The following is a 140,950-nucleotide window of genomic DNA, read 5'->3' on the forward strand; positions in this document are numbered from 1 at the left end:
ATGAGAGGCATTGATCATGTGGATAGTCAGAGGCTTTTTACCCAGGGCTGAAATAGTTGCCACAAGAGGACACAGGTTTAAGGTGCTGGGGAGTAGGTGCAGAGGAGATGCCAGGGGTAAGTTTTTTACTCAGAGAGTGGTGGGAGCGTGGAATGGGCTGCCAGCAATGGCGGTGGAGGTGGATACAATAGGGTCTTTTAAGATACTTTTAGATAGTTACATGGAGCTTAGTAAAATAGAGGGCTATAGGTAAGCCTAGTAATTTCTAAGGTAGGGACATGTTCAGCACAACTTTGTGGGCCTAAAGGCCTGTATTGTGCTGTAGGTTTTCTATGTTCTAGTAATTCCCAGCACATAATTTTTAGAGAGGGACAATAAAAGCTATAATAATCATCAACTGATCACTAACTGTCTGTCCCACATCTTTTTCCACTGCTCCTCAGACTAAGTCAAGGATTCAAGTTCCCCCAGGTCTACTCCTACCTCTGCTCCTTGCAATTGGCTTGGGTCTAATTCAACCTTCACCTGCTCCACTGTCACCCCCATTGCTGCAGTCTCCACCACTCTTTGACTGTGGTGACACCCTGGAGGTCTCTTTGAACGTCAATATGCAGAGCTATTGTGGAACTGCCCGTGCAACGCCCGGGCTGGTTAGCTGCTTCTGCAGCAGAGCCTGGAGTCTGGATGCTACATCATGGTTGCTTCACGGGGATGTCCTTCAAGAGATCAAGGTAGGTGAGAGTGGTGGAGGAGATTTGATAGTGGTATACCAAATTATGAGGGGTATAGACAGGGTAATGCAAGCAGGTTTTTTCCTCTGAGGTTGGGTGGGACTGTAACTAGAGATCATGGGTTAAGGGTGAAATGTGTAAACGTTAAGGGGAACATGAGGGAAAACTTCTTCACTCAGGGTCGTCTCAGTGTGGATTGAGCTTCCAGCACGGGTGGTGCATGTGAGCTCGATTTCTACTTTGAAGAGGTTTGGATGAGTTTTGGATGGTATTCCAAAGTTTCAGTTCCAGACAGGCAAAGGCAAGGTGGCCATTCGTTGAGTGATCAACATAGAGGGGGGCTAACTGGCCCGACTGGGAAAATTTGTAAAAATGGAGTACATGCAAACAGAAGCCACTGAGGGTCTGAAAGCAATGGATGAATGGGCCTTGGTGAAAGTTAGTTCACATGCTGCTGAATTTTGGCTCATTTCATGTTCGCAGGATGTAGGAAGCTGCTCAGAAGACTGTTGGAATAATCAGTTCAGAGAAAGCCAAAACAAGCATAATGTTTAACAATTAACACTAAATAGCTGCAACATCTACTACTGTTGCTGCTGATCCCTCTGTTAATAACCTTTTCCAAGGAAAACTGTATTCATCTTTTTTTATCAAGTGCAGGCTACTAACCAACACCCAATAATTTCCCTTGTTCCAAGAATGAGGAAGACTGCAGCTAGATGTTCAAAGAGATATAGATGGTGCACCCATGATAGAGATGGAGGCAAGAGAGGCGTGATTTGCATTTTTGATTCAGGAGAAATTCTTAGTAGTGCTTGGAGAGGATATCCTAAGAAATCATCCACTGAGCCTTTATGGAGAGAACTTAAAAATAATGGGATTGAACTCCAAGACTCCTCAATAGTCAGTGGGAATTAGATGAGCAAATATGATGGGAGGTTGCAAACAGGATTTTAATAGTAAGTAATTTTAACTTTGCTAATGCACTGACTGGGACTGCCACACTGCTGAAGAATTTGCAAAGTGCCTTTGTAAAGGTCCGCAAGCAACATATATCTGGAGTAATATTGGACTTCCTCTTGAAAAATGAAGCTGGGAGGGTGGCTTGAAATGTCTGTGTGGGATAGGAGGTGGGCACTGAGGGAGCAGTGACGATAATTTCATAGCTTTTAAATAGTTATGGGAAAAGATAGGACTGGTCCATAAGTTGGCAAGGCTAATTTTGATGGCATTTGATTGAGAAAGATTAACAGGTAAAGAGAATCTGGCAAATGAGATAGGGAGAGTGCAGGGCTAGTATGTTCCTTCCTGTTAGAGGGAAGCAAAAGTTTGGCAAAGACAAATGTCCATACATAGAAGACCACTATCGATCTGTCGACCAATCAATTGTTAGGCGCACATGTACATGTGTCATATTTTCGACACGGTTCGCTTGATAGAAGAGAAATCACACTCAGAACTGAAGAGGTGAATATCCTAGCAGGTGCTACAGTAGACGTGGACCAACCCAATCTTCAACAGCTCAGCATTATTTTTTTGTTTTGGGATCAAATTTCTAGCTCAGAGATCGTGGGTACTGTTAGTCAGCACGCCCACCATTATTTGCTGAAGTTTTATTGAAGGAACTCAGTCGTTAGTTGCTCGTCAAGTCTGAAGCTTTTTTTAACAAATTTCTAGGTAGTTGGCGAAAACAAATGCCAGGTCACCGAAACATGTAAATTAAACCGGAACAGTCCCTTTTGAAGGATCAATTTGACAAATCGGTCAGCAGTTATGTTCTGAAGTCTTCAATGCTCCCTTATCCACCAATTCAAGCTAAATTTCAAATCTGACTGTTAAGGGTACAAAGAGCAGGTGTGTTTCCCAGACACAGCAGGTGTCATTATCACCAGTTCTCTTCTTCCCAAACCTGCAGCTTGCCATTACTTGCGAGGTAAGCACCTGAAGCTGGTTTCCCCCGGAGGCTGAATTGGCCACAGAGGTATGATTAGGACACTCTACTTATTTACTTGGCTGAGGAAATGATTCATGTCAGTCCTCTGGCTCAGGAACTGCCTGCAGGTGTTACTCGTCTAAGGCCTGGGAGGTACAATAGATGACTTGCATTAATTCAACATAAATGTTCAAATATTTGGAAGCTTTTTATTCTGTAGGAAGTGTCACAGTTGTAGATGGGGAGAGGGGGATGGGGAACAGACATGGATTTCCCTAAAATAACTGGCACCAGTGTAAATAAAGTCTGAGTCAACAGCAAGCTGACAGAAGTCAAGTTCTTATCAGGAGCCAAGATCCTCCCATTTCCTAAGGCATCCTGCCCTCTATTTCAGAAAAGAGCTAATGAAAGCCATTCCATTTAGAGGGCTATTATTACCAAGTACTTGAGTAAATAATTGCCTCAGAGCCATTCAAAACGCACCAGAAAATCCATCAAAGTACATCAGATGTCAGTGTTGGCTTATTTTAAATGAGTACTGTACTATTAATAATGAAGGCTCTTTTTTCTCTAAAATAAAAGCTGTAAAGCCAGGCTCAATACAAGTAGTAAAGGCTTAAATAGAAAAGATAAAGAACACAGGGAATTGTGAGGCCCTGAAATCTATTTGCTTCAGAAAAGATACACCAAAATGGCATGGAGCAAGCCCCATGATTTGTGCTGGTCTCATACAAAATGTATGTGCTTCCCCCTCCCCCACATGAAATAATTATAGCATTTAACCACCGCCAATCAAACTACTTTTCCCATTAGTGCGCAGAAGTAGACAGTTATTTCACCAAGGCAATGCAGCAGCTGAAACAGATTGAAACCTTGTCTGCACTTATAAAGTGGCAATGCTCACTGCTGGAAGTCATTGTGTATCTTGGGGCGTGACTGTAATAGGCTAATGGGTAGATTATGCTCAAGAGAGAGATTCTAGCTCTCTGAATTAGGGGCACCAACTTGTTCAAGACCTGTACGCCATCAGCAGCAAACACTAAAGGTCAGATTCAGGCACATCTAATCGTTCTGTTCTTTGGGCACAATTTAATTCCAGAGATATTCCACTACTTACAGAGCCATGGAGCTGATGCACTTCATAATTGGCACCTCAGCATAATCCCATTCATTTACAGTATTTGTAGGTTCAGAATCAGTTTTCTTGTCACTAATACATCATGAAATGTGTTGGTTTGTGGCAGCAGGACAGTGCATGCAAAGCATAAAAATGACTATAAATTGCAATAACTGATGAACTAACATTCTATGAACTGATGAACAGTTTAGGTTCACATATCCACTCACAAGCCACACATGCAGTTGATGGCCCCCTGAACATTAAGGAGTCTGATTATCTGTGAAGTACTGTACCTGAGGAACAGGAGATGGATTCAACTTGCCTTGAATAGAGCGCTTCTACCAGGTCACAAATGCAACATAGTGCTAGAACCTAGGCGTGAGATTTACATGTACTGCCTCCATCTGCAATGACCTGGGGAGATGGGAGGGGGTGAGAGGTAATAGGTTCAGGGCTACTGTGACCTTCACTGCCAAACGCACAGTGGTTATGACCCAAATGGTCTGAAGTTAGATAAATCACCTGAACCAGGTAGATTACATCCCAGGGAGGGAGCTGAAGAGATTGTGAAGGCATTATTAATGATCATTGAAGAATCACTCAACTTCACTCACCCCATCAATGAACTGTCCCCACAACCTATGGACTCACTTCATTTCATGTTCTCAATATTTATTGCTTATTTATTTATTGTTATGATTATTTTTTCCCTTTTTGTGTTGGCACAGTTTTTTTGCCTTTTGCACATTGTTTGGGAGTGGTCTTTCTTTGATTCCATTGTGTTTCCCTAATGCCTGCAAGAAAATGAAGCTCAGGGTTCATATGGTGACATATACGAGGGGTGATTGATAAGTTTGTGGCCTAAGGTGGAAGGAGTCAATTTTAGAAAACCTAGCACATTTATTTTTCAACATAGTTCCCTCCTACATTTACACACTTAGTCACACCAGTGGTCGTGGAGCATATGGATCTTGGATCTCCAGAAAGCCTCCACAGCAGGAGTGATTGATAAGTTTGTGGCCTAAGGCAGAAGGAGATGAGTTATACAGCTCTCATTACATGCACATGCAGTTCAACTCTGAGTGATTATGCAGAAAGTTTGAAGTTAATAACTCATCTCCTTCTACCTCGGGCCACAAACTTATCAATCACCCCTGCTGTGGACACTTTCTGGAGGTCCAAGATCCGTATGCTCCACGACCACTGGACTAAGTGTGTCAATGTAGGAGCGGACTATGTTGAAAAATAAATGTGCTAGATTTTCTAAAACTGACTCCTTCTACCTTAGGCCAGGAACTTATCAATCACCCCTCGTATGCAATTTGATAACAAATTTACTTTGAACTTTGAGTATCACTAGATTCTGGAATGGTTCCAGAAGACTGGAAAATTGCAAATGTCAGTCCATACTTTAAAAAGGGAGGGATGCAGAAAAAAGGAAATGATAAGCCAGTTAGCCTGACTTTAGTGTTTGTGAAGATGTTGAAGTCAATTATTAAGGATGATGTTTTAGAGTACTTGGAAGCACATGATAAAATAAGGCAAAGTCAGCATGGTTTCCTTCAGGGAAATTTTACCTGACAAATCTGTTGGAATTCTTTGAGGAAATATCAGGCAGGATAAACAATGGAGAGTCAGTGGATGTAGTTTACTTGGATTTTGGAATGCCTTTGACAAGGTGCCCCACATGAGGCTGCTTATCAAGATAAGAGCCCATGGTGTTACAAGAAAGATACTAGTATAGATAGAAGGTTCACTGACAGACAGGAGAGAAAGAGTGGGAAAAAGGGGGCCTTTTCTAGTTGGCTGCTGGTGACTAGTGATGTTCCTCAGGGGTCGGAATTAGGACCGCTTATTTTCACATTACATGTCAATGATTGGATGATGGAATTGATAGCTTTGTGGCCAAGTTTGTGGATGATACGGAGATAGGTGGAGGGACAGATAAAGTTAAAGAAGCAGGGAGTTTGCAGAAGGAGACTTAGCTAGCTTGGAAGAATTGTCAAAGAAGTAGCAGATCTATTTATTTACTTACTATTGTGATATGGCACAGTATAGGCTCCTCCAGCCTTCAAAATATAGTGTAGGAAAGTGTGTTGTCATGCATTTTAGTAGAAGGAATAAAGGTGTAGGGAGAAAATTTAAAAATCCGAGGTTCAAAGGGATTTGGGAGTCCTTGTGCAGGATTCCCTAAAGGGTAACTTGTAGGTTGAATCAATGGTAAGGAAGGCAGATGCAACATTAGCATTCATTTTGAGAGGACTAGAGTATAAGAGCAAGTATGAAATGCTGAAACTTATAAGGCACTGGTCAGTTCACACTTTGAATGTTGTGAGCAGTTTTGGCCCCCTTATCTAAGAAAAGATATGCTGGCAATGGAGGTGTGCAGAGGAGGTTTACAAGAATGATTAAGGGAATTAAAGGGTTACCATATGAAGAGTGTTTGATGGTTCTCTGCCTGTATTCTCTAGAGTTTAGAAGAATGGGGGGTGGAATCTCACTGAAACTTAACAAATATTGAAAGGCCTAGATAGAGTGGATGTGGAGAGAATGTTTTCTATAGTGGATGAGTCTCGGACTAAAGGGTATAGCCTGAGAATAGAGGAATGTCCTTTTAGAACAAATATGAGGTGGAATTTCTTTATCCAGAGGGTGGTAAGTCTGTGGAATTCAAAGACAAAGAAGGCTTTGTAGGTGAAGTCATTGGATATTGGGTTGTGAGAGTGTGGAGCGAGTTGTCAGTGCAAGAGGTGCATGTGAGCTCAGTTTCAACGTTTAAGAGAAGTTTGGATAGGTACATGGATGGTGCGGGAATGGAGGGCTGTGCTCCCTGTGCAGGTTGATGGGAAAAGGCAGTTTAAATAGCTTGGCATGGATTAGATGGGCCAAAGGGCCTGTTTCTGCGATGTACTATTCTATGGCTCTATGACTCTATATATTTAAAGCAGAGGTTGCTAGGTTATTAGTTAATCAGGGTGTAAATGTTTACGGGCAGAAAGTAGGACAAAAGGGTTGAGAGGATTAATAAATCAGCCAGGATGGAATGGCAGAGCAGACTTGATGGACGGAATGGTCTAATTCTGCTCTGATGTTTTATGGTCACACCAGGTTTGGGGGTGGGAGCGGAATGAAGATATGCTGTGGAGGAAACTTTACTTCAGCACAGTCAGTAAAATGAAATAAATTCTCCTTGAACTCTTGCAAAGTCTCACTGAATCTGCATCAGTGAAATCTGTGTCCTGAGAATGAACAAGGAAATAAATGATCTCTTTAGGTAGTGCACGGGGGAGTTAGATGCTTGCACTAAGATAAATGCATTTAGGCATATAACATGGTTAAGCAAAGCATCACATGAGCATTGCTGGAGGATTGACATCACCAGGTATGCATCTGTTTTACATCCACACAACATTATTCAATGTTTCGAGTATTCCAGGACAATTTATGATGAAAACTGTGCGTGGATTATTTATTTATTTATTTATTGGGATATAGCATGGAATAGGACTTTCTGTCCTTTGGAGCCACACCGCCCAATTTAACCCTCGCCTACTCAGGGGAGAATTTACAATGACCAATTAACTTACTAACTGGTACATCTTTGGACTGTGGGAGGAAACTGGAGCACCCAGAGGAAACCCATGCATTCCCTGAGGAGGACGTACAGACTCCTTACAAGTGACATTGGAACTGAACTCCGAACTCTGACACTCCGAGTGGAACTGAATCCGAACTCTGACACTCCGAGTGGAATTGAACTCTGAACTCTGACACCCCGAGTGGTTAAGGTGATGCTGTCACAGCTACACTAGCATGACACCCAAATTAGGACCCATATGGAAAAAAGGAATAGAGTAGAAAGAACAAAATCAGCTCATTTTGCTGCTATTGATTTATTCGCTCTTGGCCAATATGTATCACTCAATAAATGTCACGACAACAGATCATCTGGTCACTTTCTCTTTGCTGTTTTTGAGTTTGCCTGGCCAGATTGTCTGCTGCCCTTCTAATGTAACAACAATGACTGCAATTTAGAAGTATTTCAGCGGCTGTAAAGCACTCTGAAGCATCCAAAGATGATGAAAAGTGCAGTGGAAACGCATCTATCCTTTTATTTCCTTTTTATTTCTTGACATTGATATAAAGTGTACTTTTTATCAGTTTGCTATTGCACCCCTTCTGTGGTCAGCAAACGTAATGTGTTCTTGTGATTCTAGGAAGTATTTCTCCATTCCTGTTCTGTGTGCTATGGTACAGTCATACGTGCTGTATTTCAGTGCTCTTGCTTAATTCAGGAAGTATCTTCCAGACTTCTCCCAACCTGCTGTGGAGAGATTTGAATTCAAGGTTATTAATCCAGGCCTTTGGACTTTCAGCTGCTATGCCACATTACCCTTTTGCACCAGCCAAAACACTTTTCAAAGACATTAACAATTATAGAAAGCAATGAGAATTTGTGAAGCTGCAACAGTAACCAGTAGAAAGTCTACAGCTAACCCATTAGCAGTGCCAGTTATAGGTTCTCCCTGTGTTCAGCTGAGTGAAGTTAATGGGATGTGGCAGGGAAGGGACAGAGCATTCTTTGGAACACTGATCTCCAAGATAGTAACACACACACCGTGATTGATGTCATTTTCTACACACTTCCTAAAACTGTTCACTAGACAACTTGTTCAATCTGACATCCGTCAGTTAATTTGTTTCACTAATATGCAGACAAATTTTGGAGGTTTAAGTGTCAAAATAAAAATGAGTTCTAATCTTTCAAGTTTTGCAACTAGTCTGTAAATGCACCGCCACTTCTCGGTCCACTGAAGTTGCTAATTCCTGTTGTGAATACCAGGAAACTTACAGTATTTCATTAAAGGTATAAGTGGAAAACTGAAGATGGGGGAAAGATGAATAAAAATCCATAAATTACAGGAATGGTGCTGAAATAGCATTTATATTTAATGATTACTGTATCTGTAATTAACAGGGCATGAATAGGTGGTACAAATGTGAATCATTCTCAGCACTTCACAGGATACCACAGAGACTAATGGCCAAAATTATAGGCAGTTAAGTAGCTCTTCTAACATATTTCGAAATGCAGCAGAGTTGTGCTGCAATAATAATTGTCAAGAAGTCAAACTTTAAATTGATCAAGAGCACTTTAACTACCAGTCCAACAATAGAATTTAACCTGCAGGTCAATGACATACCATCACTCCCACTAATGTCAACCCACCCAGTCAAATTTTCAAAAATTGGGTCATCAAGATAGGTTAGAATATGCTACTCAAAAGCAAATTCATGAAAGGCAAGTAGACCATTAGGAGAAAAAATTTACCATTGCTCCTCAGAACTCTCTTCAATACGTACAGTTGGCTTGAGAACAACCACACTCAAATTGCAACAGCAAATTTACTGTAGCTGATATCAATAAGAAATGCTTTCCAGCTTAGATGTGAGATTTTGTCTAAGCCTTTAAGATAGGTGGTTTTTGGATCACCTGCACAATACGATTACTTATGTCAGGCTACTATCTATTGATTACACCTCAGTGTTTAACACAATCATCCCTACAGTTCTGATCAGAAAGCTCCAAAACCTAGGCCTCCGTACCTCCCTCTGCAACTGGGTCGTCAAATTCCTCACCGGAAGACCATAGTATGAGCAGATTGGAAATAACATTTCAACCTGGCTGACCATCAACGCTGGTACACCTCAAGGATGTGTATGCTTAGCCCACTGCTCTACTGTCTCTACACCCATGACTATGTGGCTCGGCACAGCATAAACACCATCTATAAATCTGCTGATGACACAACTATTGTTGACAGAGTTTCAGATGGTGACAAGGACGTGTACAGGAGTGAGATAGATCAGCTGGTTGAGTGGTGCCGCAGCAACAACCTTGCGCTCAATGTCAGTGAGACCAAAGAATTGAACGTGGACTTCAGAAAGGGTAAGACGAGGACACCAGTCCTCATTGAGGGATCAGAAATGGAAAGGGTGAGCAAACTCAAATTTCTGGCTGTCAGTATCCTTGAGGATCTATCCTGGGCCCCGCATATTGATGTAATTGCAAAGAAAGCATGACAGCTTTCATTAGGAGTTTGAGGAGACTTAGTATGTCACTAAAGACTCTCAAATTTCTACAGATATACCATGGAGAACATTTTAACTGGCTGCACCACCATCTGGTATGGGGGGGGGGGGGAGGTGGTCTACTGCAGAGGGTTGAAATAAGCTGCAGTAAATTGTAAACTCAGTCAGCTCCACCTTAGGCACTTGCTTCCCAGCATTAATGATATCTTCAAAAGTACAATGCCGCAAAAGGGCGGCGTCCATCATTAAGGACCCACATCACCCAGGACAGGCACTCTGCTCACTACCAGCATCAGGGAGGAGGTACAGGAGCCTGAAAGCACACACTTAATGTTTGAAGAATAGCTTCTTCCCCTTTGCGATCCAATTACTGAGTGGATATTGAATCCATGAACATTATCTCACTACTTTTTTAAAATCTTTTAACTTATTTTATATATATTACAGTAAAAAGGTGTGTGTATATATATATATATATACTTACTGTAATTTACAGTTTTTATTATTAGATATTGCAATGTACCACTGCCACATAGTAACATATTAAACATGATTCTAATTCTGATGTAAAGAAACATTGCCCAAGAATTCAACATGACCTCTTATTGCAATTATAAGTTACGGTGCACCCTCAGGATGCACACAGATTGCAGGATTGAAACTCAGCAGGAAGCGGGTCATCGGCCTTGTAAATTGTACAGTGGGCTACCATCCCTTTTACAGCTCCAGAGACTGCTCACTGTACCACCAATTTGGGTCACTTGCCTCCTCTAGAGATGGGTTAAGATAGTGCTCTGAGGCCAAGAGATGTAATCGCCCACCTCCCAGCTCTACAGAATGTGGAAAGATCTGCCCGCTTTTTCCAAAGAGATGAGAGTAGCCATTCCTGGGTTACGACTTGAGAAGTCAGACAGCATCGAATTTTTGCTGTTTCTGGGTGAGAGCCTATTGCAGACATGTGGTACTTGAGCAACACACACACACTGGGCTGGAGGAATGCAGCAAGTCAGTTAGCATCTAAGAAGGGGAAACAAGCATTCGGCATTTTGGGGCAAGACCTACCATCATCAGGACTGGAAAGAAAAGGGTATGATTTGGTACTTGATTTATGTACATGATAAGCACTTATTTACCAATATAGCACCAGCTTTCCCTTCTCTGCAAGCCAAAATTTGTCAGCTTCACCTCCAAGAAACTGGGATGCAGCTGCCATGTGTCTGACAATCTGAAGATAGCTCTTTGTGAGCATGTCAGTGGGAAAACTCCTGTTCCTACAAGTCGGGAACCAGCTTTTCTGAGTAAGCATCCAAGTATGAAATTTACTTTTTCAGAATAGAATGTGGTTATCCCTATTTCAGGGTTGAATCTCACCACTGAGAATTCGTGACCACCCACTTTGAAGTACAATTCACCCTTCCACACCTGACATATTTTCACATCATTCTAGTATGGTTTGGTTTTTGGAACATAAATTTGGGAATTAGAACAATTTTGCCCGGGAGTGATCATAAAAGGGTACTCCCAGAGCAATCATACCCTCAGAGCGGTCACTGGATTGGGACATACTAAGGTAAGTCGGATGCTTGTCTTCAAACCTTCAGAGCTACTGATGAATATTGCACCAACCACTGTCCTTACACCCCTCCCCAACTCCTATCTTTCCATTCTAATCTGACTAACAATATACTAATCTTGGTTTGTCCCATTGATATCACTCCGGACCACCCATTCTATCCCATCTCTTGAACCCATCCTGACTGGTCAAGGTCCATGACCTCCCTCTCTCCCACCAACCAGCCAAGGACCAAGATGGAGGCCTTGATCCCCACTCTAACCAGTTGCTGCAGAATCTCCCCTAATTCCAGTCTTGCTTTCAGATCCTTGATCCCCTTGATTCCTGGATGTTTTTCGCGCACACCCAACATTTATTCCCCCATTCAGGCTGTCACCTCTCCTCTTCCCCTGCCCAAATCCAACCCTCAGACTCAGAATCTTGCTTTGATCGCTGACAGCTACAGTACCCAAGCTCAAGGCTTCAGATGCCATTGAAATCTGCAATAACCAAGGTAGGCATTAGCTTGCCATTTCTGCAACCACTGAGCACATCACCATGGTGCAGAACAACTTCTGGGCCATTTAGCTTACTACATAACGCACTGGAAATTAGTTACTGTAAAGCAGGATTACATGCTTAATGTAAATCTATCAGTTCAATGTGTTACTCTGAGTAACATATTGGTTAGGAATCTGTAGATCTTTCAGACGAAAATGTCATTTTATTCTCTTGAGAGAAGCCAATCAAATTCTAACTGTGCCTGAATAAACAACTATTCTCTGCTCTCTATGTACAGCAACCAGTTGTGATTTGACTTGTTCATTTCTGGAGTTACAGGGAAAACACCACAGCATACCAAGCACTTCCCCAGGTCCAGGGATACAACATCAAGGAGGAAGGCAATTGGGCACAGTTTCCAACTTCGTGTATGGGCTTTTAGGACCCTTTTGCAGAGACTTGCAGCAAGTGACCCACTAGTGTCTTTGAAGGCTACAGAATGGAAGACAAGATCCAAATGTCAAACTTAAAGGTGATAGACCCTGATAAATTTCTCTGATTTACTTTTATTTCCATAGTATCATAAAAAAAAGTATAGTTTAAATTCACTGAGCAAAACAAACCACCTGGATATGCTAACAATTGTCAAAAATGGCTTCTTTCAGAATTACAAGTAATATTAATTTTAATAATATTTCATTGCTGTCACTGAATACAGTGGTTTTTCAGTCATTGTGATTCAAAGAGCCTTGGTTTGATTTTAATTGGTACCCAACAGTCTTTACTTGACAAACCTCATTCATTTCAGACCATGATACATTGAAGCAGTATTAGGCCATTTGGCCCATCAAGTCTGCTCTGCTATTACATCATGGCTGATTTATTATTCCTGACTCCCTTCTCTTTCCTTCTCCCCATAGCCTTACTAATCAAGAACCTACCAACCTCGCTTTGGATATACCCAACGACTTGGCCCCCACTGCTGTCGGAGGCAATGAATTCCAGAGATACACTACTCTCTGGCTAAAGAAATTCCTTTTCACCTCTGTTCTAAAGGACATCCCTCTAATCTAAGGCTGTGCTCTCTGCTCCTAGACTCCCCTATGAGACGAAACATCCTCTCCACGTTCACTCACTCTATCTAGGCCTTTCAATTTTCGATAGGTTTCATTGAGATCCTCCTCGTTCTTCTAAACACCAGCAAGTACAGGCCCAGAGCCTTCAAACACTACTCATACATTAACCCTTTCATTCCCAGGATCATTCTTGTGAAGCTCCTCTTCAATAAGGAATGCAGAACAATTCTCCAAGTGCTGTCTGACCAATTTCTTATTTCCAGTGGAATATGCCAGTTGACAACAACTTACCACTAATCAGCACTGAATCCCTTGTAAAACTCTAAGATTGGCCAGAAGTTCAGAACTGTTATCTGTGCTGTTCAAACATACTTATCTTAAAAATTGTTTCATTGTAGTCTGTCATAATTTTATAGCTGTTTGTTTGGGCTTCTGCCAATGTGCAATTTACACAAAGGTTTTTGTATTGAGTAATCAACAGGAGTCAAAAGCATTGTCAACAGTTACTTTTGACAGAAGTTAGGCGCTCACTTTACTTAACTGTGGATTTGGTAAAGCAAGAAAAATTGACTCAAGTACTTTTAATTCTCATTTTTCACTAAAAATGTCAAAAGATTGATGCCTTCCTGCATCTGCTGTTGTCAAATGGGATCATAAGCAAGTATTTCAAATTACTTCATAGACGTTAAATTGCAGAACAGTTGTTTGTGATATTATTTCAGAAAATTGGGTGTTTAGTCTGTAGCACAAGACAACAGGAAGTTTTGAAAAAGGCAGGGAGAAGACAAGATGAATCAAAATGTCTAGACATGGCTCTCAAATAGAAATTATAGGGGAAGATGGCTGGACAGCTCCAAGATTTTGTGGAAAAGGGAGGAACATCATTCACCCCAAAATGATGGTGTGTACTGTATCCACTTTCCTTTATTCTGCTGATGGATAAATGATCACAAAGAAAAATATTTAGTTAAAAACCAAGTTGGAACTTTTAATGTAATATGCAGAATTACTTGATAGGTAGCTGGGCCAAATAATTTGCTGCGTGAAGAATCGATTCCAGGTGCTTGGTAGACAACAAAAAAAGTCCGTAGGAAACAGTCCGTAGAACGTCAGTAGGGAACAATCTACTGTATCTTGGGTGGTGTGCACCTATTCAACTTTGGGAATATACATAGAATAAATTGAATTAAGTCACATTTTACAACTCTGTAAGATGTAGTCAAAATGGGTCAGAAACTGAGATAATGCTAAAACAGAACGCATTTGACCACCAAGCCATTTTTATCGTTTTATCTCATTGTGACTCTAGGTGGGTACTTGTACACCTGGCCTGCAAAGACAGCAGTCAGTCTGCAGTGTCCTCACCCGAAGGCCAACAGTTATTTTCCTTATTGTTCTTCAGAGCTCTGTGCAGGAAATCCAGAAATGCTTTAGTTTAATCCTCCATTCCTCTTAGACTAAACTACCCATTGGATTGACTTTTCTTTCAGTTTGTTTCCACCAAATATAAACACATCATGGAGCTAAATGTACAATCTTGCATGATTTGTTCTTCATTATAAATATGTGACTTTTAAAACTGCAGTTACTTGTGACTGGCAAATATTACACATTGAAGTTGTAATGCAGTCCAATGTGGAAATATGGCACAACTGAGAGAAGTGCTAATCTCAGCCATACACTTAAAGTAACATCCATGGAACAAATATTATGCAGCTTAATTACAAGTATAAGACTGTAGGTCCACTGACTTTGAGGTAATTCGCCTGTTATCTGGATAGGGGTTCCAATGTAGAGTTATGGGGAAGCAGCACTGCAGAGAGAGTGAAGAACCTGTCATGGTCCGGTCCATTGACTCTTTGTTTCAGTTAATTTCCTTTTCTCCGTGTTCCACTGGGCTCCTTGATTAGGGCACCCGATCCTTATTCAAACGGGTCAGCATAAAGCCGTCGGCTTACGTCCACTTGCTGCTGGCTCGTCACCTCAGCAGTGCAGCTCTGCTGTTCCTGGTTGCCGAGAATGAGTCGAGAGCCTGCCATTCACAGTTCCTGGCTCAAGTCGAGAGTTTGCCATCCACTGTTCCTGGTTGCCGAGAATGAGTCGAGAGCCTGCCATTCACAATTCCTGGCTCAAGTTGAGAGTTTGCCATTCACAGTTCCTGGCTCAAGTCGAGAGCCTGCCATTCACAATTCCTGGCTCAAGTTGAGAGTTTGCCATCCACTGTTCCTGGGTCAAGTCGAGAGCCTGCCATTCACAATTCCTGGCTCAAGTTGAGAGTTTGCCATCCACTGTTCCTGGGTCAAGTCGAGAGCCTGCCATTCACAGTTCCTGGCTCAAGTTGAGAGTTTGCCATCCACTGTTCCTGGGTCAAGTCGAGAGCCTGCCATTCACAGTTCCTGGCTCAAGTTGAGAGTTTGCCATCCACTGTTCCTGGGTCAAGTCGAGAGCCTGCCGTCCAGCAGAGTTTTGTTGGCCATTTGCCACTTCATGTGCTACCCAGAGTCGAGATACGAATGGACTATCGTCGTTTCCCTTTGTTGTTTTGTGTCCAGCTGAGTTTTGCCGGCTGTTTGCCACTGCTCCGAGCCGCGATAAGAATTGTCTGTCGTTGTTTGTTTTAGTCATCTCGTTCCTAGCTGAGTAGGTCTGGCCGTTTGCCACTACTCTGAGTGGGAATTCTGTCTCTTTGTGTCCAGCTAAGTAATTGCCGGCCGTATGCCACTTCATGAGCTGCTCCGTGTCTAGAAGTGTGTTGTCTGTTGTTGTTTGGTTTAGTCGTCTCGTTTTCCAGCTGAGTAGGTTCAGCTGTTTGCTGCTACTCAGAGTTGGGTATTCTGTCTCTCCGAGTCCCAGTCCAAGTCAAGGCTCCGAGTATCAGTCCCAGTCAAGGTTCTGTGACCAGTCCCAGTCAAAGTTCTGTGTCCAGTCAAGGTTCTGTGTTCAGTCAAGGATCTCTGTCCAGTCAAGGTTCTGTGTCCAGTCAAGGTTCTGTGCCCAGTCAAGGTTTTGTGTTCAGTCAAGGTTCTGTGTCCAGTCAAGGTTCTGTGGCCAGTCCCAGTCAAGGTTCTGTGTCCAGTCAAGGTTCTGTGCCCAGTCAAGGTTTTGTGTCCAGTCAACGTTCTGTGTCCAGTCAACGTTCTGTCTCCAGTCAACGTTCTGTGTCCAGTCAACGTTCTGTGTTCATTCAAGGTTCTGTGTTCAGTAAACGTTCTGTGTCCAGTCAACGTTCTGTGTCCAGTCAAGGTTCTTGCCCAGTCAAGGTTTTGTGTCCAGTCAAGGTTCTGTGTCCAGTCAACGTTCTGTGTTCATTCAAGGTTCTGTGTTCAGTCAAGGTTCTGTGTTCAGTCAACGTTCTGTGTCCAGTCAAGGTTCTGTGTCAAGTCCCAGACAAGGTTCTGTGTCCAGTCAACGTTCTGTCTCCAGTCAAGGTTCTGTGTCCAGTCCCAGTCAAGGTTCTGTGTCCAGTCAACGTTCTGTGTTCAGTCAAGGTTCTGTGTTCCTTCAAGGTTCTGTGTTCATTCAAGGTTCTGTGTTCATTCAAGGTTCTGTGTCCAGTCAAGGTTTTGTGTTCAGTCAACATTCTGTGTTCAGTCAAGGTTCTGTGTCCAGTCAACTTTCTGTGTCCAGTCAACGTTCTGTGTCCAGTCAACGTTCTGTGTCCAGTCAACTTTCTGTGTCCAGTCAACGTTCTGTGTCCAGTCAACGTTCTGTGTTCAGTCAACGTTCTGTGTTCATTCAAGGTTCTGTGTCCAGTCAAGGTTCTGTGTCCAGTCAAGGTTTTGTGTTCAGTCAAGGTTCTGTGTCCAGTTAAGGTTCTGTGTCCAGTCAAGGTTTTGTGTTCAGTCAAGGTTCTGTGTCCAGTCAAGGTTCTGTGTCCAGTCAAGGTTCTGTGTCCAGTCAAGGTTTTGTGTTCAGTCAAGGTTCTGTGTCCAGTCAAGGTTCTGTGTCCAGTCAAGGTTTTGTGTCCAGTCAAGGTTCTGTGTCCAGTCCCAGTCAAGGTTCTGTGTCCAGTCCCAGTCAAGGTTCTGAGTCCAGTCAAGGTTCTGAGTCCAGTCAAGGTTCTGTGTCCAGTCCCAGTCAAGGTTCTGTGTCCAGTCAAGGTTCTGTGTCCAGTCCCAGTCAAGGTTCTGTGTCCAGTCAAGGTTTTGTGTTCAGTCAAGGTTCTGTGTCCAGTCCCAGTCAAGGTTCTCTGTTCAGTCAAGGTTCTGTGTCCAGTCCCAGTCAAGGTTCTGTGTCCAGTCAAGGTTTTGTGTTCAGTCAAGGTTCTGTGTCCAGTCCCAGTCAAGGTTCTGTGTTCAGTCAAGGTTCTGTGTTCAGTCAAGGTTCTGTGTCCAGTCAAGGTTCTGTGTCCAGTCCGAGTCAAGGTTCTGTGTTCAGTCAAGGTTCTGTGCCCAGTCAAGGTTCTGTGTTCAGTCAAGGTTTTGTGTTCAGTCAAGGTTTTGTGTCCAGTCAAGGTTCTGTGCCCAGTCAAGGTTCTGTGTCCAGTCAAGGTTTTGTGTTCAGTCAAGGTTTTGTGTTCAGCCAAAGTTTTGTGTCCAGTCAAGGTTCTGTGTCCAGTCAAGGTTCTGTGCCCAGTCAAGGTTCTGTGTCCAGTCAAGGTTTTGTGTTCAGTCAAGGTTCTGTGTTCAGTCAAGGTTCTGTGTCCAGTCCCAGTCAAGGTTCTGTGCCCAGTCAAGGTTTTGTGTTCAGTCAAGGTTCTGTGCCCAGTCAAGGTTCTGTGTTCAGTCAAGGTTTTGTGTTCAGTCAAGGTTTTGTGTCCAGTCAAGGTTCTGTGCCCAGTCAAGGTTCTGTGTCCAGTCAAGGTTTTGTGTTCAGTCAAGGTTTTGTGTTCAGCCAAAGTTTTGTGTCCAGTCAAGGTTCTGTGTCCAGTCAAGGTTCTGTGCCCAGTCAAGGTTCTGTGTCCAGTCAAGGTTTTGTGTTCAGTCAAGGTTTTGTGTTCAGTCAAGGTTCTGTGTCCAGTCCCAGTCAAGGTTCTGTGCCCAGTCAAGGTTCTGTGTCCAGTCAAGGTTCTGTGTTCAGTCAAGGTTCTGTGTCCAGTTAAGGTTCTGTGTCCAGTCAAGGTTTTGTGTTCAGTCAAGGTTCTGTGTCCAGTCAAGGTTCTGTGTCCAGTCAAGGTTCTGTGTCCAGTCAAGGTTTTGTGTTCAGTCAAGGTTCTGTGTCCAGTCAAGGTTCTGTGTCCAGTCAAGGTTTTGTGTCCAGTCAAGGTTCTGTGTCCAGTCCCAGTCAAGGTTCTGTGTCCAGTCCCAGTCAAGGTTCTGAGTCCAGTCAAGGTTCTGAGTCCAGTCAAGGTTCTGTGTCCAGTCCCAGTCAAGGTTCTGTGTCCAGTCAAGGTTCTGTGTCCAGTCCCAGTCAAGGTTCTGTGTCCAGTCAAGGTTTTGTGTTCAGTCAAGGTTCTGTGTCCAGTCCCAGTCAAGGTTCTGTGTTCAGTCAAGGTTCTGTGTCCAGTCCCAGTCAAGGTTCTGTGTCCAGTCAAGGTTTTGTGTTCAGTCAAGGTTCTGTGTCCAGTCCCAGTCAAGGTTCTGTGTTCAGTCAAGGTTCTGTGTTCAGTCAAGGTTCTGTGTCCAGTCAAGGTTCTGTGTCCAGTCCGAGTCAAGGTTTTGTGTTCAGTCAAGGTTCTGTGTCCAGTTAAGGTTCTGTGTTCAGTCAAGGTTTTGTGTTCAGTCAAGGTTTTGTGTTCAGTCAAGGTTTTGTGTCCAGTCAAGGTTCTGTGCCCAGTCAAGGTTCTGTGTCCAGTCAAGGTTTTGTGTTCAGTCAAGGTTTTGTGTTCAGCCAAAGTTTTGTGTCCAGTCAAGGTTCTGTGACCAGTCAAGGTTCTGTGCCCAGTCAAGGTTCTGTGTCCAGTCAAGGTTTTGTGTTCAGTCAAGGTTCTGTGTTCAGTCAAGGTTCTGTGTCCAGTCAAGGTTTTGTGTAGAGTCAAGGTTTTGTGTTCAGTCAAGGTTCTGTGTCCAGTCCCAGTCAAGGTTCTGTGCCCAGTCAAGGTTCTGTGTCCAGTCCCAGTCAAGGTTCTGTGCCCAGTCAAGGTTTTGTGTCCAGTCAAGGTTCTGTGTTCAGTCAAGGTTCTGTGTCCAGTCAAGGTTTTGTGTTCAGTCAAGGTTCTGTGTTCAGCCAAGGTACTGTGTCCAGTCCCATTCAAGGTTCTGTGTCCAGTCCCAGTCAAGGTTCTGTGCCCAGTCAAGGTTTTGTGTCCAGTCAACGTTGTGTTCAGTCAAGGTTTTGTGTTCAGTCAAGGTTTTGTGTTCAGTCAAGGTTCTGTGTCCAGTCCCAGTCAAGGTTCTGTGTCCAGTCCCAGTCAAGGTTCTGTGTCCAGTCAACGTTCTGTGTCCAGTCAACGTTCTGTGTCCAGTCAATGTTCTGTGTTCAGTCAAGGTTCTGTGTCCAGTCAAGGTTTTGTGTTCAGTCAAGGTTCTGTGCCCAGTCAAGGTTCTGTGTTCAGTCAAGGTTTTGTGTTCAGTCAAGGTTTTGTGTTCAGTCAAGGTTTTGTGTCCAGTCAAGGTTCTGAGTCCAGTCAAGGTTCTGAGTCCAGTCAAGGTTTTGTGTTCAGTCAAGGTTTTGTGTTCAGCCAAGGTTTTGTGTCCAGTCAAGGTTCTGTGACCAGTCAAAGTTCTGTGCCCAGTCAAGGTTCTGTGTCCAGTCAAGGTTTTGTGTTCAGTCAAGGTTCTGTGTTCAGTCAAGGTTCTGTGTCCAGTCAAGGTTTTGTGTTCAGTCAAGGTTTTGTGTTCAGTCAAGGTTCTGTGTCCAGTCCCAGTCAAGGTTCTGTGTCCAGTCCCAGTCAAGGTTCTGTGCCCAGTCAAGGTTTTGTGTCCAGTCAAGGATCTGTGTCCAGTCAAGCTTCTGTGTCCAGTCAAGCTTCTGTGTTCAGTCAAGGTTCTGTATTCAGTCAAGGTTCTGTGTCCAGTCAAGGTTTTGTGTTCAGTCAAGGTTCTGTGTTCAGTCAAGGTTCTGTGTCCAGTCCCAGTCAAGGTTCTGTGTCCAGTCCCAGTCAAGGTTCTGTGCCCAGTCAAGGTTTTGTGTCCTGTCAACGTTGTGTTCAGTCAAGGTTTTGTGTTCAGTCAAGGTTCTGTGTCCAGTCCCAGTCAAGGTTCTGTGTCCAGTCCCAGTCAAGGTTCTGTGTCCAGTCAACGTTCTGTGTCCAGTCAACGTTCTGTGTCCAGTCAATGTTCTGTGTTCAGTCAAGGTTCTGTGTCCAGTCAAGGTTTTGTGTTCAGTCAAGGTTCTGGGCCCAGTCAAGGTTCTGTGTTCAGTCAAGGTTTTGTGTTCAGTCAAGGTTTTGTGTTCAGTCAAGGTTTTGTGTCCAGTCAAGGTTCTGTGCCCAGTCAAGGTTCTGTGTCCAGTCAAGGTTTTGTGTTCAGTCAAGGTTTTGTGTTCAGTCAAGGTTTTGTGTCCAGTCAAGGTTCTGTGCCCAGTCAAGGTTCTGTGTCCAGTCAAGGTTTTGTGTTCAGTCAAGGTTTTGTGTCCAGTCAAGGTTCTGTGTTCAGTCAAGGTTCTGTGCCCAGTCAAGGTTCTGTGTCCAGTCAAGGTTTTGTGTTCAGTCAAGGTTCTGTGCCCAGTCAAGGTTCTGTGTTCAGTCAAGGTTTTGTGTTCAGTCAAGGTTTTGTGTTCAGTCAAGGTTTTGTGTTCAGTCAAGGTTCTGTGCCCAGTCAAGGTTCTGTGTCCAGTCAAGGTTTTGTGTTCAGTCAAGGTTTTGTGTCCAGTCAAGGTTCTGTGACCAGTCAAAGTTCTGTGCCCAGTCAAGGTTCTGTGTCCAGTCAAGGTTTTGTGTTCAGTCAAGGTTCTGTGTTCAGTCAAGGTTCTGTGTCCAGTCAAGGTTTTGTGTTCAGTCAAGGTTTTGTGTTCAGTCAAGGTTCTGTGTCCAGTCCCAGTCAAGGTTCTGTGTCCAGTCCCAGTCAAGGTTCTGTGCCCAGTCAAGGTTTTGTGTCCAGTCAAGGATCTGTGTCCAGTCCCAGTCAAGGTTCTGTGTTCAGTCAAGATTCTGTATTCAGTCAAGGTTCTGTGTCCAGTCAATGTTTTGTGTTCAGTCAAGGTTCTGTGTTCAGTCAAGGTTCTGTGTCCAGTCCCAGTCAAGGTTCTGTGTCCAGTCCCAGTCAAGGTTCTGTGCCCAGTCAAGGTTTTGTGTCCTGTCAACGTTGTGTTCAGTCAAGGTTTTGTGTTCAGTCAAGGTTCTGTGTCCAGTCAAGGTTCTGTGTCCAGTCAACGTTCTGTGTTCATTCAAGGTTCTGTGTTCAGTCAACGTTCTGTGTCCAGTCAAGGTTCTGTGTCCAGTCAAGGTTCTTGCCCAGTCAAGGTTTTGTGTCCAGTCAAGGTTCTGTGTCCAGTCCCAGTCAAGGTTCTGTGTCCAGTCAACGTTCTGTGTCCAGTCAAGGTTCTGTGTCCTGTCAAGGTTCTGTGTCCAGTCAACGTTCTGTGTCCAGTCAACGTTCTGTGTTCATTCAAGGTTCTGTGTCCAGTCAAGGTTCTGTGTTCAGTCAAGGTTCTGTGTCCAGTCCCAGTCAAGGTTCTGTGTCCAGTCCCAGTCAAGGTTCTGTGCCCAGTCAAGGTTTTGTGTCCTGTCAACGTTGTGTTCAGTCAAGGTTTTGTGTTCAGTCAAGGTTCTGTGTCCAGTCAAGGTTCTGTGTCCAGTCAACGTTCTGTGTTCATTCAAGGTTCTGTGTTCAGTCAACGTTCTGTGTCCAGTCAAGGTTCTGTGTCCAGTCAAGGTTCTTGCCCAGTCAAGGTTTTGTGTCCAGTCAAGGTTCTGTGTTCAGTCAAGGTTCTGTGTTCATTCAAGGTTCTGTGTTCAGTCAAGGTTCTGTGTTCAGTCAACGTTCTGTGTCCAGTCAAGGTTCTGTGTCCTGTCAAGGTTCTGTGTTCAGTCCCAGTCAAGGTTCTGTGTCCAGTCCCAGTCAAGGTTCTGTGCCCAGTCAAGGTTTTGTGTCCAGTCAAGGATCTGTGTCCAGTCAAGGTTCTGTGTTCAGTCAAGGTTCTGTATTCAGTCAAGGTTCTGTGTCCAGTCAAGGTTTTGTGTTCAGTCAAGGTTCTGTGTTCAGTCAAGGTTCTGTGTCCAGTCCCAGTCAAGGTTCTGTGTCCAGTCCCAGTCAAGGTTCTGTGCCCAGTCAAGGTTTTGTGTCCTGTCAACGTTGTGTTCAGTCAAGGTTTTGTGTTCAGTCAAGGTTCTGTGTCCAGTCAAGGTTCTGTGTCCAGTCAACGTTCTGTGTTCATTCAAGGTTCTGTGTTCAGTCAACGTTCTGTGTCCAGTCAAGGTTCTGTGTCCAGTCAAGGTTCTTGCCCAGTCAAGGTTTTGTGTCCAGTCAAGGTTCTGTGTTCAGTCAAGGTTCTGTGTTCATTCAAGGTTCTGTGTTCAGTCAAGGTTCTGTGTTCAGTCAACGTTCTGTGTCCAGTCAAGGTTCTGTGTCCTGTCAAGGTTATGTGTCCAGTCCCAGTCAAGGTTCTGTGTCCAGTCAACGTTCTGTGTCCAGTCAAGGTTCTGTGTCCTGTCAAGGTTCTGTGTCCAGTCAACGTTTTGTGTTCAGATAAGGTTTTGTGTTCAGCCAAGGTTTTGTGCCCAGTCAAGGTTCTGTGTCCAGTCAAGGTTTTGTGTTCAGTCAAGGTTCTGTGTTCAGTCAAGGTTCTGTGTCCAGTCAAGGTTTTGTGTTCAGTCAAGGTTTTGTGTTCAGTCAAGGTTCTGTGTCCAGTCCCAGTCAAGTTTCTGTGTCCAGTCCCAGTCAAGGTTCTGTGCCCAGTCAAGGTTCTGTGCCCAGTCAAGGTTTTGTGTCCAGTCAAGGTTCTGTGTCCAGTCAAGGTTCTGTGTTCAGTCAAGGTTCTGTGTTCAGTCAAGGTTCTGTGTTCAGTCAAGGTTCTGTGTCCAGTCCCAGTCAAGGTTCTGTGTCCAGTCCCAGTCAAGGTTCTGTGTCCAGTCCCAGTCAAGGTTCTGTGTCCAGTCAAGGTTCTGTGTCCAGTCAAGGTTTTGTGTTCAGTCAACGTTCTGTGTCCAGTCAACGTTCTGTGTTCAGTCAAGGTTCTGTGTCCAGTCAACGTTCTGTGTCCAGTCAACGTTCTGTGTTCAGTCAACGTTCTGTGTTCATTCAAGGTTCTGTGTCCAGTCAAGGTTCTGTGTCCAGTCCCAGTCAAGGTTCTGTGTCCAGTCCCAGTCAAGGTTCTGTGTCCAGTCAAGGTTTTGTGTTCAGTCAAGGTTAGGTGTCCAGTCCCAGTCAAGGTTCTGTGTCCAGTCCCAGTCAAGGTTCTGTGTCCAGTCAAGGTTTTGTGTTCAGTCAAGGTTCTGTGACCAGTCCCAGTCAAGGTTCTGTGTTCAGTCCCAGTCAAGGTTCTGTGTCCAGTCCCAGTCAAGGTTCTGTGCCCAGTCAAGGTTTTGTGTCCAGTCAAGGATCTGTGTCCAGTCAAGGTTCTGTGTTCAGTCAAGGTTCTGTATTCAGTCAAGGTTCTGTGTCCAGTCAAGGTTTTGTGTTCAGTCAAGGTTCTGTGTTCAGTCAAGGTTCTGTGTCCAGTCCCAGTCAAGGTTCTGTGTCCAGTCCCAGTCAAGGTTCTGTGCCCAGTCAAGGTTTTGTGTCCTGTCAACGTTGTGTTCAGTCAAGGTTTTGTGTTCAGTCAAGGTTCTGTGTCCAGTCAAGGTTCTGTGTCCAGTCAACGTTCTGTGTTCATTCAAGGTTCTGTGTTCAGTCAACGTTCTGTGTCCAGTCAAGGTTCTGTGTCCAGTCAAGGTTCTTGCCCAGTCAAGGTTTTGTGTCCAGTCAAGGTTCTGTGTTCAGTCAAGGTTCTGTGTTCATTCAAGGTTCTGTGTTCAGTCAAGGTTCTGTGTTCAGTCAACGTTCTGTGTCCAGTCAAGGTTCTGTGTCCTGTCAAGGTTCTGTGTCCAGTCCCAGTCAAGGTTCTGTGTCCAGTCAACGTTCTGTGTCCAGTCAAGGTTCTGTGTCCTGTCAAGGTTCTGTGTCCAGTCAACGTTCTGTGTTCAGTCAAGGTTCTGTGTTCATTCAAGGTTCTGTGTCCAGTCAAGGTTCTGTGTCCAGTCAAGGTTTTGTGTTCAGTCAAGGTTCTGTGTCCAGTCAAGGTTCTGTGTCCAGTCAAGGTTTTGTGTTCAGTCAACGTTCTGTGTCCAGTCAACGTTCTGTGTTCAGTCAAGGTTCTGTGTTCATTCAAGGTTCTGTGTCCAGTCAAGGTTCTGTGTCCAGTCCCAGTCAAGGTTCTGTGTCCAGTCAAGGTTCTGTGTCCAGTCCCAGTCAAGGTTCTGTGTCCAGTCAAGGTTTTGTGTTCAGTCAAGGTTCGGTGTCCAGTCCCAGTCAAGGTTCTGTGTCCAGTCCCAGTCAAGGTTCTGTGTCCAGTCAAGGTTTTGTGTTCAGTCAAGGTTCTGTGACCAGTCCCAGTCAAGGTTCTGTGTTCAGTCAAGGTTCTGTGTCCAGTCAAGGTTCTGTGTCCAGTCCAAGTCAAGGTTCTGTGTCCAGTCCGAATCAAGGTTTTGTGTTCAGTCAAGGATCTGTGTCCAGTTAAGGTTCTGTGTTCAGTCAAGGTTTTGTGTTCAGTCAAGGTTTTGTGTTCAGTCAAGGTTTTGTGTCCTGTCAAGGTTCTGTGCCCAGTCAAGGTTCTGTGTCCAGTCAAGGTTTTGTGTTCAGTCAAGGTTTTGTGTTCAGCCAAGGTTTTGTGTCCAGTCATGGTTCTGTGTCCAGTCAAGGTTCTGTGTTCATTCAAGGTTCTGTGTTCAGTCAAGGTTCTGTGTTCAGTCAACGTTCTGTGTCCAGTCAAGGTTCTGTGTCCTGTCAAGGTTCTGTGTCCAGTCAAGGTTCTGTGTCCTGTCAAGGTTCTGTGTCCAGTCAAGGTTCTGTGTCCAGTCCCAGTCAAGGTTCTGTGTCCAGTCAACGTTCTGTGTCCAGTCAACGTTCTGTGTTCAGTCAAGGTTCTGTGTTCATTCAAGGTTCTGTGTCCAGTCAAGGTTCTGTGTCCAGTCAAGGTTTTGTGTCCAGTCAAGATTCTGTGTCCAGTCAAGGTTCTGTGTCCAGTCAAGGTTTTGTGTTCAGTCAACATTCTGTGTCCAGTCAACGTTCTGTGTTCAGTCAAGGTTCTGTGTCCAGTCAACGTTCTGTGTCCAGTCAACGTTCTGTGTTCAGTCAACGTTCTGTGTTCATTCAAGGTTCTGTGTCCAGTCAAGGTTCTGTGTCCAGTCCCAGTCAAGGTTCTGTGTCCAGTCAAGGTTTTGTGTTCAGTCAAGGTTCTGTGTCCAGTCCCAGTCAAGGTTCTGTGTCCAGTCCCAGTCAAGGTTCTGTGTCCAGTCAAGGTTTTGTATTCAGTCAAGGTTCTGTGTCCAGTCCCAGTCAAGGTTCTCTGTTCAGTCAAGGTTCTGTGTCCAGTCAAGGTTCTGTGTCCAGTCCCAGTCAAGGTTCTGTGTCCAGTCCCAGTCAATGTTCTGTGTTCATTCAAGGTTCTGTGTCCAGTCAAGGTTTTGTGTTCAGTCAAGGTTTTGTGTTCAGCCAAGGTTTTGTGTCCAGTCAAGGTTCTGTGACCAGTCAAGGTTCTGTGCCCAGTCAAGGTTCTGTGTCCAGTCAAGGTTTTGTGTTCAGTCAAGGTTCTGTGTTCAGTCAAGGTTCTGTGTCCAGTCAAGGTTTTGTGTTCAGTCAAGGTTTTGTGTTCAGTCAAGGTTCTGTGTCCAGTCCCAGTCAAGGTTCTGTGTCCAGTCCCAGTCAAGGTTCTGTGCCCAGTCAAGGTTTTGTGTCCAGTCAAGGTTCTGTGTCCAGTCAAGGTTCTGTGTTCAGTCAAGGTTCTGTGTTCAGTCAAGGTTCTGTGTCCAGTCAAGGTTCTGTGTTCAGTCAAGGTTCTGTGTTCAGTCAAGGTTCTGTGTCCAGTCCCAGTCAAGGTTCTGTGTCCAGTCCCAGTCAAGGTTCTGTGTCCAGTCCCAGTCAAGGTTCTGTGTCCAGTCAAGGTTTTGTGTTCAGTCAACGTTCTGTGTCCAGTCAACGTTCTGTGTTCAGTCAAGGTTCTGTGTCCAGTCAACGTTCTGTGTCCAGTCAACGTTCTGTGTTCAGTCAACGTTCTGTGTTCATTCAAGGTTCTGTGTCCAGTCAAGGTTCTGTGTCCAGTCCCAGTCAAGGTTCTGTGTCCAGTCAAGGTTTTGTGTTCAGTCAAGGTTCGGTGTCCAGTCCCAGTCAAGGTTCTGTGTCCAGTCCCAGTCAAGGTTCTGTGTCCAGTCAAGGTTTTGTGATCAGTCAAGGTTCTGTGACCAGTCCCAGTCAAGGTTCTGTGTTCAGTCAAGGTTCTGTGTCCAGTCAAGGTTCTGTGTCCAGTCCCAGTCAAGGTTCTGTGTCCAGTCCCAGTCAAGGTTCTGTGTCCAGTCCGAGTCAAGGTTTTGTGTTCAGTCAAGGATCTGTGTCCAGTTAAGGTTCTGTGTTCAGTCAAGGTTTTGTGTTCAGTCAAGGTTTTGTGTTCAGTCAATGTTTTGTGTCCTGTCAAGGTTCTGTGCCCAGTCAAGGTTCTGTGTCCAGTCAAGGTTTTGTGTTCAGTCAAGGTTTTGTGTTCAGCCAAGGTTTTGTGTCCAGTCATGGTTCTGTGTCCAGTCAAGGTTCTGTGTTCATTCAAGGTTCTGTGTTCAGTCAAGGTTCTGTGTTCAGTCAACGTTCTGTGTCCAGTCAAGGTTCTGTGTCCTGTCAAGGTTCTGTGTCCAGTCAAGGTTCTGTGTCCTGTCAAGGTTCTGTGTCCAGTCAAGGTTCTGTGTCCAGTCCCAGTCAAGGTTCTGTGTCCAGTCAACGTTCTGTGTCCAGTCAACGTTCTGTGTTCAGTCAAGGTTCTGTGTTCAGTCAAGGTTCTGTGTCCAGTCAAGGTTCTGTGTCCAGTCAAGGTTTTGTGTTCAGTTAAAGTTCTGTGTCCAGTCAAGGTTCTGTGTCCAGTCAAGGTTTTGTGTTCAGTCAATATTCTGTGTCCAGTCAACGTTCTGTGTCCAGTCAACGTTCTGTGTTCAGTCAACGTTCTGTGTTCATTCAAGGTTCTGTGTCCTGTCAAGGTTCTGTGTCCAGTCAAGGTTCTGTGTCCAGTCCCAGTCAAGGTTCTGTGTCCAGTCAACGTTCTGTGTCCAGTCAACGTTCTGTGTTCAGTCAAGGTTCTGTGTTCATTCAAGGTTCTGTGTCCAGTCAAGGTTCTGTGTCCAGTCAAGGTTTTGTGTCCAGTCAAGATTCTGTGTCCAGTCAAGGTTCTGTGTCCAGTCAAGGTTTTGTGTTCAGTCAACATTCTGTGTCCAGTCAACGTTCTGTGTTCAGTCAAGGTTCTGTGTCCAGTCAACGTTCTGTGTCCAGTCAACATTCTGTGTTCAGTCAACGTTCTGTGTTCATTCAAGGTTCTGTGTCCAGTCAAGGTTCTGTGTCCAGTCCCAGTCAAGGTTCTGTGTCCAGTCAAGGTTTTGTGTTCAGTCAAGGTTCTGTGTCCAGTCCCAGTCAAGGTTCTGTGTCCAGTCCCAGTCAAGGTTCTGTGTCCAGTCAAGGTTTTGTATTCAGTCAAGGTTCTGTGTCCAGTCCCAGTCAAGGTTCTCTGTTCAGTCAAGGTTCTGTGTCCAGTCAAGGTTCTGTGTCCAGTCCCAGTCAAGGTTCTGTGTCCAGTCCCAGTCAATGTTCTGTGTTCATTCAAGGTTCTGTGTCCAGTCAAGGTTTTGTGTTCAGTCAAGGTTTTGTGTTCAGCCAAGGTTTTGTGTCCAGTCAAGGTTCTGTGACCAGTCAAGGTTCTGTGCCCAGTCAAGGTTCTGTGTCCAGTCAAGGTTTTGTGTTCAGTCAAGGTTCTGTGTTCAGTCAAGGTTCTGTGTCCAGTCAAGGTTTTGTGTTCAGTCAAGGTTTTGTGTTCAGTCAAGGTTCTGTGTCCAGTCCCAGTCAAGGTTCTGTGTCCAGTCCCAGTCAAGGTTCTGTGCCCAGTCAAGGTTTTGTGTCCAGTCAAGGTTCTGTGTCCAGTCAAGGTTCTGTGTTCAGTCAAGGTTCTGTGTTCAGTCAAGGTTCTGTGTCCAGTCAAGGTTCTGTGTTCAGTCAAGGTTCTGTGTTCAGTCAAGGTTCTGTGTCCAGTCCCAGTCAAGGTTCTGTGTCCAGTCCCAGTCAAGGTTCTGTGTCCAGTCCCAGTCAAGGTTCTGTGTCCAGTCAAGGTTTTGTGTTCAGTCAACGTTCTGTGTCCAGTCAACGTTCTGTGTTCAGTCAAGGTTCTGTGTCCAGTCAACGTTCTGTGTCCAGTCAACGTTCTGTGTTCAGTCAACGTTCTGTGTTCATTCAAGGTTCTGTGTCCAGTCAAGGTTCTGTGTCCAGTCCCAGTCAAGGTTCTGTGTCCAGTCAAGGTTTTGTGTTCAGTCAAGGTTCGGTGTCCAGTCCCAGTCAAGGTTCTGTGTCCAGTCCCAGTCAAGGTTCTGTGTCCAGTCAAGGTTTTGTGATCAGTCAAGGTTCTGTGACCAGTCCCAGTCAAGGTTCTGTGTTCAGTCAAGGTTCTGTGTCCAGTCAAGGTTCTGTGTCCAGTCCCAGTCAAGGTTCTGTGTCCAGTCCCAGTCAAGGTTCTGTGTCCAGTCCGAGTCAAGGTTTTGTGTTCAGTCAAGGATCTGTGTCCAGTTAAGGTTCTGTGTTCAGTCAAGGTTTTGTGTTCAGTCAAGGTTTTGTGTTCAGTCAATGTTTTGTGTCCTGTCAAGGTTCTGTGCCCAGTCAAGGTTCTGTGTCCAGTCAAGGTTTTGTGTTCAGTCAAGGTTTTGTGTTCAGCCAAGGTTTTGTGTCCAGTCATGGTTCTGTGTCCAGTCAAGGTTCTGTGTTCATTCAAGGTTCTGTGTTCAGTCAAGGTTCTGTGTTCAGTCAACGTTCTGTGTCCAGTCAAGGTTCTGTGTCCTGTCAAGGTTCTGTGTCCAGTCAAGGTTCTGTGTCCTGTCAAGGTTCTGTGTCCAGTCAAGGTTCTGTGTCCAGTCCCAGTCAAGGTTCTGTGTCCAGTCAACGTTCTGTGTCCAGTCAACGTTCTGTGTTCAGTCAAGGTTCTGTGTTCATTCAAGGTTCTGTGTCCAGTCAAGGTTCTGTGTCCAGTCAAGGTTTTGTGTTCAGTTAAAGTTCTGTGTCCAGTCAAGGTTCTGTGTCCAGTCAAGGTTTTGTGTTCAGTCAATATTCTGTGTCCAGTCAACGTTCTGTGTCCAGTCAACGTTCTGTGTCCAGTCAACGTTCTGTGTTCAGTCAACGTTCTGTGTTCATTCAAGGTTCTGTGTCCAGTCAAGGTTCTGTGTCCAATCCCAGTCAAGGTTCTGTGTCCAGTCAAGGTTTTGTGTTTAGTCAAGGTTCTGTGTCCAGTCCCAGTCAAGGTTCTGTGTCCAGTCCCAGTCAAGGTTCTGTGTCCAGTCAAGGTTTTGTATTCAGTCAAGGTTCTGTGTCCAGTCCCAGTCAAGGTTCTGTGTTCAGTCAAGGTTCTGTGTCCAGTCAAGGTTCTGTGTCCAGTCCCAGTCAAGGTTCTGTGTCCAGTCCCAGTCAATGTTCTGTGTTCATTCAAGGTTCTGTGTCCAGTTAAGGTTCTGTGTTCAGTCAAGGTTTTGTGTTCAGTCAAGGTTCTGTGTCCAGTCAAGGTTCTGTGTCCAGTCAAGGTTTTGTGTTCAGTCAAGGTTTTGTGTTCAGCCAAGGTTTTGTGTCCAGTCAAGGTTCTGTGACCAGTCAAGGTTCTGTGCCCAGTCAAGGTTCTGTGTCCAGTCAAGGTTTTGTGTTCAGTCAAGGTTCTGTGTTCAGTCAACGTTCTGTGTCCAGTCAACGTTCTGTGTCCAGTCAACGTTCTGTGTTCAGTCAACGTTCTGTGTTCATTCAAGGTTCTGTGTCCAGTCAAGGTTCTGTGTCCAGTCCCAGTCAAGGTTCTGTGTCCAGTCAAGGTTCTGTGTCCAGTCAAGGTTTTGTGTTCAGTCAATATTCTGTGTCCAGTCAACGTTCTGTGTTCAGTCAACGTTCTGTGTCCAGTCAACGTTCTGTGTCCAGTCAACGTTCTGTGTTCAGTCAACGTTCTGTGTTCATTCAAGGTTCTGTGTCCAGTCAAGGTTCTGTGTCCAGTCCCAGTCAAGGTTCTGTGTCCAGTCAAGGTTTTGTGTTCAGTCAAGGTTCTGTGTCCAGTCCCAGTCAAGGTTCTGTGTCCAGTCCCAGTCAAGGTTCTGTGTCCAGTCAAGGTTTTGTATTCAGTCAAGGTTCTGTGTCCAGTCCCAGTCAAGGTTCTGTGTCCAGTCAAGGTTCTGTGTCCAGTCAAGGTTTTGTGTTCAGTCAATATTCTGTGTCCGGTCAACGTTCTGTGTTCAGTCAACGTTCTGTGTCCAGTCAACGTTCTGTGTCCAGTCAACGTTCTGTGTTCAGTCAACGTTCTGTGTTCATTCAAGGTTCTGTGTCCAGTCAAGGTTCTGTGTCCAGTCCCAGTCAAGGTTCTGTGTCCAGTCAAGGTTTTGTGTTCAGTCAAGGTTCTGTGTCCAGTCCCAGTCAAGGTTCTGTGTCCAGTCCCAGTCAACGTTCTGTGTTCATTCAAGGTTCTGTGTCCAGTCAAGGTTCTGTGTCCAGTCCCAGTCAAGGTTCTGTGTCCAGTCAAGGTTCTGTGTCCAGTCAAGGTTTTGTGTTCAGTCAATATTCTGTGTCCAGTCAACGTTCTGTGTTCAGTCAACGTTCTGTGTCCAGTCAACGTTCTGTGTCCAGTCAACGTTCTGTGTTCAGTCAACGTTCTGTGTTCATTCAAGGTTCTGTGTCCAGTCCCAGTCAAGGTACTGTGTCCAGTCAAGGTTTTGTGTTCAGTCAAGGTTCTGTGTCCAGTCCCAGTCAAGGTTCTGTGTCCAGTCACAGTCAAGGTTCTGTGTCCAGTCCCAGTCAAGGTTCTGTGTCCAGTCAAGGTTTTGTGTTCAGTCAAGGTTCTGTGTTCAGTCAAGGTTCTGTGTCCAGTCCCAGTCAAGGTTCTGTGTCCAGTCCCAGTCAAGGTTCTGTGCCCAGTCAAGGTTTTGTGTCCTGTCAACGTTGTGTTCAGTCAAGGTTTTGTGTTCAGTCAAGGTTCTGTGTCCAGTCAAGGTTCTGTGTCCAGTCAACGTTCTGTGTTCATTCAAGGTTCTGTGTTCAGTCAACGTTCTGTGTCCAGTCAAGGTTCTGTGTCCAGTCAAGGTTCTTGCCCAGTCAAGGTTTTGTGTCCAGTCAAGGTTCTGTGTTCAGTCAAGGTTCTGTGTTCATTCAAGGTTCTGTGTTCAGTCAAGGTTCTGTGTTCAGTCAACGTTCTGTGTCCAGTCAAGGTTCTGTGTCCTGTCAAGGTTCTGTGTCCAGTCCCAGTCAAGGTTCTGTGTCCAGTCAACGTTCTGTGTCCAGTCAAGGTTCTGTGTCCTGTCAAGGTTCTGTGTCCAGTCAACGTTCTGTGTTCAGTCAAGGTTCTGTGTTCATTCAAGGTTCTGTGTCCAGTCAAGGTTCTGTGTCCAGTCAAGGTTTTGTGTTCAGTCAAGGTTCTGTGTCCAGTCAAGGTTCTGTGTCCAGTCAAGGTTTTGTGTTCAGTCAACGTTCTGTGTCCAGTCAACGTTCTGTGTTCAGTCAAGGTTCTGTGTCCAGTCAACGTTCTGTGTCCAGTCAACGTTCTGTGTTCAGTCAACGTTCTGTGTTCATTCAAGGTTCTGTGTCCAGTCAAGGTTCTGTGTCCAGTCCCAGTCAAGGTTCTGTGTCCAGTCAAGGTTTTGTGTTCAGTCAAGGTTCGGTGTCCAGTCCCAGTCAAGGTTCTGTGTCCAGTCCCAGTCAAGGTTCTGTGTCCAGTCAAGGTTTTGTGTTCAGTCAAGGTTCTGTGACCAGTCCCAGTCAAGGTTCTGTGTTCAGTCAAGGTTCTGTGTCCAGTCAAGGTTCTGTGTCCAGTCCAAGTCAAGGTTATGTGTCCAGTCCGAGTCAAGGTTTTGTGTTCAGTCAAGGATCTGTGTCCAGTTAAGGTTCTGTGTTCAGTCAAGGTTTTGTGTTCAGTCAAGGTTTTGTGTTCAGTCAAGGTTTTGTGTCCTGTCAAGGTTCTGTGCCCAGTCAAGGTTCTGTGTCCAGTCAAGGTTTTGTGTTCAGTCAAGGTTTTGTGTTCAGCCAAGGTTTTGTGTCCAGTCATGGTTCTGTGTCCAGTCAAGGTTCTGTGTTCATTCAAGGTTCTGTGTTCAGTCAAGGTTCTGTGTTCAGTCAACGTTCTGTGTCCAGTCAAGGTTCTGTGTCCTGTCAAGGTTCTGTGTCCAGTCAAGGTTCTGTGTCCTGTCAAGGTTCTGTGTCCAGTCAAGGTTCTGTGTCCAGTCCCAGTCAAGGTTCTGTGTCCAGTCAACGTTCTGTGTCCAGTCAACGTTCTGTGTTCAGTCAAGGTTCTGTGTTCATTCAAGGTTCTGTGTCCAGTCAAGGTTCTGTGTCCAGTCAAGGTTTTGTGTCCAGTCAAGATTCTGTGTCCAGTCAAGGTTCTGTGTCCAGTCAAGGTTCTGTGTCCAGTCAAGGTTTTGTGTTCAGTCAACATTCTGTGTCCAGTCAACGTTCTGTGTTCAGTCAAGGTTCTGTGTCCAGTCAACGTTCTGTGTCCAGTCAACGTTCTGTGTTCAGTCAACGTTCTGTGTTCATTCAAGGTTCTGTGTCCAGTCAAGGTTCTGTGTCCAGTCCCAGTCAAGGTTCTGTGTCCAGTCAAGGTTTTGTGTTCAGTCAAGGTTCTGTGTCCAGTCCCAGTCAAGGTTCTGTGTCCAGTCCCAGTCAAGGTTCTGTGTCCAGTCAAGGTTTTGTATTCAGTCAAGGTTCTGTGTCCAGTCCCAGTCAAGGTTCTCTGTTCAGTCAAGGTTCTGTGTCCAGTCAAGGTTCTGTGTCCAGTCCCAGTCAAGGTTCTGTGTCCAGTCCCAGTCAATGTTCTGTGTTCATTCAAGCTTTTGTGTCCAGTCAAGGTTTTGTGTTCAGTCAAGGTTTTGTGTTCAGCCAAGGTTTTGTGTCCAGTCAAGGTTCTGTGACCAGTCAAGGTTCTGTGCCCAGTCAGGGTTCTGTGTCCAGTCAAGGTTTTGTGTTCAGTCAAGGTTCTGTGTTCAGTCAAGGTTCTGTGTCCAGTCAAGGTTCTGTGTCCAGTCAAGGTTTTGTGTTCAGTCAAGGTTTTGTGTTCAGTCAAGGTTCTGTGTCCAGTCCCAGTCAAGGTTCTGTGTCCAGTCCCAGTCAAGGTTCTGTGCCCAGTCAAGGTTTTGTGTCCAGTCAAGGTTCTGTGTTCAGTCAAGGTTCTGTGTTCAGTCAAGGTTCTGTGTCCAGTCAAGGTTCTGTGTTCAGTCAAGGTTCTGTGTCCAGTCCCAGTCAAGGTTCTGTGTCCAGTCCCAGTCAAGGTTCTGTGTCCAGTCCCAGTCAAGGTTCTGTGTCCAGTCCCAGTCAAGGTTCTGTGTCCAGTCAAGGTTTTGTGTTCAGTCAACGTTCTGTGTTCAGTCAAGGTTCTGTGTCCAGTCAACGTTCTGTGTCCAGTCAACGTTCTGTGTTCAGTCAACGTTCTGTGTTCATTCAAGGTTCTGTGTCCAGTCAAGGTTCTGTGTCCAGTCCCAGTCAAGGTTCTGTGTCCAGTCAAGGTTTTGTGTTCAGTCAAGGTTCGGTGTCCAGTCCCAGTCAAGGTTCTGTGTCCAGTCCCAGTCAAGGTTCTGTGTCCAGTCAAGGTTTTGTGATCAGTCAAGGTTCTGTGACCAGTCCCAGTCAAGGTTCTGTGTTCAGTCAAGTTTCTGTGTCCAGTCAAGGTTCTGTGTCCAGTCCCAGTCAAGGTTCTGTGTCCAGTCCCAGTCAAGGTTCTGTGTCCAGTCCCAGTCAAGGTTTTGTGTTCAGTCAAGGATCTGTGTCCAGTTAAGGTTCTGTGTTCAGTCAAGGTTTTGTGTTCAGTCAAGGTTTTGTGTTCAGTCAATGTTTTGTGTCCTGTCAAGGTTCTGTGCCCAGTCAAGGTTCTGTGTCCAGTCAAGGTTTTGTGTTCAGTCAAGGTTTTGTGTTCAGGCAAGGTTTTGTGTTCAGTCATGGTTCTGTGTCCAGTCAAGGTTCTGTGTTCATTCAAGGTTCTGTGTTCAGTCAAGGTTCTGTGTTCAGTCAACGTTCTGTGTCCAGTCAAGGTTCTGTGTCCTGTCAAGGTTCTGTGTCCTGTCAAGGTTCTGTGTCCTGTCAAGGTTCTGTGTCCAGTCCCAGTCAAGGTTCTGTGTCCAGTCAACGTTCTGTGTCCAGTCAACGTTCTGTGTGCAGTCAAGGTTCTGTGTTCAGTCAAGGTTCTGTGTCCAGTCAAGGTTCTGTGTCCAGTCAAGGTTTTGTGTTCAGTTAAAGTTCTGTGTCCAGTCAAGGTTCTGTGTCCAGTCAAGGTTTTGTGTTCAGTCAATATTCTGTGTCCAGTCAAGGTTTTGTGTTCAGTCAATATTCTCTGTCCAGTCAAGGTTTTGTGTTCAGTCAAGGTTCTGTGTTCAGTCAACGTTCTGTGTCCAGTCAACGTTCTGTGTCCAGTCAACGTTCTGTGTTCAGTCAACGTTCTGTGTTCATTCAAGGTTCTGTGTCCAGTCCCAGTCAAGGTTCTGTGTCCAGTCCCAGTCAAGGTTCTGTGTCCAGTCAAGGTTCTGTGTCCAGTCAAGGTTTTGTGTTCAGTCAATATTCTGTGTCCAGTCAACGTTCTGTGTTCAGTCAACGTTCTGTGTCCAGTCAACGTTCTGTGTCCAGTCAACGTTCTGTGTTCAGTCAACGTTCTGTGTTCATTCAAGGTTCTGTGTCCAGTCAAGGTTCTGTGTCCAGTCCCAGTCAAGGTTCTGTGTCCAGTCAAGGTTTTGTGTTCAGTCAAGGTTCTGTGTCCAGTCCCAGTCAAGGTTCTGTGTCCAGTCCCAGTCAAGGTTCTGTGTCCAGTCAAGGTTTTGTATTCAGTCAAGGTTCTGTGTCCAGTCCCAGTCAAGGTTCTGTGTCCAGTCAAGGTTCTGTGTCCAGTCAAGGTTTTGTGTTCAGTCAATATTCTGTGTCCAGTCAACGTTCTGTGTTCAGTCAACGTTCTGTGTCCAGTCAACGTTCTGTGTCCAGTCAACGTTCTGTGTTCAGTCAACGTTCTGTGTTCATTCAAGGTTCTGTGTCCAGTCAAGGTTCTGTGTCCAGTCCCAGTCAAGGTTCTGTGTCCAGTCAAGGTTTTTTGTTCAGTCAAGGTTCTGTGTCCAGTCCCAGTCAAGGTTCTGTGTCCAGTCCCAGTCAACGTTCTGTGTTCATTCAAGGTTCTGTGTCCAGTCAAGGTTCTGTGTCCAGTCCCAGTCAAGGTTCTGTGTCCAGTCAAGGTTCTGTGTCCAGTCAAGGTTTTGTGTTCAGTCAATATTCTGTGTCCAGTCAACGTTCTGTGTTCAGTCAACGTTCTGTGTCCAGTCAACGTTCTGTGTCCAGTCAACGTTCTGTGTTCAGTCAACGTTCTGTGTTCATTCAAGGTTCTGTGTCCAGTCAAGGTTCTGTGTCCAGTCCCAGTCAAGGTTCTGTGTCCAGTCAAGGTTTTGTGTTCAGTCAACGTTCTGTGTCCAGTCAACGTTCTGTGTTCAGTCAAGGTTCTGTGTCCAGTCAACGTTCTGTGTCCAGTCAACGTTCTGTGTTCAGTCAACGTTCTGTGTTCATTCAAGGTTCTGTGTCCAGTCAAGGTTCTGTGTCCAGTCCCAGTCAAGGTTCTGTGTCCAGTCAAGGTTTTGTGTTCAGTCAAGGTTCGGTGTCCAGTCCCAGTCAAGGTTCTGTGTCCAGTCCCAGTCAAGGTTCTGTGTCCAGTCAAGGTTTTGTGATCAGTCAAGGTTCTGTGACCAGTCCCAGTCAAGGTTCTGTGTTCAGTCAAGTTTCTGTGTCCAGTCAAGGTTCTGTGTCCAGTCCCAGTCAAGGTTCTGTGTCCAGTCCCAGTCAAGGTTTTGTGTTCAGTCAAGGATCTGTGTCCAGTTAAGGTTCTGTGTTCAGTCAAGGTTTTGTGTTCAGTCAAGGTTTTGTGTTCAGTCAATGTTTTGTGTCCTGTCAAGGTTCTGTGCCCAGTCAAGGTTCTGTGTCCAGTCAAGGTTTTGTGTTCAGTCAAGGTTTTGTGTTCAGGCAAGGTTTTGTGTTCAGTCATGGTTCTGTGTCCAGTCAAGGTTCTGTGTTCATTCAAGGTTCTGTGTTCAGTCAAGGTTCTGTGTTCAGTCAACGTTCTGTGTCCAGTCAAGGTTCTGTGTCCTGTCAAGGTTCTGTGTCCTGTCAAGGTTCTGTGTCCTGTCAAGGTTCTGTGTCCAGTCCCAGTCAAGGTTCTGTGTCCAGTCAACGTTCTGTGTCCAGTCAACGTTCTGTGTTCAGTCAAGGTTCTGTGTTCAGTCAAGGTTCTGTGTCCAGTCAAGGTTCTGTGTCCAGTCAAGGTTTTGTGTTCAGTTAAAGTTCTGTGTCCAGTCAAGGGTCTGTGTCCAGTCAAGGTTTTGTGTTCAGTCAATATTCTGTGTCCAGTCAAGGTTTTGTGTTCAGTCAATATTCTGTGTCCAGTCAAGGTTTTGTGTTCAGTCAAGGTTCTGTGTTCAGTCAACGTTCTGTGTCCAGTCAACGTTCTGTGTCCAGTCAACGTTCTGTGTTCAGTCAACGTTCTGTGTTCATTCAAGGTTCTGTGTCCAGTCCCAGTCAAGGTTCTGTGTCCAGTCCCAGTCAAGGTTCTGTGTCCAGTCAAGGTTCTGTGTCCAGTCAAGGTTTTGTGTTCAGTCAATATTCTGTGTCCAGTCAACGTTCTGTGTTCAGTCAACGTTCTGTGTCCAGTCAACGTTCTGTGTCCAGTCAACGTTCTGTGTTCAGTCAATGTTGTGTTCATTCAAGCTTCTGTGTCCAGTCAAGGTTCTGTGTCCAGTCCCAGTCAAGGTTCTGTGTCCAGTCAAGGTTTTGTGTTCAGTCAAGGTTCTGTGTCCAGTCCCAGTCAAGGTTCTGTGTCCAGTCCCAGTCAACGTTCTGTGTTCATTCAAGGTTCTGTGTCCAGTCAAGGTTCTGTGTCCAGTCCCAGTCAAGGTTCTGTGTCCAGTCAAGGTTCTGTGTCCAGTCAAGGTTTTGTGTTCAGTCAATATTCTGTGTCCAGTCAACGTTCTGTGTTCAGTCAACGTTCTGTGTCCAGTCAACGTTCTGTGTCCAGTCAACGTTCTGTGTTCAGTCAACGTTCTGTGTTCATTCAAGGTTCTGTGTCCAGTCAAGGTTCTGTGTCCAGTCCCAGTCAAGGTTCTGTGTCCAGTCAAGGTTTTGTGTTCAGTCAAGGTTCTGTGTCCAGTCCCAGTCAAGGTTCTGTGTCCAGTCACAGTCAAGGTTCTGTGTCCAGTCCCAGTCAAGGTTCTGTGTCCAGTCAAGGTTTTGTATTCAGTCAAGGTTCTGTGTCCAGTCCCAGTCAAGGTTCTGTGTTCAGTCAAGGTTCTGTGTCCTGTCAAGGTTCTGTGTCCAGTCCCAGTCAAGGTTCTGTGTCCAGTCCCAGTCAATGTTCTGTGTTCATTCAAGGTTCTGTGTCCAGTTAAGGTTCTGTGTCCAGTCAAGGTTTTGTGTTCAGTCAAGGTTTTGTGTTCAGCCAAGGTTTTGTGTCCAGTCAAGGTTCTGTGACCAGTCAAGGTTCTGTGCCCAGTCAAGGTTCTGTGTCCAGTCAAGGTTTTGTGTTCAGTCAAGGTTCTGTGTCCAGTCAAGGTTTTGTGTTCAGTCAAGGTTTTGTGTTCAGTCAAGGTTCTGTGTCCAGTCCCAGTCAAGGTTCTGTGTCCAGTCCCAGTCAAGGTTCTGTGCCCAGTCAAGGTTTTGTGTCCAGTCAAGGTTCTGTGTCCAGTCAAGGTTCTGTGTTCATTCAAGGTTCTGTGTTCAGTCAACGTTCTGTGTCCAGTCAAGGTTCTGTGTCCAGTCAAGGTTCTTGCCCAGTCAAGGTTTTGTGTCCAGTCAAGGTTCTGTGTTCAGTCAAGGTTCTGTGTTCATTCAAGGTTCTGTGTTCAGTCAAGGTTCTGTGTTCAGTCAACGTTCTGTGTCCAGTCAAGGTTCTGTGTCCTGTCAAGGTTCTGTGTCCAGTCCCAGTCAAGGTTCTGTGTCCAGTCAACGTTCTGTGTCCAGTCAAGGTTCTGTGTCCTGTCAAGGTTCTGTGTCCAGTCAACGTTCTGTGTTCAGTCAAGGTTCTGTGTTCATTCAAGGTTCTGTGTCCAGTCAAGGTTCTGTGTCCAGTCAAGGTTTTGTGTTCAGTCAAGGTTCTGTGTCCAGTCAAGGTTCTGTGTCCAGTCAAGGTTTTGTGTTCAGTCAACGTTCTGTGTCCAGTCAACGTTCTGTGTTCAGTCAAGGTTCTGTGTCCAGTCAACGTTCTGTGTCCAGTCAACGTTCTGTGTTCAGTCAACGTTCTGTGTTAATTCAAGGTTCTGTGTCCAGTCAAGGTTCTGTGTCCAGTCCCAGTCAAGGTTCTGTGTCCAGTCAAGGTTTTGTGTTCAGTCAAGGTTCGGTGTCCAGTCCCAGTCAAGGTTCTGTGTCCAGTCCCAGTCAAGGTTCTGTGTCCAGTCAAGGTTTTGTGTTCAGTCAAGGTTCTGTGACCAGTCCCAGTCAAGGTTCTGTGTTCAGTCAAGGTTCTGTGTCCAGTCAAGGTTCTGTGTCCAGTCCAAGTCAAGGTTCTGTGTCCAGTCCGAGTCAAGGTTTTGTGTTCAGTCAAGGATCTGTGTCCAGTTAAGGTTCTGTGTTCAGTCAAGGTTTTGTGTTCAGTCAAGGTTTTGTGTTCAGTCAAGGTTTTGTGTCCTGTCAAGGTTCTGTGCCCAGTCAAGGTTCTGTGTCCAGTCAAGGTTTTGTGTTCAGTCAAGGTTTTGTGTTCAGCCAAGGTTTTGTGTCCAGTCATGGTTCTGTGTCCAGTCAAGGTTCTGTGTTCATTCAAGGTTCTGTGTTCAGTCAAGGTTCTGTGTTCAGTCAACGTTCTGTGTCCAGTCAAGGTTCTGTGTCCTGTCAAGGTTCTGTGTCCAGTCAAGGTTCTGTGTCCTGTCAAGGTTCTGTGTCCAGTCAAGGTTCTGTGTCCAGTCCCAGTCAAGGTTCTGTGTCCAGTCAACGTTCTGTGTCCAGCCAACGTTCTGTGTTCAGTCAAGGTTCTGTGTTCATTCAAGGTTCTGTGTCCAGTCAAGGTTCTGTGTCCAGTCAAGGTTTTGTGTCCAGTCAAGATTCTGTGTCCAGTCAAGGTTCTGTGTCCAGTCAAGGTTCTGTGTCCAGTCAAGGTTTTGTGTTCAGTCAACATTCTGTGTCCAGTCAACGTTCTGTGTTCAGTCAAGGTTCTGTGTCCAGTCAACGTTCTGTGTCCAGTCAACGTTCTGTGTTCAGTCAACGTTCTGTGTTCATTCAAGGTTCTGTGTCCAGTCAAGGTTCTGTGTCCAGTCCCAGTCAAGGTTCTGTGTCCAGTCAAGGTTTTGTGTTCAGTCAAGGTTCTGTGTCCAGTCCCAGTCAAGGTTCTGTGTCCAGTCCCAGTCAAGGTTCTGTGTCCAGTCAAGGTTTTGTATTCAGTCAAGGTTCTGTGTCCAGTCCCAGTCAAGGTTCTCTGTTCAGTCACGGTTCTGTGTCCAGTCAAGGTTCTGTGTCCAGTCCCAGTCAAGGTTCTGTGTCCAGTCCCAGTCAATGTTCTGTGTTCATTCAAGCTTTTGTGTCCAGTCAAGGTTTTGTGTTCAGTCAAGGTTTTGTGTTCAGCCAAGGTTTTGTGTCCAGTCAAGGTTCTGTGACCAGTCAAGGTTCTGTGCCCAGTCAGGGTTCTGTGTCCAGTCAAGGTTTTGTGTTCAGTCAAGGTTCTGTGTTCAGTCAAGGTTCTGTGTCCAGTCAAGGTTCTGTGTCCAGTCAAGGTTTTGTGTTCAGTCAAGGTTTTGTGTTCAGTCAAGGTTCTGTGTCCAGTCCCAGTCAAGGTTCTGTGTCCAGTCCCAGTCAAGGTTCTGTGCCCAGTCAAGGTTTTGTGTCCAGTCAAGGTTCTGTGTCCAGTCAAGGTTCTGTGTTCAGTCAAGGTTCTGTGTTCAGTCAAGGTTCTGTGTTCAGTCAAGGTTCTGTGTCCAGTCAAGGTTCTGTGTTCAGTCAAGGTTCTGTGTCCAGTCCCAGTCAAGGTTCTGTGTCCAGTCCCAGTCAAGGTTCTGTGTCCAGTCCCAGTCAAGGTTCTGTGTCCAGTCCCAGTCAAGGTTCTGTGTCCAGTCAAGGTTTTGTGTTCAGTCAACGTTCTGTGTTCAGTCAAGGTTCTGTGTCCAGTCAACGTTCTGTGTCCAGTCAACGTTCTGTGTTCAGTCAACGTTCTGTGTTCATTCAAGGTTCTGTGTCCAGTCAAGGTTCTGTGTCCAGTCCCAGTCAAGGTTCTGTGTCCAGTCAAGGTTTTGTGTTCAGTCAAGGTTCGGTGTCCAGTCCCAGTCAAGGTTCTGTGTCCAGTCCCAGTCAAGGTTCTGTGTCCAGTCAAGGTTTTGTGATCAGTCAAGGTTCTGTGACCAGTCCCAGTCAAGGTTCTGTGTTCAGTCAAGTTTCTGTGTCCAGTCAAGGTTCTGTGTCCAGTCCCAGTCAAGGTTCTGTGTCCAGTCCCAGTCAAGGTTCTGTGTCCAGTCCCAGTCAAGGTTTTGTGTTCAGTCAAGGATCTGTGTCCAGTTAAGGTTCTGTGTTCAGTCAAGGTTTTGTGTTCAGTCAAGGTTTTGTGTTCAGTCAATGTTTTGTGTCCTGTCAAGGTTCTGTGCCCAGTCAAGGTTCTGTGTCCAGTCAAGGTTCTGTGTTCAGTCAAGGTTCTGTGTCCAGTCAAGGTTCTGTGTCCAGTCAAGGTTTTGTGTTCAGTCAACATTCTGTGTCCAGTCAACGTTCTGTGTTCAGTCAAGGTTCTGTGTCCAGTCAACGTTCTGTGTCCAGTCAACGTTCTGTGTTCAGTCAACGTTCTGTGTTCATTCAAGGTTCTGTGTCCAGTCAAGGTTCTGTGTCCAGTCCCAGTCAAGGTTCTGTGTCCAGTCAAGGTTTTGTGTTCAGTCAAGGTTCTGTGTCCAGTCCCAGTCAAGGTTCTGTGTCCAGTCCCAGTCAAGGTTCTGTGTCCAGTCAAGGTTTTGTATTCAGTCAAGGTTCTGTGTCCAGTCCCAGTCAAGGTTCTCTGTTCAGTCACGGTTCTGTGTCCAGTCAAGGTTCTGTGTCCAGTCCCAGTCAAGGTTCTGTGTCCAGTCCCAGTCAATGTTCTGTGTTCATTCAAGCTTTTGTGTCCAGTCAAGGTTTTGTGTTCAGTCAAGGTTTTGTGTTCAGCCAAGGTTTTGTGTCCAGTCAAGGTTCTGTGACCAGTCAAGGTTCTGTGCCCAGTCAGGGTTCTGTGTCCAGTCAAGGTTTTGTGTTCAGTCAAGGTTCTGTGTTCAGTCAAGGTTCTGTGTCCAGTCAAGGTTCTGTGTCCAGTCAAGGTTTTGTGTTCAGTCAAGGTTTTGTGTTCAGTCAAGGTTCTGTGTCCAGTCCCAGTCAAGGTTCTGTGTCCAGTCCCAGTCAAGGTTCTGTGCCCAGTCAAGGTTTTGTGTCCAGTCAAGGTTCTGTGTCCAGTCAAGGTTCTGTGTTCAGTCAAGGTTCTGTGTTCAGTCAAGGTTCTGTGTTCAGTCAAGGTTCTGTGTCCAGTCAAGGTTCTGTGTTCAGTCAAGGTTCTGTGTCCAGTCCCAGTCAAGGTTCTGTGTCCAGTCCCAGTCAAGGTTCTGTGTCCAGTCCCAGTCAAGGTTCTGTGTCCAGTCCCAGTCAAGGTTCTGTGTCCAGTCAAGGTTTTGTGTTCAGTCAACGTTCTGTGTTCAGTCAAGGTTCTGTGTCCAGTCAACGTTCTGTGTCCAGTCAACGTTCTGTGTTCAGTCAACGTTCTGTGTTCATTCAAGGTTCTGTGTCCAGTCAAGGTTCTGTGTCCAGTCCCAGTCAAGGTTCTGTGTCCAGTCAAGGTTTTGTGTTCAGTCAAGGTTCGGTGTCCAGTCCCAGTCAAGGTTCTGTGTCCAGTCCCAGTCAAGGTTCTGTGTCCAGTCAAGGTTTTGTGATCAGTCAAGGTTCTGTGACCAGTCCCAGTCAAGGTTCTGTGTTCAGTCAAGTTTCTGTGTCCAGTCAAGGTTCTGTGTCCAGTCCCAGTCAAGGTTCTGTGTCCAGTCCCAGTCAAGGTTCTGTGTCCAGTCCCAGTCAAGGTTTTGTGTTCAGTCAAGGATCTGTGTCCAGTTAAGGTTCTGTGTTCAGTCAAGGTTTTGTGTTCAGTCAAGGTTTTGTGTTCAGTCAATGTTTTGTGTCCTGTCAAGGTTCTGTGCCCAGTCAAGGTTCTGTGTCCAGTCAAGGTTTTGTGTTCAGTCAAGGTTTTGTGTTCAGGCAAGGTTTTGTGTTCAGTCATGGTTCTGTGTCCAGTCAAGGTTCTGTGTTCATTCAAGGTTCTGTGTTCAGTCAAGGTTCTGTGTTCAGTCAACGTTCTGTGTCCAGTCAAGGTTCTGTGTCCTGTCAAGGTTCTGTGTCCTGTCAAGGTTCTGTGTCCTGTCAAGGTTCTGTGTCCAGTCCCAGTCAAGGTTCTGTGTCCAGTCAACGTTCTGTGTCCAGTCAACGTTCTGTGTTCAGTCAAGGTTCTGTGTTCAGTCAAGGTTCTGTGTCCAGTCAAGGTTCTGTGTCCAGTCAAGGTTTTGTGTTCAGTTAAAGTTCTGTGTCCAGTCAAGGTTCTGTGTCCAGTCAAGGTTTTGTGTTCAGTCAATATTCTGTGTCCAGTCAAGGTTTTGTGTTCAGTCAATATTCTGTGTCCAGTCAAGGTTTTGTGTTCAGTCAAGGTTCTGTGTTCAGTCAACGTTCTGTGTCCAGTCAACGTTCTGTGTCCAGTCAACGTTCTGTGTTCAGTCAACGTTCTGTGTTCATTCAAGGTTCTGTGTCCAGTCCCAGTCAAGGTTCTGTGTCCAGTCCCAGTCAAGGTTCTGTGTCCAGTCAAGGTGCTGTGTCCAGTCAAGGTTTTGTGTTCAGTCAATATTCTGTGTCCAGTCAACGTTCTGTGTTCAGTCAACGTTCTGTGTCCAGTCAACGTTCTGTGTCCAGTCAACGTTCTGTGTTCAGTCAACGTTCTGTGTTCATTCAAGGTTCTGTGTCCAGTCAAGGTTCTGTGTCCAGTCCCAGTCAAGGTTCTGTGTCCAGTCAAGGTTTTGTGTTCAGTCAAGGTTCTGTGTCCAGTCCCAGTCAAGGTTCTGTGTCCAGTCCCAGTCAAGGTTCTGTGTCCAGTCAAGGTTTTGTATTCAGTCAAGGTTCTGTGTCCAGTCCCAGTCAAGGTTCTGTGTCCAGTCAAGGTTCTGTGTCCAGTCAAGGTTTTGTGTTCAGTCAATATTCTGTGTCCAGTCAACGTTCTGTGTTCAGTCAACGTTCTGTGTCCAGTCAACGTTCTGTGTCCAGTCAACGTTCTGTGTTCAGTCAACGTTCTGTGTTCATTCAAGGTTCTGTGTCCAGTCAAGGTTCTGTGTCCAGTCCCAGTCAAGGTTCTGTGTCCAGTCAAGGTTTTGTGTTCAGTCAAGGTTCTGTGTCCAGTCCCAGTCAAGGTTCTGTGTCCAGTCCCAGTCAACGTTCTGTGTTCATTCAAGGTTCTGTGTCCAGTCAAGGTTCTGTGTCCAGTCCCAGTCAAGGTTCTGTGTCCAGTCAAGGTTCTGTGTCCAGTCAAGGTTTTGTGTTCAGTCAATATTCTGTGTCCAGTCAACGTTCTGTGTTCAGTCAACGTTCTGTGTCCAGTCAACGTTCTGTGTCCAGTCAACGTTCTGTGTTCAGTCAACGTTCTGTGTTCATTCAAGGTTCTGTGTCCAGTCAAGGTTCTGTGTCCAGTCCCAGTCAAGGTTCTGTGTCCAGTCAAGGTTTTGTGTTCAGTCAACGTTCTGTGTCCAGTCAACGTTCTGTGTTCAGTCAAGGTTCTGTGTCCAGTCAACGTTCTGTGTCCAGTCAACGTTCTGTGTTCAGTCAACGTTCTGTGTTCATTCAAGGTTCTGTGTCCAGTCAAGGTTCTGTGTCCAGTCCCAGTCAAGGTTCTGTGTCCAGTCAAGGTTTTGTGTTCAGTCAAGGTTCGGTGTCCAGTCCCAGTCAAGGTTCTGTGTCCAGTCCCAGTCAAGGTTCTGTGTCCAGTCAAGGTTTTGTGATCAGTCAAGGTTCTGTGACCAGTCCCAGTCAAGGTTCTGTGTTCAGTCAAGTTTCTGTGTCCAGTCAAGGTTCTGTGTCCAGTCCCAGTCAAGGTTCTGTGTCCAGTCCCAGTCAAGGTTCTGTGTCCAGTCCCAGTCAAGGTTTTGTGTTCAGTCAAGGATCTGTGTCCAGTTAAGGTTCTGTGTTCAGTCAAGGTTTTGTGTTCAGTCAAGGTTTTGTGTTCAGTCAATGTTTTGTGTCCTGTCAAGGTTCTGTGCCCAGTCAAGGTTCTGTGTCCAGTCAAGGTTTTGTGTTCAGTCAAGGTTTTGTGTTCAGGCAAGGTTTTGTGTTCAGTCATGGTTCTGTGTCCAGTCAAGGTTCTGTGTTCATTCAAGGTTCTGTGTTCAGTCAAGGTTCTGTGTTCAGTCAACGTTCTGTGTCCAGTCAAGGTTCTGTGTCCTGTCAAGGTTCTGTGTCCTGTCAAGGTTCTGTGTCCTGTCAAGGTTCTGTGTCCAGTCCCAGTCAAGGTTCTGTGTCCAGTCAACGTTCTGTGTCCAGTCAACGTTCTGTGTTCAGTCAAGGTTCTGTGTTCAGTCAAGGTTCTGTGTCCAGTCAAGGTTCTGTGTCCAGTCAAGGTTTTGTGTTCAGTTAAAGTTCTGTGTCCAGTCAAGGTTCTGTGTCCAGTCAAGGTTTTGTGTTCAGTCAATATTCTGTGTCCAGTCAAGGTTTTGTGTTCAGTCAATATTCTGTGTCCAGTCAAGGTTTTGTGTTCAGTCAAGGTTCTGTGTTCAGTCAACGTTCTGTGTCCAGTCAACGTTCTGTGTCCAGTCAACGTTCTGTGTTCAGTCAACGTTCTGTGTTCATTCAAGGTTCTGTGTCCAGTCCCAGTCAAGGTTCTGTGTCCAGTCCCAGTCAAGGTTCTGTGTCCAGTCAAGGTTCTGTGTCCAGTCAAGGTTTTGTGTTCAGTCAATATTCTGTGTCCAGTCAACGTTCTGTGTTCAGTCAACGTTCTGTGTCCAGTCAACGTTCTGTGTCCAGTCAACGTTCTGTGTTCAGTCAACGTTGTGTTCATTCAAGCTTCTGTGTCCAGTCAAGGTTCTGTGTCCAGTCCCAGTCAAGGTTCTGTGTCCAGTCAAGGTTTTGTGTTCAGTCAAGGTTCTGTGTCCAGTCCCAGTCAAGGTTCTGTGTCCAGTCCCAGTCAACGTTCTGTGTTCATTCAAGGTTCTGTGTCCAGTCAAGGTTCTGTGTCCAGTCCCAGTCAAGGTTCTGTGTCCAGTCAAGGTTCTGTGTCCAGTCAAGGTTTTGTGTTCAGTCAATATTCTGTGTCCAGTCAACGTTCTGTGTTCAGTCAACGTTCTGTGTCCAGTCAACGTTCTGTGTCCAGTCAACGTTCTGTGTTCAGTCAACGTTCTGTGTTCATTCAAGGTTCTGTGTCCAGTCAAGGTTCTGTGTCCAGTCCCAGTCAAGGTTCTGTGTCCAGTCAAGGTTTTGTGTTCAGTCAAGGTTCTGTGTCCAGTCCCAGTCAAGGTTCTGTGTCCAGTCACAGTCAAGGTTCTGTGTCCAGTCCCAGTCAAGTTTCTGTGTCCAGTCAAGGTTTTGTATTCAGTCAAGGTTCTGTGTCCAGTCCCAGTCAAGGTTCTGTGTTCAGTCAAGGTTCTGTGTCCAGTCAAGGTTCTGTGTCCAGTCCCAGTCAAGGTTCTGTGTCCAGTCCCAGTCAATGTTCTGTGTTCATTCAAGGTTCTGTGTCCAGTTAAGGTTCTGTGTCCAGTCAAGGTTTTGTGTTCAGTCAAGGTTTTGTGTTCAGCCAAGGTTTTGTGTCCAGTCAAGGTTCTGTGACCAGTCAAGGTTCTGTGCCCAGTCAAGGTTCTGTGTTCAGTCAAGGTTTTGTGTCCAGTCAAGGTTCTGTGACCAGTCAAGGTTCTGTGCCCAGTCAAGGTTCTGTGTCCAGTCAAGGTTCTGTGTCCAGTCAAGGTTTTGTGTTCAGTCAATATTCTGTGTCCAGTCAAGGTTTTGTGTTCAGTCAATATTCTGTGTCCAGTCAAGGTTTTGTGTTCAGTCAAGGTTCTGTGTTCAGTCAACGTTCTGTGTCCAGTCAACGTTCTGTGTCCAGTCAACGTTCTGTGTTCAGTCAACGTTCTGTGTTCATTCAAGGTTCTGTGTCCAGTCCCAGTCAAGGTTCTGTGTCCAGTCCCAGTCAAGGTTCTGTGTCCAGTCAAGGTTCTGTGTCCAGTCAAGGTTTTGTGTTCAGTCAATATTCTGTGTCCAGTCAACGTTCTGTGTTCAGTCAACGTTCTGTGTCCAGTCAACGTTCTGTGTCCAGTCAACGTTCTGTGTTCAGTCAACGTTGTGTTCATTCAAGCTTCTGTGTCCAGTCAAGGTTCTGTGTCCAGTCCCAGTCAAGGTTCTGTGTCCAGTCAAGGTTTTGTGTTCAGTCAAGGTTCTGTGTCCAGTCCCAGTCAAGGTTCTGTGTCCAGTCCCAGTCAACGTTCTGTGTTCATTCAAGGTTCTGTGTCCAGTCAAGGTTCTGTGTCCAGTCCCAGTCAAGGTTCTGTGTCCAGTCAAGGTTCTGTGTCCAGTCAAGGTTTTGTGTTCAGTCAATATTCTGTGTCCAGTCAACGTTCTGTGTTCAGTCAACGTTCTGTGTCCAGTCAACGTTCTGTGTCCAGTCAACGTTCTGTGTTCAGTCAACGTTCTGTGTTCATTCAAGGTTCTGTGTCCAGTCAAGGTTCTGTGTCCAGTCCCAGTCAAGGTTCTGTGTCCAGTCAAGGTTTTGTGTTCAGTCAAGGTTCTGTGTCCAGTCCCAGTCAAGGTTCTGTGTCCAGTCACAGTCAAGGTTCTGTGTCCAGTCCCAGTCAAGGTTCTGTGTCCAGTCAAGGTTTTGTATTCAGTCAAGGTTCTGTGTCCAGTCCCAGTCAAGGTTCTGTGTTCAGTCAAGGTTCTGTGTCCAGTCAAGGTTCTGTGTCCAGTCCCAGTCAAGGTTCTGTGTCCAGTCCCAGTCAATGTTCTGTGTTCATTCAAGGTTCTGTGTCCAGTTAAGGTTCTGTGTCCAGTCAAGGTTTTGTGTCCAGTCAAGGTTCTGTGACCAGTCAAGGTTCTGTGCCCAGTCAAGGTTCTGTGTCCAGTCAAGGTTTTGTGTTCAGTCAAGGTTCTGTGTCCAGTCAAGGTTTTGTGTTCAGTCAAGGTTTTGTGTTCAGTCAAGGTTCTGTGTCCAGTCCCAGTCAAGGTTCTGTGTCCAGTCCCAGTCAAGGTTCTGTGCCCAGTCAAGGTTTTGTGTCCAGTCAAGGTTCTGTGTCCAGTCAAGGTTCTGTGTTCAGTCAAGGTTCTGTGTTCAGTCAAGGTTCTGTGTCCAGTCCCAGTCAAGGTTCTGTGTCCAGTCCCAGTCAAGGTTCTGTGCCCAGTCAAGGTTTTGTGTCCAGTCAAGGTTCTGTGTCCAGTCAAGGTTCTGTGTTCAGTCAAGGTTCTGTGTTCAGTCAAGGTTCTGTGTCCAGTCAAGGTTCTGTGTTCAGTCAAGGTTCTGTGTTCAGTCAAGGTTCTGTGTCCAGTCCCAGTCAAGGTTCTGTGTCCAGTCAACGTTCTGTGTCCAGTCAACGTTCTGTGTCCAGTCAACATTCTGTGTCCAGTCAATGTTCTGTTTTCAGTCAAGGTTCTGTGTCCAGTCAAGGTTTTGTGTTCAGTCAAGGTTTTGTGTTCAGTCAACGTTCTGTGTCCAGTCAACGTTCTGTGTTCAGTCAACGTTCTGTGTTCATTCAAGGTTCTGTGTCCAGTCAAGGTTCTGTGTCCAGTCCCAGTCAAGGTTCTGTGTCCAGTCAAGGTTTTGTGTTCAGTCAAGGTTCTGTGTCCAGTCCCAGTCAAGGTTCTGTGTCCAGTCCCAGTCAACGTTCTGTGTTCATTCAAGGTTCTGTGTCCAGTCAAGGTTCTGTGTCCAGTCCCAGTCAAGGTTCTGTGTCCAGTCAAGGTTCTGTGTCCAGTCAAGGTTTTGTGTTCAGTCAATATTCTGTGTCCAGTCAACGTTCTGTGTTCAGTCAACGTTCTGTGTCCAGTCAACGTTCTGTGTCCAGTCAACGTTCTGTGTTCAGTCAACGTTCTGTGTTCATTCAAGGTTCTGTGTCCAGTCAAGGTTCTGTGTCCAGTCCCAGTCAAGGTTCTGTGTCCAGTCAAGGTTTTGTGTTCAGTCAACGTTCTGTGTCCAGTCAACGTTCTGTGTTCAGTCAAGGTTCTGTGTCCAGTCAACGTTCTGTGTCCAGTCAACGTTCTGTGTTCAGTCAACGTTCTGTGTTCATTCAAGGTTCTGTGTCCAGTCAAGGTTCTGTGTCCAGTCCCAGTCAAGGTTCTGTGTCCAGTCAAGGTTTTGTGTTCAGTCAAGGTTCGGTGTCCAGTCCCAGTCAAGGTTCTGTGTCCAGTCCCAGTCAAGGTTCTGTGTCCAGTCAAGGTTTTGTGATCAGTCAAGGTTCTGTGACCAGTCCCAGTCAAGGTTCTGTGTTCAGTCAAGTTTCTGTGTCCAGTCAAGGTTCTGTGTCCAGTCCCAGTCAAGGTTCTGTGTCCAGTCCCAGTCAAGGTTCTGTGTCCAGTCCCAGTCAAGGTTTTGTGTTCAGTCAAGGATCTGTGTCCAGTTAAGGTTCTGTGTTCAGTCAAGGTTTTGTGTTCAGTCAAGGTTTTGTGTTCAGTCAATGTTTTGTGTCCTGTCAAGGTTCTGTGCCCAGTCAAGGTTCTGTGTCCAGTCAAGGTTTTGTGTTCAGTCAAGGTTTTGTGTTCAGGCAAGGTTTTGTGTTCAGTCATGGTTCTGTGTCCAGTCAAGGTTCTGTGTTCATTCAAGGTTCTGTGTTCAGTCAAGGTTCTGTGTTCAGTCAACGTTCTGTGTCCAGTCAAGGTTCTGTGTCCTGTCAAGGTTCTGTGTCCTGTCAAGGTTCTGTGTCCTGTCAAGGTTCTGTGTCCAGTCCCAGTCAAGGTTCTGTGTCCAGTCAACGTTCTGTGTCCAGTCAACGTTCTGTGTTCAGTCAAGGTTCTGTGTTCAGTCAAGGTTCTGTGTCCAGTCAAGGTTCTGTGTCCAGTCAAGGTTTTGTGTTCAGTTAAAGTTCTGTGTCCAGTCAAGGTTCTGTGTCCAGTCAAGGTTTTGTGTTCAGTCAATATTCTGTGTCCAGTCAAGGTTTTGTGTTCAGTCAATATTCTGTGTCCAGTCAAGGTTTTGTGTTCAGTCAAGGTTCTGTGTTCAGTCAACGTTCTGTGTCCAGTCAACGTTCTGTGTCCAGTCAACGTTCTGTGTTCAGTCAACGTTCTGTGTTCATTCAAGGTTCTGTGTCCAGTCCCAGTCAAGGTTCTGTGTCCAGTCCCAGTCAAGGTTCTGTGTCCAGTCAAGGTTCTGTGTCCAGTCAAGGTTTTGTGTTCAGTCAATATTCTGTGTCCAGTCAACGTTCTGTGTTCAGTCAACGTTCTGTGTCCAGTCAACGTTCTGTGTCCAGTCAACGTTCTGTGTTCAGTCAACGTTGTGTTCATTCAAGCTTCTGTGTCCAGTCAAGGTTCTGTGTCCAGTCCCAGTCAAGGTTCTGTGTCCAGTCAAGGTTTTGTGTTCAGTCAAGGTTCTGTGTCCAGTCCCAGTCAAGGTTCTGTGTCCAGTCCCAGTCAACGTTCTGTGTTCATTCAAGGTTCTGTGTCCAGTCAAGGTTCTGTGTCCAGTCCCAGTCAAGGTTCTGTGTCCAGTCAAGGTTCTGTGTCCAGTCAAGGTTTTGTGTTCAGTCAATATTCTGTGTCCAGTCAACGTTCTGTGTTCAGTCAACGTTCTGTGTCCAGTCAACGTTCTGTGTCCAGTCAACGTTCTGTGTTCAGTCAACGTTCTGTGTTCATTCAAGGTTCTGTGTCCAGTCAAGGTTCTGTGTCCAGTCCCAGTCAAGGTTCTGTGTCCAGTCAAGGTTTTGTGTTCAGTCAAGGTTCTGTGTCCAGTCCCAGTCAAGGTTCTGTGTCCAGTCACAGTCAAGGTTCTGTGTCCAGTCCCAGTCAAGGTTCTGTGTCCAGTCAAGGTTTTGTATTCAGTCAAGGTTCTGTGTCCAGTCCCAGTCAAGGTTCTGTGTTCAGTCAAGGTTCTGTGTCCAGTCAAGGTTCTGTGTCCAGTCCCAGTCAAGGTTCTGTGTCCAGTCCCAGTCAATGTTCTGTGTTCATTCAAGGTTCTGTGTCCAGTTAAGGTTCTGTGTCCAGTCAAGGTTTTGTGTTCAGTCAAGGTTTTGTGTTCAGCCAAGGTTTTGTGTCCAGTCAAGGTTCTGTGACCAGTCAAGGTTCTGTGCCCAGTCAAGGTTCTGTGTTCAGTCAAGGTTTTGTGTCCAGTCAAGGTTCTGTGACCAGTCAAGGTTCTGTGCCCAGTCAAGGTTCTGTGTCCAGTCAAGGTTCTGTGTCCAGTCAAGGTTTTGTGTTCAGTCAATATTCTGTGTCCAGTCAAGGTTTTGTGTTCAGTCAATATTCTGTGTCCAGTCAAGGTTTTGTGTTCAGTCAAGGTTCTGTGTTCAGTCAACGTTCTGTGTCCAGTCAACGTTCTGTGTCCAGTCAACGTTCTGTGTTCAGTCAACGTTCTGTGTTCATTCAAGGTTCTGTGTCCAGTCCCAGTCAAGGTTCTGTGTCCAGTCCCAGTCAAGGTTCTGTGTCCAGTCAAGGTTCTGTGTCCAGTCAAGGTTTTGTGTTCAGTCAATATTCTGTGTCCAGTCAACGTTCTGTGTTCAGTCAACGTTCTGTGTCCAGTCAACGTTCTGTGTCCAGTCAACGTTCTGTGTTCAGTCAACGTTGTGTTCATTCAAGCTTCTGTGTCCAGTCAAGGTTCTGTGTCCAGTCCCAGTCAAGGTTCTGTGTCCAGTCAAGGTTTTGTGTTCAGTCAAGGTTCTGTGTCCAGTCCCAGTCAAGGTTCTGTGTCCAGTCCCAGTCAACGTTCTGTGTTCATTCAAGGTTCTGTGTCCAGTCAAGGTTCTGTGTCCAGTCCCAGTCAAGGTTCTGTGTCCAGTCAAGGTTCTGTGTCCAGTCAAGGTTTTGTGTTCAGTCAATATTCTGTGTCCAGTCAACGTTCTGTGTTCAGTCAACGTTCTGTGTCCAGTCAACGTTCTGTGTCCAGTCAACGTTTTGTGTTCAGTCAACGTTCTGTGTTCATTCAAGGTTCTGTGTCCAGTCAAGGTTCTGTGTCCAGTCCCAGTCAAGGTTCTGTGTCCAGTCAAGGTTTTGTGTTCAGTCAAGGTTCTGTGTCCAGTCCCAGTCAAGGTTCTGTGTCCAGTCACAGTCAAGGTTCTGTGTCCAGTCCCAGTCAAGGTTCTGTGTCCAGTCAAGGTTTTGTATTCAGTCAAGGTTCTGTGTCCAGTCCCAGTCAAGGTTCTGTGTTCAGTCAAGGTTCTGTGTCCAGTCAAGGTTCTGTGTCCAGTCCCAGTCAAGGTTCTGTGTCCAGTCCCAGTCAATGTTCTGTGTTCATTCAAGGTTCTGTGTCCAGTTAAGGTTCTGTGTCCAGTCAAGGTTTTGTGTCCAGTCAAGGTTCTGTGACCAGTCAAGGTTCTGTGCCCAGTCAAGGTTCTGTGTCCAGTCAAGGTTTTGTGTTCAGTCAAGGTTCTGTGTCCAGTCAAGGTTTTGTGTTCAGTCAAGGTTTTGTGTTCAGTCAAGGTTCTGTGTCCAGTCCCAGTCAAGGTTCTGTGTCCAGTCCCAGTCAAGGTTCTGTGCCCAGTCAAGGTTTTGTGTCCAGTCAAGGTTCTGTGTCCAGTCAAGGTTCTGTGTTCAGTCAAGGTTCTGTGTTCAGTCAAGGTTCTGTGTCCAGTCCCAGTCAAGGTTCTGTGTCCAGTCCCAGTCAAGGTTCTGTGCCCAGTCAAGGTTTTGTGTCCAGTCAAGGTTCTGTGTCCAGTCAAGGTTCTGTGTTCAGTCAAGGTTCTGTGTTCAGTCAAGGTTCTGTGTCCAGTCAAGGTTCTGTGTTCAGTCAAGGTTCTGTGTTCAGTCAAGGTTCTGTGTCCAGTCCCAGTCAAGGTTCTGTGTCCAGTCAACGTTCTGTGTCCAGTCAACGTTCTGTGTCCAGTCAACATTCTGTGTCCAGTCAATGTTCTGTTTTCAGTCAAGGTTCTGTGTCCAGTCAAGGTTTTGTGTTCAGTCAAGGTTTTGTGTTCAGTCAAGGTTCTGTGTCCAGTCCCAGTCAAGGTTATGTGCCCAGTCAAGGTTCTGTGCCCAGTCAAGGTTTTGTGTCCAGTCAAGGTTTGGTGTCCAGTCAAGTTTCTGTGTCCAGTCAAGGTTCTGTGTTCAGTCAAGGTTCTGTGTTCAGTCAAGGTTCTGTCTTCAGTCAAGGTTCTGTGTCCAGTCAAGGTTTTGTGTTCATTCAAGGTTCTGTGTCCAGTCCCAGTCAAGGTTCTGTGTCCAGTCAAGGTTTTGTGTTCAGTCAAGGTTCTGTGTCCAGTCCCAGTCAAGGTTCTGTGTCCAGTCAAGGTTTTGTATTCAGTCAAGGTTCTGTGTCCAGTCCCAGTCAAGGTTCTGTGTTCAGTCAAGGTTCTGTGTCCAGTCAAGGTTCTGTGTCCAGTCCCAGTCAAGGTTCTGTGTCCAGTCCCAGTCAATGTTCTGTGTTCATTCAAGGTTCTGTGTCCAGTTAAGGTTCTGTGTTCAGTCAAGGTTTTGTGTTCAGTCAAGGTTTTGTGTTCAGTCAAGGTTTTGTGTCCAGTCAAGGTTCTGTGCCCAGTCAAGGTTCTGTGTCCAGTCAAGGTTTTGTGTTCAGTCAAGGTTTTGTGTTCAGCCAAGGTTTTGTGTCCAGTCAAGGTTCTGTGACCAGTCAAGGTTCTGTGCCCAGTCAAGGTTCTCTGTCCAGTCAAGGTTTTGTGTTCAGTCAAGGTTCTGTGTTCAGTCAAGGTTCTGATCCAATCCCAGTCAAGGTTCTGTGTCCAGTCCCAGTCAAGGTTCTGTGCCCAGTCAAGGTTTTGTGTCCAGTCAAGGTTCTGTGTCCAGTCAAGGTTCTGTGTTCAGTCAAGGTTCTGTGTTCATTCAAGGTTCTGTGTTCAGTCAAGGTTCTGTGTCCAGTCAAGGTTCTGTGTCCTGTCAAGGTTCTGTGTCCAGTCCCAGTCAAGGTTCTGTGTCCAGTCAACGTTCTGTGTCCAGTCAAGGTTCTGTGTCCTGTCAAGGTTCTGTGTCCAGTCAACGTTCTGTGTTCAGTCAAGGTTCTGTGTTCATTCAAGGTTCTGTGTCCAGTCAAGGTTCTGTGTCCAGACAAGGTTTTGTGTTCAGTCAAGGTTCTGTGTCCAGTCAAGGTTCTGTGTCCAGTCAAGGTTTTGTGTTCAGTCAACGTTCTGTGTCCAGTCAACGTTCTGTGTTCAGTCAAGGTTCTGTGTCCAGTCAACGTTCTGTGTCCAGTCAACGTTCTGTGTTCAGTCAACGTTCTGTGTTCATTCAAGGTTCTGTGTCCAGTCAAGGTTCTGTGTCCAGTCCCAGTCAAGGTTCTGTGTCCAGTCAAGGTTTTGTGTTCAGTCAAGGTTCGGTGTCCAGTCCCAGTCAAGGTTCTGTGACCAGTCCCAGTCAAGGTTCTGTGTCCAGTCAAGGTTCTGTGTCCAGTCCCAGTCAAGGTTCTGTGTCCAGTCCCAGTCAAGGTTCTGTGTCCAGTCCGAGTCAAGGTTTTGTGTTCAGTCAAGGATCTGTGTCCAGTTAAGGTTCTGTGTTCAGTCAAGGTTTTGTGTTCAGTCAAGGTTTTGTGTTCAGTCAAGGTTCTGTGTCCAGTCAAGGTTCTGTGTTCATTCAAGGTTCTGTGTACAGTCAAGGTTCTGTGTTCAGTCAACGTTCTGTGTCCAGTCAAGGTTCTGTGTCCTGTCAAGGTTCTGTGTCCAGTCAAGGTTCTGTGTCCTGTCAAGGTTCTGTGTCCAGTCAAGGTTCTGTGTCCAGTCCCAGTCAAGGTTCTGTGTCCAGTCAACGTTCTGTGTCCAGTCAACGTTCTGTGTTCAGTCAAGGTTCTGTGTTCATTCAAGGTTCTGTGTCCAGTCAAGGTTCTGTGTCCAGTCAAGGTTTTGTGTCCAGTCAAGATTCTGTGTCCAGTCAAGGTTCTGTGTCCAGTCAAGGTTTTGTGTTCAGTCAACCTTCTGTTTCCAGTCAACGTTCTGTGTTCAGTCAAGGTTCTGTGTCCAGTCAACGTTCTGTGTCCAGTCAACGTTCTGTGTTCAGTCAACGTTCTGTGTTCATTCAAGGTTCTGTGTCCAGTCAAGGTTCTGTGTCCAGTCCCAGTCAAGGTTCTGTGTCCAGTCAAGGTTTTGTGTTCAGTCAAGGTTCTGTGTCCAGTCCCAGTCAAGGTTCTGTGTCCAGTCCCAGTCAAGGTTCTGTGTCCAGTCAAGGTTTTTTATTCAGTCAAGGTTCTGTGTCCAGTCCCAGTCAAGGTTCTGTGTTCAGTCAAGGTTCTGTGTCCAGTCAAGGTTCTGTGTCCAGTCCCAGTCAATGTTCTGTGTTCATTCAAGGTTCTGTGTCCAGTTAAGGTTCTGTGTTCAGTCAAGGTTTTGTGTTCAGTCAAGGTTTTGTGTCCAGTCAAGTTTCTGTGCCCAGTCAAGGTTCTGTGTCCAGTCAAGGTTTTGTGTTCAGTCAAGGTTTTGTGTTCAGCCAAGGTTTTGTGTCCAGTCAAGGTTCTGTGACCAGTCAAGGTTCTGTGCCCAGTCAAGGTTCTGTGTCCAGTCAAGGTTTTGTGTTCAGTCAAGGTTCTGTGTTCAGTCAAGGTTCTGTGTCCAGTCAAGGTTTTGTGTTCAGTCAAGGTTTTGTGTTCAGTCAAGGTTCTGTGTCCAGTCCCAGTCAAGGTTCTGTGTCCAGTCCCAGTCAAGGTTCTGTGCCCAGTCAAGGTTTTGTGTCCAGTCAAGGTTCTGTGTCCAGTCAAGGTTCTGTGTTCAGTCAAGGTTCTGTGTTCAGTCAAGGTTCTGTGTTCAGTCAAGGTTCTGTGTTCAGTCAAGGTTCTGTGTCCAGTCAAGGTTCTGTGTTCAGTCAAGGTTCTGTGTTCAGTCAAGGTTCTGTGTCCAGTCCCAGTCAAGGTTCTGTGTCCAGTCCCAGTCAAGGTTCTGTGTCCAGTCAACGTTCTGTGTCCAGTCAACGTTCTGTGTCCAGTCAATGTTCTGTTTTCAGTCAAGGTTCTGTTTTCAGTCAAGGTTCTGTGTTCAGTCAAGGTTCTGTGTCCAGTCAAGGTTTTGTGTTCAGTCAAGGTTTTGTGTTCAGTCAAGGTTCTGTGTCCAGTCAAGGTTTTGTGTTCAGTAAAGGTTCGGTGTCCAGTCCCAGTCAAGGTTCTGTGTCCAGTCCCAGTCAAGGTTCTGTGTCCAGTCAAGGTTTTGTGTTCAGTCAAGGTTCTGTGACCAGTCCCAGTCAAGGTTCTGTGTTCAGTCAAGGTTCTGTGTCCAGTCAAGGTTCTGTGTCCAGTCCCAGTCAAGGTTCTGTGTCCAGTCCCAGTCAAGGTTCTGTGTCCAGTCCGAGTCAAGGTTTTGTGTTCAGTCAAGGATCTGTGTCCAGTTAAGGTTCTGTGTTCAGTCAAGGTTTTGTGTTCAGTCAAGGTTTTGTGTTCAGTCAAGGTTTTGTGTCCTGTCAAGGTTCTGTGCCCAGTCAAGGTTCTGTGTCCAGTCAAGGTTTTGTGTTCAGTCAAGGTTTTGTGTTCAGCCAAGGTTTTGTGTCCAGTCATGGTTCTGTGTCCAGTCAAGGTTCTGTGTTCATTCAAGGTTCTGTGTTCAGTCAAGGTTCTGTGTTCAGTCAACGTTCTGTGTCCAGTCAAGGTTCTGTGTCCTGTCAAGGTTCTGTGTCCAGTCAAGGTTCTGTGTCCTGTCAAGGTTCTGTGTCCAGTCAAGGTTCTGTGTCCAGTCCCAGTTAAGGTTCTGTGTCCAGTCAACGTTCTGTGTCCAGTCAACGTTCTGTGTTCAGTTAAGGTTCTGTGTTCAGTCAAGGTTTTGTGTTCAGTCAAGGTTTTGTGTCCAGTCAAGGTTCTGTGCCCAGTCAAGGTTCTGTGTCCAGTCAAGGTTTTGTGTTCAGTCAAGGTTTTGTGTTCAGCCAAGGTTTTGTGTCCAGTCAAGGTTCTGTGACCAGTCAAGGTTCTGTGCCCAGTCAAGGTTCTGTGTCCAGTCAAGGTTTTGTGTTCAGTCAAGGTTCTGTGTTCAGTTAAGGTTCTGTGTCCAGTCAAGGTTTTGTGTTCAGTCAAGGTTCTGTGTTCAGTCAAGGTTCTGTGTCCAGTCAAGGTTTTGTGTCCAGTCAAGGTTCTGTGTCCAGTCAAGGTTTTGTGTCCAGTCAAGGTTCTGTGTTCAGTCAAGGTTCTGTGTCCAGTCAAGGTTCTGTGTTCAGTCAAGGTTCTGTGTTCAGTCAAGGTTCTGTGTCCAGTCCCAGTCAAGGTTCTGTGTCCAGTCCCAGTCAAGGTTCTGTGTCCAGTCAACGTTCTGTGTCCAGTCAACGTTCTGTGTCCAGTCAATGTTCTGTTTTCAGTCAAGGTTCTGTTTTCAGTCAAGGTTCTGTGTTCAGTCAAGGTTCTGTGTCCAGTCAAGGTTTTGTGTTCAGTCAAGGTTTTGTGTTCAGTCAAGGTTCTGTGTCCAGTCAAGGTTTTGTGTTCAGTAAAGGTTCGGTGTCCAGTCCCAGTCAAGGTTCTGTGTCCAGTCCCAGTCAAGGTTCTGTGTCCAGTCAAGGTTTTGTGTTCAGTCAAGGTTCTGTGACCTGTCCCAGTCAAGGTTCTGTGTTCAGTCAAGGTTCTGTGTCCAGTCAAGGTTCTGTGTCCAGTCCCAGTCAAGGTTCTGTGTCCAGTCCCAGTCAAGGTTCTGTGTCCAGTCCGAGTCAAGGTTTTGTGTTCAGTCAAGGATCTGTGTCCAGTTAAGGTTCTGTGTTCAGTCAAGGTTTTGTGTTCAGTCAAGGTTTTGTGTTCAGTCAAGGTTTTGTGTCCTGTCAAGGTTCTGTGCCAGGTCAAGGTTCTGTGTCCAGTCAAGGTTTTGTGTTCAGTCAAGGTTTTGTGTTCAGCCAAGGTTTTGTGTCCAGTCATGGTTCTGTGTCCAGTCAAGGTTCTGTGTTCATTCAAGGTTCTGTGTTCAGTCAAGGTTCTGTGTTCAGTCAACGTTCTGTGTCCAGTCAAGGTTCTGTGTCCTGTCAAGGTTCTGTGTCCAGTCAAGGTTCTGTGTCCTGTCAAGGTTCTGTGTCCAGTCAAGGTTCTGTGTCCAGTCCCAGTTAAGGTTCTGTGTCCAGTCAACGTTCTGTGTCCAGTCAACGTTCTGTGTTCAGTCAAGGTTCTGTGTTCATTCAAGGTTCTGTGTCCAGTCAAGTTTCTGTGTCCAGTCAAGGTTTTGTGTTCAGTTAAAGTTCTGTGTCCAGTCAAGGTTCTGTGTCCAGTCAAGGTTTTGTGTTCAGTCAACATTCTGTGTCCAGTCAACGTTCTGTGTTCAGTCAAGGTTCTGTGTCCAGTCAACGTTCTGTGTCCAGTCAACGTTCTGTGTTCAGTCAACGTTCTGTGTTCATTCAAGGTTCTGTGTCCAGTCAAGGTTCTGTGTCCAGTCAAGGTTCTGTGTCCAGTCCCAGTCAAGGTTCTGTGTCCAGTCAAGGTTTTGTGTTCAGTCAAGGTTCTGTGTCCAGTCCCAGTCAAGGTTCTGTGTCCAGTCCCAGTCAAGGTTCTGTGTCCAGTCCCAGTCAAGGTTCTGTGTCCAGTCAAGGTTTTGTATTCAGTCAAGGTTCTGTGTCCAGTCCCAGTCAAGGTTCTGTGTTCAGTCAAGGTTCTGTGTCCAGTCAAGGTTCTGTGTCCAGTCCCAGTCAAGGTTCTGTGTCCAGTCCCAGTCAATGTTCTGTGTTCATTCAAGGTTCTGTGTCCAGTTAAGGTTCTGTGTTCAGTCAAGGTTTTGTGTTCAGTCAAGGTTTTGTGTCCAGTCAAGGTTCTGTGCCCAGTCAAGGTTCTGTGTCCAGTCAAGGTTTTGTGTTCAGTCAAGGTTTTGTGTTCAGCCAAGGTTTTGTGTCCAGTCAAGGTTCTGTGACCAGTCAAGGTTCTGTGCCCAGTCAAGGTTCTGTGTCCAGTCAAGGTTTTGTGTTCAGTCAAGGTTCTGTGTTCAGTCAAGGTTCTGTGTCCAGTCAAGGTTTTGTGTTCAGTCAAGGTTTTGTGTTCAGTCAAGGTTCTGTGTCCAGTCCCAGTCAAGGTTCTGTGTCCAGTCCCAGTCAAGGTTCTGTGTCCAGTCAAGGTTCTGTGTTCAGTCAAGGTTCTGTGTTCAGTCAAGGTTCTGTGTCCAGTCAAGGTTCTGTGTTCAGTCAAGGTTCTGTGTTCAGTCAAGGTTCTGTGTCCAGTCCCAGTCAAGGTTCTGTGTCCAGTCCCAGTCAAGGTTCTGTGTCCAGTCAACGTTCTGTGTCCAGTCAAGGTTCTGTGTCCAGTCAACGTTCTGTGTCCAGTCAATGTTCTGTTTTCAGTCAAGGTTCTGTGTCCAGTCAACGTTCTGTGTTCAGTCAAGGTTCTGTGTCCAGTCAAGGTTTTGTGTTCAGTCAAGGTTTTGTGTTCAGTCAAGGTTCTGTGTCCAGTCCCAGTCAAGGTTCTGTGTCCAGTCCCAGTCAAGGTTCTGTGCCCAGTCAAGGTTTTGTGTCCAGTCAAGGTTCTGTGTCCAGTCAAGGTTCTGTGTTCAGTCAAGGTTCTGTGTTCAGTCAAGGTTCTGTGTCCAGTCAAGGTTTTGTGTTCAGTCAAGGTTCTGTGTTCAGTCAAGGTTCTGTGTCCAGTCCCAGTCAAGGTTCTGTGTCCAGTCCCAGTCAAGGTTCTGTGCCCAGTCAAGGTTTTGTGTCCAGTCAAGGTTTTGTGTCCAGTCAAGGTTCTGTGTCCAGTCAAGGTTCTGTGTTCAGTCAAGGTTCTGTGTTCAGTCAAGGTTCTGTGTCCAGTCAAGGTTTTGTGTTCAGTCAAGGTTTTGTGTTCAGTCAAGGTTCTGTGTCCAGTCCCAGTCAAGGTTCTGTGTCCAGTCCCAGTCAAGGTTCTGTGCCCAGTCAAGGTTTTGTGTCCAGTCAAGGATCTGTGTCCAGTCAAGGTTCTGTGTCCTGTCAAGGTTCTGTGTCCAGTCAAGGTTCTGTGTCCAGTCCCAGTCAAGGTTCTGTGTCCAGTCAACGTTCTGTGTCCAGTCAACGTTCTGTGTTCAGTCAAGGTTCTGTGTTCATTCAAGGTTCTGTGTCCAGTCAAGGTTCTGTGTCCAGTCAAGGTTTTGTGTCCAGTCAAGATTCTGTGTCCAGTCAAGGTTCTGTGTCCAGTCAAGGTTTTGTGTTCAGTCAACATTCTGTGTCCAGTCAACGTTCTGTGTTCAGTCAAGGTTCTGTGTCCAGTCAACGTTCTGTGTCCAGTCAACGTTCTGTGTTCAGTCAACGTTCTGTGTTCATTCAAGGTTCTGTGTCCAGTCAAGGTTCTGTGTCCAGTCCCAGTCAAGGTTCTGTGTCCAGTCAAGGTTTTGTGTTCAGTCAAGGTTCTGTGTCCAGTCCCAGTCAAGGTTCTGTGTCCAGTCCCAGTCAAGGTTCTGTGTCCAGTCCCAGTCAAGGTTCTGTGTCCAGTCAAGGTTTTGTATTCAGTCAAGGTTCTGTGTCCAGTCCCAGTCAAGGTTATGTGTCCAGTCAAGGTTCTGTGTCCAGTCCCAGTCAATGTTCTGTGTTGATTCAAGGTTCTGTGTCCAGTTAAGGTTCTGTGTTCAGTCAAGGTTTTGTGTTCTGTCAAGGTTTTGTGTCCAGTCAAGGTTCTGTGCCCAGTCAAGGTTCTGTGTCCAGTCAAGGTTTTGTGTTCAGTCAAGGTTTTGTGTTCAGCCAAGGTTTTGTGTCCAGTCAAGGTTCTGTGACCAGTCAAGGTTCTGTGCCCAGTCAAGGTTCTGTGTCCAGTCAAGGTTTTGTGTTCAGTCAAGGTTCTGTGTTCAGTCAAGGTTCTGTGTCCAGTCAAGGTTTTGTGTTCAGTCAAGGTTTTGTGTTCAGTCAAGGTTCTGTGTCCAGTGCCAGTCAAGGTTCTGTGTCCAGTCCCAGTCAAGGTTCTGTGCCCAGTCAAGGTTTTGTGTCCAGTCAAGGTTCTGTGTCCAGTCATGGTTCTGTGTTCAGTCAAGGTTCTGTGTTCAGTCAAGGTTCTGTGTCCAGTCAAGGTTCTGTGTTCAGTCAAGGTTCTGTGTTCAGTCAAGGTTCTGTGTCCAGTCCCAGTCAAGGTTCTGTGTCCAGTCCCAGTCAAGGTTCTGTGTCCAGTCCCAGTCAAGGTTCTGTGTCCAGTCAAGGTTCTGTGTCCAGTCAAGGTTTTGTGTTCAGTCAACGTTCTGTGTCCAGTCAACGTTCTGTGTTCAGTCAAGGTTCTGTGTCCAGTCAACGTTCTGTGTCCAGTCAACGTTCTGTGTTCAGTCAACGTTCTGTGTTCATTCAAGGTTCTGTGTCCAGTCAAGGTTCTGTGTCCAGTCCCAGTCAAGGTTCTGTGTCCAGTCAAGGTTTTGTGTTCAGTCAAGGTTCGGTGTCCAGTCCCAGTCAAGGTTCTGTGTCCAGTCCCAGTCAAGGTTCTGTGTCCAGTCAAGGTTTTGTGTTCAGTCAAGGTTCTGTGACCAGTCCCAGTCAAGGTTCTGTGTTCAGTCAAGGTTCTGTGTCCAGTCAAGGTTCTGTGTCCAGTCCCAGTCAAGGTTCTGTGTCCAGTCCCAGTCAAGGTTCTGTGTCCAGTCCGAGTCAAGGTTTTGTGTTCAGTCAAGGATCTGTGTCCAGTTAAGGTTCTGTGTTCAGTCAAGGTTTTGTGTTCAGTCAAGGTTTTGTGTCCTGTCAAGGTTCTGTGCCCAGTCAAGGTTCTGTGTCCAGTCAAGGTTCTGTGTCCAGTCAAGGTTTTGTGTTCAGTCAAGGTTTTGTGTTCAGCCAAGGTTTTGTGTCCAGTCAAGGTTCTGTGACCAGTCAAGGTTCTGTGCCCAGTCAAGGTTCTGTGTCCAGTCAAGGTTTTGTGTTCAGTCAAGGTTCTGTGTTCAGTCAAGGTTCTGTGTCCAGTCAAGGTTTTGTGTTCAGTCAAGGTTTTGTGTTCAGTCAAGGTTCTGTGTCCAGTCCCAGTCAAGGTTCTGTGTCCAGTCCCAGTCAAGGTTCTGTGTCCAGTCAAGGTTCTGTGTTCAGTCAAGGTTCTGTGTTCAGTCAAGGTTCTGTGTCCAGTCAAGGTTCTGTGTTCAGTCAAGGTTCTGTGTTCAGTCAAGGTTCTGTGTCCAGTCCCAGTCAAGGTTCTGTGTCCAGTCCCAGTCAAGGTTCTGTGTCCAGTCAACGTTCTGTGTCCAGTCAAGGTTCTGTGTCCAGTCAACGTTCTGTGTCCAGTCAATGTTCTGTTTTCAGTCAAGGTTCTGTGTCCAGTCAACGTTCTGTGTTCAGTCAAGGTTCTGTGTCCAGTCAAGGTTTTGTGTTCAGTCAAGGTTTTGTGTTCAGTCAAGGTTCTGTGTCCAGTCCCAGTCAAGGTTCTGTGTCCAGTCCCAGTCAAGGTTCTGTGCCCAGTCAATGTTTTGTGTCCAGTCAAGGTTCTGTGTCCAGTCAAGGTTCTGTGTTCAGTCAAGGTTCTGTGTCCAGTCAAGGTTCTGTGTCCAGTCAAGGTTTTGTGTTCAGTCAAGGTTCTGTGTTCAGTCAAGGTTCTGTGTCCAGTCCCAGTCAAGGTTCTGTGTCCAGTCCCAGTCAAGGTTCTGTGCCCAGTCAAGGTTTTGTGTCCAGTCAAGGTTTTGTGTCCAGTCAAGGTTCTGTGTCCAGTCAAGGTTCTGTGTTCAGTCAAGGTTCTGTGTTCAGTCAAGGTTCTGTGTCCAGTCAAGGTTTTGTGTTCAGTCAAGGTTTTGTGTTCAGTCAAGGTTCTGTGTCCAGTCCCAGTCAAGGTTCTGTGTCCAGTCCCAGTCAAGGTTCTGTGCCCAGTCAAGGTTTTGTGTCCAGTCAAGGATCTGTGTCCAGTCAAGGTTCTGTGTCCTGTCAAGGTTCTGTGTCCAGTCAAGGTTCTGTGTCCAGTCCCAGTCAAGGTTCTGTGTCCAGTCAACGTTCTGTGTCCAGTCAACGTTCTGTGTTCAGTCAAGGTTCTGTGTTCATTCAAGGTTCTGTGTCCAGTCAAGGTTCTGTGTCCAGTCAAGGTTTTGTGTTCAGTCAACATTCTGTGTCCAGTCAACGTTCTGTGTTCAGTCAAGGTTCTGTGTCCAGTCAACGTTCTGTGTCCAGTCAACGTTCTGTGTTCAGTCAACGTTCTGTGTTCATTCAAGGTTCTGTGTCCAGTCAAGGTTCTGTGTCCAGTCCCAGTCAAGGTTCTGTGTCCAGTCAAGGTTTTGTGTTCAGTCAAGGTTCTGTGTCCAGTCCCAGTCAAGGTTCTGTGTCCAGTCCCAGTCAAGGTTCTGTGTCCAGTCCCAGTCAAGGTTCTGTGTCCAGTCAAGGTTTTGTATTCAGTCAAGGTTCTGTGTCCAGTCCCAGTCAAGGTTATGTGTCCAGTCAAGGTTCTGTGTCCAGTCCCAGTCAATGTTCTGTGTTGATTCAAGGTTCTGTGTCCAGTTAAGGTTCTGTGTTCAGTCAAGGTTTTGTGTTCTGTCAAGGTTTTGTGTCCAGTCAAGGTTCTGTGCCCAGTCAAGGTTCTGTGTCCAGTCAAGGTTTTGTGTTCAGTCAAGGTTTTGTGTTCAGCCAAGGTTTTGTGTCCAGTCAAGGTTCTGTGACCAGTCAAGGTTCTGTGCCCAGTCAAGGTTCTGTGTCCAGTCAAGGTTTTGTGTTCAGTCAAGGTTCTGTGTTCAGTCAAGGTTCTGTGTCCAGTCAAGGTTTTGTGTTCAGTCAAGGTTTTGTGTTCAGTCAAGGTTCTGTGTCCAGTGCCAGTCAAGGTTCTGTGTCCAGTCCCAGTCAAGGTTCTGTGCCCAGTCAAGGTTTTGTGTCCAGTCAAGGTTCTGTGTCCAGTCAAGGTTCTGTGTTCAGTCAAGGTTCTGTGTTCAGTCAAGGTTCTGTGTCCAGTCAAGGTTCTGTGTTCAGTCAAGGTTCTGTGTTCAGTCAAGGTTCTGTGTCCAGTCCCAGTCAAGGTTCTGTGTCCAGTCCCAGTCAAGGTTCTGTGTCCAGTCCCAGTCAAGGTTCTGTGTCCAGTCAAGGTTCTGTGTCCAGTCAAGGTTTTGTGTTCAGTCAACGTTCTGTGTCCAGTCAACGTTCTGTGTTCAGTCAAGGTTCTGTGTCCAGTCAACGTTCTGTGTCCAGTCAACGTTCTGTGTTCAGTCAACGTTCTGTGTTCATTCAAGGTTCTGTGTCCAGTCAAGGTTCTGTGTCCAGTCCCAGTCAAGGTTCTGTGTCCAGTCAAGGTTTTGTGTTCAGTCAAGGTTCGGTGTCCAGTCCCAGTCAAGGTTCTGTGTCCAGTCCCAGTCAAGGTTCTGTGTCCAGTCAAGGTTTTGTGTTCAGTCAAGGTTCTGTGACCAGTCCCAGTCAAGGTTCTGTGTTCAGTCAAGGTTCTGTGTCCAGTCAAGGTTCTGTGTCCAGTCCCAGTCAAGGTTCTGTGTCCAGTCCCAGTCAAGGTTCTGTGTCCAGTCCGAGTCAAGGTTTTGTGTTCAGTCAAGGATCTGTGTCCAGTTAAGGTTCTGTGTTCAGTCAAGGTTTTGTGTTCAGTCAAGGTTTTGTGTCCTGTCAAGGTTCTGTGCCCAGTCAAGGTTCTGTGTCCAGTCAAGGTTTTGTGTTCAGTCAAGGTTTTGTGTTCAGCCAAGGTTTTGTGTCCAGTCATGGTTCTGTGTCCAGTCAAGGTTCTGTGTTCATTCAAGGTTCTGTGTTCAGTCAAGGTTCTGTGTTCAGTCAACGTTCTGTGTCCAGTCAAGGTTCTGTGTCCTGTCAAGGTTCTGTGTCCAGTCAAGGTTCTGTGTCCTGTCAAGGTTCTGTGTCCAGTCAAGGTTCTGTGTCCAGTCCCAGTCAAGGTTCTGTGTCCAGTCAACGTTCTGTGTTCAGTCAAGGTTCTGTGTTCATTCAAGGTTCTGTGTCCAGTCAAGGTTCTGTGTCCAGTCAAGGTTTTGTGTTCAGTTAAAGTTCTGTGTCCAGTCAAGGTTCTGTGTCCAGTCAAGGTTTTGTGTTCAGACAACATTCTGTGTCCAGTCAACGTTCTGTGTTCAGTCAAGGTTCTGTGTCCAGTCAACGTTCTGTGTCCAGTCAACGTTCTGTGTTCAGTCAACGTTCTGTGTTCATTCAAGGTTCTGTGTCCAGTCAAGGTTCTGTGTCCAGTCCCAGTCAAGGTTCTGTGTCCAGTCCCAGTCAAGGTTCTGTGTCCAGTCCCAGTCAAGGTTCTGTGCCCAGTCAAGGTTTTGTGTCCAGTCAAGGTTCTGTGTCCAGTCAAGGTTCTGTGTTCAGTCAAGGTTCTGTGTTCAGTCAAGGTTCTGTGTCCAGTCAAGGTTTTGTGTTCAGTCAAGGTTCTGTGTTCAGTCAAGGTTCTGTGTCCAGTCCCAGTCAAGGTTCTGTGTCCAGTCCCAGTCAAGGTTCTGTGCCCAGTCAAGGTTTTGTGTCCAGTCAAGGTTTTGTGTCCAGTCAAGGTTCTGTGTCCAGTCAAGGTTCTGTGTTCAGTCAAGGTTCTGTGTTCAGTCAAGGTTCTGTGTCCAGTCAAGGTTTTGTGTTCAGTCAAGGTTTTGTGTTCAGTCAAGGTTCTGTGTCCAGTCCCAGTCAAGGTTCTGTGTCCAGTCCCAGTCAAGGTTCTGTGCCCAGTCAAGGTTTTGTGTCCAGTCAAGGATCTGTGTCCAGTCAAGGTTCTGTGTCCTGTCAAGGTTCTGTGTCCAGTCAAGGTTCTGTGTCCAGTCCCAGTCAAGGTTCTGTGTCCAGTCAACGTTCTGTGTCCAGTCAACGTTCTGTGTTCAGTCAAGGTTCTGTGTTCATTCAAGGTTCTGTGTCCAGTCAAGGTTCTGTGTCCAGTCAAGGTTTTGTGTCCAGTCAAGATTCTGTGTCCAGTCAAGGTTCTGTGTCCAGTCAAGGTTTTGTGTTCAGTCAACATTCTGTGTCCAGTCAACGTTCTGTGTTCAGTCAAGGTTCTGTGTCCAGTCAACGTTCTGTGTCCAGTCAACGTTCTGTGTTCAGTCAACGTTCTGTGTTCATTCAAGGTTCTGTGTCCAGTCAAGGTTCTGTGTCCAGTCCCAGTCAAGGTTCTGTGTCCAGTCAAGGTTTTGTGTTCAGTCAAGGTTCTGTGTCCAGTCCCAGTCAAGGTTCTGTGTCCAGTCCCAGTCAAGGTTCTGTGTCCAGTCCCAGTCAAGGTTCTGTGTCCAGTCAAGGTTTTGTATTCAGTCAAGGTTCTGTGTCCAGTCCCAGTCAAGGTTATGTGTCCAGTCAAGGTTCTGTGTCCAGTCCCAGTCAATGTTCTGTGTTCATTCAAGGTTCTGTGTCCAGTTAAGGTTCTGTGTTCAGTCAAGGTTTTGTGTTCAGTCAAGGTTTTGTGTCCAGTCAAGGTTCTGTGCCCAGTCAAGGTTCTGTGTCCAGTCAAGGTTTTGTGTTCAGTCAAGGTTTTGTGTTCAGCCAAGGTTTTGTGCCCAGTCAAGGTTCTGTGTCCAGTCAAGGTTCTGTGTCCAGTCAAGGTTCTGTGCCCAGTCAAGGTTCTGTGTCCAGTCAAGGTTTTGTGTTCAGTCAAGGTTCTGTGTCCAGTCAAGGTTCTGTGTTCAGTCAAGGTTCTGTGTTCAGTCAAGGTTCTGTGTCCAGTCAAGGTTCTGTGTTCAGTCAAGGTTCTGTGTTCAGTCAAGGTTCTGTGTCCAGTCCCAGTCAAGGTTCTGTGTCCAGTCCCAGTCAAGGTTCTGTGTCCAGTCAAGGTTCTGTGCCCAGTCAAGGTTCTGTGTCCAGTCAAGGTTTTGTGTTCAGTCAAGGTTTTGTGTTCAGCCAAGGTTTTGTGTCCAGTCAAGGTTCTGTGACCAGTCAAGGTTCTGTGCCCAGTCAAGGTTCTGTGTCCAGTCAAGGTTTTGTGTTCAGTCAAGGTTCTGTGTTCAGTCAAGGTTCTGTGTCCAGTCAAGGTTTTGTGTTCAGTCAAGGTTTTGTGTTCAGTCAAGGTTCTGTGCCCAGTGCCAGTCAAGGTTCTGTGTCCAGTCCCAGTCAAGGTTCTGTGCCCAGTCAAGGTTTTGTGTCCAGTCAAGGTTCTGTGTCCAGTCAAGGTTCTGTGTTCAGTCAAGGTTCTGTGTTCAGTCAAGGTTCTGTGTCCAGTCAAGGTTCTGTGTTCAGTCAAGGTTCTGTGTTCAGTCAAGGTTCTGTGTCCAGTCCCAGTCAAGGTTCTGTGTCCAGTCCCAGTCAAGGTTCTGTGTCCAGTCCCAGTCAAGGTTCTGTGTCCAGTCAAGGTTCTGTGTCCAGTCAAGGTTTTGTGTTCAGTCAACGTTCTGTGTCCAGTCAACGTTCTGTGTTCAGTCAAGGTTCTGTGTCCAGTCAACGTTCTGTGTCCAGTCAACGTTCTGTGTTCAGTCAACGTTCTGTGTTCATTCAAGGTTCTGTGTCCAGTCAAGGTTCTGTGTCCAGTCCCAGTCAAGGTTCTGTGTCCAGTCAAGGTTTTGTGTTCAGTCAAGGTTCGGTGTCCAGTCCCAGTCAAGTTTCTGTGTCCAGTCCCAGTCAAGGTTCTGTGTCCAGTCAAGGTTTTGTGTTCAGTCAAGGTTCTGTGACCAGTCCCAGTCAAGGTTCTGTGTCCAGTCAAGGTTCTGTGTCCAGTCCCAGTCAAGGTTCTGTGTCCAGTCCGAGTCAAGGTTTTGTGTTCAGTCAAGGATCTGTGTCCAGTTAAGGTTCTGTGTTCAGTCAAGGTTTTGTGTTCAGTCAAGGTTTTGTGTCCTGTCAAGGTTCTGTGCCCAGTCAAGGTTCTGTGTCCAGTCAAGGTTTTGTGTTCAGTCAAGGTTTTGTGTTCAGCCAAGGTTTTGTGTCCAGTCATGGTTCTGTGTCCAGTCAAGGTTCTGTGTTCATTCAAGGTTCTGTGTTCAGTCAAGGTTCTGTGTTCAGTCAACGTTCTGTGTCCAGTCAAGGTTCTGTGTCCTGTCAAGGTTCTGTGTCCAGTCAAGGTTCTGTGTCCTGTCAAGGTTCTGTGTCCAGTCAAGGTTCTGTGTCCAGTCCCAGTCAAGGTTCTGTGTCCAGTCAACGTTCTGTGTTCAGTCAAGGTTCTGTGTTCATTCAAGGTTCTGTGTCCAGTCAAGGTTCTGTGTCCAGTCAAGGTTTTGTGTTCAGTTAAAGTTCTGTGTCCAGTCAAGGTTCTGTGTCCAGTCAAGGTTTTGTGTTCAGTCAACATTCTGTGTCCAGTCAACGTTCTGTGTTCAGTCAAGGTTCTGTGTCCAGTCAACGTTCTGTGTCCAGTCAACGTTCTGTGTTCAGTCAACGTTCTGTGTTCATTCAAGGTTCTGTGTCCAGTCAAGGTTCTGTGTCCAGTCCCAGTCAAGGTTCTGTGTCCAGTCAAGGTTTTGTGTTCAGTCAAGGTTCTGTGTCCAGTCCAGGTCAAGGTTCTGTGTCCAGTCCCAGTCAAGGTTCTGTGTCCAGTCCCAGTCAAGGTTCTGTGTCCAGTCAAGGTTTTGTATTCAGTCAAGGTTCTGTGTCCAGTCCCAGTCAAGGTTCTGTGTTCAGTCAAGGTTCTGTGTCCAGTCAAGGTTCTGTGTCCAGTCCCAGTCAAGGTTCTGTGTCCAGTCCCAGTCAAGGTTCTGTGTCCAGTCAAGGTTTTGTATTCAGTCAAGGTTCTGTGTCCAGTCCCAGTCAAGGTTCTGTGTCCAGTTAAGGTTCTGTGTTCAGTCAAGGTTTTGTGTTCAGTCAAGGTTTTGTGTCCAGTCAAGGTTCTGTTCCCAGTCAAGGTTCTGTGTCCAGTCAAGGTTTTGTGTTCAGTCAAGGTTTTGTGTTCAGCCAAGGTTTTGTGTCCAGTCAAGGTTCTGTGACCAGTCAAGGTTCTGTGCCCAGTCAAGGTTCTGTGTCCAGTCAAGGTTTTGTGTTCAGTCAAGGTTCTGTGTTCAGTCAAGGTTCTGTGTCCAGTCAAGGTTTTGTGTTCAGTCAAGGTTTTGTGTTCAGTCAAGGTTCTGTGTCCAGTCCCAGTCAAGGTTCTGTGTCCAGTCCCAGTCAAGGTTCTGTGCCCAGTCAAGGTTTTGTGTCCAGTCAAGGTTTTGTGTCCAGTCAAGGTTCTGTGTCCAGTCAAGGTTCTGTGTTCAGTCAAGGTTCTGTGTTCAGTCAAGGTTCTGTGTCCAGTCAAGGTTCTGTGTTCAGTCAAGGTTCTGTGTTCAGTCAAGGTTCTGTGTCCAGTCCCAGTCAAGGTTCTGTGTCCAGTCCCAGTCAAGGTTCTGTGTCCAGTCAACGTTCTGTGTCCAGTCAACGTTCTGTGTCCAGTCAATGTTCTGTTTTCAGTCAAGGTTCTGTGCCCAGTCAAGGTTCTGTGCCCAGTCAAGGTTTTGTGTCCAGTCAAGGTTTTGTGTCCAGTCAAGGTTCTGTGTCCAGTCAAGGTTCTGTGTTCAGTCAAGGTTCTGTGTTCAGTCAAGGTTCTGTCTTCAGTCAAGGTTCTGTGTCCAGTCAAGGTTTTGTGTTCATTCAAGGTTCTGTGTCCAGTCAAGGTTCTGTGTCCAGTCCCAGTCAAGGTTCTGTGTCCAGTCAAGGTTTTGTGTTCAGTCAAGGTTCTGTGTCCAGTCCCAGTCAAGGTTCTGTGTCCAGTCAAGGTTTTGTATTCAGTCAAGGTTCTGTGTCCAGTCCCAGTCAAGGTTCTGTGTTCAGTCAAGGTTCTGTGTCCAGTCAAGGTTCTGTGTCCAGTCCCAGTCAAGGTTCTGTGTCCAGTCCCAGTCAATGTTCTGTGTTCATTCAAGGTTCTGTGTCCAGTTAAGGTTCTGTGTTCAGTCAAGGTTTTGTGTTCAGTCAAGGTTTTGTGTTCAGTCAAGGTTTTGTGTCCAGTCAAGGTTCTGTGCCCAGTCAAGGTTCTGTGTCCAGTCAAGGTTTTGTGTTCAGTCAAGGTTTTGTGTTCAGCCAAGGTTTTGTGTCCAGTCAAGGTTCTGTGACCAGTCAAGGTTCTGTGCCCAGTCAAGGTTCTGTGTCCAGTCAAGGTTTTGTGTTCAGTCAAGGTTCTGTGTTCAGTCAAGGTTCTGTGTCCAGTCAAGGTTTTGTGTTCAGTCAAGGTTTTGTGTTCAGTCAAGGTTCTGTGTCCAGTCCCAGTCAAGGTTCTGTGTCCAGTCCCAGTCAAGGTTCTGTGCCCAGTCAAGGTTTTGTGTCCAGTCAAGGTTCTGTGTCCAGTCAAGGTTCTGTGTTCAGTCAAGGTTCTGTGTTCAGTCAAGGTTCTGTGTCCAGTCAAGGTTTTGTGTTCAGTCAAGGTTCTGTGTTCAGTCAAGGTTTTGTGTCCAGTCCCAGTCAAGGTTCTGTGTCCAGTCCCAGTCAAGGTTCTGTGCCCAGTCAAGGTTTTGTGTCCAGTCAAGGTTTTGTGTCCAGTCAAGGTTTTGTGTCCAGTCAAGGTTCTGTGTCCAGTCAAGGTTCTGTGTTCAGTCAAGGTTCTGTGTTCAGTCAAGGTTCTGTCTTCAGTCAAGGTTCTGTGTCCAGTCAAGGTTTTGTGTTCAGTCAAGGTTTTGTGTTCAGTCAAGGTACTGTGTCCAGTCCCAGTCAAGGTTCTGTGTCCAGTCCCAGTCAAGGTTCTGTGTCCAGTCAACGTTCTGTGTCCAGTCAACGTTCTGTTTCCAGTCAATGTTCTGTGTTCATTCAAGGTTCTGTGTTCAGTCAACGTTCTGTGTCCAGTCAAGGTTTTGTGTCCAGTCAAGGCTCTGTGTCCAGTCAACGTTCTGTGTTCATTCAAGGTTCTGTGTTCAGTCAAGGTTCTGTGTACAGTCAACGTTCTGTGTCCAGTCAAGGTTTTGTGTTCAGTCAAGGTTCTGTGTCCAGTCAAAGTTCTGTGTCCAGTCAACGTTCTGTGTCCAGTCAAGGTTTTGTGTTCAGTCAACGTTCTGTGTCCAGTCAAGGTTCTGTGTCCAGTCAACGTTCTGTGTCCAGTCAACGTTCTGTGTCCAGTCAAGGTTCTGTGTCCAGTCAAGGTTCTGCGTCCAGTCAACGTTCTGTGTCCAGTCCCAGTCAAGGTTCTGTGCCCAGTCAAGGTTCTGTGTCCAGTCAAGGTTGTGTATCCAGTCAAGGTTCTGTGTCCAGTCAAGGTTCTGTGTCCAGTCAAGGTTTTGTGTTCAGTCAAGGTTCTGTGTCCAGTCAAGGTTTTGTGTTCAGTCAAGGTTCTGTGTCCAGTCAAGGTTCTGTGTTCAGTCAAGGTTTTGTGTTCAGTCAAGGTTTTGTGTCCAGTCAAGGTTCTGTGTCCAGTCAAGGTTCTGTGTCCAGTCCCAGTCAAGGTTCTGTGTCCAGTCAAGGTTCTGTGTCCAGTCCCCGTCAAGGTTCTGTGTCCATTCAAGGTTCTGTGTTCAGTCAAGGTTCTGTGTCCAGTCCCAGTCAAGGTTCTGTGTCCAGTCCCAGTCAAGGTTCTGTGTCCAGTCAAGGTTCTGTGCCCAGTCAAGGTTCTGTGTCCTGTCCCAGTCTAGGTTCTGTGTCCAGTCCCAGTCAAGGTTTTGTGTCCAGTCAAGGTTCTGTGTCCAGTCAAGGTTCTGTGTTCAGTCAAGGTTCTGTGTTCAGTCAAGGTTCTGTGTCCAGTCAAGGTTCTGTGCCCAGTCAAGGATTTGTGTCCAGTCAACGTTCTGTGTCCAGTCAACATTCTGTGTCCAGTCAAGGTTTTGTGTCCAGTCAAGGTTCTGTGTCCAGTCAAGGTTCTGTGTCCAGTCAACGTTCTGTGTCCAGTCAACGTTCTGTGTCCACTCAAGGTTCTGTGTCCAGTCAAGGTTCTGTGTCCAGTCAAGGTTTTGTGTTCAGTCAAGGTTTTGTGTTCAGTCAAGGTTCTGTGTCCAGTCCCCGTCAAGGTTCTGTGCCCAGTCAAGGTTTTGTGTCCAGTCAATGTTCTGTGTCCAGTCCCAGTCAAGGTTCTGTGTCCAGTCAACGTTCTGTGTCCAGTCAACGTTCTGTGTCCAGTCAAGGTTCTGTGTCCAGTCAACGTTCTGTGTCCAGTCAAGGTTCTGTGTCCAGTCAAGGTTCTGCGTCCAGTCAACGTTCTGCGTCCAGTCCCAGTCAAGGTTCTGTGCCCAGTCAAGGTTCTGTGTCCAGTCAAGGTTGTGTATCCAGTTAAGGTTCTGTGTCCAGTCAAGGTTCTGTGTCCAGTCAAGGTTTTGTGTTCAGTCAAGGTTCTGTGTCCAGTCAAGGTTTTGTGTTCAGTCAAGGTTCTGTGTCCTGTCAATGTTCTGTGTTCAGTCAAGGTTTTGTGTCCAGTCAAGGTTCTGTGTCCAGTCAAGGTTCTGTGTCCAGTCCCAGTCAAGGTTCTGTGTCCAGTCAAGGTTCTGTGTCCAGTCCCCGTCAAGGTTCTGTGTCCAGTCAAGGTTCTGTGTCCAGTCAAGGTTCTGTGTCCAGTCCCAGTCAAGGTTCTGTGTCCAGTCCCAGTCTAGGTTCTGTGTCCAGTCAACGTTCTGTGTCCACTCAAGGTTCTGTGTCCAGTCAAGGTTCTGTGTCCAGTCAAGGTTTTGTGTTCAGTCACGGTTTTGTGTTCAGTCAAGGTTCTGTGTCCAGTCCCCGTCAAGGTTCTGTGCCCAGTCAAGGTTTTGTGTCCAGTCAATGTTCTGTGTCCAGTCCCAGTCAAGGTTCTGTGTCCAGTCAACGTTCTGTGTCCAGTCAACGTTCTGTGTCCAGTCAATGTTCTGTGTTCATTCAAGGTTCTGTGTTCAGTCAACGTTCTGTGTCCAGTCAAGGTTCTGTGCCCAGTCAAGGTTTTGTGTTCAGTCAACGTTCTGTGTCCAGTCAAGGTTCTGTGTCCAGTCAAGGTTCTGTGTCCAGTCAAGGTTCTGTGTCCAGTCAAGGTTCTGTGTTCAGTCAAGGTTCTGTGTCCAGTCAACGTTCTGTGTCCAGTCAAGGTTCTGAATCCAGTCAAGGTTCTGTGTCCAGTCAACGTTCTGTGTCCAGTCAAGGTTCTGTGTCCAGTCAAGGTTCTGCGTCCAGTCAACGTTCTGCGTCCAGTCCCAGTCAAGGTTCTGTGCCCAGTCAAGGTTCTGTGTCCAGTCAAGGTTGTGTATCCAGTTAAGGTTCTGTGTCCAGTCAAGGTTCTGTGTCCAGTCAAGGTTTTGTGTTCAGTCAAGGTTCTGTGTCCAGTCAAGGTTTTGTGTTCAGTCAAGGTTCTGTGTCCAGTCAAGGTTCTGTGTTCAATCAAGGTTTTGTGTCCAGTCAAGGTTCTGTGTCCAGTCAAGGTTCTGTGTCCAGTCCCAGTCAAGGTTCTGTGTCCAGTCAAGGTTCTGTGTCCAGTCCCCGTCAAGGTTCTGTGTCCAGTCAAGTTTCTGTGTCCAGTCAAGGTTCTGTGTCCAGTCCCAGTCAAGGTTCTGTGTCCAGTCCCAGTCTAGGTTCTGTGTCCAGTCCCAGTCAAGGTTTTGTGTCCAGTCAAGGTTCTGTGTCCAGTCAAGGTTCTGTGTCCAGTCAACGTTCTGTGTCCACTCAAGGTTCTGTGTCCAGTCAATGTTTTGTGTCCAGTCAAGGCTTCATGTCCAAGTCAAGTCCAAGTCATGTCCAAGTCCGTCTCCGTGTCAAGTCTCCGTGCCTGCGTCTGCTTCCTCAGCCGCCCATTGCAACAGAACCTCCTGCAGAGACTTAGTGCAAATGACCTGCTACCATTTGTGAAGTGCTACAAAAATGCAGAAATTGCAAATACAAAGCTTAAAAATATCAGGATAGCTTCCATTCCTCCAGTTTAATTATTTTTCCCCACAGTGGTAATAAATTTACTGAGCGAAGCAGACCAGCTGGAATGACTAAAAAAGATCAACTCTGGTTCCTGTCAGAGGGCCCTTCCCCTTCCCCTTTCCAGTAATGACCCGGCAGTCCCATTAATAACCCAGCACAAAGCCTAAAGTCCAAGAGGGAGCTGTAGCAAGGAGTACAAATAAATCTGAATTTGTGGGTTACAAGAGCTGAACTGGTGAATCTGAGTCACAGACAAGGTAGAGGGAAATAAGTGAAAAGATAAGGAAGCTGTTATGTCTCCAAATTCTTCACAATCCCTATCCCTCCACCCACACCCCCACCCAGTATGAAAGAGGACAACAGAATTTCAGCCAGAAATCCATAAGATCATGCTTACTTTAATATTTGTTGCTTAGTTGGTCAGCCCATTGTTAAATGGAGACGAAAAACTGCAAATGCTGGAAACAAAAATAGAAAATAGACAAACCTCTCAGCAGGTTGAGCATCATCAGTAAGAAGAGAAATAGAGTAGATATATCAGGTCAAGGACCCTTCATTAGAACTGGAAAAGTGGAAAAACAAGGGTGTTTAAAACAGCAAAGGGGTGGGGGGGGGAGGACGAAGAGAACAGAGGAAGTGTCTGTAATAGGGTGCAGACCAAAGTTGCCAAGGTAACAAATACTTTAAAAAAGACATATGGAGGCAAAATATATGAAAAATAAACAAATTGAAAGAATAAGTACAACTCTGAAGACATATATGAAAAATTGTGTTTACATTAAATCGCAAGCCGAATATTAAGTCCCGAGGGTAGTAATGTTCCCAGACTAATTATGATGTGCTGCTCCTTGTGGTTACATCAGGCATCACCGGAAAAACATGAAAAGCCAAAGACAAGGAGCTCAGAGTGGGGATGCAACCGAGGACTAAAGTGACAGGTGACCAGAAACTCAGGAAGGCTTTCCAGCTACAAAGCAATGTGTAGAGAAACTGGCCTTTCAGCTCACTGTGTCCACAACTACCACAAAACTCCTATTCATACTCATCTCATTCCAGTCTATTTTATTCTCCCATATTCCCATCAGATCCCCTCAGATTTTACCACACACCTTCATGCGAGGGTGAATTTACTTTGGGTATTTAACCTACACCTTTTCGATCTGGGAGGAAGCCAGAGAACCCAGAGACAACCACACAGTCACAGAGAGAACATGCAAACACCACACAGACAATGCAGTCTTGACAGAGGCCCAGTTTGAACCCGGGCCCAACCTTTGTTCGGTTTCTACAATGGAGAGCAGATCATATAGCCAGATCTGAGTGTACAGTAATGAACTGGAAGATTTTGGAAGTGACTTGTTACTTAGCTGGAAGGTTAAATAGACAAGGTAATGGGAAAATGCAGTGAGGAGAGGAGTAATTGGTGGAAATGGAAGAGAGTATCAGGTCCTTGTGGATTACTCAGAAGTGATGGTGGGAGGAGGGTGATACATCAGGCAGTGGAGTTCCAGTGGAATTGTGGCAGAGTTTATGGAGGATAATCCACTGAGGCTGGTGGTAGGGAAATTAAGGCAAGGGAAACTGTATCTTTGTTCTGGACTAGAGGAGAAAGGGTAAGAGCAGAAATAGAGGAGAAATGGTTGAGAGCTTTGTCAGTTATATTTAAGAGGAATCCATGTTAAGGATGACATCTTAAAGGTACTAGTTTGGAAAATCTCATCATCAGAGCAGATGAAACATAAACTAGGAGAATGGAATGGATTCCTTGCTGAAACAGGGCAGAAGGAGATATAAGGATAATAGAGAGTCTGGGTGGCCTAAATAGTCACTAATTTATCCTCTGAGATTGAAGTTGCAATGTCAAGAAAAGGAAGGAATAGCTCAAGCATGGATGTGAAAGGGAGCATCTCGTAGTAATTGGCAGAAAGTATATTGATATTTTCATGTGAAGTTGGTGCTGTTTGATCCAATTTCAGATCACTTTCCATTCCCCAACATCCATAGATATCAGATGAGGCACAGCTTTAGATAAATACAATAGATCAGTAATGTCAAGAAATGGTACCAAAAATTCACAATTTCTGGTTCAATGGACTTCTGATGAAACTACCAAGCAGATTGCCCTTTACGGTTCACTTTGGGTTCAGGCATTTGGACTGGTAGTTGGTGAAGAAACTTATTAACACTTTTGAACCTTAAAAAGAGCGCAAACATGATACATTTCCCCACTGCAGTAGTTGCAAAACAGGCCTCAGTGCTTGAAAATATAGATTGCTTATGCCAACAGCACAGACATTGAATAATCCAGTTTCAACCTTTTATATGTCGTGAAGTGCTTTGGCCCATTTGTCTTTCAAATTTACCTCTACAGAAAATTGAATTAATTTTCAGTTGGATCAGCCTTGTTGCCAGGGTGATGGGCTTATTTTGTGCAGTCATTTTTCACAGCATCACCATCATTACATCTTTTCCAGAGCATTGCCATCAGTTAGAAAACATGCTTCAATGAATCGCATGCGCTGCTCTGTTGTATTTTTCAATTTACGCACTTCAATGTATCCTCTCGGCTGATTGACCCAGGACACGCCTGGAGAGCTTTTGGCAGGAGTCATGCTTACCCAAACAAGTCTGGGCCTCCTGCCAAGCTTCTCCAATGAACTGTGTGTCACTCCCACATGTGGGAATGTGTACTTCAACCACCAGCTCTGCCATTCTATAGGACCTGGTCAGTCTTTTACCTCAGTGTCACTTTCCAGCCCGAGTCCTAGATCCCTGGACTTTCCTAGTATTTTAAGTTTGTTCATCTCTTCCTTGAATACACTCAGTGCCTTAGCCTCCAAAAACAAGAGTTAAGTATTCCAAAGATTTACAAAAAGAAATTTCTCCTCCTGAATGGCTCATCCCTTATTTTGAGACTGCTATCTCTCATTCCACACACTAAAACCAGGGAAAGCTCCATCTGTGCAGCTCCCCGGTCAAGCCCTGTAAGAATGTTGTATGTTTTATTGAGAGCACCTCTCTTTCTCCTAAACTCAAGAGACTTCAGGGCCAGTGTGCATCATCTTTTCCTCGTATGACAAGGCCACCCCACCCCCACCACTCAATCCCAATCTGATGAATGTTTGTAACATTCCCTTTATCTGTCTGTTGTGAAGTCAGAGCTCTACACAATTTCACAGATGCGGTCTCACTGATTCCAATCTAATTACAGCAAGAAATATCTACTTTTGTATTTGCATTGGTTCTTCAACGTTCTGTTCCTGGGGCCACCTCTTTAGCACTGCATGAATTTATCTTCACCATATTACAGCTTTTTTTGTCAGTCTACATGTAGACTAAAATCTCATGTGATTACTGTATTACCTATATTTCATGAGCATTTAAATTTTTACTACAACTGATGAAATCACTACTGTTTGGGGACCTAGCAGAACTTCCTTTCTTTTAAATAAATCTAATTTCTTATGCTGCCAATTCACTTCGTAGGGGGAGAATTCATTAATATTTTTTGTGAATTTTGCACAGACTGTTAACATTACCAATCATTGTTTAGAGGGACTTGAATTTCTTTAGCACATTACATCATTTTTCAGAGGTCTCAAAGCAATTTACAGCTAGTTAAATACTTTGGAAGCATTAGGAATGTTGTAACACACGAAATTCTGGAGGAACTCAGCAGGTCAAGCAGCACCTATTTTAAAGGAATAAACATTCAACGACTTTTCGGGCCAAGACCCTTCATTGGCACCTGTGGGCCCTGAAGGGTCTTAGCCTGAAACGACAACTGCTTTATCTTTTCCAGGGACATGGCCTGACCTGCTGGGTTCCTCCAGCATTTTGTGTGTGTAACTCTGGATTTCCTGCATCTGCAGAATCTCTTGTGAGCAAAGAGATAATGCTGAGCCTTTATAAGACACTAATCAGGCTGTACTTGGAGTATTGCCAACAGTTTTTGGCCCCATAGCTCAGAAAGGATGTGTTGTCATTGGAGAGAGTCGAGAGGAGGTTCACGAGGATGATTCTGGGAATGAAGGGATCAACATATGAGGAGCATTTGGGAGCTTTGGGCCTGTACTCCCTTTAAAAAATGCGGGGGTATCTCATTGAAACCTATCAAATGTTGAAAGGACTAGATAGGGTGGATGTGGAGAGGATGTTTCCTCGGGTGGGGGTATCCAGAACTAGAGGGCACAGCCTCAAAACTGAGGGGCAAGCTTTTAGAATGGAGGAAAGGAGGACTTTTTTTTAGCCAAAGAGTAGTGAATCTTTGGAATGCTCTCACACAGACTGCAGTGAAAGCCAAGTCCGTGGGTATATTTAAGGCAGAAGTTGATAGTTTCCTGATCGGTCAGGGCATCAAAGGATATGGCAAGAAGGCAGGTGTATGGGGTTGACTGGGATCTGCAATCAGCCATAATGGAATGGCAGAGCAGATTCAATGGGCTGAATGGCCTAATTCTGCTCCTGTGTCTGATGGTCTTATGTTGTTTTGCAGCAGAACATTACAGTAAATTACAAAATAAATAAATAGTGCAATTAAAGGAATAACAAGGCAGTGTTCATGGACCTTTCAGAAATCTGACAGTGAAGGGAAAAAAACTTCCAAAATTGTTCAGTGTGGGTCTTCAGTCATCGGAACCTCCTCTCCAATGCTATTAACACAAAGCGGGCATGTCCCAAGTGGTTTCGGTCCTCAGTAAAGGATGCCACCTTTTTGAAGATGTCCCCGATGGCTGGAAGGATTACACTGTGGTGGAGCTGGCTGAGTCTACAGCTTCCTGTGCACTGGAGTCTCCATACCGTATGCAGTGTGACTGGTCAGGAAGTTCTCCATCACACATCTACAGAAACTTGCGAGCGTCTTTGGTGGCACGCCTAATCTCTTCAAACTCCTAATGAAGTAAAGCTGCTGGCACGCCTTCTTCAAAATTATATCAAAGGCTTACTGTTAGGTGATGGAATGAAAGAGTAGGATGGATGTCAGAGGGAGAGGTAAGTGCACAGAACACACTGTCAGGGATAGTGTCTGAGGCTGTTATATTAGGGACATTTAAGAGACTCTTATTGATTTTATTCATTTATTGAGATACAGCGAGAGAAAGGCCTTTTCGGCCCCTCGAGCTGCGCTGCTCTGCAATCCTGGCCTAATCATAAGACAATTTACAAAGATCAATTAACCGACTAACCGAAACCAGAGCACCTTGAGGAAACCCGCGCAGTAATGGGGAGAACGTACAGTCTCCTCACAGGCTTCGGCGGGAATTGAACCCTGGTCGCCTGTACTATAAAGCGTTGCACTAACCACTGTGCTACCGTGGATGAATGAGAAATGGAGAGCTGTGTGGGTGGGAAGGGTTAGATTGATCTTACAAAGGTTAAGAGGGTGGCACAGCATTATGGGCTGAAGGGCCTGTGCTGCGCTGTACTATATTATTTTCTATAAAATAGAAACTAAGCATTCAAATTAAGTGTTGAGTCATTGTGCTTTATATTTTTGTCATGTTTTCAGGATACGGATCAACAGAGAGTACTTCTAAATTTGGAACAGTCTCTCATGGCCTGTTGATGAGCAGCATCCTCTACTATCTCCATGTCTGCTTCCATTAATGCAGCTTCTTTGGTCGCTTTCCTGAGGTTATACCAGTTCCTCCAAAATGGGGCACCATGTGTGAATTAGAACTGGAACTGGTTTATTTTGATCCCGTGTGTCGAGATGCAGTGAAAAGCTTTTTCTTGCATTCATTCATATAGTTCAATTCGTTACTTTTGAGGTAGTAAGGTAAAACAATAACAGAATGCAGAATAAAGTGCAATAGCTATAAAGAAAGCACAGTGCAGATAGAGAGTAAGCTCATAAGAAGCCAAGAGTCCATCTTCATCATACCGGGGACCATTCCACAGCTATATAACTGCAGGGAAGCTGTCCTTAAGCCTGTTGAGGTAGGGCTGCTGTGTGCTGAGTCACCACTGGCTCCTGACACGTGTGACATTAGCTTAATTTAGGCCTGTTTCTCCAGCTATTAACAGTCACGGTCTGTCCTTATTTTTTAGTTTCCTTCAGCTGCTTTCCAATGCTCTCGTTCACTTCAGGTTTCCCACTTCCATGAACAATGGAGCTGTGAACTGTGTAACAGAGGTGATTTTTTTGCCTTAAGTTAATCTTCATGATTTTATCTTGGTGTCCTTTATCAGTTCCACCTGAAGTAATGCAACGTAACATCTTCTGGTCTGCTACAGTGAAATCCATATTATTTTAGTCTTGGTTCTTTCAGCTGTCCACTTTCCATGAGAGTCATCCAGCAAGTTTCATTGGGCAGCGACATCACAAAATACATTGCACCTGCCCGAGATTGATTGCCAATCTTTGGCAGGCATTCCAAGTTATGCTGTGAAGGAAACCCATGAGGTATAAGGAGGCTGTGCACCCAAGGTCAGATATCTGGTACTGTGAAGTAACAGTTCCACTAGCTGCGCCCATTACACACTGTTTGTGGAGATGATTTTCCAATCAACATATATAGGGCAAATGTTCAGCTGCTCACGTTGTTATCAACAATTCTTGCAACATCTTTCATGCCCGGACAATCCCTCCTCTGCATTGAGTCTCACACTTCACTCTATGTACTTTCTGCTGCTGGCCATCCCACATTATAACCTTCCTGAAGCGGCTCTGTATCTACGCACATCTGCATGCAATTTTCTCACGTTACCTCTCTCATGTAGTGGATGTTCCCTCAGGCTGCATTCCTGGATTCCACCAATAATTCAAACTGCAAAATTGCAATTACCTGCTAACAATTTTAGCTCCATTAAGAAAGATTCAAAGGATTCTCCCTGCTATTAGTTGTGGGTAAAGAACCAATAAATGTCAACTCTGTCATTTTATAGTGTGCTATAATGTGCTTGTAATACAGGGACTGCTTGGGTTATGAATGACCTGACTTGTGGAAATTCGAATTTACACATATTTAACCATGCACTTTAAAGCATTTTTCAAACTAGTATTAATAATAATAATAGCAATAATATTATAATGTTGTATTCTTTATTGACAGGTACCATATATATTCCATTAGTTTAATTATGGGTAGTGTTAGGTGATGATTCAATGAAATAAAAATAATTATAGTGAGTGTATATATTGTGATATGATATGAGTTACTATAAAGAAAGATGTTTCTGACTTTCAGGGAAACCAGTTTATGGGCTTTTCAAAGGAATGGAATCCTTATGCAGCCCAGGACTGCTTGATTAACAGTCAAAGCCACTCGAACATGCCACATATACTCTTTCCTTTACCACTTCTCTTCTTTAAATGGATTACTTCCTTGTAAATTCAACGATATCCTAATTTGATCCATTTTGCTTTACTCTGGTTAAATTAAACAGCTTTACAATCCTTTGACATACTCCCATGTGACAAGGTTGGTAATGTTGCCCACGGAGATGATTAACACACAGTCAGACCAAATACTGGCCAAATGCCTGAGATTCTCCCTCTCGGGGTGCTGCAGAGGCATGAAGTTCCAGAGGCCATGAACATTTCTCTGCAAGAACTCAGCAACATCCTATTATCTACTGCTACAAGTGCCAGCTGTTGCACATTGAGACAGTATGAAGTCTTTCTGCTTTTATTCCGTTTCAATCGGATCCTTTGGAGGATTGCTCTCTGCCAAATGGAAGCAGCTTGAAGTTGCCTCTGAGCAGAAAGGTGCTACTTGTGAGAAGCTTGCTACTCTCGTGAGCTGATTGTAATCCTCCAGGTGCGAGAGGAGCTCGCCATTCTCCATGAACCAAGAGCTACTGCATGTCATCAATTGCTCACCGACTGAAACAGATACCCTACAAGCTCCTTGCTCACCAGTGTTGTCCAGCGGAGGGAAGTTTTCATTTTGCCAGCTTCTTATGAAAGCCTTTCTTTCAATACCCTTGATGGCCAGTGTCTGCTTCTTCAAATCAGTGGGGCAACTTGGTGGGCAGGAACCTACTGCTGCTCTTGCTGTTGTTGCTCTCCACTCGGTGCCTCGTAGACCTCAGGCACCTCTCCTTTCGGAAGCAGCAGCTGTCTTGCAACATTGAACAGCAGGTGACTATCTACTCATCTGCTAAGTGCCACCAGACTTATGCTGGCAACTAAAACCCATCTTCGGGAGATCAGTGGCACTTTCCTGATGCTTGAGAGGCTCTCGTTATATTGCTTGAGAGGCTCAGCTGTTGTCATTGGAAAACACACGGCTGTGAGTAGCCAGGAAAGTGGAATTGCTCTTGTCCCTCATGATCCAGCCCCCTGGGCAATGTCAGCTGCTGAAAATGTCTGTTATCGTAGACTCTTTCAGTTTGAGCAATATTCACAACCACAAAACTCTTCTTGTGATTGACAACAATCTGCTCATGGAAGGAGTGAAAAACTTTTCTCTTCATAAAAGTTTCCAGATTATTAAGAGTTCAGGATGTGAGTGTGCTTACTATCAACCGATGCTGATGAGAAGCCAAAGTACTCCCAGGTCCCAGTACCAGTGATATGACATACTCCTTTATGAAATCAAAGTCGATGTGATCAGTTCCTGTGTGAGCTCTCTGATGCAGCACTGAGCAGCCAATCAGTGGACACAACTGAGACAGGCTACGTTCGTTTGGTGAGGAAACTGAGAGGTGACAGCCTTAGATAACTTGTGCCTACAAATAGGTTTAACAACACTTCAAAGAATTCAGAATCCTAACCAATCTTTGGTCCTGTAAAGTGGCATTGCCTCAAGGAAAGTATATCCAGGAATGCATTGTGCAGCACTGAGGTGGTGCCTGTGAAGATTGTGGGGTGGGCTCGAGTCTGATGGGTTGGTCTTTGCTTGCTGCTTTAGAGCTCCCCACCTTCCCTGCATGTCCAGCCGGACGGAGGGAGAGAGTCCCAGCATCACCCCTCAGAGGCTGCTGGGAAAATCACTCACTTCCATTTCAGTGCACCTTGTGGACTTTGGATTTCGTGAGAAGTCATCATAGCTGAAAGTGGTCAGTCAGGTCCCTCCACTCCAACAGCAAGAAGAAGAACAGACTGGCATCGCAAGATCCAGGCACAGCTGAAACCATTCCACCATAGAAGCAGTGCTGTGCTTTCTCAGCCCGCTTATATTGAGGACAGAAATGGCCTTTGCCTCTCTGGTGATGTTCTCGGTGTGGGTTGTTGCCAGGCATGGATTACGCCCATGAGTGCCTGATCTTCATTTCCTGCAATTTCATCCAGAAGTTACTTCCAGCGTAATATACTCGGGATAAAATCAAAATTGGATCATGTAGCTTGTAAATGAACAGGTGCTATACAGTCCAAAATACTAATGTTTCTTTTCCAAACTAACAAGCTTAAAAAAAAGTCATAGCAGACAAATATTTGCATGTTGCGTGGCTTTTTGGTAATTTGGCGAGTTTTGCACCAGAAATGTGGGTCAAATGGTCGTTGTGACTCGTCTAGTGTAGTGGGTAGTGCTTGTCGCTCTCACTTCCAGCTTCCACCGCTGGCTAGCAGCCTCACAAAAAGGAGAGCTGACTGCATAAGTCTCTCCGTGCCAGTACATAGTCTCTCAACAGCAAGCCTCATATAGTGCCTCTTCGTTGGTGGCATACGGAAACTGAACACTGTACCCTTCAGACTTGGGCTGAGCTACAGAGGACAGAGGAAGTTTGGCCCCTGCACATGGAGCACACAAGCCCACCAGTGTGTAGACGCCCTGGTGCTCCTGAGCCAGTTCCCCAGCTATGGGTAAATAGCCCCACTGCTTTGTGGGCAGCCTTGTGAGAGATGAAGGCTACGGGAATAAACCCAGACAGAAAATCTGGAGTGGAGCCCCTAAGGTGGCAAAACCTCACTCACCATCCTTTCGGCTGCTCCCACAGCCAAGGTGGGTGCCAACACATTGCTTCACTTTCCTTTGGACTACACTGGTGAGGCCAAGAGGGGGGATCTAGACAACTGGCATCCCAAGATCTCTATGCCTTCTGTACCCTGGAGAGGTCCCTCCTGTGCCACTGTTCTCAGCAACAGAACCAACACGGGAGGCAGCAGTTATGACTGATAAACCCTCACCGATTGGCATAAGTAACGGGCATTATAGGCTGTCTGCGATGGTAGTAGGGATCTTTGTGTCCCACTGGTCAGCTACCACCCACCTCAAGCTGGGCAGCCCCTGGCTATTAAGGTGCTGATTCACCACGGTCCGCCTGTTTCAACGGGTGCTTGGAGCTCAGAGGATCAACTTGGCAAGCAGACTGCCAACCTTGCACCAGGCAAAGAACAGCCAAGAAGAAAAAATAACATATTTCCAATCCTACGATTGGCAAGTTGGAACATCAGGACCATGTGGCCTGGCCTCTCCAATGACATGTCAAGAACAACAGGAAGACGGCCATCATCGACCGTGAGGTCAGTGACATTGCTGCAGTGCTGGAGACCAGGCTCCTCTCAGACTGCAGCCTCAGAGAACAGGACAACGCCTTCTCCAGGCAGGGCAAGAAACCAGATGGACCATGGCGGCATTGCACTGGACTTGCAGTGCTTTCCTCACAGGAACCCCCATCCAGAGGCACAGAGCACATTCTGTCTCTCCACCTTGCCACTTCCTCCGGCACAGTGAACGGTCTGAGCATCTATGCACCAGCCCTCTGTGCCACTGCGGAAATGAAGGACCAGTTCTAAAAAGACCTTGATTCCATCATCAAAAGGCCACCTGTACCTACTCAGAGACTTCAATGCCCGAGTGGGATCTGACCACGACTCCTAGCCTAGCTGCACTGGACATTTTGTAATTGGCAAGCTCAGCAAAAACAGATGGAGGCAACAAGAGCTTTACTCCTACTGTGACCACTGCATAACCAACACATTTTTCTCAACCAAACCACACCATTGAGAGTCCTGGTGGCACCCTAGATCTCATCATTGGCACCAGCTGGACCTTGTCATCACAAGAAGATGATCACTAAACTGTACCTTCAACACTCGCAGCTACCACAGTGCTGACTGTTCACCAACCTCTCCCTTGTCAGCAGTAAAGTGCATCACCAGCCCAGACAAATCCACTATTCACGCATCAACATCGCCAGAACCTCTCTCCCCAATCTCTGCACACGCTTCGCCAACACCATCCAGCAAGCTCTCCAGAACCACCCTGCAGGGAGCATCGAACAGACAGAGAGTCACCTCCGTGACATTGTCCACGGCACAACCATGACTACCTTTGGCAGGCAAAACCCAGACTGGTTCTAAGCTGGAATCGCAGATCTAGAGCCTGTCATAGAAGCAAAATGACGAGCCCTCATCCAGCACAAGAAGGACCCTTCCGAGAAGTCTCTCATTGCTCTCAAGAAAGCCGGGGGTGATGCCCAGAGTTTCGCTCATCTCTGTGCCGATGACCACTGGCTGAACCTCTGTCTGAGCATCCAATGCTCCGCTGACTCCAGCAACATCTGCAGCATGTACGAGGGCATAAGGAAGGCCCTCGGACCAACCGACTCAAAGACCACTCCACTCAAATCCTCCACTGGCAATGTCATCATTGTGCGTGGAAAACAGATGGAAAGATGAGCCGAACACTACCAGGACTGTACCCAAGAGAGAATGTCGTCACAGATGTCACACTCGAAAGCATCCTGAGTCTGCCTGTCATGGAAGAACTTGACCAGTTGCTGTCTGTTGACGAACTCAGTAAAGTAATCAATTGCCACGGAAGAGTTAAGGTTCCTGGAAAAGACGGTATGCCACTTGACATCATAAAGGCTGGTAAGACGTCTGCTTTGCTACACCAGATGCATGAGCTTCTCTGCCAGTGTGGTCAGAACCTCTGGACATGTGCAACTCTATCCTTGTCACCATCTATTAGAACCAAGGTGACCGTAGTGACTGCAGTAATGACCAAGGCATCTCAGTTCTCAGCATCATCAGCAAGATTTTTGCTCATGTGGTACACAACAGGCTGCAAGTACTGACTGCTTACGTATACCCAGAATCACAGTGCGGGTTCTAAATGGGACAGTTAACAATTGACATGATCTTCTCAGTACACCAGCTCCAAAAGAAATGCCAAGAGCAGAGACAATGTACATTGCCTTCATCGGCCTGACAAAGGCCTTCGACCTGAAAGCAGAAAGCAGAAAGGACTTCTTCACACTGCTCCAAAAGATTGGATGTCCCCACAAGCTCCTCAAGATGATCATATCTTTCCACAAAAACATGCAAGGCACTGTCCAGTTTGATGGCTCATCCTCGACTCCCTCCGAATTAGGAGCCGTGTGAAGCAGGGCTGCATATTGGCACCTACGCTCCTCTCCCTGCTGCCGTCCCATGCCTTCAGTTCATCAGAAGACAGTGTACGCCTCCACACCAGAAGTGACGGCAGGCTGTTCAACCTTGCACGTCCAAGAGCAAAGACCAAGGTGCAGCTGGTTCTGAGAAGGGAGTTGCTGTTTGCAGACGCTGCCGCCCTGATCTCAGACTCAGAGGAAGCCCTCCATAGACTCATCAACTGCTTCGCACTTGCCTGCAGAGACCTTGGTTTGACTATCAGCCTCAAGAAGACAACTGTCATGTAGCAAGATGTCAACAAGTTACCAAACATCTGCATAGCCAACTACACCTGCAACATGGTGGATGAGCACACCTGCCTCGGCTCCACTGTCTCAAGCAACCTCTCCCTCAACGTCAAACACAACAAGCAGATCAGCAGAACATCAACAACAATATCTCACCAGGCAACAAAAGTCTGGGAGACTTCCATGCTGACCAAGAATACCAAGATGAAGGTCTCCCAGGCTCAACGCACTCCTGCAGGGCAGTGAAACATGGACGAGCTACTCTCACCTAGACCGCAGCCTAAACACATTCCACCTTCGCTGCCTCAGAGGAATCCTGGGCATCACATGGAAGGATCGCGTTCCAAGCAAGGACATTCTAGAACAAGCCTGCGTCGCATGCATGCTCACCCTCCTCACTCAATGTCGCTTGATCACGTCAGCCGCATGGAGGACCCCAAAGACATATTGTACGGGGAGCTTGCCGCCGGCACCAGGCAGTCTGGAAGACCAGCCCTGCATTATAGAGATATCTGTAAGTGTGATATGAAAGCAGGGGACATTGGCCAAACAACCTGGGAAGTCGTAGTAGCTGACCTCAGCAGCTGGAGACAGACCATCAAGGCAGGTGTAAAGAGGAGCGAGCAGAAGATAGAAGAGCAGTGGGAAGTGGGGGGAGGGGGGAGAGAGGGGGAGAGAGAGAGAAAGAGAAAACAGGCAGCTAAGGGAAGCACCACCATCAGCACGTCCACGGGCTGGCACAACAACTGCAGCAAGACCTGCTGCTCCAAAATTGGACTGTGCAACCAAAGCAGGTGTTGCAGCTCTTCAACAGACTGAACCACTGCGCATGCTCCATTGTCCTCCGAGACAGATGGATGCCATCATCATCACACCAGAAAGAAATGTTCAACAGCCACAAAAGTTGAGACAATTTCCTGGGAGTTGCCAGGGCAATGTCCACCTAATCTACATAAAATCCAGACCTTGCGGAGTCTACTACACAGCAGGCCAACAAACTTAAATGCTGCAGGCACTTCCAGTTCAGATCATTACATAGATCACAGAATACAAGGGCTTGGAGCCTCAGATTTTTAGGCTGATACCATATGCACTGACTGAGATTAGAGCATCGCCTCCTATTGTTTCTATCACCAATGTAAATTTGAGAAGCAACATTTAAGTAAATTACAATCACGTTACGAAAAACAAACCAAATTACATAATGGTGTACACATTTTGAGATTTTTCTGTCCATGATTCCTAAAGTGCAAAAAATGGAAGTATATTATAGATTATTTTTCAGGAATCTGTTTGCCAAGAATAAAACTACTGTTGTTCATCCCTATTTGTTTGGTAGGAGTAATAATTCTGTTGTCAGATTCTTCTATCAGGAGCTTATATTTGCCTCCTGCTCACTGATGCTCTGCTTATTCAAACAATGCTATTGGTCATCATTGCAACTTAAGTGATTCACTGAAGTTTCACTGGGCAGTTATTGCAGCAGTTAAACAAAACACCTTGGCAGGAGCCTGGGTACTCATTCAAATCTGTACAGAGAGCCCAAATATAAATATGCTCACAAAACCAGTGCTGAAAGTCAGAAGATGGAAGAGATGTGCTGGGGTGGCTGGGATCTGTTAAAGTAATTTCCCCTGAATATTTGTATATCTCAAATGATTATGTGATAGCTGTTGGACTCAAATTGTTAGAAAGAGTGGGTTTGATTAGCAAAAAAGCCTTTTATTGGGTGCATGAGGAACATGAAGATTCTAAACATAGTTCTTGCTTTTCAACAGAGGCAATGATTATTTTAAAACAGGTGAGTCCACACTGCTATCAAATTAGCAACCAAGACAAGGCGAAGTATATCAAATGCCAGAATTACAAAACTAGTTTTGAAATATTATCAATGAAAAGTGATTGATCTAAAACAAGAACTCTTTTTCGATCCACTACTGTTGCCTGACTTGCTAACTACCTCCAGCAATTTTGATTTTATTATATTTGCTCCACCAGCCTCTTACATAAGAGCATAAGAAATAGGAGCAGGAGTAGGCCATCAGGCCCATCGAGCCTGCCCCGCCATTCAATAAGATCATGGCTGATCTGTCCGTAAACTCAGTTCCATCTACCTGCCTTTTCCCCATAACTCTTAGTTCCCCTACTATGTAAAAATCTATCTAACTGTATCTTAAATATATTTAGTGAAGAAGCGTCCACTGCTTCCCTGGGCTGAGAATTCCACAGATTCACCAATCTCTGGGAAAAACAGTTTCTCCTCATCTCTGTCCTAAATCTTCTCCCCTGAACCTTGAGGCAATGTCCCCTAGCTCTAGTCTCACCTACCAGTTTTCCTGCTTCTATCTTACCTATCCCTTTCAAAGTGTTGTATGCTTCTATAAGATCTCCTCTCATTCTTCTGAATTCCAGAGAGTATAGTCCCAGGCGACTCAATCGCTCCTAATAGGTTAACCCCTTCATCTCTGGAATCAACCTAGTGAACCTCCTCTGCACCGTCTCCAAAGCCAGTATATCCTTCCTCAAGTATGGAGACCAGAACTGCACATGGTACTCCAGTACTCTTCAAAACTAAATCTCACATTCATACTTATTTTCACTTAAATTTAACACCTTATACTTCCCAAAATTGAAAATGCTCCTTTTAGTTGTCCCTTCAGCAAATGTTTTCAAATTTTGTTAGTTTTCCTATGTATTAACTAAACTTTCCAATTTAATACCAATCTCAGTTTTTAAACTCCCAATTCAGAAATTCCAGTAATTATGTAAATAGTAACATGTGTTTCCAATGCTGTAGAATATCACCTCCCCATTCCTGACAGAATCAGAATCAGGTTTATTATCTCTGATATATGTTGCAAAATCTTTTGTTTTTTCTTGGCAGTGGTACAGTGCAAAACATAAAAATAATTATGTTACAGTGAAGATAAATAAATAAACAGTACAAAAGGAGAATAATGAGGTAGTGTTCATGGGTTCGTGGGCCATTCTGATATCTGACAGCATTTCCTAAAATATTGAGTGTAAGACTTCAAGTTTTTGTACCTGACATTCAACAAAATTGTTACCATCTTACAAAATTACTTGAGCCCTAAACCACTGGTAATAGCTGAGAGATTTAGATTTTACAAAGGAACCAGTCAAACAATGAAAGCATTACTGAATACTTCGCAGAACTGCGCAAACTTTCCCAGTAGTGTGACTTTGGAGGTGGACTTTCTGATGCATTAAGAGACAGACTTGTATGTGGCATGCACAGTCAAAGCACACAAAAGAGGCTACTGCCCGAAAGAGACCAAACCTTAGGATGGGTATTAACCATTGCAATATTGTTAGAAACTGCAGCAAAGGATGCAACAGCGCTACAGAAAAGGAGGTTAGAATGTGAAATGCACAAATTATTCCTGAGTGGTACAAAAAGCCAAGGATGGTATCGATGTGGCAAATCTTCCCATGATGCAAATGACTATTGGTTCAAAGAAAAAGTCTGCAGGAAGTATCACAGACAAGGTCGCATAAAGCAAATGTACAAGGCAGAAAAAAGCACAACTGAGTGAAGTCTCAAACACAAGACTATGCAGATATATAAAGTTACTGATTATAAAACAGAATCAGACAACATAAAGTCTGCCAAATATGAACTGTCATGCCTGAACTGCATAGTATAACTGAAGCAGATCTCAAAATCATCAGGATCACGACAGATGTGACTGGTATAAAGCTGAAAATGGAGCTGTATACAAGGTCAGCTTTGTCCGTAATTCCAGAGGCTGACGACAACAGACTGTTTTCGAAGATACTATTAGAGAAGACCTCTGTGATGCTAAAACTTACACAGGTGAAAAGTGTCTCCCTAACACAAACTGAAAATAACTGTGACACATGGAGGCCAAACACAGCAGTTAGAGCTCTATGCATTGAGAAATGGAGGGTCAGCACTTTTCGGGTGTAAGTGTTTGAGAAAAATCCAACTAGACTGGCACTCAGTCAAAGCTCTCAGTGCGACATCAACAGGCGACGGCAGCCCAAAAGGTAGCACTAACCAGAAACTGGCACAGCTGCTTAATACTAATGAGAGAGTGTTTGAAAAGGGTTCGATAAACTCAAAGGCATGAAGGCCAGAATTGAACTGAATGAAAAAGCAACACCAAGATTCTATAAAGCACGTCCAGTGTTTATCGACACGACACATTATGTCCTAAAGTGGATGTTGAACTGCAGAGCTTGGAGGCATCTGGAATTTTCTTCAACGTTGAGCAGAGCGATTGGGCCATGCCCATTGTCCCAGTGACCAAGAAAGGGAAGGCCAGAGCCATTCGCATACGTAGGGATTTCAAGGTGAGCATCAACCCAGTGCTGTATCCCCAGAAATGAATAGAAGGCATTTTTGCATCTTTGGCAGGTGGAGAGAGCTTTCCAAAGATGGGCATGTCACAAGCCTATCTGCAGATGGAGATTGAGGAGGCAAGCAGGAAGTTCCTCTCAATCAACACTCACAAGGGACTATTCTAGTATAATTGTCTCATCTTTGACATCACATCAGCTCCAGCAAATTTGGCAAAGAGCAATGGACCAAGTGTTCTAAGGTATCCCAACAACACAGTGTTACCTTGTTGACATCGTTGTGACTGGCAAGAATGATGAGGGCACCTCAAGAACCTTGGTAAAGCATGCAAAGAGAGAGCAATGTGAGTTTTTCCAAGAATGAAATCTCATTTTGTGGGCATGTCTTTGACAAGCATGGCTCATGTAAGTTACAAGAGGAGACTGAAGCAGTGCTACAGACACCCAAACTGGATAATGTGCCCTAACTCAGGTCATACTTGGGCCTTGTAATCTACAACCACTGCTTTCTACCAAACATTGCTACAATACTGCATCCATTGAGTACACTGTTACAGACAGGAGCAAAGTGGGAATAGTCAGAAAGATGTGAAAAATCATTCCCAGAAACAAAAAAACTAATAACATCTGATGAACTGCTCACCCATTATGACCCATCCCTGCCCATCAGACAGGAATGCAGTGCATCCCCTTAAGACATTGGAGCCATTTTGTTACACACTGTGAAAGATGGATCTGAACTCACGATTGTGTTTGCTTCAAGATCACTGACAAGCGCAGAATAGAACTAAGCACAAATCAATCAAGAGGCCCTTAGTCTCGAATGGGGAATAAGGAAGTTTCACCACTACCTCTACAGACAGAAGTTTACACCAGTGACAGATCACCAGTCCCTAGTGTCCATTTTCAATCCCAGGAAAGGAATTCCAATAATGTCTGCCACCTGGTTACAATGTTGGCACTATTCCGAAGAGCTCACCTTTATGACATAGAGTTCAAAGATACCAAACAATCCAGCAATGTTGATGGCTTGTCATGTCTTCGACTGTTGGCAACTGAAGAAGAGAAGTCTTCATTCTGTGACCCAGCAGAAGTGTTCCATACTGCATTGGCGGGAACAAATTGCAAAATACAAAGTGAAACAAGGAATGACCCAACATTGTCAAAAGTCTATGAAATCACCATGCAAGGATGGCCAGTTCATAGTAACCCTATGCTTCCAGAGTTTTCAGCGAAACAAGACCAACTGTCAGTATGTCAAAGAATGCTGATGTGTGGATCTCGTGTTGTGGTTTCCTCTGAACTGTGCACCAGAGTGTTAGAAAATCTGCATGAAAAACACCTGGTACAATCAAGATGAAGATTCTCACCCAGAGCTATGTGTGGTGGCTGGGAATAGATAAACAGACTGAAGATTTGGCTGAAAGCTGTTCGGGATGCCAAAAAGTTCAAAATGCACACTGATGGGTGCTGTCACACCGTGGGAGTGGCCATCTTTACCATGGCAAAGAGTCCATATTGATTCTGCTGGGCCATTCCTGGACTCCATGTTTCTGATTGCTGTGGATGCTCATTCAAAGTGGCCAGAGGTTATACCAATGAAGGCAACCACCTCAGCAAAGACGGTCTCCACTCTCAGGACTATCTTTGCCAGAAATGGCTTACCAGAACAAATTGTGAGTGACAACGGACCACAATACACATCAGAAGAATTCTGACTGTTCATGAAGAAAAATGGCAACAGATATTTCAAGTCAGCTCCTCACCACCCAGCAACGAATGGGTTAGCTGAAAGGTCTATCCAAACCTTCAAGAAATCTATTAAAGCGATGGACAAGGAGGACATTTCTCTTCAGCACAAGGTGAACAACTTCCTTTTTGTGTATCAGAACTCTGTTCATGCATCGACAAATCAAACACCTGCAATGCTGTTCATGAGCAGAATTTCTGAGATCTCGTACAGACCTCCTGGATGGAAGTGCAGAATAAACAGTTCAGCCTTCTGGCAAGTGAAGCAGCGAGGAGCTTCAAGATTGGACAGGAAGACCTAGCTCATGATTACTGAGAAGACAAGTAGACTTCTGGCAGGATAGCTACAAGAACTGGACCACTGGTGTACACAGTTGATGTTGGAGATCAAACATGTTGATGTCATGTGGACCAGATAGTGGATACTCAACCCAAGAACACACCTGAGTTGGATTGCATCCAATAAAATGGACTCATTACTGTCACTGGACTTACCTCTCAGTGAAGATGTCATTGACAGCAACGTGACACCAGAAACTGAGAAGACACTGACAAGATACTGACCAAACGCGATGCCACTCCACTGATCCAGAGGTGCGATGAGAACGTTATCATTGACAAGACACCTGCCAAACCTGTTGCCACTCCACAGGTCCAGAGGCACCTTCCTGAAAGAAACAGAGTGCCATTCAAAAGACTGAACCGTTAGAACTGTGAAGTTAGTTATGGACTGTTATTGTGAAAACATGTTTATTTGAAATATGGATTTATGAACGGGCAATTGAATGTTTTGTACATATACGGCTTTACGTTGAATTAATCTAAAGGGGGAGGAAGTATAATACACCCTATCTTCGTTATATGCATCTTCAGACAAAGCGGATTCACAGTTATGTGAGGAACCTGTTTCTACCAATGTCTCCTTATATGCGTCCAAAACTCACAGTTATGCGAGCAGCACTGCTTTCCCACCAATACAAGTCACATGCACACGCCTCACAGTCTCACTCCGCCAGTCTCGCATTGGTTTTGGCAAGGTGTGGATGTGCGATCTTGCACTCTTAAACTTTTGTTGGTTTTACCTATGGTGCAGTGATTTTGTGGTTGAAGTAGTTAATTATGCCTCCTAAGTGTCCAATTTCATGTCCTGGGCCATCAGTCAAGCGGCAGAGAACCGCTTTAACACTTGAAAAAAGTTGGAAATTATAAACAGCGCAGCATCAGCTGAAGGTAACACAGCTCTGGGACGCTACTGCCGGGAACAGAATCTTACCTTTAAAGTTCTTTTGTTGCTTGACAATGCACCAGCCCATCCTAAACATCTGGACAGCATTCACCCTAACATAACAGTGTGTTTCCTGCCGCCTAACACAACATCGCTGATTCAACCACTCAACCAAGGTGTGATCCACATTCAAGGCATTTTTTTTTACAGCGAACTATCTCTCAGATGCTATAAACAACAGAGGATTTTGAAAATCCCAGGAGTTTACCAACGGTGAGGGAATGGTGGAAGTCGGAACACTTGGCACAAATGGCGATGACCATGGACCCAAGTTTAGAACGGAGTCAGCATTTCAGTCGCTCCCTGCCATCAATTCTTCCTCCCTACGAGCAAATTTATGCTGAAAAACAAAATGTTGCCAAGCAAACAACCCTCACCACTTTCTTCAAACCGGTGTCATCTCCTGCTGCCGGCAGTTCTAAGAGTTCTGTGAGTCTTCCTTCACCCCTTGCTGTGCTTGATATGATCCTGACAACCACAACCATCCACCTTATCCATGTAAAGCTGCCCGACACTACAACAACCACTCATCTCCCAGAGCGAACACACCTGCCTGTTATGGTTCCGGTTGGCCGTTCCCCTTTAACACTTCTTTCTCCCTGATCATGCCCCAATTTCAGTCAATTGCTGCTAGTTACCCTATAATCATATACCTGGCTTTCATCAGAGACTGGGAAATAAATACAAGGACGACTCTATCACAGGTTGCCAGTTCGTTGGTCAATTCTCGTGTGATACTTCGTTCCCTGTTCTGATTAAAACCGTTAGTTCTAAGTTCCGCTCTAGTTTCTAGAGAGTCCCTGTGAATCCCGTCTCCTTGTCAAGATCCCTCTGGTTTCCTGCTCTATGTTCAAGTCTACGCCAGCTTCCCCAACTGAGTCGCCGTGCCAGTGTCCTGCACTTGGGTTCTCCTTCATCGCCCCCCGTCTGACACTGCCACTGTTGCTGAGTACTGTACACCCTACTATGTTAACTTTCTATGATTTATTACATTGAATGTTACCTTAAATTGATGAAATATAATACGAATGTTGCCTTGTGGTACTGCTTTTGAGTCGTATTGGTATGAAAATGTGAATAAATTACAGATAAAACATATTCAGGAAGCCCTCTGGAACGCATCCCTATTTTCTCCATTTAAATAATTATTCACATTATGCATTTTCTTATTATGCGTCAACTGCTAGGAATGTATCCCCCACATATAACGAGGATAGGGTGTAGATGGATCTATTTCTTTTAGAGCAAGGACCTCCCCCCCTTAGCACTACATATTGATCTATTGTCTATGCATATGCTGTTGTCTACACATGTGCATTGTTCTCTCTCTCTTTTGTGCTGCAATGTGAACACACCAGTTAAAGCCATCTCCCACATGCATCCTTTTATTTAATTGATACATATTTGTGCACAGACACAACAGCAATCAGTCAAAATGCTCACCCATGGTACATTTATAGACACTTGCTTGATTTTTGGTAACATACGAAATCTCCTCAAATCTTATTTAAGGACCTATTTATGTTGTCTATGGTATTTACAGTGCAGCTTGGATATGCAAATCTCTGAGCCTTTATCATCAAATATATCGTGAATAGCTCAGGTTCTATTGTAGATTCCTAATGAACACAGTTGCCCCATCCCATCAATCAGAGAACATGCCTGTGATCCCTGGGTTCGAACTCTCATTTCATAATAATTATGAAACCATGCAGTTTCTATTCTCTCGTGTTGGTTAGCATGGAACCATATCAAGTGGCTTCTGTAAGAGCTCCTCAACATCCTCTATGCAACTGATGCCAAGCTAGGCAGTTTGATTGCTCCAACATTTTATTTCTCTTTGTTGTTGCAGTGCCTTGTCTGATCTGCAATAAACTTTCCACTGGATTGGAACTTAATTATAGGACCAATGGGAAATCCTTCGGTCAGTGCAGTTTTCGTTCCAAATCCAAGCTCATGAACAGACGGCATCAATTCCTCCACCTTCCTGTCTAACATTACTGAATTACGGTACATAGATGGCAATGGCATATGCTTGGAGGCCAAGATCAAAGACATTATCAACTCTGCTTTGAAAAATATGTGTGAGTCAATTTTACACCCAAAACATGCAAAACTAAGATCCTCAACCAAACTGCCCCTACTTTACAACCCTCAAGTCAACGTCAAAAGACCGGAAAATGTGAACGGCTTTTGGGAAAGCCACCTTTCAATGCGGGCGAATATCAATGATCAAATCTACCTTTGCCTTCAGTATAGTGCCACAGCGATTGGCCATCTGAGGAGAAATATACTTGAACATTAGAACTTCAAAATTAGGGCAATTCAGGCAGCAAGTTCTTCATCAGAGGTATGGACCACCTACAGAATACTCCACATGGCACAGGAGAGATCCCAACAATGCTTCTGCCACAAATTCCTCCAAATCCATTAGCAGGGTAAACAAAACAATATCCTCAACCAAAGTTACATTCATCTATTTATCTTTTATTTGTTGAGATAGAACCATAGAACACTACAGCACAGTACAGGCCCTTCAGCCCTCCATGTTGTGCCGACCCATATAATCCTTAAAAAAAAGTACTAAACCCACACTACCCCATAACCCTCTATTTTTCTTTCATCCATGTGCCTGTCCAAGAGGTTCTTAAATACCCCTAATGTTTTAGCCTCCACCACCATCCCTGGCAAGTCATTCCAGGCACTCACAACCCTCTGTGTAAAAAAAAACTTACCCCTGATGTCTCCCCTAAACTTCCCTCCCTTAATTTTGTACATATGCCCTCTGGTGTTTGCTATTGGTGCCCTAGGAAACAGGTACTGACTATTCACCCTATCTATGCCTCTCATAATCTTGTAGACCTCTATCAAGTCCCCTCTCATTCTTCTACGCTCCAAAGAAAAAAGTCCCAGCTCTACTAATTTTGCTTCATATGACTTGTTCTCCAAACCAGGCAACATCCTGGTAAATCTCTGCACCCTCTCCATAGCTTTCACATCCTTCCTAGAATGAGGTGACCAGAATTGAACACAATACTCTAAGTGCGGTCTCACCAGAGATTTGTAGATTTGCAACATGACTTCTGTACTCTTGACCTCAATCCCCCTGTTAATGAAGCCTAGCATCCCATAGGTCTTCTTAACTACCCTATCAACCTGTGCAGTGACCTTGAGGGATGTATGGATTTGAACCCCAAGGTCCCTTTGTTCATCCACACTCTTAAGTAACTGACCATTAATCCTGTACTCAGTCTTCTGGTTTGTCCTTCCAAAATGCATCACCTCACACTTATCCAGATTGAAATCCATCTGCCATTTTTCTGCCCAGCTCTGCAGGCTGTCAATATCTTCTTGTAACCTTTGACCACCTACAGCTCCATCCACAACTCCTCCAATCTTGGTGTCATCCGCAAACTTACTTACCCATCCTTCCGCCTCTACATCCAGGTCATTTATAAAAATCACAAATAGCAGGGGTTCTAGGACAGATCCCTGTGGCACTCCACTAGTCACTGACCTCCAGGCAGAATACTTTCCTTCCACAATTACCCTCTGCTTTCGTTCTTTAGACCAATTTTTTATCCAAACAGCCAAGGTTCCACTTATCCCATGCCTCATGACTTTCTGGATGAGTCATGAGTCTCTCATGAGGGACCTTGTCAAATGCTTTGCTAAGGTCCATGTAGACCACATCCACTGCCCTACCCTCATCAATTTCTTTTGTTACCTCTTCAAAAAACTCAATCAGGCTCATGAGACATGATCTTCCCTTCACAAAACCATGTTGACTATCCATGAGTAGACTATACTTCTCCAAATGCTCGTAGATTCTATCCTTAAGAATCCTTTCCAGTAGTTTGCAGACCACCGACGTAAGACTCACCGGTCTGTAGTTCCCAGGTTTCTCCCTATTGCCTTTTTTAAACAAGGGAACTACATTTGCCATTCTCCCGTCCTCCGGCACTTCCCCTGTAGCCAAAGAGGGTTCAAAGATCATAGCTAATGCTCCTGCGATCTCTTCTCTCAATTCCCACAACAACCTGGGGTGTATCATATCCGGCCTGACGGATTAATCAATCTTGATGATTTTATGAAGATCCAGCACTTCTTCTTCCGTAATCTCCACATTGTCCAGCACACAGGCCTGCTCTATTTAGACCTCACCCTGATCAAGATGCTTTTCACTTGTGAATACTTAAGTAAAGTATTCATTTAGGGCCTCCCCAACCTCCTCTGCCTCCAGGCACATGTTGCCCTCTTTATCCTTTAGCGGTCCCACCTTTGTTCTCGTCATCCTCCTGTTCTTCACATATGCATAGAACACCTTGGGGTTCTCCTTAATCCTACATGCCAAGGCCTTCTCATGCCCCCTTCGAGCTCTCCTAAGTCCTTTTCTTAGCTCCTTCCTGGCTACCTTATATTTCTCATGAGCCCCTCCTACTTCCTGCTTCTTATATCTAACATATGCTTCCTTTTTCCTCTTGACGAGTTGCCTCACGTGCTTCATCAGCCACAGTTCCCTTTCCCTGCCATTTTTACCTTGCCTCAGTGGGACAAACCTATCCTGAACCCAGCTCAAGTGGTCCCTAAACTTCTCCCACATTACTTCTGTGCTTTCTCCTTTGAACATCTGTTTCCAATTTACTCTTGCTAGTTCCTGCCTCATCCCTTCAAAGTTAGCCCTTCCCCAGTGTTACGCCCGTGGCCCCCTCCTTTTTGAGAATCGCAAGATCGCTATTAAGTCAGGGCAGGAGACCTAGGAAATGAGAGAGAGACGTTTGAAATGTCCTGGCCCCAGCGATACAAAGCCACGGAACAGGTCATTGTCTTTTAGAGACGGAATTGTGTATTGAGTACTGTACTTCATGGAAAGCCCTCAGGCAACGTGCGCTGGTTGGGGGGATGGCATCATTCCACCCTGATTGACATCTGAGACCCTGTGAGTCAGGATAAAAGAGGGACTGGGGAACAGCCCCTCAGACGCACCAGAAGAAACGCTTGAAATCCTGTATGAGCGTAATAGCGAAAGCCGGTGGAAAAGCCCACGTGCGTCCTTTTCCATTTGCCTCGGAATTGGTGGGCCTTTACCACGGAAGCATGGCTTTAGCTAACAACAAAGGGGAAATCAGCCCCCAACGACTCTCGAAGGATTGACATCATAAATGGAATGGGCAAGTTAAACCTCCGTCTTTCTCTCCAACCAAAAGCTGCAGCTTGAATGAACTAAAGTGACTTTTATATTTCCATCGGACAATACATTATCCCCTAGACAACGATAGAGCTATTTCTTATTGATTATTATTATACCCGCGCTTTTAGATTTAGTATTGACGACGTATATTATATGTATGTTTGCATTGATATTATTTTTGTGTATTTTTATCAATAAATACCATTAAAAATAGTACCATCAGACTTCAACGGACCTCTCTATCTTTGCTGGTAAGTGACCCAGTTACGGGGTACGTAACAGTTGGGGTTCTCATCTCGAGATTTGATACCAAATTGGAGGGCTAGTGAATCGGGCTTGTAAGTCCAAACCTGGATCTGGTTATACGGGTAGCCAGACGGGAAACCAGCAAAGATGGACGTGGATGAATTTATAGAAAACCCGACTCTGGAGGTGCTAGAGGCGGCCACCAAATCAGACTTGATAAATTTGGCGAAGGGGTTAAACCTCGCAGAGGTGAGGTTGTCAATGAAAAAGCGGGAGGTGCGAAGGGCAATAACTCAGTATTATATTGGGAAGAATGTGTTTGCAGCTGAGGTATTGGAAAATATCCCTGAAAAGGTACCAGCTAGTGGGACGGCTCAGTTAGAGTTGGAGCAATTAAGGTTGGAACATGCAATTAAGTTAAAGCAGCTGGAAGCAGCTGAGAAGGAGAAGGAAAGAGCCGAGAAAGAGAAAGAAAGAGCCGAGAGAGAGAGAGAAAGAGCCGAGAAAGAGAAAGAGAGAGAGAAAGAAAGGGCCGACAAACAAAGGGAGCATGTGCTCCAGCGAAAGGAGTTAGAGGTGAAACGGGAGCACGAGCTCCAGCTAAAGGCGTTAGAGGTGAAAAGGGAGCAGGACAGGGCTGAGAAACAAAGGGAGCATGAAATTCAGTTAAAACAGCTGGAAGCAGCTGAGAAGGAGAGAGAGAGAGAGCTGAGAAAGAAAAGGAAAGAGCTGAGAAGAAGAGAGAGTATGAGGAGGCAGAGAAACAGAGGAAACATGCCTTGGAGATGGAGAAGTTAAGGCAAGAGCAAAGAGATCAAGGGTCAGACCGAGAGGAGCAGTTTAATGTTAGTCGGGAGTTGAGGTTAGTACCTCCGTTTGAGGAGACGGATGTTGATACTTATTTCTTGCTTTTTGAGAAGGTGGCAGTGAATCAGAAGTGGCCCAGAGATCAGTGGGTGGCGCTGTTACAAAGTGTGTTAAAAGGGAAGGCACAGCGGGCATATGCGGCGTTGTCCATGGAGGAGGAAGAGGCAGAGAGTTATGACAAAGTGAAAGCGGCCATTCTCCAGAGTTATGAATTAGTACCTGAAGCGTATAGACAAAAGTTCAGAAATTTAAAAAAGGGGTGGAATCAGACGTATACCGAGTTTGCCTATGAGTAGGGTGTGCTCTTGGACCGTTGGTGCACAGCAGAGATAGTGGAAGAGAATTTTTGGCATCTCAGGGAGTTAATTCTGATTGAGGAATTTAAAGGTTGTGTTTTGGAGGATATCCGGATGTATTTGAATGAGAAGCCAAATAAGTCCATCTCTGAATTTGCTAGGTTCACAGATGAATATGCCCTAACCCACAAGACAAAGTTTGCCTCGAATAAAAGTTCCCAGAGAGACCATGGGAACGATCGAGAAAGCCCACCAGCTGAGGCAGAGGTCCCGCCGGGAGCTAGTGGTAAGATTGAGGGGGAAAGGCAAGACGGCCAGAGATTTCTAGGCGTGACCTGTTTTAATTGTGGAAAGGGGGGACATATTGCATCGAGGTGCTTTGCTCCGAGAAAGGAGACAGGAAAAGGGAAAGCAGCGGTCCCTATCGGATGTGCTGTGGTAATCAGTAAATTGACAAGAGAGCCCCGGGTAGACAGAGTATGAGGAGGGTCTGAGACTTGTCTGTCAAACGGAACCGTGTCTGTGAGGGAGGGAAACACACCAGTTCCAGTACGGATCTGGAGAGACACGGGGGCTGAACTATCATTGATCAGCAGTAAGGTACTAGAGTTTGGTCGCAAGACGGGAATGGTAGCTGTGAAAGGAATAGGAAAAGGGACGGAAATGGTGCCCTTGCATAGGGTCATTATGAATTGTGAGCTAGTCTCTGGACCAGTTGAAATGGGGGTGCAATCAGAATTCCCGAGAACTGGTGCGGACGTCCTTCTGGGTAACGATTTAGCCGGTGGTAAGGTTTGGGCAGCAATGACGCTGACGAGACAGCCTGTGAGTGTTGAGGCTCTGCCCCTAGATTCCAAGATCTATCCCGCATGCACGATCACTCGCAGCATGTCGAGAAAGGCAGCTGAGACAGAGAGCGGTTTAAATCAGGCCAGTATCGATTTGGCCGAGACGTTTTTACTGACCCTGTACCAGGAGGGTGGGAAAACGGAGAATAGGAAAGTGAAAGAGAGTAGGGGAGAGGGGGTAGACCTTCCCTTAGCGAGGAGAAAAGTTCTAGAGGCACAAAATAAAGATGAGAAACAGATAGAGCTGTTAAAAGGTGCAGGGTTGGACATGGATGATCTGTCTGGTTTGGCAGAACTGTTTGAAGAAGTCGAAAATTCTAAAGGTGTTCCCGATAATGAAATGAGGGCAGTCCTAGATGAAAAGGATGCCATTACCTTAAAGAAGTCTGCTGGGTTGGCAAATGAGGTTGTTTCAGCCCGCGGGGTTGAGTTTACTCTGGAAGGGAGTTGCCCAGAGAGTAGCTGGGAGAATCAGGGGAATTTAGAATTTGGACCGGGTACGGGTATTGAAAGCCTGGAAGAGGCAAATGTCCCATTTGAGTATGTCCAAGATGTGGATGCACGTGGTACTGAACCTAGCAATGGAGCTCAGAAAAAGTCTGAGGTATTTGATTCAGTTGGAAAGGAATGCAGTCCTTGTGGGTCAGATGGACTTGGTTCAGTGAAGAAAAGGTTAACCTTGGTAATAGTGGGAAGTGAGAGTTCCCAGGTGTTTGTGCTTGAAGGTGTGTTAGAAGTTAGTGGGGAGATTAATATTATTATTGAAGGAAAAGGGAAATATGTAGTTCCCAAATTGAATGAAGAAAATTTAAAGGCTGGACTGATATCAAAGGCAGCAACCAGGCTACAGAGACAATGGCTTGGTACCAGAAAGCCTGTGAATCAATTACAGGTTGAGTTGGAAGGTAACGGGGCCCCACACGCTATTGTTATTCCAGAGTGTGGTGTGAAAAGGCAGAATTTGAAATGCTGTTTGAACAAAGAGTTTGAACTGAAAACTAATAGCCTGAAGGGTCCTGAAGAGAAAACTAGCAACTTGCGTAAACTTAAAGAATTGGGTGGAAATTCAGAAGATGGTCTAAGTTTGGGACACATTGTTGATAAAATAACTCCTATGGAAGGAGTGGATGAAAGCCTATTTCGTCAGGGTGCACAAGCTCCCCACGTGGGAATTAACCAGAAAAGAGGCGAGGGTTAATGGGGACGCCATTTTTAAATAACTGAAGCCGGTTTTAAGGGATTTCGACAAAGCATGTGAATAATAAAAGACAACCCCCATGGAAGCCTGCCTGCTAAGTTTGAAAGCAACATAAAGATTAGTATTTGCATGAACTTTTGCAGTATACCCGTAAGCTAAGATCACAACTCTTTAGTTTTTGTTTGCTAAAGAAAAATAAGACCTACAAATAGGTGGTTATTAAATTGGAGTCTAATACTACCAGACTTTAGTAAGGTACAAAATGTTAAGATATTAAAGGAAGTGACAATGTAATCGGTAACCATCTAGATACTGAATTGAATGTATAACTGTATTACTCTGTAGAGAAAAAAAACCTTTTGTATTGTGTTAGATTCTAAAATCCTGTAAGACTCTGTATTACTTCATTTTTTTCTGATGGTAAAAAACACGTTGAAGAAAGGGGGTGTTACGCCTGTGCTCCCCCCCCCCTCCTTTTTGAGAATCGCAAGATCGCTATTAAGTCAGGGCAGGAGACCTAGGAAATGAGAGAGAGATGTTTGAAATGTCCTGGCCCCAGCGATACAAAGCCACGGAACAGGTCATTGTCTTTTGGAGACGGAATTGTGTATTGAGTACTGTACTTCACGGAAAGCCCTCAGGCAACGTGGGCTGGTTGGGGGGATGGCATCATTCCACCCTGATTGACATCTGAGACCCTGTGAGTCAGGATAAAAGAGGGACTGGGGAACAGCCCCTCAGACGCACCAGAAGAAATGCTAGAACTCCTGTAACAGCGTAATAGCGAAAGCCGGTGGAAAAGCCCACGTGCGTCCTTCTCCATTTGCCTCGGAATTGGTGGGCCTTTACCACGGAAGCACAACTTTAGCTAACAACAAAGGGGAAATCAGCCCCCAACGACTCTCGAAGGATTGACATCATAAATGGAATGGACAAGTTAAACCTCCGTCTTTCTCTCCAACCAAAAGCTGCAGCTTGAATGAACTAAAGTGACTTTTATATTTCCATCGGACAATACATTATCCCCTAGACAACAATAGAGCTATTTCTTATTGATTATTATTATACCCGCACTTTTAGATTTAGTATTGACGACGTATATTATCTGTATGTTTGCATTGATATTATTTTTGTGTATTTTTATCAATAAATACCGTTAAAAATAGTACCATCAGACTTCAACGGACCTCTCTATCTTTGCTGGTAAGTGACCCAGTTACGGGGTTCGTAACACCCAGTTAAGCACTTTACCATTTTGTCTGATTTTATCCCTTTCCATAGTTATGCTGAAGCTAAGGGAGTTGTGGTCACTCTCACCAAAATGCTGCCCCACCAAGAGGTCTGTCACCTGACCAGGCTCATTACCCAGAACTAGATCCAGTATAACCTCTCCTCTCGTCGGCCGGTCCACATGCTGTATCAGGAATCCTTCTTGAACACGCCTGACAAATTCAGCCCCATCTATCCCTCTTGCACTCAGGAGGTGCCAGTCAATATGAGGGAAGTTGAAATCACCCATAACTACTACCCTGTATTTCCTGCACCATTCTAAAATCTGCCTACTTATCTGCTCCTTGGTGTCCCGAGGGCTATTTGGGGGCCTATAGACTACTCCCAGCACAGTGATTGATCCCTTCCTATTTCTGACTTCCACCCAGACCGACTCAGTGAACACTCCCTCTGCAGCGTCCTTCCTTTCTACAGCCGTGATACTATCCCTGACCAGCAATGCCACTCCCCCTCCCTTTTCTACCTCCCATCCTATTCCTTTTAAAACACCTGAACCCCAGGACCTGCATCATCCAATCCTGCCCTTCCTCCAACCAAGTTTCAGTAACAGCTACAACATCATAGTTCCACATACTAATCCATGCTCCAAGTTCATCCTCCTTGTTCCTAATACTCCTAGCCTTGAAATAGACACATTTCAACCCCTTTAACTGGCTACAATTATGTTTCGTCCCCTGTCTGTCCTTCCTCATCAACTCAGAACTCTTAGCATCATGCCCTTGTCCTTCTACCTTAATCCCTGCACTCACATTCTGATTCCCAGCCCCCTACCAAACTAGTTTAAACCCTCCCAACAGCTCTATCAAACCTGCCCGCCAGGATATTGGTCACCCGGGGATTCACATGCAACCCGTCCTTTTTGTACAGGTCACACCCGTCCCAAAAGAGGTCCCAATGATCCAGAAATCTGAATCCCTGCCCCCTGCTCCATTCCCTCAGCCACAAATTTATCCTCCACCTCATTCTATTCCCATTCTCACTGTCACGTGGCACAGGCAGTAATCCCGAGATTACTACCTTTGAGGTCCTGCTTTTCAACTTCCTTCTTAACTCCCTGTAGTCTTCTTTCAGGACCTCTTCCCTTTTCCTACCTATGTCATTGGTACCAATATGTACCACGACCTCTAGCTGTTCTCCCTTCCACCGCAGGATATCTTGGACATGATCAGAAACATCCCAGACCCTGGCACCTGGGAGGCAAACTACCGTCCGAGTTTCTGTCCTGCATCCACAGAATCGCCTGTCTGACCCCCTGACTATAGAGTCCCCTATCACTACTGTCCTCCTCTTCGTTTCCCTACCCTTCTGAGCCACAGGGCCAGACTCTGTGCCAGAGGCACGGCCACTGTCGCTTCCCCCAGGTAGGCTGTCAACCCCAACAGTACTCAAACAGGAGTACTTATTGTCAAGGAGTACTGCCACAGGGGTTCTCTCTAGTACCTGACTCTTCACCTTCCCTCTCCTGACTGTGACCCATTTCTCTATCCCCCATGGCCCTGGAGTGACCACCTGCCTGTAGCTCCTCTCTATCACCTCCTCACTCTCCCTGATCAAACGAAGGTCATCAAGCTGCATCTCCAGTTCCCTAACATGGTCCCTTAAGAGTTGCATCTCGATGGACCGGGTGCAGATGTGGCCGTCCAGGATGCCAGGAGACTCCAGGACCTCCCACATCTGACACCGACCACAGAAAACTGGCCTCACACACATACTACTTCGTTTTGCAATCAACAACTGCCTCGCCTCGTCCCGTTACTGCCGAAGCCCGTTGAGCCAAAGCCCTTTCACTCTGCTGCCTCTCACTCTCCACTGCCCGCTCCCAACGCTGCCCGCTGGATACGGCTGCCTTCTTTTTAAACTATTTGCGCTCAACTGGCTGATGTCATGCACCTGTGCAGTCTGGCCTCTCTCTTCCCCCAAAAACTCAAAATCTGCTGGAAATGCTTAGGTGCTCTCCCGCTGCCTTCTTGGTCCGATACAACATGGAGTAGGCCTTTCAAGCCCTTTGAGCCATGCCGCCCAGCGATCTCATGATTTAATCCCACCCTAATCACAGGATAACTTACAATGACCAACCGATATGTCTTTGGATTGTGGGAGGAAACCCACACGGTCACGGGGAGGACATACAAACTCCTTACAAGTGGTGGGGGGGGACTGTATTAGGATGCTTCAGGCTGATACCAGACTGTAGAAGCAGGCATTCTATTCCAAGCTCTTTCATGCCATGAAATTACCAGGTAGATAAAAAAAGATGTAATATCTCCAGAGCTATTACTGCTCATATTGCTTTGTCTGTATATTTGAAAATTTATCTTAATGTTCAACTTGCAAAGGTAATGTGAAGTATTTGTTATCCTCCTAAATCTAAATGTACAACTTCAAAACTGACAGGGATGTTACTGCATTTTTAAGGAAATGGAAGTACCTTTTCATTAGACGCATCTTAATCTGTTACATTCCAATGTTATTGTCCAGCTGTTCTGGACTAAATAAGCGATAGAATAGCTGTTGTCTTCCCGAGGTTCAAAAGGAACCCTGTTTTATGGCACGTTGTGATGACAGCTAATTTCAGCAATTAAAAGCCATGATTTTACTATTAAGGTATTAGGGCCTGAAAATTCACTTGTACAACACCTCTCTGGCATGGAATTACACAGTTGAAAATTACTTTTTCCTCAGAATGTCCCTCAAAAATGACCATTTTCCAGTCATTCCTGTCACTCAGACATTTGACCAGTCTCCTTATCTCATGATTTTTATATGATATCCAGCGACAATACCATGATATCAAGCCAACTTGAACAACTACCACCAGCATATCACCTGCAGAACCAGCAGAGTCAATACACTTGACCACTGTTTCACCTCCATCAAGAATGCTTCCCCCATCTTGCCATTCCCCACACACTCTTTGGACAGTCCGATCAGCTGGCTGTACTCCTGCTTCCAGCACACAGACAGAGACCGAGGACCACAGTACCAGTGGTGAGGACCACAAAGGTATGGTCAAGTGAGGCAGAGGAGTGCGCACAGGACTGCTTTGAATCGGTGGACTGGACAATATTCCAGGATTCACTTTCGAATCTGAATGAATATGCCACAGTCGTTACCGACTTCATCAAAATCTGCGTGGATGAGTGTGTGCCTTGCGAAAATACCGGACATACCCAAACCATAAACCAAGAGATTCACAGTCAGCTGAGGGCTAGATCTGCAGCATTCAAGATTAGTAAACCAGAGCTGTACAAGAAGTCCAGTGTGACCGACAAAAGACTTTTTAAGAGGAGAGAAAAAAAATTCCAGTTGTAGTCAGTGTTGGAATCGAATGCATGTCAGCTCAAGTACGAGTTGCTTCCTACAAGACAAAACCTAATATCATGAATGCTTGTGATGCCAGATGAGCTCCCAGGTGAGCTCAACATCTTTTATATGCACTTTTGGAAGGGAGAATAAAACTATACAGTATCGGGTGACCTTGTGATCTCTGTCTTCGGGCCGACGTCTGAACATCTTTCAAGAGGGTGAACCTTTGCAAGGCCTCAGGCCCTGGTCATGTACCTGATACGGAATTTAAAGCCCTTGCCAACCAACTGGCAGGGGTATTCAAGGGCATCTTCAATCTCTCACCGCTGCAGTTGAAGGTTCCCACCTGCTGCAGAAAGGGCAACAATCATAGCAGTTTCCAAGAAGAGCAGCGTGAACTGCCTCAAAAACCACTGCCCGGTTGCACTCACATCGACTGTGATAAAGTGTCTGAGAGCCTGGTCATGGCCAGAATCAACTCCTGTCCAAGCAAGGACATTGATCCACTGTGACTGGCCTATCGCCACAATAGGTCTACAGTGGATGCAATCTCACTGGCTCTCCACTTAGCCTTGGATCACCTGGAAAGTTGCAATACCTATGTCAGGCTGCTGTTTACTAATTAAAACACAATCATATCCTCAATACTAAACAGGCTCCAAAGCCTGGGCCTCTGTACCTCCCTCTGCATCTGGAACCTTGACTTCTTCACTGGGAAACCACAGTCAGTGCAGATCAGAAATAACATCTCCTCCTCACTGACAATCTGCACAGGCGCACTTCCAGAGTGTGTGCTTAGCCCACTGCTATGCTCACTCCTCACCCATGACTGTGTGGCTAGACACAGCTCAAACACCATCTATTAATTTGCCAATGATTCAACAATTGTTTGCAGAATTTCAAATGGTGACAAGGAGGGATACAGGAGTGTGATAGATCAGCTGGTTAAATGGTGTCACAGCAACAACCTTGCACGCAATGTCAGTAAGACCAAGGAATTGATTGTGGACTTCAGGAAGGAGAAGTTGAGAGAACACACTCCAGTCCTCATTGAATGATAGGCAGTGGAAAGGGTGAGCAGCTTCAAGTTCCTGGCTGTCAATATCTCTGAATGTCTATCCTGAGCCCAACATACTGATGCAATTACAAAGAAGTCATAACAGAGGCTATTTTTCATTAGGAGTTCGAGGAGATTTGCTATGTCACCAAAGACTCCAGCAAATTTCTACGGATGTACCACAGAGAGCATTCTAACTGGTTGCATTGCTCTCCGGTATGGAGGGGCCTTCGCATAGGATTGGAAAAAGCTGCAGAAAGTTGCAAACTCACCCAACCCTATTATGAGCACTCGCTTCCCCAGTATCGAGGACATCTTCAAAGCTGATGACTCAAAAAGTCAGCATCCATCATTTAGGATCCCCATCACCCAGGACATGCCCGCTTCTCATTGCTACCATGAAGGAGGAGGTACAGGGCCCTGAATACACACACTCAGCATTTTTAGGAACAGTTTTCTGAATGGTCAATGAACCTAAACACACTACCTGACTATTTCCCCCTCTCTTTCTGGATGACTTACTTAATTTAACTTTATATTTCTTATTGTGATTTATAGTGCTTTTTATTTAGTATTGCAATGTACTGCTGCCGCAAGACAACAAATTTCATGGCATATGCCAGTGATATTAAACCTGATTCTTATTCTGATCCAGTGGTGTAAATCATTCACCACTGGGATATTGTGGCTGCAGAATATGTTACACACAAAGCTCACTGAAGCAATGCCTAAAGGTATTTATAGCAGCATCTGCTAAACCAACAATATCGACTATTTAGAAATACGACAGGGCAGCAGGTCAGTGGGAATATCACCACATCCAAGTTACTCTCCAAGAGACATAACATCTTGATTTGGGAATATATCACTTCTTCCTCAGTTATTGAATGCAAATTTTGGAATTTCCAACTCAATAACATGAGTGGTACATTCACTACATAGATGAGAGCAATTAAAATGACTCACCGTCACCATCTCAAGGGCAGCCAGGATTGGGCAATAAATGCTTTTCTTGCCAGCAACACTCACGTCCTGAGAATGAAAATAAATTTCATCATCATTTCACACAGTACATGCCAATATAACCTTTGGCATCAACATTACCTTGATGGAATGCACAAATTCTGTGGGCAATGAGATGCACACCCAGTTACCGTTCTGCCTGGATGTGACAGATGACACAATTTACAAGCTATTTTAATTCTATTGTTCTGCTGTCATTTCCACATTTTTATCGTGCATTCAAGCTTATTAGCATAAGTGCTCTTCGTAATCTCTCCTGCAGTGAGGTTCTGTGACACTTATTTGAGTGAACAGGTTCTTACATAATTAAACCAGTAGATGGTTGTTAGTCAGCAATCTTTCCACCTTATTTTCACTCTTTATTGGATTGGAGTCATTAGAAGTGCAATAGAACACTGTGATAAACAACTCCACACCACATTGGGTCTTTGTAAATCATTGCAGGTTTAACAGAACTATGATCCTTCCTTACGGCAGCCCAATGGGAAAAGATCCAAAGTATATATAAAAAAACACTTGTTAGAAGCTCATTCATCATTATTTCTTAGAGAATCATGAATACATTCCAGATTGAAACTTTGTGAAATCACAAATCATCCCAAATCTCCCTTTGAGAAAAATAACAACTTGGGCTGAATCATGTTGGACTTCTGGCGATTTCAGTTCATCTGTATATTTTCCAAATGAAGAAGGATGGGCCTCTTTAACCTGGCAGGCATCTCGCAGGGTGAAATGGGCTCCAAACAGCAGGTCAGCCTCAGTCAGAGTATCTCATTGAGGCCCCACAGTTCACCACTGGCAAAAGCTTTTTCAGAGTTTTTAAATGGGTCCTGTTCAGAAATGTTTTAAAACTACTCAATGATTTCAAAAAATGAAATTACTTTGAGGTGGCAGTGACTGTCCTTGATTATATTTCACTGAGTGTGGCATCCCCGAGCTCTGGTGGAGTTGAAGTCAATGGACATTGAAAGGAAACAACTCTAATGATTTGAGTCATATCTCACATGAAGGGTGATGACAGTAGTTGTTGGAGGTCAAACCTCCCAGCCCCAAGTTCCTCGGACGGGGTCCTAGGCTTGAGCATCATCAATGACCTTCCTTCCATCACAAGATCAGAAATACAGATGTTACTGGTGATTCCATTGCAACACTGACAGGTCACAACCATCTCCAACAAGAGGGAATCTCACTACATAACTTTCATTTTCAGTCACATTAGCTTCCCCGTTTCTCATCACCAACATCCTGGAGGGCACCATTAATCAGAAACTCAGTACTCATGAGGTAATCAGACCTCATGGATATTATGGCTGCAAGATCAGGTCAGAGGCTGAGTATCCCGTGATGAATTACTTACTTCCTAATACCCCAGGGGAGCTTGAAGGAATCCACTCCAAAAACCTAGATAAGTGCAACAGCAACAATACCAATAACACCCAAGAAGCTCAGCACCGTCCAAGACAAAGCAGCTTGCTTGACTGGTACATAGAACATAGAATAGTACAGCACATTACAGGCCCTTCGGCCCACAATGTTGTGCCAACCCTCAAACCCTGCCTCCCATATAAACCCACACCTTAAATTCCTCCATATACCTGTCTAGTAGTCTCTTAAATTTCACTAGTGTATCTGCCTCCACCACTGACCTAGGCAGTGCATTCCACGCACCAACCACTCTCTGAGTAAAAAACCTTCCTCTAATATCCCCCTTGAACTTCCCTCCCCTTACCTTAAAGCCATGTCCTCTTGTACTGAGCAGTGGTGCCCTGGGGAAGAGGCGCTGGCTATCCACTCTATCTATTCCTCTTAATATCTTGTACACCTCTATCATGTCTCCTCTCATCCTCCTTCTCTCCAAAGAGTAAAGCCCTAGCTCCCTAAATCTCTGATCATAATCCGTACTCTCTAAACCAGGCATAATCCTGGTAAATCTCCTCTGTACCCTTTCCAATACTTCCACATCCTTCCTATAGTGAGGCGACCAGAACTGGACACAGTACTCCAAGTGTGGTCTAACCAGAGTTTAATAGAGCTGCATCGTTACATCGCGATTCTTAAACTCTATCCTTCGACTTATGAAAGCTAACACTCCATAAGCTTTCTTAACTACCCTGTCTACCTGTGAGGCAACTTTCAGGGATCTGTGGACATGTACCCCCAGATCCCTCTGCTCCTCCACACTACCAAGTACCCTGCCATTCACTTTGTAATCTGCCTTGGAGTTTGTCCTTCCAAAGTGTACCACCTCACACTTCTCCGGGTTGAACTCCATCTGCCACTTCTCAGCACACTTCTGCATCCTATCAATGTCTCTCTGCAATCTTTGACAATCCCCTACACTATCTACAACACTACCAACCTTTGTGTCCTCTGCAAACTTGCCAACCCAACCTTCTACCCCCACATCCAGGTCGTTAATAAAAATCACGAAAAGTAGACGTCCCAGAACAGATCTTTGTGGGACACCACTAGTCACAACCCTCCAATCTGAATGTACTCCCTCCACCACAACCCTCTGCCTTCTGCAGGCAAGCCAATTCTGAATCCACCTGGCCAAACTTCCCTGGATCCCATGCCTTCTGACTTTCTGAATAAGCCTACCATGTGGAACCTTGTCAAATGCCTTACTAAAATCCATGTAGATCACATCCACTGCACTACCCTCATCTATATGCCTGATCACCTCCTCAAAGAACTCTATCAGGCTTGTTAAACATGATCTGCCCTTCACAAAGCCATGCTGACTGTCCCTGATCAGACCATGATTCTCTAAATGCCCGTAGATCCTATCTCTAAGAACCTTTTCCAACAGCTTTCCCACCACAGACGTAAGGCTCACTGGTCTATAATTACCCAGACTATCCCTACTACCTTTTTTGAACAAGGGGACAACATTCACCCTCCAATCCTCTGGTACCATTCCCATGGACAACGAGGACATAAAGATCCTATCCAGAGGCTCAGCAATCTCTTCCCTTGCCTCGTGGAGCAGCCTGGGGAATATTCCGTCAGGTCCCAGGGACTTACCCATCCTAATGTATTTTAACAACTCCAACACCTCCTCTCCCTTAATTATAACATGCTCCAGAACATCAACCTCACACATATTGTCCTCATCGTCATCTGGTTGCCTCTCATTGGTGAATACCGAAGAGAAGTATTCATTGAGGACCTCGCTCACTTCCACAGCCTCCAGGCACATCTTCACACCTTTATCTCTAATCGGTCCTACCTTCACTCCTGTCATCCTTTTGTTCTTCACATAATTGAAGAATGCCTTGGGGTTTTCCTTTACCCTACTCACCAAGGCCTTCTCATGCCCCCTTCTTGCTCTTCTCAGCCCCTTCTTATGCTCCTTTCTTGCTACCCTATTATTCCTCAATAGACCTTGCTTCCTAAACCTCATGTATGCTGCCTTCTAAGACCTGACTAGGTTTTCCACCTCACTTATCACCCATGGTTCCTTCACCCTACCATTCTTTATCTTCTTCACCAGGACAAATTTATCCCTAACATCCTGCAAGAGATCCCTAAATATCGACCACATGTCCATAGTACATTTCCCTGCAAAAACATCATCCCAATTCACACCCGCAAGTTCTAGCCTTATAGCCTCATAATTTGCCCTTCCCCAATCAAAAATTTTCCTGTCCTCTCTGATTCTATCCTTTTCCATGATAATGTTAAAGGCCAGGGAGCGGTGGTCACTGTCCCCCAGATGCTCACCCACTGAGAGATAATGTGACCTGACCCGGTTCGTTATCTAATACTAGATCTAGTATGGCATTCCCCCTAGTCGGCCTGTCAACATACTGCGACAGGAATCCATCCTGGACACACTTAACAAACTCTGCCCCATCCAAACCCTTGGAACTAATCAGGTGCCAATCAATATTAGGGAAGTTAAAGTCACCCATGATAACAACCCTGTTGTTTTTGCACCTTTCCAAAATCTGCCTCCCAAACTGCTCCTCGGTATCTCTGCTGCTACCAGGGGGCCTATAGAATACCCCCAGTAGAGTAACTGCTCCCTTCCTGTTCCTGACTTCCACCCATACTGACTCAAAAGAGGATCCTGCTACTTTACCCACCCTTTCTGCAGCTGTAATAGTATCCCTGACCAGTAATGCCACCCCTCCTCCCCTTCCCCCCCCCCCCCCTATCCCTTTTAAAGCACTGAAATCCAGGAATATTGAGAATCCATTCCTGCTCTGGAGCCAGCCAAGTCTCTGTAATGGCCACTACATCATAATTCCATGTATGTATCCAAGCTCTCAGTTCATCACCTTTGTTCCTGATGCTTCTTGCATTGAAGTACACACACTTTAGCCCTTCTACCTTACTACCTTTACACCCTTTATTCTGCTTCTCTTTCCTGAAAGCCTCTCTATATGTTAGATCTGGCTTTACTCCATGCACTTCTTTCACTGCTCTATCACTCCGGGTCCCATCCCCCTTGCAAATTAGTTTAAACCCTCCTGAACCATGCTAGCAAACCTACCTGCAAGGATATTGCTCCCCTTCGAGTTCAGGTGCAACCCATCCAATCTGTACAGGTCCCACCTTCCCCAGAAGAGATCCCAATGATCCAAAAATCTAAAACCCTGCCCCCTGCACCATCTCCTCCAATTCTTACCATCACTATCACGTAGTACTGGCAGCAATCCTGAGAACGCCACCCTTGAGGTCCTGTTCTTCAGCCTTCTGCCTAGTTCCCGAAACTCACACTTCAGGACCTCATCCCTCTTCCTGCCTATGTCGTTGGTCCCAACATGTATCCCGACTTCTGGTTGCTTTCCCTCTCGTACCAGGATGTCATGCACCCGGTCAGAGACATCCTGGACCCTGGCACCCGGGAGGCAACAAACTATGCGGGTGTCCTTCTCACATCCACAAAATCTGCTGTCTGCTCCCCGACTATAGAGTCTCCAATGGCGACAGCTCTGCTCTTCTCCGTCCCATCCTTCTGCACCACAGGGTCAGACTCAGTGCCAGAGGCCCTGCCACCGTGGCTCACACCTGGTCAGTCATCCTCACCAACAGCATCCAGGATGGTAAACTTATTATTCAGGGGAATGGCTACAGGGGTGCTCTGCACTACCTGTCTACTCTCCTTCACTTTCCCCCCTCGGACTGTCACCCAGCAACCTGCTTCCGGCAGCCTAGGTGTGACTACCTCCCTGTAGCTCTCATCTATGACTGCCTCATTCTCCCTCATGAGTCGAAGGTCATCCAGCTGCTGCTCCAGATTCCTCACACGGTCTTCCAGATCGCCCAGCCGCAAGCACTTCTGGCAGATGTGACTCTGCGGGAGAGGGGAGTTCCCCCAAGTCTGCCACATCTCACAGGAGAGGCACATCACCGTCTCAGGAGGCATTGTAAAGACTAACTGGGAACAAGCTCCACAACCCAGAATTTTCTTTCCCGTCTCCATCAGTGCAGATTGGGTACAGTATGCACCATCTACAAAGTGTGGTGCAGTTACTCACCCAGCCTATTCTGATAATAATCAACAAAACCTGCAACCTTCACCACCAAGACATACCAGGCAGCAGGCCCATAGGAACAGCACCATCAACAGGTTCCCTCTAATCACGTGCCATATAAACTTCAGTATCACCAGTCCGTCATCATCGCTGGATCCACATCCTGGAGCTCCCTGTCCAGAAACAGTCCAAGAAACCTCCATCACCTCAAAGGCTATTTAGGGATGGGCAATAAATGGTGATCGTGTGGCAATTCCCCGATCTGAAAAAGAATAAGCAACCAAATAACTTGTTCCACAGAACCGGTATCAGTATACTTAAAAGGATTGGGAACAAGTTCATCCAGATTCCATGTTGAGCGTAGAAATGCTCTGTCACCAGACCCAATGGTGAACCCAGCAGCAGCTCGGACACCTTCCAGCACATCTCAGAATACTGCCCTCCACACCTCATCTGGAGAAATCCGGAACATGTCGCGGCACACAGTTGCCAGTCAAGTGCTCTCTTTGGAACAGGCAACTCAGTCAGTGTGATTTGTGTTATTATGTGCTGTTCCTATCTGTAGTCCATACTGATTGTTGCAACTATTTTAGTCACCCTTCAATGTCAACTTATCTGTGATTCCTCACATTTATGACAGAAGCCAGCATCGTAAATTAAAAATCATGAAATAGTTTTATTAGTGTGTGTCAATCAGACTTGACATAACATTTCATCACAAAGCGTTTGTGAATATGTGCTCGTGATCATCTCAAATAACAACAAAAATGTTAAAGCATAACTGTGAATGAAATGTTGCTGATTGCTGGAACAGATGGGTCACCTGCCAATGAACACTCAGCAGAAGGGAAAATGCCAATCTTGGCAAGATTGCCATCAATAAAACAATTAACAGGGAGGGGACGGCAATTCAACTAAATTGTTCAAGCCACTTCGTAGAAATGTTCCTGACAATCTGGATTTGTCAGTAATGTTGAAGGATGTTTTTATTCAATACCAAAACCCTGACAGGAATGTAGTAAAGGTATGTAAATGGCAAGAAAAGTTACAATTTTAATTTAGAAAGAGAGTAAAGGATAACAATAAAAAGTTAAGTGCTACTGGGAGTGGGGTGAGATAAATGTTTTGACAACTGTTGCTAGATAGGCCAGAAAACAGTAAATTAGGTTTATGTCTCAATTTTAACCTATTTGATTGGAAAAGGAATATCGACTGACATGAAAAGGTTACGTCATGTTTCACCGAGTAAGTGCAAAAATCTGAGTGTCCGGGAATCCATAAAGAAATAAGGAAGGAAATAAGAGGGACACGATTTTAAGCTGATTGGAAGAAAATATAGACAGACGTCAGAGGTAAGGTTTTTACATAGAGAGTAGTGGGTGTGTGGAACGCACCACCAGAGTTGGTAGCAGAGGCAACTACATTAGGGACATTTAAGAAACTCTTCTATAGGCACCAAGATGATAGAAAAGTGGAGGGTTAAATTGGAATAAAGGGTTAGATTGATCTTAGAGTAGGTTAAAAGGTTGGTATAACATTATGGGCCCAAGGGTCCACAATATTTTATTTATTTATATATATATATAATTTGTAATATTATATTATAATATAATATATGCAGTATATTCTCCAATTCTCCAAAATTCAAGAAACTCTGCTTCATCTTTCAGAAATCATTTGGGATTGAGAAACATCTGGTAAAAGAAAGACAATGGTCAATGAAACTAGTGTCTAAAAATTGGATTTCACCATCCTTGATGCTCTAAAACATTTTGTATTTGCATACAACAGTGGTGCAAATTGGGTCTTTCAGAAGGATTGTGATATTGATGAAAGATAAAGTGTGTTCTCCACCCATGTAGGACCAGGTCAGGCATTGATGTACTCTAATCATGATAGATGCTAGGAGCGATTGTGTATCTATGTTGGGGTGGGGAGGGTAGTGTTGGTAAATTAATGTTCTTGATCTCCCCCATTTAGGTTATAACTGCAAGGAATGAGAGGGAAGCCAAAGTTAGCAGAGCCATCTGGAGTACTGGGGCTTACCAGGCTGCATAATAAGAGGCTCTCATAGGCAAGAGCTGCACAAAATCCAGTATGGTCATTTACAACTTGTTACTGTGACCCAGTGCTTTCCTTTGAATTGATTAAAGTGTGCATGTTTATCACTGCAGGCATTCCTGGGTAACAAACAATCAGTTTTTACCGATGTCCATAAGTCAGAAGATACACAAAAATCATTCAATGTTGTAACTATACTTCCACAGAATTGTAATGAATGCAATCAAAAGTACAAAAGACTGAGATGAAAAATCAATTACTAAAAGTGGACAGAGAAAATTTAGCTCTGTCATTTGTAAGAATAAACATGTATATGCATGTCAGACTTCTGAGTCTGGTAACATTATGGAAGCTGGGACCATATGTACGTGTGTCCATAAGTCTGGTGTTTGTACCCTGGGGGTAGCATGAACGCTATGCTGCTGCATCAGCAGAAGGGTTGGGCATAGTGAGTACATGCATCTCTCTTCTGTTTTGTCTTTGCAAGGAATGAGGAGGTCCCCCTTTCTATTAACACCCACCATAAGTCTGGGTTACAGAATGGGGAACTGGACAGCTCTCACTCCACCTTGGAGACAGACACTACAAGACAACTGGGGTTAGACGAGAAACTCCGGGCAAGTGCAAGTGGCAGTCTGGCACCAGGCGAAGGAGATCTGGTGGGGAGTTCACCACTGTTGCTCTCAACTGTTGATTGTTAGATCACAAGACCATACAACATAGGAGCAGAATTAGGCCATTCAGTCCATCAATCCTGCTCCACCATTCCATCATGGCTGATTTATTCTCTACCCAATTCTCCTGCCTTCTCCCTGTAACCTTTGATGCCCAGATTAATCAAGAACCTATCTACCTCCGTTTTAAAGAAACCCAATGACTTGGCCTCCATAGCTGACTGTGACGATGAATTCTGCAGATTCACAACCCTCTAGCTAAAGGAATTCTTCCTCATCTCTGTTCTAAGTGGGTATTCCTCCATTGTGAGGCTGCGTTCTCTAATCCTAGACACACCCACAATAGGAAACATTCTCTCTTCTTCCACTCTATATGTTCAATATTCAATATATTTTCAAGGAGATTTGAATTGAATTGACTTTATTTCTGACATCCTTCACATACCTGAGGAGTAAAAATCTTTTCATTACATCTCTGTCTAAATGTGAAAAGTGCAATCTTAGGAATTTATAATAAATAGAACAGTCAATGTAACATAGAAATACACTCAAGTCAGTGTGAGTTAATCAGTCTGATGGCCTGGTGGAAGAAGCTGTCCTGGAGCCTTTTGGTCCTGGCTTTTATGCTGCGGTACCGTTACCCAGATGGTAGCTGCTGGAACAGATTGTGGTTGGGGTGACGGGTCTGCAATGATCCTTTGGGTTCTTTTCTCACACCTGTCTTTGTAAGTGTCCTGAATCATGGAAAGTTCACAACTACAGATGCACTGGGCTGTCCGCACCACTCTCTGCAGAATCCTGAGATTAAGGGAGGTACAGTTTCCATACCAGGCAGTGATGCAGCCGGTCAGGATGCTCTCAGTTGTGCTCCTGTAGGAAGTTCTTGGGATTTGGGGGCCCACACCAAACTTCTTTAACTGTCTGAGGTGAAAGAGGTGCTGTTATGCCTTTTTCACCACACAGCTGGTGTGTACAAACTACATGAGGCCCTCGGTGATGTGGATGCCAAGAAACTTAAAGCTGTTTACCCTACTAAACTTCCGCAAGTATAGGCCCAGAACCATGAAATTCTCCTCATATGTTAACCCTTTAATTCTTGGAATCATTCTCAGGGATCTCCTCTGGACCCTCTCCAGGTAGGAGTGCAAAACTGCTCACAATACACCAAGTGCAGTCTAACCAATACCTTATAAATTCACAGTATTACAAAATACGATACAAATACTTCATCGTCACCAAACAATTGATACTAGAGCGTACAATCATCACAGTGATATTTGTTTCTTCGCTTCGCTTTGCTCTTGTATTCTACTCCTTTTGAAATGAATGCTAACATTGCCTTCCTTACCACCAACTCAGCCTGCAAGTTAACCTTTAGAGAATCCTGCAGAAGGACTCCCAAGTCCCTTTGCACCTCTGATTTTTGAATTTTATCCACATTTAGAAAATAGTCTCTGCCTTTTTTCCTTTTGCCAACGTGCATGAGCATACACTTCCCTACACTATATCCCTTCTGCCACTTTCTTGCCCATTGTCCTCATCTGTCTAAGTCCTTCTGCAGAATACCTTCTTCTTCACACTATCTGCCTCTCCACCTATCCACAGACTTGGCCAAAAAGCCATCAATTCAATCACCTGAAACATTGACATACAACATGAAATGGAGCAGTGGCAGCCCCAACCCCTGCAGATCATCACCCGTCACCAGCAGTCAACCAGAATAGGCCCCCTTTATGCCCACTCTTTGCCTCCTTCCCGTCAGCCAATCTTCTATCAATGCTAATGTCTTTTCTGTAATACCATGGGTTCTTACCTTGTTAAGCAGCCTCATGTTTGGTACCATGGTCCTTCTGAAAATCAAAGTAAACAACATACACTGACTCTTCTTTGTCTATCCTGCCTGTTATTTCCTCAAAGAATTCCAACTGATTTGTCAGGCAAGATTTCCCTTTAAGGAGACCATACTGATTTAGGCCTATTTTATCATGTGCCTCCAAGTACCCCAAAACTCATCCTTAACAATGGACTGCAACGTTTTCACAATCACTGAAGTCAGGTTAACTGACCTATTTCCTTTCTTCTGTCTCCCAGTCTTCTTAAAGAGTGGAGTGATATTTGCAGTTTTCCAGTTGTCCGGAACGATTCCAGAATCTAGTGATTCTTGAAAAATGCTTCTAATGCCTCTACAGTCTCTTCAGCTACCTCTTTCAGAACCCCAGGATGTAGTCCACCTGAGTCAGGTGGCATATCTATCTTCAGACTTTTCAGCTTCCCAAGCACCTTCTCCTTGGTAATAGCAATTAAGCTCACTTCTACCCCCTGACAATCTCAAATTCCTGGCATATAGCTCGTGTCATCCACAGTGAAGACTGATGCAAAATACTTGAAAGTTTGTCTTCCAGTTCTTTGTCCCTCATTACTACCTCCCCAGTGTCATTTTCCAGTTGTCTGATGTCCACTCTCACCTCTCTTTTACTCTTTATACATCTTAAATAAACATTTGATATTCTTTTTTATATTATTGGCTAACTTACCTTCATCTTTTCTCCCCTAGTGGTGTTTTTAGTTGTCCTCTGTTGGTTTATAAAAGCTTCCCAATCCTCTAACTTCCCACTAGTTTTTGCTATATTATATGCCCTCTCTTTTCCTTTTGTATTCCATTGTCAGCCACAGTTACTTCATCCTTGCTTTAGAATACTTTTTCACCTTTGGATTGTATCTATCCAATAGCGTCAGATTTGTACCCATAAACTCCAGCCATTGCTGTTCTGCCATCATTCTTGCTGGTGTCCCCTTCCAATCAACTTTGGCCAGCTCCTCTCTCCTGCCTCTGTAATTCCCTTTATTCTACTGTAATACTGATATATCTGACTTTATCTACTCCGTCTCAAAGAATGAGATATAAATCTTGAGGTAACAGCCTTTTATAAGGTGTTCATAATAAAAAAAAGAACAGTAACCAACTCACTCTACTGTAAATAAAAACTAAGTAAGAAGACAAAGAAAACAAAACCAGCTCATGGTCAAATTTATACTGAAAATGAGTTCAAACTAGATAGATAAGAAAATTCTTTTCACGTGTACAGCCAATGAGACAGTTCACTTTATTGTGAGACCAAGTTGCAGACAAAGAAATTACTGAAAATCAGCCAAGCGTTTGCAAGCAGGTGATTATACAAACATATAAGCAAACATAAAGATGGTTAAACTATAAGAAAAATGACACTTAGTTCTTAATCCAACAGAAATCTGGAGGAGCACATCCCGGCATTGCCTCCCTGCTCTTCCGGGAGTGATAATGCAGCTCATGAGTTTCCAATGGGATTTCTTTCTTAGAGTCTTGCTATTGCAGGTCGTCATCTTGCATCTCTTGAATCTCATGCCCCTGGTCTCCTGGCTAATTTTCCACAGACACTGTTTGTGCCCGGTTCTAACCAAGTTATGCAGCATTCAGAAAACAACAATCATGTCTGAACATCAATTTGGCATAAGCTGCAGTGAATTCTCCACCATCACCCACCCTCTGGGACCAAAGGAACCACGTCTTCAGCAGCCAGATGGCATTCTCATCACACATATATGCTTACTGTAATTCAGTTTTATTCTGTCTATATTTATTTATCATGGATTTTGTTGTACTGCTGCCATTAAATTAACGAATTTCGCAACATTCACCAGCGTTATTAAATCTGACTCTGATTGCAGTGGAGGTTATGCTGCAGTTACACAGGATGCTGGTGAGGCCACCCTAAGAGTACTGTGTTCTGTTTTGGTCACTCAATAATAGGAAAGACATTATTAACCTAGAAAGAGTGGAGAAATTATTTACAAGGATGTTGCCAGGATTTGAGAGTAGTTGGGGGAGGGTGGACAGGGTAAAACTTTATTCCTTGGAGCATAGGAGACTGAGAGATGATCTAATAGAGGTGTAAGAAATCATGAGGGGTATAGACAGGATAAATGGTATGTATCTAGTAGTAGGCAGCTGTTGATCCCAGGGGATCATGGGTTTGCACCTCTTGTGGACTGTGTCCTCTTCAGGGCATAAGCCTCTTGAAGAACCAGCTGCTGCCCATGCAGTGGGCTCCCCCTCTCCACATCACTGATGTCGTCCAACGGAAGGGCGAGCATCGATACAGCTTGGCACCAGTGTCATCACAGAGGTTGCCAGAGTGAAGTTGTAAAGAACATCAAAACTGCCTTAGGGACCCCAGCTCCAGATTTCTTCCTCGGAGTTTACTCCCGAAGCCTTTCCCATGGGAGGGTATGGCTGTATGGCAGAGGAGGTTTAAAATCGGAGTTTTCTTTCTTCTAGGCTGGCTGCCATCCAAGGCTGACGAGCCCCACCTTGCTGAAGCAACTGGTTTTGAGGTGCCAGTGGCCCACCTTTGCCCCTTCTCTTGTCGGTAGAAACAGTACTGCCAGGCCTAGCAGCTAAGCCACATGTGAAGGCCAAGAGTTGGGCTTGGTTGTCAGAAGCTTTTAGAGTCACACATCATTTGGAGCACTTTATAGGTACTGGGAGCTTATCCCCACCACCACTCCGGCTATGACAACCTTGTGTATGTATCTATAGTGTGTGGAATAAGCTGCTCGAGGAAGTGATTGAACCAGGTACAATAACAACTTTAAAAGACAGTTGGGCAGGTTCATGAAATACTAAGATTTAGAAGGTTAAGGTCCAAACACTGGCAAATGAAATGAGCCTCGAAGGGTCTCTTGGTTTCATGGACCATTTGGGCCAGAGGGCCTGTTTCTGTGCTGTGTAATTCTATCACTGTGTGAGTGGTGGGAATGCATATAAGGGTTAGAGGTATTAACAGCAGTAGGTAGCTCTTGCCTCCAAAGATGCATCCCTCATTTCAGTGCTCTTTGGCAAAGAATAATGGGATTATGTGAGCTCCCAGGAAACATGACATTGGCATGAGAAAGTTCTTGCCACAAGTAACAGCTGCCTAAGTGTCGAAGGAACAGAGGAGCTTTAGAAGCGCTCGTGGGACATTTGGTACAATGATGACAGCCTTGACCTTGGGGATGTCAGCAATCTCTGTGTAAGTAATGCCATGTGTTACTCGAAGTACACAATGTCATGCCATCATGCCTAATCCTGGGTGGCCTCCAATGGCACAGTGTGTACTGTTACGAAAACCCCGTAACCAGGTAACTTACCAACAAAGATAGATGGATCAGCTGAGTCGGATGCTACTATTTTCAACCGTTTTATTCAACAAGGGCACAAACGTATGGTTAATACAAAACATTCAGATCATCAAAACTCAATCTAAAACACCGGTGTAATAATAATCATTCAAAACACAAGCTCGATCGTCGTCTAGGGGTAATGTAGATTTTATATCGTTCACTGGATGATCTAAAAGTCTTTTAGATCACGGCAGTTTCACTTAGTTGTCGGCGGATGTGTCGCGTTGGTGCACTTTTAGTTAGAAAGACAGAGAACATGAAGCATTTACCCGACAGGTTTTCCAACCTGTAGGAGGTAGTCGGAAGTCTCGTTGGGGGAATGGACTCTCATCTGTGGCTTCCCCTGTAGCTAGGCCGTCTTCCGTGGTGAAGTCGCCAATCCCAGGCAAGGGAAGGACGCACACGAACCCCACCACCGGCTGTAGCTATTAAAACGCTGTCGCAGGATTTCTAGCGTTTCTCCTTCGTGTGTTTCCTTGGTGCATCTGAGGGTCCTCCCCTCAGACCCGCCTTTATACTTCTTCACGGGATCGCAGGTGTCAATCAAGTTGCAGGTAATGCGATCTCTCTCTCAACCAGCCCACTTTGCCCGAGGGCTTTTCAGGTGGTCTCCATGAGACAATAGTCAAAGTCACTTTTATTCTGCTTCTTGGGAGAACGTGGTCTTTCGCACGTCTCTCTCTCTTGGGTCAGTTAACCCCCCTTAACTAGAGTTCTTGCGATTTTCACAAAGGAGGGGGCCAACGGCATAACAGTACCAACTCTGAGATGAGGCAGAGGGGAGTGGCGGTCGTCTGGAATGACTCCAAGACCGGGAATTTGAGAATTAACATAAGTTAGAGGGTCAGTACAACATCGGGGGCTGAAGGGTCTGTGCTGTTACTATGTTCTATGTTCATAACCTTAAGAGTGAAAGCAGCTCAGGCTTGAGAACACGTCTGAAGGTCTTCCCACAGAATGTGTGTGTCACAGTAATTACAGCCTTTAATAGTCTGAGATTGCATCAACAATGCTCTTTGGAGAGGTTAAAATAAGATCTTATGTCTCTGAAAACTCTCAGTGGATGAAGTCTTCCCACTCGTGCTTTATTGTGTCTCTGGCCGTCAGATTCCCCAACACTGTCTGGATTGCCTGCAGTTAACGCCCAACACTTTCCATCAGCAGTCTCATTTTCCATTATGCCAATTGAGGCATTCACAATTTCCTCTGAAGTTTAATTTCTCAACAACCATTTTGTGTTGGTGTGAACACATTCTGTGGACTTTTAAGTTTCTCCAGCCTACAATCAGGTCTGGAGCTGCCTTACAAACTGCTCTGATGTCAGCAGAGAGGCACTTTAAATGATGTCTAAATGAAGATCACAGTGCATTGCACTCCTTGTTATTTGATGACAGTTCAATGACAGTCGTTTCCTGGAGCTGGGAGCTCCAATTTATGTCACATGGTGTTGAAATGTGCTTTGCAGATAATTGATATCATTAGGTGTGTGCCTGGTGCTGGGGAAATGGTGGATGTGTTGACATGGATCGTGACTGGAGCTGCCTGGTCCAATTTCGCAATTTGCATGAATTCGCTTGGAAATGGTCACTAACAAGATTGGATTGCTTAGCACTGAGGGGGAAAAAAATCATTCTTTCAGCACTAGCAGCCAGACTAATTTCTACTCCATTATCTTTGTTCAGGATTTAAGGGGAATGGTAGCATAGTGATTATGCTATTGGAAGTGCAATCAGGGACCAGGATTAATGATTCACATTTCTGACTTCAGTTCCCAAAAGTTAAATTCACTCAGTTAAATTATTATCAGCCCAAAATGGTGTCATGGTATCAGGAATACTGGCACTAAATCTACCAGACTGCCAAATGAAATCAACTGATAATCTCTCTATTGAAGTTCACATCCGATATAAATGCTTTTAAATTAGTATCAGTCTTGTGATGCTTCACCTGTATCCATTTTCCAGACTTCCTCCCTTCAGATAGAACAACAATAGTTCCCTTGGTCCTACTTTTCAGCTGACCAGCCTCTAACTCCAGAACATCATTCTTCATCATTTCTACCAGCTGCACCTTGATTCTACTTCCAGCCACATCTTTCCTTCCCCGTGCCTACCTGCCTTCAACAGGAACCACTCTCTCCATGATGCTGTGGTCCACATATTCCTCTCCACCTACCCGTCCCTTCCCCTGCAATGGCAGAAGATGCATCTCTTGTTCCTACACCTCCTCCCTCACTGCCTGGGCCAGAGACGCGGGTGAGGCAGAGATCCACACACATTTCCCTCAACCTTGTCAACTGCATTCAGTGCTCTCAAAGATATCTCCATGACATTAGCAAGACCAAGTCACCCGTTCACAGGGCACTTGTGTTCCATTTACAGTGGCCATCCTGAGCTCCCAGCTGCCTGCCATTCCAACTCCTCCTCTCATTCCCACACTGACCTTCCCTTCCTCGTTCTCCTCCACTGCCAGGGTGAAACCAAGCTCACAAAGCAGAGCAGCAGCTCAGATTCTGCCCGGGTAGGCAACAACCTGATGGAATCCACTTTCAATTCCTGAATTTCAGGTAACCCACTTGCACTCTAGTCACCCCTCTTCTCTGATCCACCCAGGACCTCGTACACACCCTGTTACATAGTTTCTTTACTTCTTTACTCCCCTGCTCCCCCACTCTCCCACTCCCCCACACCCCATTCATTCCCGAACACCCTGCCATTGTTCCAATGTGCCTACCATCTGGTTCCACTCATCACCTGTTTTTGGTCAGATTCTATATCTGCAGCCCTTTATGGCCTCTACCAATCACCTTCCAACCTTGGACATTATGTCCACCCTGCCCACTCCCACCTGGGTCCATCTGCCTATCAAACTCTCCTCATCTGGATCCACCTATCATTAGTCAGCACCTGCCTCACCCTTCCCCAAACCCCCTAGATCACCACTTATCACCCCTTTAGACTCTCAGTCCTAATCTCAGACTATAACATCGACTATCCCTTTGCCTCTATAGATGATGTCTGGACCTCTGAGTTATTTTGGCTGCTTGTTGTTTTTGTGCTCCATGTTCCAGCATCTGCAGTCTCTTGTAGAAACATAGAAAACCTGCAGCACAATACAGGTGCCGAACATGTCCTTACCTTAGAAATTACCCATAGCCCTCTATCTTTCTGAGCTCCATGTACCTGTCCAGGAGTCTCCTCAAAGACCCTATCGTATCTGCCTCCACCACCATCGCTGGCATCCCATTCCACACACTCACCACTCTCTGCATAAAAAAAAACACTTACCCCTGACATTGGGCTTGTGATGTGAGACACAAGAGAGGGAGCCAGTGATTGACTTGTAATGCGGTTCTGGTCAGGTTTATGATGGGGGTTGAGGGGTTGGACGCCTGATTTTGTGTATGTGTGTGTGTGTTGTATTGCAATATTCTCTCTGATGTACAACTGCATGGACCAACCATTGCTCTGAGCAGGAAACTGTTACACAGCCTGCACCCATCAGCACTCTGCAGCTCATATTATGTAGATTGTTAGTTTGCTTTTATTTATTGTTTGCATGACTTGTTCTTTTTCACACGTTGGTTGCGTGGGTTTGTATTGTGCTGTAGGTTTCCTATATTTCTAAATTCTATTAGTCATAGTCAATGAACACTACAGCACAGAAGCAGGTCCTTGAGTACAGCCTGTGCGTGCTGAACCAATAATCTGCCTAATCCCATTGACCTGCACCCAGACCATAGCCTCCATACTCCTGCCATCCCCTGCCATCCAAATTTCTCTTCAATATTGAAATTAACCTTGTGTCCATGACTTTTACTGGAAGTTCATTCCACATTCTCACCACTCTCTGAGTGAAGAAGTTTCTCCTCGTGTTCCCCTTAAATGTTTCACCTTTCACACTTAACCCATGACCTCTAGTACTAGTCTCACCCAACCTCTGTGGAAAAAGCTTGCTTGTGTTTACCATATCCATACCCCTCAAATTTTGTATAATTCTACCAAATCTCACATCAATCTTCTATGTTCTACAGAATAAAGTCCAAACCTATTCAACTTTTTCCTATAATTCAGTTCCTCAAGTCCCAGCAACATCCTGTAAAATTCCTCTGCACGCTTTCAATCTTATTGACCTCTTTCCTGTAGGTGGGTGACCAAAACTGAACACAATACTCCAAATAGGCCTCACCAACATCTTGTACAATTCAACATAACATCCCATCTCCTATATACATTGATTTATGAAGGCCAATGTGCCAAAAACATTCCTGTGACACGGTTTTCAAGGAACTATGAATCTGTATTCCCAGATCCCTCTGTTCTACTGCACTCCTCATTGCTCTTTTGCTGACCGTGTCAGACCTACCCTGGTTGACCCTCCCAAAGTGTAACTCCTCACACTTCAGTGCATTATACTCCAGGTGCTATTTTTCCACCCATTTTTCCAGTTGGTCCAGATCCTGCTGCAAGCTTTGACAGTTTTCCTCGCTGTCCACTACACCCCCAATCTTGGTGTCATCCACAAATTTGCTGATCCAGTTTACTATGTTCATTGATACAGATGATAAACAACAACGGACCAAGCACCAATCCTTCGGCACACAACTAATCACTGGTCTCCAGTCAGAGACAACCATCTACGACCACTCTCTGGCTTCTCCCACAAAGCTGATGTCCAATCCAATTTACTACCTCATCCTGAATGCCAAGCAACTGAACCTTCTTAATCAACCTCCCATGCGAGAACGTGTCAAAGGCCTTGCTGACGTCCATGTAGACAAGGTCCACTCTCTTACCTTCATCAACTTTCCTGATAACTTCCTCAAAAACTCTATAAAATTGGTTAAACATGAATAACTACACACAAAGCCATGTTGGCTATCCTGAATCAGTCCCAGTCTATCCAAGTACTTGTATATCCAGTCCCTTAGAATACCTCCAATAACTTTCCCTCTGCTGATGTCAGGCTCATCAGCCTATAATTTCCTGGTTTATTTTTAGAGTGTTTTTTAAACAGTGGAATAACATTAGTGAATGTCCAATTTTCCAGCTCCTCACCTGTGTTTTAAATGTCTCTGCTAGGGCCCCTGCTGTTTCTGTACTTGCCTCCCACAGGGTCCAAGGGAACACCTTGTCAGACCCTGGGAACTTATCCACTCTGATTTGCCTCATGTCAGCAAGCACCTCCTCTTCTAGAATCTGTAGGGGTTCCAAGGCATTGCGGGGGGCGGGGGGGGGGGCTACTGCACAGGACTGAAAGAAGCTGCAAAGCGTCATAAATTTAGTTGCCTCCATCTTGGGTAGTAGCCTACAAAGTACCCAGGACATCTTCAAAGAGCAGTGTCTCAGAAAGGCAGCGTCCATTATTAAGGACCCTCAACACCCAGGACTTGCCCTTTTCTTAGGTAAGAGGTACAGAAGCCTGAAGGCACACACTCAGCAATTCAGGAACAGCTTCTTCCCCTCTGCCATCTGATTACTAAATGGACATTGAACCCGTGAACACTACCTCACTTTTTAAATATGTATTGTTTCTGTTTTTGCACGATTTTTAATCTATTCAATATACACACACCGGAATTGATTTATTTACTGTATTATTTTTTTCCTTCGATATTATGTGTTGCATTGAATGGCTACTGCCAAGTTAACAAATTTCACAACACATGTTGGTGATAATAAATGGTTCTGAATCCGGCCTCACTGCTATATTGCCTCACATCTATAGACTGTGTCCATATCCCAAGTAAATACAGATGCATAAAATGCATAAGACCTCCTTCATTTCATTTCATATGGCTCCACGCATAGGTTAGCATGCTGATCTTCCAGAAGACCAAATTTGTGCCTTTCTATTCTTTTGCTCTGATTATATCTGTAGAAGCCCTTAGGATTCTATTTCACCTTGTCAGCTAGAGCAACCCGATGTGTTCTTTTAGCCCTCCCTATCTCCTCCTTGTGTTCTCTTGCATTTCTTATACTCCTCAAGCACCTCATTTGTTCCTCCCACCTATACCTGCTACGTACCACATTCTTTTTCTTAACTAGGGCCTTAATATCTCTCAAAAACCAAGGTTTCCTAAGCCTGTTACCCTTGCCTTTTTTCTGATAGGAGCATACAAACTGTATATTCTCAAAATTTCACTTTTGAAGGCCTCCCACTTACATAAGATCATAAGATGTAGGAGACATAATTAGGCCATTTGGCCCATCGAGTCTGCTCCGCCATTTCATCATGGCTGATCCTTTGTTCGTCTCAGCCCCAATCTCCTGCCTCCCTGTATCCCCTCTTGCCTTGACCAATCAAAAATCTATCAACCTCTGCCTTAAATATTTGTACAGACTTGGCCTCCACAGCTGCCTGTGGCAGTAAATTCCACAGATTCACCACTCTCTGGCTAAAGAAATTCCTTGGCAACTCTGTTCTAAAAGAACGCCCCTCTATTCTGAGGCTGCACCCTCTGGTCCTAGACTTTCCCATCATAGGAAACATCCTCTCCACATCGACTTTATCAAGATGTTTCACCATTTTCAATTCAATTCAAGATGAACTGTGATTTAGCCATACATGAATACTCATGAATCCAGCCAAATGAGACAGCATTACTATAGGGTCAAGATGTAAAGACACAGTACCAATTGTCACACACAATAAACACACACCAGATCACAAAAAGAATCTCAACACCCATTAAGTAACACCAGGACATTGAGGCCCAGCCCTCAGTTCCCACTGGCCAAATCAGCGGCTTTGAGGACCAGTCCTCACAGATACATGCACATACAGATTAGTAAAAACACAGACAAACAAATATAGTCCATTTTAAATCTTCAGTCACCACAACTGCACTACGCCTCTCCTCCGCCGACTGAAAAGCAAGCAACCTTGCTGCTTGAGGCCCGAGCTCATTGAGTGCCACTAAAAAATCTGCAATAGACCACAACAGAGCTTGTCTTCTGCTGAGTGAAACTCTGGGAGGGCAGCTCCAACTCCGTTCTGGACACCACCTCTAGTGAAGTGCAACAGTTTTGATAGGTTTCAATTTGGTCACCCCTCATTCCTCTGAATTTTAGTGAATACAGAGGATTCAATCTGTATGCTCTCCATATTACATTATCCTAATCTGCCTAAGTCCTGCTGTAGCCTCTCTAATCTATCAAAACTATCTGCCCCTCCATCTATCTCTGTATCATCTGCAAACTTTGCAATGAAGCCATCAATTCCATCATCAAAGTCATTGACATATAATGTAAAAAGAGTCGGTCCCAACACAAAACCCTGTGGAGCACCACAAGTCACCGTCAGCCAACCTGAAAAGGCCTCTTTTATCCCACTCTTTGCCTCCGGTCAATGAACTACTGTTTTATCTATGCTAGTATCTTTCCTATATTGCCATGGGCTCTTAGCTTGTTAAGTAGCCTCAAGTGTGGCACCTTGTCAAAGGCCTTCTGAAAATCCAAGAACATAGCATCAACTGATTCTCCTTTGTCTATCCTGCTTGTTAGTTCTTCAAAGAATTCCAACAGATTTGTCAGGCAAGATTTTCCCTTGAGGAAACCATGCTGACTTCAGCCTATTTTACCATGTGCCTCCAAGTACCCCAAAACCACATCCTTAACAATCGACTCCAACATCTTCCCAACCACTGAAGTCAGACTAATTGGCCTATAATTTCCTTTCTTCTGCCTCTCTGCCTTCTTGAAGAGTGGAATGACATTTGCAATTTTCTAGTCTTCCAGAACCATTCCAGAATCTAGTAATCCTTGAAAGATCATTACTAATGATTCCACAATCTCTTCACCCACCTCCTTCAGAACCCTGCAGTTGACACCACCTGGTCCAGGTGATTTATCTATCTTCAGACTTTTCAGCTTACCTAGAACTTACTCCTTTGTAATGGCAACTTCACACACTTCTGACCCCCAACATTCTGGAACTTTCACTATATTGCTAGTGTCTACAACAGTGAAGGCTGATACAAAATACTTATTCTGCTCACCGATCATCTCCTTGTCCCCATTACTACCTCTCCAGCATTGTTTTCCTGTGGATCGATATCCACCATCACCTCTCTGTTACACTTTATGTATCTGAAGAAACTTCTTGTATCCTTTTTAATATTATTGGTTAGCTTACTTTTATATTCTATCTTTTCCTTCTTAATGATTTTTTTTCATAGCCTTCTGTTGGTTTTTAAAAGCTTCTCAATTCTTTAACTTCCCTCTAATTTCTGTTCTATTATATGCCCTCTCTTTGGCTTTTATGTTGGCTTTGTCTTCTCTTGTTAGCCACAGTTGTGTCACTTTGCCTTTAGAATACTTCTTCCTCTTTGGGATGTATGTATCCTGTGCTTTCTGAATTGCTTCCAGAAATTCCAGCAATTGCTGCTCTGCCATCATCCCTGCCAGTGTTCTTTTCTATGCAATTTTGTCCAACTCCTCTCTTGTGCATCTGTAATTCCCTTTACTCTATTGTAATACTGACACATCTGACTTTGCTTCTCGTTCTCAGTTTTCAGAGTGAGTTCAATCATATTATGATTACTTTTCCTTCGTGGTCCTTTTAACTTGAGCTCTCTTACCAAGTGCACATTGACCAGAAAACAACCTGTTCCAGTCCACACTTGCCAGATTCCTTCTGATAGCATCAAAATTGGCCTTTCTCCAATTTAGAATCTCAACCCAAGGATCAGACCTATCATTTTCCATAATTACCTTGAAACTAATGACATTATGATCACTAAATGTAAAATGTTCCCCTACGTGAACTCCTGTATTGCACCCTCTCTAGTTGGAACTTCTGTGCACTGATTAAGGAAACATTCTGAAACTCTTTCCCATTTAGCCCTTTTACGGTATAGGAGTCAATATGTGGAAAGTTAAAATCACCTAATATCACAACCTTATGTTTCTTGCAATAGTCTGTGATCTCTCTACAAATTTGCTTCTCTAAATCCCATGGGCCTTTGGTTGGTCTGTAATATAATCCCATTAACGTGGTCATTCCTCAGTTCTACACACAAAACCTCATTGATAAGCTGTCTTGTCTGATGTGACTGAGCACTGCTGTGACATTTTCCTCAACTAGTAATGGCACCCCTCCCCCTTTAACCCCTCCTGCTCCATCACATCTGAAACAATGGAGCCCCGGAATATTGAGCTGCCAGTCCTGCCCCTCCTGCAGCCAAGTCTCACTAATGGCTACAATGTCATAATTCAGCATGCTGACCCATGCCTTAAGCTCTTGTGCCTTTCCTGTAATAGTCCTTGCATTGAAATATACATAGTTCAGAACATTAGTCCCACCATGTTCAAACTTTCGATTCCTGACTTTGTGTGTAGGCTTAACAACATCTTTTTCTACATCCACTCATCTGTCTGCTCTGGTGCTCTGCTTCCCATCCACCTCCAACTCTAGTTTAAACCCTGCCCCCCATCCCTGTGCAGAATTAGCAAAACTTCCTATTAGGATATTAGTCCCCCTCCAGTTCAGGTGCAAACCATCTCTTATGTATAAGTGCTTCCTTCCCTGGAAGAGAGCCCAGTCTGCTGCTCCCTCCTACACAAATTCCTTAGCCATGTGTTAAACTGTATGAACTTCCTATTTCTGACCTCACTAGAATGTGACATGAGTAGCAATCCGGTCATGGCCCTGGAGGTCCTGCCCTCTACTTTAGCATCTAACTCCCTGAACTTACTTTGCAAGACCTCGTCACCCATGTCTTGGTACCGACGTGGACCATGACCTCTGGATGCTCACCTTCCTACTTAGGAATGCTGTGGACTTGATCCAAGATGTCCCTGACCCTGGCACCCAAGGAGCAATAAGCCATCTGGGAATCTCATTCTCATCCACAGAAACCTCCTTTCTGTTCCCCTAAACATTGAATGCCCTATCACTACAGCTCGTCTCTTCTCCAGCCTTCGCTTCTAAGCCACAGAGCCAAACTCAGTGCCAAAGACCTGACCGCCTTGGCTTCTCCTCTGCTAGGCCACCCCCAACGGTATGCAAAGCAGTATAGCTGTTGATGAGGGGAACGGCCACAGGGGTACCCTGCACTGGCTGCCTATTCCCCTTCTCCCTCCTGGGGGTCACCCAGTTAGCTGTGTCTTGCAACTTGGGTGCAACTACCTACCTCCCTGCATACCCTGTCCTATCAACCCCTCAGTATCCTGAATAATCCAGAGTTAATCCAGTTCCAACTCTGACTCCTTAACATGGTCTGTTAGAAGCTGCAGCTGGATGCACTTCTTGCAGGTGTGGTCATCAGCAACACTGGATGCCTCCCTGTCTTCCTACATCTGCAAGAGAAGCATTCCACCATCCTGTCTGACTTCCCCCTCTGCTCTAAATGTGCTATAAGAAATAAAGAATGAATAAATAGTTTTTTAAAATCTACCCATGGCCTAGCCTCTCCTCACCAAAGCCTTGATGAACCAAAGACTCAACACGCACTCTAACACTGGCCCACTCACACAATAGCCACTCCTACAGTGGCCATTTCACTTAAACCTAACTTTCTTTCATTGGTCCTGGCCAATTGCCTAATTATGTGCAATCCGATATCTCTTCAGGACTGCTGATGTTCCCGCTTGCTGGTTTTAAACTGTCTCTCCCTCCAAACAATTCAGACTGCGGTATGCAAAAATGTGTTCCTTTGTTTTGTTGGAACACGGTTTGGGGAAGGGGATGCATCTCGACAGTCAGAGGGGCTGGCGATTGGAGGGCAATGGACAGGGTCAGTGGTCAGCCTGATGGTCAGATGATGTACCTGGACAGTGGTCCTGGCAACAGAAAACTGGAGAGTGGGGTGAAAGCTCGTCTGGGAGTGAAGCATCGCTGCCTTTCATGATGCTAGGTTTCGCTTTGGAGGAAGTAATGGCCTGCCAACCCTGCCAGAGCTGACAGGCATCCGATTCTAACTCTAACCTCAATCAGAATTGTTCTTTTGCTCCTGAGATAGTGCTCCACCGTACCTGGCCTTCTTGTATAGTCCTGGATCACCAGACTTGAATGCCACAGATGCAACCATCAGCAGACTTTGAATCCCTTGCATCATCCACTGCTTCTGATTTGGGTATTACGGTATGTTCTCGTAGGCACACACTCAGCCACGTAAGTTTTAATGAAGTATTTGGCAACTGTGGCATACTCATGCAGACTTGAAGATGAATCCCTGAATACGTCCAGTCGATCAATGCAAAGCAATCCTGTAAGCGCTCCTCTACCTCCCTTGTCCATTTTTTTATTGGTCCTCTCTATTGGTGCTGCAGTCTTCAGTCTTCACCTATGCTCAGGGAGTAGAAGTGGTGGTCAGACTTCCCAAGGTGTGGGTGTGGGATAGCATGGTAAGTGTTTTTGGTGGTAGTATAACTGTGGTCCAGTGTGTTGGCTCCTCTGGTTCCACAAGTGATATGTTAGTCATATTATTTAGAGACTTTTTCAAGCTGGTCTGGTTAAAATCTCCCAAAATGATGTGGCAGGCATCAGGATGCATTGTTTCATGCCTATTGATTATGTTACTCAGTTCATCTAGAGCCTGTTTGACAGAGGCTCATTGCTACCAAAATGGTGGCTGAAAACCCCTGAAGCAGGTAAAATGGACGACACTTGATCACTAGATGTTCCAGGTCATTGGAGCAGGACTGGGACAGAACTACCATGTTTGTGCACCACGAGAACTTAATGATAAACCATAATCCACTGTCTCTGCCTTTGAAAGACTCAGCAATCCTATCTTAGCGGTGAATCCTGAACCTTGCGAGCTGTATCACAGAGTCAGGAATGGCGGGAAATACCAAGTCTCTGCGAAACAAAAAATACAACAGTCCCTGATGTCCCTCTGGCACAGCAATCTTACTCTGAGGTCTTCGATTTTATTTTCCAAAGGCTCTAATTTGCCAGCAAAATAGATGGTAGTGGAAGTTGGAACCCTCATCTCCATGAACTAATTTTTAATCCAGTATGGCATCCTTTCTTCTGCTGTCTGGAAGGGGAACTGCACTTGCGACTGGAGAATGTCATCCAAGATTCGTCAACTTTGAGTAGCAATAGGCTTTCTTAAGAGCATTAAAACAATGTTGTTTACAGCATTGTCCATGGCTGTAGCTGTGTATTTCAGCTGTAGCACTCTAAAACAGGAATATTTGAAGATTTAGATTGGAGCTCCTCGCACAAGTCGCCTTCTTAATGACACTACTGGAAGTCCAAATCAGGCATCCAAGAGGCTGGTGAATTTGTGAAATTCATTGCCATAGATAGGCCAAGTCATAGGGTATATTTAAAGTTGAAGTTGAGAGGTTCCTGATTAGTAAAGGCATCAAAGGTTAAGAACAGAAGGCAGGAGAATGGGGTTGAGAGGGATAATAAGACCATAGGATATAGGAGCAGAATTAGGCCATTTAGCCTATCGCCTGCTCTGTCATTTCATCATGGCTGATCCAATTTTCCTCTCAGCCTCAATCTCCCAACTTCTCCCCATATCCCTTCATGCCCTGACCTATCAAGAATATATCAACCTCTGCCTTAAATATACATTAAGACTTGGCCTCCACAGCTGCCTGTGGCAATGAATATCACAGATTCACCACTCTCTGGCTAAAGAAATTCCTCTTCATTTCTAGTCTAAAAGGATGCCCCTCTATTCTGAGGCTGTGTCCTCTGTTCTTAGACTGTCCCATTACAGGAAACATCCTCTCCTCATCCACTCTATCAAGGCCTTTCACCATTCGATAAGTTTCAATTAGGTCATCCCTCATTCTTCTGAATTCTAGTGAATACAGGCCCAGAGCCATCAAACGCTCTTCATATGACAAGCTGTTCAATCCTGGAATCATTTTTGTGAATCTCCTTTGAACCCTCTCCAGTTTCAGCATGTCCTTTTGAAATAAGGGACGCAGAACACCTCACAATTCTCAAAGTGAGGCCTCACCATTGCTATGTAAGGTCTCAGAATTATATCCTCGTTTTTATATTCTAGTCCTCTTGAAATGAAGGCTCTTCAAATAAATCAGCCATGATGGAATGGCAGAGCAGACTCAATGAGCTGAATGGCCTAATTCTTCTCCAACGTATTCTGTTTTATATAGATTGGACCTGGTGATGGTCAGTGTTTATGACTGGTAAACGGTGTGAATGGGATGAAAAGGTTGTGCTTAGTGATCTGGTCAGTGTGAGCAAAGCAAGATCCTAGTGATGGAGATGAGTATGATGGTGGGCCCACCTTAAGGTTGAGGGTGTGTTTCAGACTGGAGATCAGTGCAGGGTTTGGTGGAGGGGCTCCAGTGAGTGATCGGGAATGGGATATTACTAGGCATACTAGAGATCATAATGTATGGCTGGGGCCCTGCTCTTAACAGGGAAATGGTGATGGTTTAGTTTGTGGGTTGAAGAGGACTGGGCTGAAGTTCAAATGTGGTTCACAATCAGGTGGGTGTGCATACTCTCAATAACTGGGCGAGCAGGACAATTTGTGACCAGGTTGTAATGCCAGGGTCATAAGAGAGAGCCACACAAAGGTAAATATCTTACCAGAGTCCTACCCATGCCAACTCCCAGGACTGGATTCCATGAAATGGTATGTCCTCCCCTTGATTCAAGGTTGTATATGGTTGAGTAAAATTTCCTGTATTGTGATTGACTGCTTCTGCACAAAAGGCCAGATCTGTCTTCCTGTGCTCGGAACAGAGTCCTGCAGTGACATCCAACATGAATCACACACTGCACAGAATTTACCTGGGCTTTCAGATCTCAGCGATTCTCATTATGGTAGTGTCCTCAGTTTCACCAGTTTCACAAATTCATGGTTTTCCCATGAATGCTATAATATTGACATTTTAATCTTTCTCTTTTATCTTTATTTAAGTTAATTCTTTACATGATATTTCTATAGCTGTGGCAAAATAAATTGATGCTATTGTTAAAAATAGCCATGGAATTTCTTCCAAAGAACAGTTGATACATTTGATAAATATGCTTTCTCTTCCTTTCCCAAATACAAAGTATTTAGGGATTCTGGGTCATAATTAAAGGCATTGTTTCTACACGGAGCACTGGAGTAGATGGTTAATGGAAAGGAGTTGAAAAGTGAGTAGACAGTTGAATCACTGACTGAACTTTGCTTTGGTGATTGCATTATTGACAACTCCCCTTTTAGCATCTTCCCATGCACTGCACAGCGCCATCTGGTGTATACAAAAGCATTAAAATTATAGTTTTGTTGGACGGATTTGGAGAAGTGTTTATAAGAATGTACCTGTATACGTTCTTTACTTCAGATATCATGGGTTTAGTTATTTTAAAGTTAATTGACCCAGAGTTTGCAGTTTATTTGAATTAGGCAGTAACTGTGCATGCACAGTATAACACAAATTACAAACCATGCAGTAATTCAGGTTTGCTTTACAGGATGGTAAGATCACAATGGGAAGGAGGCCATGCTGCCCATCAAGTGTTGGCTTTCTGCTAGCACTGTCTCATTTCCCCAAAGCATTACAAAATTGTCTGTTTTAGATACTTCTCCAACTTGTCTTTTAAATGCTGCAATACAATCCAGATCCGAACCATTCATTGAAAAAATAATCCTCTTGCCACTTTTTTTTCTTTTGCCAACCACCTCTATCCTATGCTTCCTTGCTTGTAACCCTCTTCCAGTGTGAACATTTCCTTTCTTTTTCATCTCTCTCCGTCCTCCATGATGCTGAATACACCAGTCGGATCTGATGGCAGCTCCTCAGCTGAAGTTTATGTAATTTATCCACAAACCTACATTCCTCATCCCTGAAAAAAAATTTTAACACAATACTGTTCCTAAATCATGGAGTGTTTTTATAAAGTTTCATCATCGCATCTTTTCTCTTGCACCCAGTGCCTCAATCTATAAAGCCAAAAATCTCCTTTGGCCATGATGCAATAGGGTTTTGTCCACCTGTTCCGTCACTTCCAATGTATTACAAGCACATATCCCCAGATCCTCCTGTGGTGTTACCCACTGTAGAAATACACCCTCTGTTTTATTTTGTCTTATTTTTGTTCTTCCTAACAAAATAAGCACAACATATCTCTGCAGCATATTTCATCCTTCACTCTTCCATCCATTCCAGCAGCCCAGGTATCGTGCTGGTGCAGCAGTTGGCGCCACTGGCTCAAAGCTCCAGGGACACAGTGTAAACGTCTCCTGGGGTGCTGAACATGTGAGGTTTGTACATTCACCATGTGACTATATTCCCTCGGCGTGCTCCTCTCCTCTCACATCCCAGAAAATGGCTGGTAGCTTAATTAACCAGAGTGTAGATAAGTAGATAAAGAATTAAAGGGGAGCTGATGGATATGTGAGAGAGAACAAATTGCAGGACCGTAGGGAGGTAAGTAGAGAGATCAGGCACTGATGTGATTATTCATCTGGGAGATGCAATAGACCTAATGAGCCAATGGCCTCACTCTGTGTCCAAGTAAGTCAATTGCAGTTCACAAGATCTCCAACGTTTGCAACAATTTCCACGGCAATCAAAGAAATCAGCTGAATTGACAAAATTCAGTAAATCAGGCACACTATTGAAAAACACATTACTATAGATGGAAATCTGTCTGTGTTCCTGTTGCAAGTGGTGTTGTGGCAATATCGGACCAAGCTCACTGACTAACTAGTTTTGCCTCAGCACATGTTGTAAAAATATTAGTTTTGTCTGAGCATATACTTTTTTAACAATGCTGTCAATAGTAAATGTTGTTTAGTAAATAGTCTAGTTCAAATAAACTAACATTACATGTGAGAACTATTATTTGTTGACAGTAATTTTTAAAATATATATTTTTTAAACATATAGAATTTTTATTTTTAAAACTTGCTTTTGTTATTTCAGGTATCTATGTTCCTAGCTTTATTTATCAATGCCTAAAATGTTTGCTAAATATAATATTTCCTCCTACCTGCAAAAAATTTTGTGCAATTGGCAACACATCAGCTTGATCACATCACAGTTGCTATGTACCAGGGATTCCTTTGAATGAATGTCTGATGACATTGACTTTGGAAAAGAGGAGTTTCATGCCACATGTATCAATAAATTCTTGAAGGCATTTTTTAAGGTAAAAGACAAACATCTTGCTGATCACAAACCCCAAACTATTCAATCATCTCTTTGCTCTCGGTGGAAATATGTAGTCCCTGTGTAGGAGGTCCTTGAGGTCAAACCTTTGCCTGTGCTGAAATTGCTGATAGTGCAGTAGGAGAAAGGAAATTACAATTGACCCCAGTCCTCCTGGGTCAGAGCCAATAATATACCCAGAGTCCAGCTCCAGACTGCAGGCAACAATTTCTCTTAGAAGTAGTACCAGTGTCAAAAGCAACCTTATTCATGCTCAGCATTAGCCACCAGAATGTTCCAATATATATACTTGCTAGGAACAGGAAGGCAGCAGTGATAAAACTATACTCTTCATATCCCAGGAGTTAAAGGAGTGGGAGGGAGATGCCTTGCAGTCCTTGATAGAAATTTTAATACTTTTCACTCTGCTAATTTTGTTCCACCACTGCCACACAGCTCACTCCTCATGAAAGACTGTAAGGAGTTTATTGGTACAAACAAGCTGGATGAACTCAGCAGGTCGGGCAGCTGAGACCCTTCGTCAGTGCTGACGAAGGGTCTCAGCTGGAAAAGTTGACTGCTCATTTCAACGGATGCTGCCCGACCTGCTGAGTTCATCTAGCTTATTTGTACGTGTTGATTTGACCACAGCATCTGCAGTGTACTTTGTATTTACGAGGAGTTTATTGGGCCTGGTAGCAGTGACACTGCACACCCTCAGTACCTTAGCAATGACAAATAGTGATCTTGTTAATATTACAATTCCAATGTGTTTGTTAAAGCTAATATCGGAATGCAAACAGGTTTACTTTAATGGTGCTGTGAGGCTATTGGATGGTTGTAATAGAAGACCCAAATTATTTTCATAATATGGATTATATTCCCACAATGACTCAGAAAACCTCTTAAAAATGGACTTTAAATGCTTTAAGTAAGTTGTTTCACATCATTAACAAGAATGACCTTTACTAGCAGATGAGTGATATCAATCAATAAACACCGGTGATTAATGGGAAATTGTTTTAGTTCGTCGTAAGAGGTGTTTTTTTGAACAGCGGGGTATAATGAACATGAGGAATCTGTGCTGTGCTTTAGGGTAGTTCCATCCTTCAATTATATCACAGCTGGTTTGCACCTCAACCTCTTTCTTTCTTTTGCTCCTGGTCTCTTTACCAAAGAAAAATCTATTAATCCCAGCCGAGAAAGCTCCAAATGACCCTGGAGCAATAGCTCATTGCGAGAGAGTGATTTCTACAAGCCTCTGTGACGGAATGCTCCCTGACTTTTCTCCTGAATGAACTTGCTTGTGTTTCAAATGTCTTGTTTCTTTGTTCTTGATTCCTTACTAGAGAAAATAGTTTTTGGAACGCCTGTGCTATTTTTTTTGTAAAAACCTGATGAGCTCAATCCTCAATCCACTAAACCAGGGTTTCCCAACCTAGGCCCACAGTCCACTTGCTTAGCGGTACTGGTCAATGGCAGCCTCTGCACTAAGCCAAAACAAATGCAAGCCAAGTTTATCCGACCTGTTCTCCTAATCTAATTCACCAACATTTTTACAAATCAGATGCAGTTGCCACATTAATTGCCAAGAGTTTGAAACAGTTTACCTAATGAGTTGAAAAGGGCAGGATCATTAATTCATATAACTCCAAGATACTCATTAATGCTTATAAAAGCAGCACTGATTGGCAATTTGTCTGAAGACATCAGCATAGAAACTCAATCACCTACAAAAATCAGATGGTTCAGTGGAGAGACCAGAGAAAGCTTGCTCCATTAATGTGGACTTTAATGTGCAAATCTTGTGCAAGAACTTCAGTGTTTGGGAAGCACCAACGCTAGTCCCATTGGCATATTTTAAGCGTGAATAATTTCAGAAGTAGCACGTACCAGCTATAGCAAACATGGGATCCAGCAATATTGAAAAGCTGGGGGAGTGTGTCAAGGTACCATGGACCTAAGAGTGGGCAATGCAGGCTAACACATCCTGTTAAGGAGATGGGCACGTGCAAAGAGGTGCTGCCGACATTGTACAGGAATTAATGAGCCTGCCCCTTTCAGGAAGGCGTGAAGTGGCTGTGCAAGCCGCCATGGGTGCTCTGGATCTGAGACATCTGCTACATTATTCATGGTAACTAATCTGCTTTCTGCTTGACATTGAGTTAGCAGGAATCTGCATTGAAACGTTCTGCTGCTGTGGGAAGAAGGATCACTGGTGGTGAAATTAGAAATCTTAAACCCTTTGTTTCATTGTGTTCATAGAGTCATAGAGCACTGCAGCACAAAACTCTCCACCCTATCTTGTTCATGCTGAACTGTTATTCCGCCTGTTCCCATTGACCCGCACCAGGAACATAGCCCTCCATAACCCAACCATCTATGTATGTACTTATCCAAACATCTGCTGGATGTTGCAATCAAACTTTTATCTATCACTTCAACTAGGAGCTTGTTCCACACTTGCATCACCTTCTGAGTGAAAAGTTCCCCTTAAGTATTTCACCTTTCACCCTTAACCTATGACCTCTAATTCTGGTCTCACTTTTACCCAGAGCTTCTCATCAATCCTTGTTGGATTATTCATTTCCCAACTTGACAGCAACATATCTAAATGTGATCTGAACGATGTGATCAACATCACAAAACAGCACGTCCGGATGCCTTCCCCTTCATCTTGGGGGATTTTAACCAGGCCACTAAATAATAATCAACAACAAATCGCTTGTAGTATCAGAGAAAACAACACACAGGACTACTGTTGCACCACCATCAAGAATGTCTACCGTGCTATTCCATGCCTTCACTTCGGAAAGTCTGATCATCTGGCTGTACTTCTACTCCCTGAGTACAGGCAGAGACTGAAGACTGCAGCACCAGCAGTGAAGACCAAGAAGGTACTGACAAGGGTACTGACAGGAGCACTTACAGGACTGCTTTGAATCGATGGTCTGGACTGTATTCAGGGCATCATCTTCGAATCTAGCTGAGTATGCTGCCGTTGTTACTGACTTCATTAAAACCTGTATGCCTACGAAAACTTGCTGTGCTTTCCCAAACCAAAAGCCATGGATGAACCAGGAGGTTCATCGTCTGCTGAGGGCTAGGTCTCCGCCAATTAATTTGGCGACCCAGGTCTGTACAAGAAAACCGGGTATGATTTGTGGAGGGCCACTTGAAGAGTGAAGAGACAATTCCAAGCGAGGTTGGAGGTGACATCAGATACATGTCAACTCTGGTAGGGTTTGCAGGATGTTACATCCTACAAAACAAAACCCAGTAGCATGAATGGGAGAGATGCTTCATATGATGAGCATAATATTTTTTATGCTTGTTTTGAAAGGGAGAATATAACTCCAGCTGAGAAGATGCCTGCTGCACCTGATGATCCTGTGATCTCTCTCTGAGGCTGATGTTAGACTGTCTTTAAAAAGAGTGAACCCTCACAGGAGGCAGGCCCAGTGGAGTACCTTGTAAGGCTCTGAAAACCTATGCCAACCAACTGGTGGGTGTATTCAAGGACATTTTCAACCTCTCACTGTTATGCTCAGAAATTCCCACCTGCTTCAAAAAGGCAATAATTATAGCAGTGCCTAAGAAGAATAATGTGAGCGACCATAATAGCTATCACCCAGTAGCACTCACATCTACGGTGATGAAATGCTCTGACAGTTTGGTTATAGCTAGAATCAATTCCTGCTTCAGCAAGGAGC

General features: G+C 45.2%; 1 long non-coding RNA gene across 1 annotated transcript; it reads right to left on the reverse strand.

The window, feature by feature from the left end:
• Positions 1-7,758: 7,758 nt before the first annotated feature.
• Positions 7,759-107,862, reverse strand: LOC140730007 (uncharacterized). The gene is made up of 3 exons (XR_012099474.1): positions 107,811-107,862; positions 107,673-107,738; positions 7,759-8,108 (listed from the first exon to the last, which is right to left on the reverse strand). It is a non-coding gene; the product is annotated as an uncharacterized lncRNA (long non-coding RNA).
• Between the last annotated feature and the right edge of the window lie 33,088 nt (positions 107,863-140,950).

This window comes from Hemitrygon akajei, chromosome 7 (assembly GCF_048418815.1).
Source record: "Hemitrygon akajei chromosome 7, sHemAka1.3, whole genome shotgun sequence".
NCBI classification, from domain to species: domain Eukaryota; kingdom Metazoa; phylum Chordata; class Chondrichthyes; order Myliobatiformes; family Dasyatidae; genus Hemitrygon; species Hemitrygon akajei.